The sequence below is a fragment of the Glandiceps talaboti genome, chromosome 22 (genome assembly GCF_964340395.1).
Source record: "Glandiceps talaboti chromosome 22, keGlaTala1.1, whole genome shotgun sequence".
Lineage (NCBI taxonomy): Eukaryota > Metazoa > Hemichordata > Enteropneusta > Spengelidae > Glandiceps > Glandiceps talaboti.
In genome coordinates, this window is record NC_135570.1 from 3,442,498 (window position 1) to 3,559,997 (window position 117,500).

Consider the following 117,500-nt stretch of genomic DNA (forward strand, 5'->3'; position numbering starts at 1 on the left):
AAATGTGAACAAAATGGGTCAGTACATGACATAGATAACGGACTCTGGAGAAATACAAACAGATGTAAACATAAAACCAACAGCACTGCTTAGAAGTACCTTTTTGGTTACTTTATAATATAATATAATATAACAGGCAATAGGGGAACAGTTTATGCTGATTTCATTGAATGTTTTGAATAGCAAGTGGTATATAGTCTGTAAGATACAGATATTCATACATACATACATACATACATACATACATACATACATACATACATACATACATACATACATACATACATACATACATACATACATACATACATACATACATACATACATACATACATCATGCATGCATGCATGCATGCATGCATGCATGCATGCATACATACATACATACATACATACATACATACATACATACATACATACATACATACATACATACATACATACATACATACATACATACATACATACATACATACACACATACACGACAGCATTTGGTTCGTGGATCGTTCACCCATGGGAGTATCCATAGTTCATCGAATTAGCTTGTTTACCACGCTGTTGAGATGCATCCTTAGCTGATCAAATCTCCTAGCTCTCGCATCTACATGGCTAGGAGCCCGGGGCTAGGAGTTACGACCAGTTAACGATCCGACCTACCTTCCCTTCTCCAGCAAAACGACATCTGTCCAGCCAAGTTTTGAAAGATGGTAGGCTACGGAACAACCTGAAATACCACCACCACATATGACAACACGAGCAGACTTTGGCAACTGTTGACCTTCATCTTCTCCCGTGACCGATGAACAATGTCTTTGAATCACCGAGTAAGACGTTGTTTGTTGTCTTGCGTTTCCTGCAACCCATGAATACTTCAGTCGCTCACATCTTCGAAATGTCTTATGTATTTTACACAAATTGTTAATGTTAGGTCTTATTAGGTGCAAGTTTAGCAAAGTTATCATGTTCTTCAGGAAAATAGTACATCTGACAGTTCATACCAGAATAAAGTTACGGGTTATCGGTGCATAGTGTGTAACATTCGTGAATGTCGGCGATCGCGAACAGACTCAACCGAATCACGTGATATGGTCACCTGAGTGGCTCGGGTCACTGAGGTCGTTTGAGGTCACCACTACACGCTATGCATCTACATGTAAAGAACACATGTTTTTGAATGTAAAATCATATAAATATGTATAGTAAAAACAGATCAAACATATATTATCGCTATAGCAATTGAAATTTTGAAAGAGTACTTGCAGAAGTGGAAGTAAATGGAGAGGAAAAGTAGTAGTGGATAATAATGTGTCTTTTTTATTGACGAATATTCATGTCATTAATTGATATGGAAATCGTACTATAGGATGTTGCAGGGATTACTAACCTCCGCATATTTCCTACATTTAAAAAAACAAATTCACAGTTGTAGCTTACACTTTTTCCGCCAATCAACAGTGATACAGTATCATTTCTCTCTCTATGTTGTTATCTGTATTTGTATTACAGTGTATCTTTTTGTTTATTAGAAAAAACGGATACTTAGAATGTATGGTGTCCCTTAAAACTAATCGGTAGCTTAAAAGACTTCATCACATCGTTCTGTATAGAAAGTCGACAAATTGAAATGAATTTTACAATGCATCGTCATTAAAAATACTACTCGCACCAGATGTGCCATTAAATTATTTGTACGTAACAACTGATGAGATAAAGAAGAGCTTCTGGGGAAGTGTTTCAATATCTGCCATTTAAGCGTCGGAGTATTTCAGTTCACGACATCTGCTAAAGTTTTTTTTATCAATTAATTAATATATATTTCCTAAAATTTTTAGTAATATTCATCGATAGATTTCTTGCGAAAATCCTTGTAATTCTTTAACGTTTGTTATAGAGAAAATACATGAAAACAAATTATAGACCACCATTTATTAGTTGAGGTTTGTCACCATTGTGGATCTCCATGTAGAAAACATTCATTAAGGAATAAATTATAATACAACAGATGTGCAGAGTGGAGACGGACTTTTAATACTTTGTAAGAGAAAGCGATGAATATATTATAGACAATTCGGCAGCTCACACAACCAATACTTAACTTGCTGTTACCATTGTAAACAATAGCTGGCAACAGTTGCAGACTCTCTATACAAGACGAGTTGAAGAATGACTGACACTACATATCGAAATGTTGTACTTGGACTATTGGTTTATTGGTTTGTTTTGAGTGTAGGAATCATAGGGATGTTAATGGTTATTAGTCCTGTTGAAGAAGGTACGTTATTAAATCAAAATCGTTCAAAATCACACATAAGAGCCATATTTCATATTAGATCTATTCTAGCACTTTGATTTGTCGCTCATGTAGTAATTTGACATATTAATTATTATCGACCAGGATACATCATTCACTGATAGGACATACAGTACGATATAAACAACAAGCCAACGACATAGAGTACTGAAGTACAAGCAGTGACAAGCAATTCGCATTTACAAGTGCGACTTGTTACAAACAACGTAAATAAAAATAGTAAGCCGTTTTCGTCCCGTGGCAGATCTCACGAAACCCCGCTTGAGCCATTTTGTCCATAGCATCCACCTGAGGGTGGTCAAACTGAAAGTGTCAAACGCATATTTTTTTTAAGCAAAACTGTTGTTCTCAATGTCATCCTACATGGACAGGGCGACAGCTTGACAGCGATCAGATGTTTGGCAACAGTTGTTGCTGGGCGGCATATTTGCATATCGCGTGATAAATGCAAGGAGACGTACAATCCCTTATTAAATAGCTTAAATAACACTTGGCACAGTATGTTTGAACAGCAGAGACTTAAATAACATTTCATGGTTTGATCTGAACAGTTTTATGTCCAACTTACATGTACATTTCTGTATTTTCATTCTATAAAACATGGCATTGGTATTCATTTCAATTTCCGTTTTCAATTTGAATCGGCGATGTTTATTTTTTTAGAATTAGTGCGAAATACATATAAGCTTACTTAGCTGGATAATGTACATGTATTCGGCCTCTGATTGGCCTTTCGAATATTGGGTGTTGGCTCTGATTGGCCTTTCGAATGTTGGGTGTTGGCTCTGATTGGCCTTAATTCGAATGTTGGGTGTTGGCTCTGATTGGCCTTGCGAATGTTGGGTGTTGGCTCTGGATTGGCCTTGCGACTGTTGGGTGTGGGGTTAGGCATGTGTTTCTAGTTTCATTGCACAAATAAAAGTTATGAAAACCAATCTATCAAAATATTGTTTAAACCCCAGTGCACAGTATTTCATGATTTCCTTAAAATTGTAAATCTAGATATGATGAATCGCACCTCATTTGAAGTTGATTCAAGTTGTCAGCTGAGAGTGAACTTTAGGACCTCTAGTGATAAGGGTTTGTGAAACTTTACATGTATGAAATGAAGGCGAGGTCAGGATTTATTGAGAAGTGGAAGGGTTATGTTATTTTCATTACCAGTAACATTAGCTATTGTTACTTTTCGTCTTCGCACACAGCTGACAGACCAAGTAACTACACTCGAATCACTGTCACATCTTATGTCCGACTCAACTTCTGTACCGGGATCACTACTTGAACTTTAGGGAATTCGCCCAGACTACACACAGTTTATGTTGAAGCCAAGTCTACACTAGAACCATATGCCTCGTTCATTGACTCCCCCCGAAGTGAAGTGCTTGCCTGCTAGTTCCAAGTGTATGGCCAATGGCCAAATAATTAATGCAAACCATATTAAACTTAAGTCTTCAAGAGGTGTTACCATGCCCTAAAGAATCCTAGCTATTTATGAAATGCAGACTGTCGTCTCATGTACTCGAGTACACTTGGAATCTTGTGGTCTGAATCCGATATCCTTGAGACAGTCTGTTGACCTTTCAGTCGAACTAGGACATGCGATGTTGTTAAAATATTGAATTTTATAAACTAGCGAACCAATTTGGGGTGAGTTCTGCATGTACACCCGACTTTGTATGTACAATCCCCTAGCCATCATACATACAGCTTGTCTGATTGATTTTATAATTACATGTATATGTATGTGAACTGACCTTTGGAACAAAGGGAAGACCTCGATAGAGAGAGGCTGCGAGGACACATAAACATGGCGTCTTGGATGTACACCATGTATATTTGAGACCATGTAATAGTGCGCTTTGAGCTGCACTTATCACTGATGTGACTGCATCGTAAGCGTATTACAGTAGTACTGTTCTTTACGTCATTACCGGAATAATGTTGGGTCTCCGTACAGCGAGGTCTGGCGTAGCGTCAACGTCGAAACTTTGGAGAAGGAGATTGAATTTGAATGGGGTCAGGAAGTTGCAAGACTCGACAAATGTTTATATTTGCGACAAACGTATCGGGGGAGCTAGATGTTTCTCTTCGGAGTCAACAACGACGGGAAAGAAAACTCATAACACACTACCAAGTACTGCCCGTGTTGTGGTTTGTGGTGGGGGCGTGTCTGGTTGTTCCGTTGCTTACCATCTCGCACAATTGGGATGGACTGATGTTGTTCTTTTAGACAAGGGAAGGTATGGTTGCTACACGTTATTCTTACAACAATACACGATGTATATGGTTTACATCACCATTTCCATAATTGATATATAGTCAGAAGTTTTTATGTTTTAAAACAATGGACGAATCTGCATTCTTTATGTCATTGCATATCACCATTACACAGTATCTATCTGTCCGTCATCATTCATACAGGTCATGGCAGAGTCTGACCTTGAGAATGTAGGCCTATCTATAGGAGAAACCGACAGGCCAATTTCGTCTCTCATTTTTTGTAGTCTTACATGTGGAACTACTTGGCATGCAGCTGGACTTGTGACACGGTTTTCACCCTTACCTATAGAGAAAGAAATTCTGAAAATTAGCAGCGAGCTCTACGCTTCGCTGGAAGACAAGACCGGTCATGCAACAGGTAAGAACAGTGACTATGTGTCATGACCGATATCACCTCATATACACAAGACCGAGCCAACGTTACCATTGTAGACGCATGTATGTAGGTCTAGCGATAAGCCGGTGAGTAACTACTCCGTGTCCTTGAATTAAGCCTGCATTGTATATGTACATGTTGTTGGCTAGATAAACCTTGAAATATACTTCTTTCTTTCTTCCTTTGTACATACTGTATTTTGAATAATGCATTAACAACTTTTCTAAGTTAACCACAGGGAGCTCAGGCTCAGTTAGTTTTTATTTACAAATACAAACAAACAAGTAAACAAACAAACAAAACAAAACACAAGTAAGTTTACAAACAAACAGGCAAACGAATAAATAAACAAGCAAACAAACAAACAAACAAAAACAAATAAACAAACAAACAAACAAAACAAATAAACAAGTAAACAATCAAAAACAAACATACAAAATAAACTTGACTAATGAGTAGATACATACATGACTAAACGACAACACACCAACGAACAAACCAACACTACCCCCACCCCCACCCCCCCCCGCAATGGTCACATCTTGGGTTATTTCCAGATGTGACCATTGCAGGGGGGGGGGTAGTGTTTGTTTGTTCGTTGTCGTTTAGTCATGTATGTATCTACTCATTTGTCGGTTAATTCTTTTGTTCATTTGTTTGTTTGTGTTTGTGTTTTGTTTGTTTGTTTGTTTGTTTGTTTGTTTACTTGTTTGTTTGTATTTGTAAACAAAACTAACTGAGCCTGAGCACCCTGTGAGTTACCGTGTGTGAACTAAATCAAAGGTTTGCATATGAAGTCTTGTTTACTTTGCAGCATTTAAATTTATCAGGCACTAAAACAACGCGATTCGATGCCAAAGTAAACCCGTTCATCGTTAATTCATTCAAAAAATTTAAGATTATATAAGATTATTTTGACGGTTTGTTATCAACACTGAGATTTTACGACAAGGCATCATCGTAAACAACACTCTTTTACGACACCGTCCAAGACGCACTGTCAAGGCATCGTCGTAAAACACAGCCTTTTTACGGCATCGTACGGACCCAGAGGTTATCTCGTTATTTCGCAGTGTCGCGGAAGAAATAGCAATTCTGGTTTGCGAGAATGGCGACAAGGGGTGATGTAATAAACTTATGATTAGCCCAGACCTTAAACTTAACCACGGGCAATTAATCAAGTAACTTGTCTGTGGCTTGACTTCTCACAAAATGGGTTGGAAGGATCCGGATTCTAGGTCGATGTAACCACTAAATTGTAAGAGTTGATTGACAGGGTTTGTAATGTGAACACTAAGTCTTGTTGCCTCTGCACAGTTACGGAGACGCCATGTTTGTCATATATCTGTGGATGTCTTTCGGAAGCATGACATTTTGTGACCTCACCACTTCAGTACATAACCCAATGCGTAACAGTTGACTTGCTGTCGGTTCAAGTGCAACTGTCGTCCGATTCCAACGTGAAACGTACCTGGGCCGCGTGGTCCAACCTACAAGGAACTAGACAAGAACCGAACTTTGCTTTTGTGTATATTTACTATGCATTAAACAAATATCCCTTCACCAAGACATGCGCAGTGGACGACCTTTGCACTTTAAAAAAATACATTCAGAATACACAAAACGTTATTTTATTTTCGACCAGGTATTCTCATCACCCCAATATATAGTGAGGGTCAAACAAGGTTTTATTTTTCATTTATTATTTTTGACAGGTTACAAGAAATGCGGTTCTTTAAATATCGCGGCAACGAAGGACAGGTTCAATCTATACAAGAAACTTGCGGCTCATAATAGGTAAATAGCTAAACAATAGGCCCTAATAAGGCTAAACATGTACATAAATTTTTGATAGCAGGAGTAATAATCACAGGCATTTGTTTCCCGAGTTTTGTCTCTGACTGTTTCTATCAGAATACAATAAAATGTCGATAATATCGTTAATATTGACGTATTTAGCCAACTATATATGAAAGAGGTAAGATTACACTTTTCTGTAGTGATCTCGCAGGTCCACTCACCGCGAAAGAAAACGCTTCTTTCGCGGTGAGTGTAGCTGCGCGATCACAGAAATAAGAAATATTCTGAGACATAACTCGAGAAACAAATGCCTGTGGTAAAAATGTATGGTTGCCAAGCCTAGAATCTACGATAAAATGTAGTGTTGAATCCAACAACGATTTGTTTCTACTCAACTGGCTTCCATTGTAAGCTTAGTATTGTACACGCTATCCTCTTTCATCACCATATAAAATATTGCCATTATGTCACTGTCCTAAAAAAAAATAAGAAGTGTGTAAAAATAGTTACATTTGAATGCTGTTTATGACAACTACTATACCCGCTATCGAGTGTAATCGTTGAGTTCTGTTGACAGGTTTATTTGAAAATTCTTTCGAAAAAAATACAATTTGTATCTCAATCATCAATAATGCATAGTAATATGTAAAGGTATGCCGTGACAGGGCGCCCTCAGACATCGGAGAGAGGAGGCCGGTACGGTGAGGGCGGAGCGACACGACGTATCTTAGTCAGTTGACAATACTGTGGTAATACTAACACTGTCTGGATAATAATCTTAGACTCGCAGGTATCCAGGCCGAGATTCTCTCTCCCAAAGAAATAGAGAAATATCATCCATTATGCTATACGGATGACTTATATGGTGGTATATTATTACCAGAGGATGGCTATGTCAACCCATCTGATTTGTGTCAGGCACTCAGTAGATCTGCTTCACAGAAAGGTAAACATTGAATTTGTTTCCGTTTATACTAGTCATTCATTTGACATTAATTTGGCAATATAGATGAGAAATTAGCATGTTTGGTTTTTATTTCATTAATAAAATAATGTTATTTTCTTTATATACCTGAACAAATAATTTGGAAAAAACATAGACTAAGTCCATGTCTGTAGCTCATTAATTGCAGATCATTACGAAAAAAATTAAATGTAAAATGTTTGTTAGATGGACGCACAGAAAGTGATTTGTACACCGTAACTAGTAACACCAACATAGCTCCCCATCCCTTTATGCCAATGGCGTTGTAGCACAACTGTAGAGTTTATGTGTTATTTAGAAAAAACATGTCTTGCAAATATTCTAAATGTTAGCTTCAAAAATTGTATATATGTCTATGTTGAATTCAGGCGTGAAGTTCTTCGAAAATGTTGGGGTGCAGCGGATAGATACAGCCAACGGTAAAATCGATGGCGTACAAACCAGCCAAGGTTATATACAATGTGAATACGTAGTCAACTGCGGCGGAATGGTTGGTAAAATTATACATTTACCATAAGCTATATTTTTCTACTTTCTGAACAAACACCAATAATGAATGGCAATAAGTTATTACCCCATTTTGGGGGAAAAATAGTCTGTAAATGAAAATTATCAACAAATCTCAAATTTATAAAAGTTTCGAATTGTAGTCGTAATTTGTGAATAGGACCTACCTACTAAATTATACAATATAATTAATAAATAGTACATTATACATTATATTATACACTATTATTACATTTATTTGTGATCATTACGTTTGCATGCTTCACTATTTAACAATTAACGTTGGTCGTTGGTAAATAAAATAAGCAAGGTTTTTAAAAAAAAATAAGAAAAATAAAACTTAAACATTATATTCGTCGATGAAAGCTCAGACGATTATAGAAACGTAGTTTTAGAAGAACATCAGAAGAAAGTAAGTGTTTAGCTCGGATCACTATGAAAAAACCGAATCCGATGATAAATGAGTGTTTATCTGCCTTCATCAATATGATGAGGCTCTATAACTTTGCACTGCGGTGCACTGCTTTAAAATAGTACTATCTTCATAGTTCTATTGTGAAATGTTGCTTTTTCATAAACCTTACTTTTCGGATATTGTTTTAAACCAATTATTGTTTACTTATCTTTCCCCGTCACAGTGGGCTCGAGATATCGGTCTCTCTAGCGAACCGCCGGTGAACGCACCACTGCACGCCTGTGAACACTATTACATTGTGTCTAAACCTTTGGATGATTTTAACACCTCGAACCTTCCAGGTGAGTGTTTCTAGCAAAAACCAAAACGTACTGTTAATTATCAATTTTATGACAAAGTATCTAAGTGTACAGGGCAAAAGTTGTCAGAGAATTCTGTAATGATACGAAGTTGCAATAGTTTCGTGAGAAAGCTGTACATCTCTTCTTATCCATTTGCAATCATACATATTCATTTTTCATAATTTCTTTTTCTCTCTCTCCAACAACCCTTGCCGCGCTCTAGTACTCCGGGATTATGACAATCACATATATGTCCGTGATTGGTCCGGTGGACTGTTAATGGGTAGCTTTGAACCAACAGGCAAACCAATATTTTACGGAGGTATTCCTGACAAATTTGAATTCGGGGTTCTACCAGAGGACTGGGACCATTTTCGTAAGTTGTCCTTGACTGCTACTATTAAAGTAATTTACAATAAATATTACAAGTAAATGTGTTTATTTCACTATCTATAATCTTCAAGCTTCCATTCACACACAATGTTACAGAATATGTACCACGAATTCTCCAGCGTGAAGCTGTAATGTTTGCAGTTTATAGTAAATAACCAAATACCGAACATTTACAAACATTTGTCCTTAGAACCCTTGATGGAGCTATACCTAAATCGGATACCGAAGGTCAAAGAAGCAGAAATTCGACAATTGTTCGTTGGTCCTGAAAGCTTTACACCAGATACAAGGTTTTTGTTTGGCGAGGCCCCAGAGGTTTGTGTTTAACTGTTTAGCAATTTTACACGTATGTTGAGTCTACTAATCACATACATGCCTGTATAAAGAAGCCACGCCTTCAACTATGTACTACTTCACTGTGAAAATCAAATGCAAATGTGTACAAATGTAAGCTATTTTTTCTCTCGCTCGCTTCTTGTAATAGAGAGATAGCTATTATTGTTTATTAACGGAAAGTTGAATAATAAATTTTACTACTTCTGTAGAAATAAGCCAATTGTCAAATTATGATATTTTTGGATCGTAGCAATTAGTCTCACATGTGTCAATATAGCAAACAGAACATTTCTTTATCAAGCTCATGTAATTTTCCACATTTATTGACATTAACATCAAATTCAAGTATTAGAACTTAATGCAAGTGCATCCAAAGAAGATATGGGATGTTTACATTAGTTATTGTTAGAGCGGACGAGCGGAAAACTTTATGGATGACGAAGGAGAAGGGGAGAGGAAGGAGGGGTGGGTAAGGGTTTAGTAACTTAAAAACAGAATGACCCTGAAAGTGCCTTTATCTTAGTTGATTGATGTGTTTGTATGCTGAAGAAGTAAAAAACTTGACACTGAGTTTTCCATTGATGTAATATTACCAACAATTAAAAAACATATCCTTTTTCTCAACAGATTCGAAATTATTACATAGCTGCCGGTTATAATTCTAGAGGTATTACTTTAAGTGGTGGTACTGGCTATGTTTTGGCCGATTGGATAGTCAATGGAAAACCAGCGATAGACATATCACCTGTTGATATCAAGAGATTCTCACCGTCACTTAACAATAAAGCTTTCTTGAGAGATAGGGTTACAGAAGTACTTGGTACGTATATGTGTATAGTGGTCTAAAATGTCTCAGACAGATTTCTTACTTTACTTCTATACACTAAGTATCCCTAGATAACTTTAGGTAAACCTAAAAGTGCTTGACACGTGATTGATATAACAAAGGCGAACATTGATTTAGTTCCCCCAAACGTCCGATGAACTGTCAGTAAAAGTGACAGTTCAAATTTACTCCCAGAAAGTTAACACGCATTCCCCGATCGGAGCGAGCACAATACTGGTCTGGGATCTTACACAGACACGAAACATGATGCAACATAATATCGCATCTTATCATAGAAAGAGGGAGATAACCTGTCATTGGTTATACCAGGGGGTATTTTCATAGAACCCAAATGTCATTACAGAGTAGAACACATTTTTTAAGACATCTTTACTCTTAATGTCAATTTATCCAACTGCTGAAATGTAGACGACTATATACACTCTATATCGAGAGGGGAGACTAGACATACTATAATTTAGGATTATTTGGGAGGGGGAGATGGGGAAAGTAAGAGTGGCGTCTGGCAAGTCAGTTTTTTTTATATCTACCGATCATGACATTCGACTCGGTATCTAGGACACAACAAGACGTATTCTTGTCAACAAGGTAATCACCCAAAGCAATCTACAAAGTCATGGACGGTTGCAATATTTCATAATTCATTAAAACGTGTTTATCAATCAATTTATCTAGGTCGTATGTACAGTGCTATACAGTCTGTTGGCTTTGAATACACCAAGGGCAGAAATATCCAGTGCTCTCCTTTGTACCCGAGTTTGAAAGCAGATGGCGCTGTCTTTGGAGAAAAGATGGGATGGGAACGACCACTTTACATAAAGGAAAGCCAGTCAGGTAAAGCGACATGTTTTGTAGTGGAATGTTTTTTTTTCTATTATTCTATTTTTCCATAATACATCATCTAATCATATTGCTTGGCTATGTATTAATTACCCACAGACGAATTTATTGATGATTATACTGGAAAGGATAGTATTGGCTTATTTGGTAAACCACCCTGGTTAGAAATACTGAGAAAGGAGCACAAAGCATGTAAAGAAGACGTTTGCCTCTTAGATATGACATCCTTGGCTAAATTCGAACTCCAAGTAAGATGGTTTTACTATGTCAATTATCAGATGATGAAAAGGGTCTATATGGGCCTGTAGCCAAGACAATGTCAATATATTAATCTGTTATACACATATAAAGTTTACACCAACATGCAGTTGTGACTATATAAACTTCATTTTCCGTGAATGATATTGATGTAACGTGAAGGTCGTTTTGACTTGTTGAACTCCGCTTTTTATGTGCATACCTGTCTGTCTGTCTGTCTGTCTGTCTGTCTGTCTGTCTGTCTGTCTGTCTTATCGCCTGGATACCATGTCTCAAAGTAACCCACTCTTTGTCTGTCTCAATCTATAGTCTCCAGGTAGTGAAGCAACAAACCTACTTCAGTATTTATGTTGTGGAGACATCAATATGCCTATAGGTAACATAGTTCATACAGCCATGCTGAATTCACGGGGAGGATTCGAAAATGACTGTAGTGTCTTCAGAATGGCTCATAACCAGTAAGCACATTTTTTTTCTACAAGTTCATAAACCGATTGATGTGTATATTGATTTTGTATTCAAGAAGAGCTCAGTGACAAATGTAATGTTCACGTACCTATGTAGTCTTTAGTATTCAGTATTTGTCCCTCACCATTTACATATTACAAATGAAATCAGCTGACGACAATGGGTGTTTTTTGTTCCAGTTATTTCATAGTCTGCCCATCGTTTCAACGGACTCTTTGTAAGTCGTGGATCCATCGACACATTGAAGATACAAATAGTGTCAGTATAAACGACGTGACAGACGAGTATACGGCACTAAGTGTAATAGGACCGAAAGCCAACCATCTACTGCAAGGTTTCACTGCCACGTCACTAAATAGTAATGACTTTAAACAAGACACTGGTAAGGTAAGCTTGTGTTGGTTATTAACATGGTATACATCGTCACAGTTTACACACACACACACACACACACACACACACACACACACACTCACATACACACTTACATACATACATACATACATACATACATACATACATACATACATACATACATACACACACACATATACATACATACATACATACATACATACATACATACATACATACATACATATCTTCTTAGAATAATTATGTTGTGCTATAATACTATTTTATTTTCCAGGTTATCAACATTGGTTATGCTAGTGGTGTTAGAGCTTTGGCAATGACACATTGTGGTGAGAAGGGTTGGCTGCTGTATATCCCGAATAAGGTAATTATGGATAGAACTTAGAAGGATCTAAGTTGAACGTGATTGTAATTCATTGCAGGATATTGCAGAGTCCATGCTTTAGTCCAGGAATCTCATTCGTGTATCTACATGTATGTACAAATAGAAGTGCACCTATACCAACGCTATCTCTTGTTTCTTAAAAAGAACAGAATATAATGTCTTAGACATTAACGAAGACATGGAATTCAATAATTGTCTAGGATCTTAGAAATATCGATTTGCTTTTGTTTATGCATTCACCCACTGAATAAGACATCACATACAGGTACTCTGTAAATATTTATCAAGAGGGTGCGAGTACTAAATCGTTATGTTATTTGATTGTCATCCTTTCTCTAGATGGCATATCCACTTTATGAAAGTATGCTACAAAGACAAGAAGAATATGGAATCCGTAATATCGGTTATTACAGCCATCACAACTTGAGAGTGGAAAATTCACTACCATTGATAAATCATGATTACGATTGTACTAATACACCCTTTGAGGCCGGTAAATCTCGTGTCGTTGATTTTGGCAAGGTAAGACATCGTCAATACAAATAAGATAATTAAGATATAGCTATATTACAACCGTATGCAAAATATATGTAAGACAAACCAGTAAGTGGAGCCAAGAGAGCATCGGACAAAATCTTACTGATATCACTACATTTTATCGTTTGGCTCGACAGCAAATGATTAGAAGTACAAGTTGCCATAAATGTACTTTCGGCCTGATGATTGAACTGAGGTATGTACCATCTTGCATAGATTAAATATGGCCGCTAATTTCAATATGGCCGCCATGCATATTTTAATCAAACTATTAGTAAAATTGACATAAAAGAGTACAATAAAGTGATATTAAGTTGTCTTGTTCCTCTCACAGGACACAGATTTCATTGGAAAAGCTGCTTTGGCAGCTCAAAAGGAAAATGGACTAACGATGAGACTTGCGATGTTTTTCCTGGATGACCATGACATTGATAATGAGTTGTGGCCATGGGGTGGTGAACCAATCTATCGTAATGGACAGTTCACTGGTTTGACAACAACGACAGCATACAGTTTTATGGCCAATAAAATGACAGCATTTGGTTGGATTACAAATGACGTCATTACGTCTGGTAGTTATGAAATTGAAATCATGGGTAAAAGATACCCAGCTACAGCAAAAATATGTAGCTCGTAAACACATCATGCGTAATAGATAGATATATAAATCCAAATTTTTAGTCAGTGTTTTGATTAATAAATTTGAGTATAATTAATCCGTCAGTTTCACTTGTATCTTTCTTGAATCCAAAAAAAAAATCCTCAAAATATAACTTCCGGGTTATGATGACAAGATGCACACAAGTAAATATTATTGACACGCTAAAAATAAACTGAATTATATGTAAATTATCACTACACAAAAAAGACAGTGCAAGGAATAGAAATGCTTGGGAGAAGCTGGTTATTGTAAAACTAAAAAGAATATAAGCTGTTACCCACATCTCGACAGGATTTTCAAACCCCAATACTATATATTGGGAAAGAGCAATGCTTCAAGGTAAGAACGGAATTCGCAGTATAGGTAGTGAACTGAATATATATATGGAAAGCAATACATCCATTTATACCTAAGGCTTATATTTTAATATGTGCTTGTATCATTTTTTATCTAACAAATTCAAACTCAAAATTCAAACGTCTACATGTATTATATTCCATTGTTCCACAAACACACACACACATGTATATATGATACTTCGTAGCACACAGACACTTCATTTCATATTTGTTGATGTACTGTCATAATGTAAGTCTGTTGTACCACGTTTGCTTACATCCATGTGTCCATGATCTCTACTGCATGATACTCGTTCTTGTCCAGATCAAAATGTACTCCCCCACTCGGTTTCTTCTCCTCATCATGGACACTGCCGTCGTCATCTTCTTTTTGGTCGTTCAAGTCTCCCACCAGCACCCCTGCACGTCCATTGTCTTCAACTGACGTCAACAGTGTTGGTGGCATAGGCATAGCAGTATCAGTAGTAACCGTACCATCATATCTGGTTGTTTCAGGTATTGTAGTTTCGGTCTCCAAGTCATTTTGACCATCTTTGTCACGATCAGTGCCATGAATGGGGCCCACGACAGCGTAACCATCAGTGTCAACAGTCAGATGGAAGTTACTCTCTTGATTACTGCTATCAGACAAAACCCCAGAATCTATGATGATTGAACCATCATCAGCCGCTTGAAGGACTACCACTTTCCTTTCTATTGACGGTTGTCCACTTGCATCGGTCGGAAGTTGTTTCTGATCACGCTCATCCAACTCATCCGAAATATCATTCGAGTCGTCACTTCCGCTTTGAACCCGTTCCACTTCGTTGGAAGTTTTGAGATCATCAGAGTCAATTTGTATATCAGTTGTAGATTCAGGTTTGTGATCCTGAGTCAAGTCCATCCCGAAAGGTTTGACTTCAATTATTGTCGGTGTTTGAGATGTCTTGGGCCTGCTTTTGTCAGCATCAGCATCACTATCATCATTATCATGATTGTCAGATTGTTGGTTACTGTTGATATACACTGGTGGTAGATTTTCAAGAGCCTTCTGGGTATTCTCGTATGACCAACCATCCATTGCATCAGATGGGTCCTGAAGTAAGTTCATGGAAACCTCCTAAAGCGAGAAATCAATACTGTCTATGACCTGAATCATTCATTATGCTGACATTAAAACATAGTACCTATAATCCTATAATTACTCTACACTACAATGCATTGTAGGAATAAAATATATATATATAATAATGTCGTAAACCATACAGTTCTGACCTAAATATTTCGATATTATTTATATACATAGAACCTCAGTGTAAAGTTATATATGTGTGTATACGTGTGTTTGTGTGTGTGTGTTTCATCAACAATATATATATATATATATATATATATATATATATATATATATATATATATATATATATATATATATATATATATATATATATATATATATATATATATATATATATATATGTATATAGTTTTGATAGTTCTGGAACTCTTTCTTGGTTGAACTATCAAAACTATTGCGCTCTGCCACTGCGGTATTGAGCACTGTCTATAGCAGCTTGATACTCACCGAGTTATATATATATGTATGTATGTATGTATGTATGTATGTATGTATGTATGTATGTATGTATGTATGTATGTATGTATGTATGTAGAAATGTCACCAACAAATATATGAATGCATGTATATGCAATATATGAATGATGTTTTCAACTATCACAAACTTAAATGTGTATTTTTATATACTCTGAGACAAAAAGTACAGGTCAAGAAGTTGTACCGTACCTGTTCTTCATACAACACTTTAATACGTGCTACACGTGCGGAATTGGCCGGCAAACCTTCAGATTCAGGTGGTGTGGACACCATTTCTTCATCATCACTTTCTGGTCCATCTTTATCATCACTTTTACGGGACGATAGACCATAACATTATAATATTAGAATATGTAGTGTATTGTAATAACTTTTATCAGTTGAAAAATGGTCTATTCTATATTTGTAAACGTCATTCAAGCATTACTATCTAAGGTATCTCGTTGATTCCTATGAACATTTCTACATTTGTAGTGACGACAGCTTGAGTAACGTCACCATATGTACGGCACATTATATGTAACCATGGCATCGGGTAAATCTTTTTATGTCATCGACTTGTACATTTTGCACTAAAACCCAGCAATATATATGGTGGTAGTCTTAGGACTATTAGTGAAATAATATCAGTTTTTACGAAATACAAAAACTGTGATGATCTATGATATATTGCTTAGATTTGAAAAAGAGCTGACTCCATACTTTTCTGGGCGGTTTAGCATGATTCTATTTCTGTTCATTTTGTGAAGAAATTTCAGTTGTTAGCCTGGATAGTACCAGCTGTTACTTTGCTCAACGTTAACGCCATATCAGACGACTTCTTGGAAGTGACTGTTTGTAGGGAAATAATAAATCAATTATCTAAATTGTACATTAATATCTACCAACCTTGTTTCACCTTGTTCCTCTATTCCTCCCACCAAAACAAGCCTGTTAAAGACCGAAAAGAAACGATGAAAAATATAACAATATTACTGTGATAGCAACGTTTATGATGTGTAATTACTATCAACAGTTCTCGTACACTTTCATGAAACAGATAAAAGTTTGATTCATTTAAAGCAGAATAACTGACACTCAAGATGTTATGTTACTCTGGAATGAATACAAATATATTCTAGTATTAAACTTAGAAGTGTAAAACTTCTATGAGAATGTGTGGTAACGTAAGGAAAACATTGTTTATCACTAGGTAATAGTTGTTTCCTAGTACAGACTGTGATAGTACTGGTAATGGAAATTTCTTATTCCAGACGATATTTTGTGATTGCAAATACATGTTCAATAAAATACTTACGCCGATTCATTTTCTTTCTCCAATTCGTAGGCAGCATTTTCATAACTAGTTGCAGTCTCATTTGCATGGACTTTTCTGTGGAACATCTTCTGTGTATGTAATCTGTATAGGTGCACAAATAGACAAACAATAAATAAACCTTTCCCCATTTTAAAAGAAAATAATTTTGCATTGTAACAGTTGTGGATATATTTGGGCCCTATTAATTTCTGTGTGTCCTCATGACTAAATGACAATATCGTGTGACTGTTGTTGTCCAATGGTGTGGTGCCATGTTGGCACTTCTTGTCTGGAATCTCTGCGCGAAAAGAGTTGACACATTGGTTAGTTCTGATATCGCTTCCTACATTCGTATGGGTATACTTGACCAAAATATTTAACTCGAACTGCTTTGTTGAGAAGTCGGAAGGTCTAGAGAGGTGTGGTGTCGACAGAACTGGGTTATTTGTTCTGCTGTCGATTTAAAGTTGAATTCTGTCATTGTACCAAAAGTTGCATTGGTGTTGTCTAAGGCGTAGTATTACCAGGTTGTGCCAAGTATATGACAGTATAGTTACTTATCGCGATGTGACTCCATGACAAAATACACGAATTGTCTCTAACATTATATGACAATTAGAAAAAAATTGCTTGGTCGAAATAATATAGTTTTGATTTAAATTCATACTCAGAATAACACCAAATGAGTCGAGTGCAGTGTTATATAGTTGTGAAACCAAGATCCAAGTCAACTTCAAATTACCACGATATTTACAATCTTGAGTTACAGGGTCTCGAGTTGTTTTGAAAATGGAGTCCTGAATTGAGATAGTTGATAATTGATTGATTGATTGATTGATTGATTGATTGATTGATTGATTGTTTGATTGCTTGATTGATTGATTGATTGATTGATTGATTGATTGATTGATTGATTGATTGATTGATTGATTGATTGATTGATTGATTGTTGTTGTTGTTGTTGTTGTTGTTGTTGTTGTTGTTGTTGTTGTTGTTTTGGGGATATTTAGAGGTTGAATTGTTCATTGTAAGGAAAACGAAACCGTACACACGTTACAGTGTACAGTACAATCCAGAATTTTTGAATATTGCATTTATCATAGCGTGATATTCCATAGACACAAACTCAATACTATTAACACTCACTTGTCAGTAACTAGTAAGTAGATGAACACTCACTTGTCAGTAACTAGTAAGTAGATGAACACTCACTTGTCAGTAACTAGTAAGTAGATGAACACTCACTTGTCAGTAACTAGTAAGTAGATGAACACTCACTTGTCAGTAACTAGTAAGTAGATGAACACTCACTTGTCAGTAACTAGTAAGTAGATGAACACTCACTTGTCAGTAACTAGTAAGTAGATGATAGCCACGATGCCCCCACACAGAATGAAGAGAGCAAAAACTACAAATGGTAGCATTAGGCTCATGTTGTCGTCATTTTGTATTTTGATACGTTTGTTGGCGATATTAACGACATCCACAATGTTCCACTTGTTGACAAACTGTGATATATCTTGGACTGTTCCATTGTCTTCTCTTGTGAATCTCAACGATGACTGTTGTAAGCTACCAATGTGTCTTAGAAGAATAGTAGAACAAATGTGTACGGTTAGAACAAGTCGTGGCTTTGCGTACAGTCAAGAATATACTTCTGTCAACAAATGTAATTCAATGTGCTGATCAATCTCTGAATTCATTTTTTTAACTGCGTAGCAAGCAGGATATTTATTCGTCCTGACTCCGAGCGAGCGTTTTCTCCACACTGCCTGTGAACTTAGTAATTCAAAGTTAGCACATGTATTGTTTTCGGATACCATGCTTTAGAAGGTGATTGGTTGAACACGTCACATGGTACCAATTTTATGTTGATTGTGTCAAGTTGCCTGGATATGACTCATTTTGCTGTATATGGATATGTGGCTTTGTATATATAACACTAACATCGAACGTCAGCAGGTGATAAGATAATTTGATATCTTACTTTAGGGTAGCAGATAACGATGCTTGGCCAAAAATGGTAAATTTTTGAATAATGAGTTTGCAGGCTGTGTGGAGAGAATGTATGCCAGGTCACCAATCCAGTCTCTATGGACGCTGTACAATTCATGATGTAGATACTGAAAGAAACTGTAGATATCACTTGGAAAAAACTGAGAAGCCTGAGTGGTCTCGACACAATGCAACTGTAGAGTAACAGGTCCTCTCACTTATTTTAGCGTTCATCCTCTTCACATAGTATCGTAAGGTCAATACTTTTCAGTTGTACAGTCAATAGTTACAAATCATGTACAAATGATATAAGTGTCGTAATCATCACACTTTCTATCATAATGTCAATATTGATGACAGTTCAAATAAATGTACGGTAGTAGCAATTGACATACCTTTTTACTTCCTCGTACGAGACTACTTTATAGTTAGTTCTGTTCAAGGCATAAATGTACGGTAGTAGCAATTGACATACCTTTTTACTTCCTCGTACGGGACTACTTTATAGTTAGTTCTGTTCAAGGCATAAATGTACGGTAGTAGCAATTGACATACCTTTTTACTTCCTCGTACGGGACTACTTTATAGTTAGTTCTGTTCAAGGCATAAATGTACGGTAGTAGCAATTGACATACCTTTTTACTTCCTCGTACGGGACTACTTTATAGTTAGTTCTGTTCAAGGCATAAAACCAAATGTCTGTTCTGGATAAGAGATAATATAAATCAATTTTAGAATTACCAGAATGAAAACACAAATATTACTTATAACATTATAAGAAACAAGTTCGTTACATTTAACCACTTTGTGTGATGGTATTCTGACTTATATTGAAGTGAACTGCAGACGTTCAATTTCACATCTGCATCTCAGGGTCCCACACATAATTCTACAACTCAGGACCTTCAAACAAAACCTTGTTGGTGATTATAGATTTACATAATTTATGAAAGCCCCCCCCCCCCCGAGAACTGGGATGGATGAGAGTTTAAATAGTGATCTTGACGTGTCAAATATGTTTGTCAACAAACAGAAATGCTAATCTCTTTATCTGACATGCGTGTCGGAAGACCATAGAGCTCATAGAGCTATGAAGTGACGAACTATATGTACATAGTGGTGGACTGAAAGATTCGTCGCTGTAGGCGCCCTTTTATCATGCCCTTCAAAGAAAGGAGATGTGATTTATAATAGCTGCAGAGAAATTTGTCAATTTTAAACCCAGGTGCTGCCATGGAAGGTGTCAAGTTATTTGCCCCCCTTCTCGGTATAAAGGGACTGTACATGTGGTCTTTATCAAAGTAAACTTGTAACTTACTGATCGACGAATGTCACGTCCTTCTCTATCCTTGGCATAATTGTCATGACATCAATGTGGAGATTGGAGAGATATTCGAATTCACTGCATAAATCAAAGAATATACACGTCAAATTAAAGTAATCACAATGTCAATTACGTATGAAAACTGAAGTCTTGAACAATAGATAAATTCAACAGCAATCTAGGCTAATTCACTTTTCACAACAACAGTGGCAATATCAACATATGCCATTAATTTATAGTATAATATGGTTTGCAGTCTGTGTGTCAGATCATAAATAAATGTACCAACAGCTCTTAATAACTTCAAATATTTTTTTAGAAGTTACTAAAATACACTGACTTACTTTCGTAGGAGAGCAATATGTTCTTCGATGTAAGCGGGGTCAAAGGTTGATATCATTATACAATAGTCATACACAGTTAATACATGAACCTGCCAAGTAAAAAAACAAATTGTATATTTTTTCTTGTATGATTGCACCAGAGGTATGTGTGTTGGGTCAACAAATGCAATATTTGAAAGCAAAGAACTTCCAATCTCAAGCCAGAATGCAAGTTATATAGTTGTATTGATGTCATGAAATCATGAAATCTGTTATGGGAGATCTAATTCTCAATGGTACCATGGGGTATTTCGCACCTACTGGCACCAAGATATATATCTGTTTGAGATTGCTTGAAACACAGTTATTAGCACAGCTGAACTATATTCATGTTATATACCTGATGAAGTGTATGGTCAGTCTTACTATCTGCCTATCTGCAGGTGACTGACAAACACACCCATTGGCTTGTGATATCATTCCACTCTCGTAATATAATCACGATGCTCCTAAGTACCAATACTTACCATAACTTGTGTGTTATTTATTGACTCCAACGACCCGTCTTTACCACTTCTATCTGATGCAGTTACACCAAACGTGAGATTTCTTCCGGCAAACGCTGTATACTTCTCCCTTGCTAGTACGTCCCCTGTTGAACATCTCACGGCAAATTTTGGATCATTTTCACTCTCTATGGTCCTGTAGCATAACTTAGCATTTTCATCTGTATCGTAGTCTGACCCCTGATGGATGAAACAAGATAAAGCATAGTTGAGTTACAACTATTGGACTATTAAGCCTATAAACTACAAAGTTCATGTCTCGTCCATACTTACAGCATTGTCAAAAGACACTGTAACTGGTAACGATTTATACAGAAGATTGATTGAAATATTGACAGCCGAATAGATAGATAGATAGATAGATAGATAGATAGATAGATAGATAGATAGATAGATAGATAGATAGATAGATAGATAGATAGATAGATAGATAGATAGATAGATAGATAGATAGATAAAACAAATGGGTAGGTCGATATTTATAGATATATTAGAGAGAGGCTAGAGAAAGAGAGAGCGAGAGAGAGAGACAGAGAGAGACAGACAGACAGACAGACAGACAGACAGATAGAGATAGAGAGAGAGAGATAGAGATAGAGACAGAGGTGGATAGAAATAGAAATATGAAGCATATCGGTCACGATACGCGACGATCACTTTCAAAAGTGCACATTACAGACAATAACGAAACTGCACTCATACCTCAACGGTCAAGATTGAACTTCCATATTTCTGGTCGTCATCTATACCCTTCACATACATAGCTTGTAGGAAGAATGGAGCGTTATCGTTTATATCCAATACCTTGATGTATAATAGGAACTCGTTTGCACCTACACTATCCAAATCTGCACAGTTAAAAAAAGGACAAAATAACCCGCCTTGCAGTGGAAAGGTTTAAATTAAGTGAACCAGTGTATGATTAGCTACACACTATTTTTCAACCGTGAAAATCTCATCAAAGAGAGCGTCAACGGATATTTTGGCGTATAGAAATATAATTGTTGAAGTTGCAAGGAACTGTACTCGGATTCAAGTATCTGGACCGATTAGTAAATATAATAGTCACTGTACACATACGCAACACAGAGTAAACACTAGTTCATATGATTTCTTCTTTGAGTCCAGATATAAGAGAAGATTGGTTACTTTTTAGACAGTTTGTTGGGTGTCTGTGGCCATATGATATATTTGTGATCGCGTTGAACACACTATTCGGCATGTTTAAATGGCTGCAAATTGTGAACCAATAAATATGTATTGTAAATGTTCCTACCACAGTTTGGCAGGATAAGACTAACGTTTCCAACTAAAGCAGTCACTTTCATTGTATAGAAATCAATGTCTTCTCTGTCGAGCTCTTCAGTGTTACATATGGTTAAGGTGTCCCCATTCTGTCTAGTTATGTTGAAGATATCTGAAAGGAATGTAATATGAATTGCCATGGTCTACATTTAGCTAATCATATAAGCTATCTATTAAAAATAATAACGTGTTTGCAATGGTATATAATACAAACAACTGTACTTGTAGATTGATTATAACAAGTAACAATCAGATTATAAATATTCTCTATCAATGTGCTGTGTGTGTGTGTGTGTGTGTGTGTGTGTGTGTGTGTTTGTTGGGGGGATTTGAATCTTTATAATATTTCGTGACTCAAGAGTGAATTTTCCTTGTGCAGTTCAGGGAGGTGTACAGTGAAAATATTACAATTCCTGTAGATAACATTCACGTCAACAGCTTGCTAGCTTGTTAACAAAGTACGTGTTTGGTTACCTTTGCCACCACCACCACCACCACCACCACCATCATCATCATCATCACAACTTAGTAGAGAATACTGTATGTCTTCCTGTGTTCCATTATACTGGACTGAAATATTCAGTGTCTTGCATACACTTTTAAATCCCTCTATCATCTGAATGCTGAAAATGATATAATATAATTAATATATACATTAATTGGTCTAAATGATATAATATAATTAATATATACATTAATTGGTCTAATCGGAGAACACACAATTCAGGTATCTTGTGAGTCGTAATAAGTATATATAGTATTTATATTTGGATTTCTAAAAAATAATATAATAAGTATTATGGAATTATCGCTGATAAGTCATTTCATTCCTGGATATCTCCAAATAGGGAACTTGCAATCCAGACTGAGCATGCTCAGACGCAAAGGACTATGGGATTATCTGTGGTTATTGTAATATCTTATCTTATCTTATCCCACACTGGCCAGGCTAAATATGAATTGATCATTCGTGGTTATAAACAATTTAACAACATTGTTTACAACACTAATTGATTAGTATTTATTATCACATTTCCCATGATGCAACATTCAACATGGCGGGTTTGCAAGTTCCCTATTGGCTTGACATGTAGTTAATATACACACGTGCATTGTATACGTTTTTTCAATGTACAACTTTCCATTTATTAATTAATTATTTTGATTTCTTACTGCTGTATGATTCAAAAATAAAATGACTTACCTACTATGCACTATTTTTGACTTTAATAATGTGACACTCTTGTGAAGATATGTCTAGTATTTATGGCACTTTATAATATAATGTTGTTATCACCTCACCTGTATTCCTTGTCACTATCTGGTAAATCAATTATTGGTTGGTTGTAGCTGGTATCGAGGACTGTTACTGAAACCAGTGTTCGATTGTCTAACCTTGGTGAACCATTATCAGAAGCCACGACATAAAACTACAAATATAATGATCGAGTAGATTGTAGTTAGCAACATGAAATAAAATGATGTGGGCAGGATAACGTTTGGTTCTCTAACAATAGTTTGACATACCTATTTTACTTTATATTCGTTTTATGTGTCATATGTGAGGTTTACGTCTGTAAAGGGTGAACAGAAGAATAGTAAGAATTGATAGGTTATCGATGCAATTGACAAATACCTGAAATATTTTCATGGGTTCCTCAATTACCATCGATAAAATGGTTGTCACTAATATTAAACCACTTTTTCTACCAATTGCGAAGAAAGCTACTGCATCAGTTTGGTTTTCAAATTCCTCAAGGTGGTATGACACCTCACTATTGTCACCCTGTGTTAAAGTTAAAAACAGAAGAACAGGTATGATTAGTAAACGTTTCAATTACATATGGACATAGCATGGCTTTCAAAGTCATATATGCATTGTTTGACGACCACATTCTGATGTGTATTGCATGACCTTTGACCAAGTTACACCTTGTTTTTCAACTCTTCTAACTACACAATATGGGAAATGTATATCAAATAATTTCAAAGGGTAAGAGCATTTGCAATAATTGCTAAACGCATTTATTGATTAAAGGTTGACAATGCAAAGACCAGACTTTAGACTTCTTTTGTTAAACTTACAGCTAACATCATAGTTGTGAGTATATGTTATCCTAATCGTGTCTATTTTATACAGTCTTGTGCAGAATAGCCTTGATATAGCTACAACAAATAGATTATGATTGTTTAACCATGTGGATAATGAATAACGCTTATACACTGCATTGGCTTACCTCATCACTATCCACAGCTTGTATAGTGAACACAACATCCCCTTTATCAGTACTCAGTGGGATTGTTGCCTTGTATTCGTTCTTCAGGAACCTTGGACTGTTATCGTTGATGTCATCGACCACGATCGTTATATTGGTAGTATCTTTGTCGTGAACGTTGTTCAGGGCGTAACTATTGGTAGCTGACACTGTCAGGTGATACCAATCTCTTTCCTCACGATCAACGCCAGTGGCTGAGATTAGTCCAGTGTTTGTATTAACTTGGAATATGTCATAACCTCCGTCTACGAATTAAAATACCATGGAAAGAACCGTTTCTGGTAAATGAATCTTTTTACAGCATGCAGGATTGTATATTTATTTAAAATCAAGACAAACTCCATCTCACTCACTCACTCACTCACTCACTCACTCACTCACTCACTCACTCACTCACTCACTCACTCACTCACTCACTCACCCTGCATGCCTGCCTGCCTGCCTGCCTGCCTGCCTGCCTGTCTGTCTGTCTGTCTGTCTGTCTCTCTGTCTGTCTGTCTGTCTGTCTGTCTGTCTGTCTGTCTGTCCCTATCTCCCCTCCTCTCTCAATCCAAGCCAAGTGCATTTATCAACCGTCCGATATTAGAATATGCTATTCTTTCTTACCTTGTATAGTATAATTAACTTTTGCGTTGTCGCCAAAATCTCTATCGCAAACAAGTACTTTTCCTACAAAGTCGACACGTCCATTTTCTAATACATGGATCGTCTGTGGGAATAAAACCCAATTAATTGGTTAAAGATATATGCCCAGTGCAGTACAAATGTAATATCTAATTAAAACAAAACTTCCTAGGAGTAACAAACATTGATATTATTAGTTTTGGTGAATTTAAAACCAGTGCACGCACAAGTATTTGACATTTTATTTTCCAATTACGCACCTTATTGTCAATATCGGTGACAAGACATGGATCAATAAACGACACGTCGTACTCAAGAACAGATGTTATGACAGGCGGATTGTTATTCACGTCCACTATATTGATAGTTAAAGATGCATATGCATATCTGTCCCTCGGAGAATTTACCTGGGCTACCTGCAGTGAAATGTCAAGAGTGTGTTATCTGTGATATTTTAAAGGGATACAGTCTGGAACTTATGAGACTTTATATTTATTTCATTTTGAAACATTCGTTCGTAATTCTAATTACTGAATGATGATGAACCATGTTCAGGAACTGAGCTCTTACCATCATTGAGATATGATATACCATGACAAAATATTTTAGTAACTAAAAAATTCGAAAATCTCCAGTTTAGATTACAAAACCTCATTGTGCAGAAATAATCCCTTCTAACACAGTGTCGACGCCGATTTCATGCAAAATATGTTTTAGTGCGTATTATCTATGAGAAGTTTGTAGAATGACCTCTACCAAAAAGGAAGTTTCATTTATAGTTTATACCCCTGTCATAAAGCTGTTAAAGTTATTCTATTAAAACAAAAAGCTACATATGAATTTGTTATGTTATCAATTGTACGTACAATAACAAACTTTTCACACACTTATTGTAGCTTTTTGCACCATGTTGAGTTACAAACGCAGACTTGGTTTATACTGGTTCACATTATTCTTTCAGTAAGAAGCCATGATAAAATTGTTTTATAAATTCAAAATTCAAAATAAATAGCCCCTCCTCATCCATATGGCCACTTCAAAAGGTTATAGGCGTGTACACAATCTTGAATCTTGTTGTCTAGATTGCTGTATGAATGGATATGTCTTAACACAATTATTAACAAGATCATTAAACTGTTTGAAACACGTACTCTTAGAGGTACTACCACTTTATCATCTGTGAGAGATTCCCTGTGAAAACCTTCAAATACTTCTATGATAGCATTGTCACCATTTGTCTTTATCTCTAGGTTGTCTGTTCGTGTCTGATTGTAGTTGTTACTTCCTGTTGTATCTGCATAACATACAATAGTTGTAATGAGTAAACCAATACAGTCACACGCCAATTACACAAACTCAAGATGAATGAATAAAAGTGATTGCTCACTTTTCATAACAAAATAAATAAGTGCAGATAATTGATCAAGATTCTGGTAATGGAAGATTATGGAAAAGTAAAGTGACTAGTACGCATGCGCGTCCTATATACTGTGCGATATTATTACTATGCAATGTTTTTTGGTGGTTTTACCCAAGGATGCATTGCGGCGCAATGACTACGCATGCGCGTTCTATATGCTATGCGCATTCTGCACGCAGAGGGCGCTAGCTACAATATCTTTGTTATGCAGCCGGTCATAAATGAATCTATCCTGCGCGAGCTTTTGGGCTTTGCCTAGTTATGATATTAGTAAAAGATAAACATAGATGGAATTACCAACAAAAGAATAATATATTTCATCTTGGAGAGCTAGATCTTGGTCCCATGCTGACACGGTTGGATGAACAGTCAGGATTTCATCCACAACATTTTCATTAATTGTTGAGTTATACTGGGTACTACTAAATATTGGGATAAGATCGTCACTGTCTAGGACATTTACTATCAGCTGAGTAGTTGCATTGTGTACTTCGTCCTGAGTAAAAATATGGAATGGATCATTAATGACATCGATCAATACATCACTCACACCCTTTGTATATACTTTCATTCATTCATTCATTCATTCATTCATTCATTCATTCATTCATTCATTCATTCATTCATTCATTCATTCATTCATTCATTCATGCAAGTACTTGAATGTGTCCATCCATCCACGTGCGCGCGCGCACACACACACACACATACATACATACATACATACACACATACACATACATACATACATACATACATACATACATACATACATACATACATACATACATACATACATACATTCATTCATTGTTTCTCACTACATACTGGGTTTGGATTCGTATCACTGCATACTACTACACACCGACTTGAATGAAATTTACTGTGTTGTCTGAAACAATTTTCAATTTTGGCCAGTTATGTTAGAAGGGATGTGGTTGTTGTGAGGCCGAAGTAAAATAATTTAGTTTTTGATATTGAACTATCGATCTCGCCCCTAACACAAAACAAAATCGTTATCTTATCCTTACATTTGCAACGACAGTTACGTTGTAGGACTTTCCGTTCTCTACATCATAGTCTAGTTCATCTGTTAGAATTACAATGGCAGTTCCTTTATTTGGGATGTCGAACTTGTCAAAGCCTTCCCCCTGAAAAGAAAATGGAAACGGGTGTCAGCCTGTGTGATTCTATCGTATTTATAGCTTTACTTAATGTTTAAAATTGGTATGATAAGGACGACGGCCACAATTATCATTATTGATTTACAGAAACAATTATAGCAGACACAACACACACACACACACACACACACACACACACACACACACACACACACACACTGACGTGCGCGTGTTTTATTCTTTACAGAAAAAATATTATACTGCTAAATCAATGAAAACATTTAGACTAACGTTGAAACATTCTTTTAGATAATGGTAATAATAATTCCTACTTATTCATCCAAGTTAATATTTTATGCAATGCCCGAGTGCCCTTAATTCTGAGGAGAAAATGAGAGATCCGGAGAAAACATGAGCATCACCTGTACATACATATCTGTTTGTTTTTTTGTTTTTTTCAGATCAAAATCAACCTATGTTAGGTGGGTTCGTACCCAGGCTTTAGTGGTAACAGGCACTCGAGCTAACGGTTCAGCTGACACTGATGTATCAATAATCCTATATACATTGTAATAGTTTATTGTATGGCCACATTTGGGGTAAGAAGTCTATGGATAGGTTACCGCATGTAGTTCTGGATTATTGCTATCAAAACATTTTTGTGTAATTTTTCAGTTGAATTGTGGTAAATTTGTTACTTACCTCTCGAACAGATAACTTTTTGTTTGTAGTTCTGCAATCACCGTCATACAAATCTTTATCAGACCAAACATATATCTCAGTTCCTACAGGGGTCGACTGAAAAGGAAAGTTTGGGTTATTTGTCTGAGAGTCTGTGAAAATAAATTAGCGATGGGATACTCATCTCTCCCTAACAGATACTACTACAGCCAGCGACAAGCAAATATTTACAAGCGGAACTTGTTACAAACAGGGAACGTACTAAACAAATGAACTGGATTATTAAAAGACAATTGGCACATCATGTTGGCACTACATAGACTTGTATTACATTTCAAGGTTTGATAAGAAGTGATTTATGGTCTTTTTATATAACAACTCACATTCATTTTGATTTACAATGAAAACACAACTGGTATACACAATGTGAATATTTATAGAAGATGAATTTTACCTCAAAAACAGATGTATTATATACATTCTTTGCAAACTGGTAGGGTATGTCGTTGATGTCATGTATGTCTATCACAAAGTCGATATGCTGAAAGCATTAATAGGAGTATTATTAGTAATCACAGAACATGAATATAAACATGACAAAGTCTGTCTAGAAAACAGATTCCCCCTCTACCTTCAAGGAATTATTTCTGTGTGAATATAATGGATGGAACTGACCGGTCCAGAAGGTCAAGTTCAAATATAATGATACTATTCCTAGCAGAAAATGTACTTCTAATCATATAAAGCGAGAAAATTGAATACGATTTCTTTATCTTTTTGTTTTCACACACTCTTCTAATGGGTGGATTTGTTTTACATCAAACATGTCCGTATTCAAATTACTAGGAATAGTGTTATATCTACAATCAAATGTTTCGCTCAAAACGAGTCCTGTGTTGTCATAGCAAAACTTCCTTTTCATATTAGTCCATTTTCAAATTTCCCTTTTCGTTACCAAACTATTGTTCGTTGGGAACTCGGTGTTTCTACTGCCCATTTGCAGTAATTTTCATTAAACGTAGGCCAAACATTTATGTGTCTCGCTGCAGCTGCTAAAGTGCTATATCTTGACGAGCGCAGGGGATGTTAGGGGATGACACTTTGTTATCAGGACAGTAGACAAGCAGTGATTATAATGACGTCACTGCACGCGCTCGCGCACTTGTGGTAAAAAGTCTCCACATACTCGGATAATATAGTTCCAAATGTCATTTGATTCGATATTAAACAAAGTCAGCAGTTGCAGGAAAATTAAATTTGCTAGCATATGTTTTCTGGATTATCTAGAGTTGATGTGTAACATACTTTCTCTCGTTTGGAGGGGTGCTTAAAGACATTACTGCGTTCAAATAAAATCATTTGTAAAGAATAAATAATTTATCTACATTAATATTCACTTTGTATAACTTACAGTGTCATAAGCTCCTTCATTTAAACAATTAACTCTCAGGCGGAAGTAATCGTTCCCACACTGAAAGAAAAAACCGATGTACTTTGTTCCATTTATCAAATAGAAAAGGACTGCATGTAATAATGTTGGGTATTTTAAATTAGTAATTGTCTGAATTATATATTCAGAAAATTATATGTATGAAGTATTGAGACAACATTACCCATAATCAAGTGAGTTTGTACCTGCTGAGCTCTCCGCCACCTTGAAGATAAAGTACCTTCGTGCCTGACTATAACCACCAACATACAGAACATTGTTTATACTAATTATGTTAATATACATGTAAATATCTCGCCCAAAACCTCAAAGAAAGGATTAACAAATTTGTTTTGAATAGATCCAGCTATTTTCTAGAAATTGATGATAACGACAAACGCACACACACCTTTGGATACAACGCAGGCAAATGGAACCGAAAAACAAGTATTACTTGGGAAGCCAAAAGATTCAGTTTTATACACACAAACAACAACAACAACAACAACAACAACTTGTCAGCTGTTACGCTTTGCACCGCAACCAGCACGTTTTTATGCACCGTCATGTTCTCACAATCAATATCTTCTGATGTTGAGAACAACTCTGTGCAACACGTGATTAATTGACATACTTACGTCTTGATCCAAATCAAACTGAACTTTCCACTTCAAATCAAAGCCATCAATATAGAAGTAACGATAACCTTCTGCGGGGTCAACAGTAACTAGATCTAGAGTGATATTATTTTCCGGGTAGCCCTCAACGGTGAAATTGACAATGGTCGAATCTGAAATGTGGATAACCAATAATAAACACAGTCTTACATACAAGTCTTAAAGTGAAAACTATTAATTCTCCACAAAAACGACAACAAGTAATATACAAATATGATCATGACAACCTTCAGCACTTGACGTAGAACGCGTTTCGGAAATAAACCCTTTAAAAATTGTTGTTTAAGTTATTGTACAAGCAAACGCAAACCTTTTCTCAGTTAAAACCTATAAAATAATCTGATGAGTCACTTTACACATTTCTTAAACTGAAATCAAAATGATATCAAAACTAAGCCATTATAGAATCCAACATGACCACCAAATACTGTCTTAGAACCTCGATTTTCGGAGAAGTTTGGCTTAAGTTGCATTCTTTGTACGCTATCAATTGTTTTTATTGTTTCCACCTCTTCCACTGAGTGGTTTAAATACACCATTTTTAAATTAGAATGTTATCCTCTCTCTATATACAAGTTAAACTCAGTTATGGCATGCCGTAATCAAGAATAATAAGATAGGGAGTCTTACTAATGGCTGCTTCTTCAGATACCCCGATGGGATTCTCAGGAATTGTTATTACACATACAGCTTCATAATGTACATGTATGATGGACAAAGGAATGTTGAATAGAAGAAAATACACAAACATGACATAAGAAATTGTTTTTGTGGAATACACACAAAGATGAATATCAAAAATATAATACGCAAATTTTTGTAACACCTGTACCGTTTATAATCGTGTATAGCTCAAATATTGAAAATGTGTCTAGAGTTGAAACTCAAACATTTAATGATTTATTTGACAGCTGAACATATTGAGTTTGTATACCTGACGTACACCATATTGTATACCTGACGTACAACATATTGTATACTTCACGTACACCATATTGTATACCTCACGTACACCATATTGTATACCTGACATACACCATATTGTATACCTGACGTACACCATATTGTATACCTCACGTACACCATATTGTATACCTCACGTACACCATATTGTAAACCTGACGTACACCATATTGTATACCTGACGTACACCATATTGTATACCTGACGTACACCATATTGTATACCTCACGTACACCATATTGTATACCTCCCGTACACCATATTGTATACCTCACGTACACCATATTGTAAACCTGACGTACACCATATTGTATACCTCACGTACACCATATTGTATACCTGACGTACACCATATTGTATACCTCACGTACACCATATTGTATACCTCACGTACACCATATTGTATACCTCACGTACACCATATTGTAAACCTGACGTACACCATATTGTATACCTCACGTACACCATATTGTATACCTGACGTACACCATATTGTATACCTGACGTACACCATATTGTATACCTGACGTACACCATATTGTATACCTCACGTACACCATATTGTGTACTTCACGTACACCATATTGTGTACTTCACGTACACCATAGGTAGAAACATTTTATAAACAACATATGATTACGAAATAATGATAACACACATTTCGATTAGATATCTTTGATCACTTCAGTTTATGTGTAATGTACGATATCAATATATTCATAAGTGTACCATCTCATTTTGCATTTGACACCTTATTTAACTCAATGATTATATATTATATATATACCCTTTTCACATTTTTTCCTCTATACCAAAGAAACGTAAGCAATTACTATCAGCTCATTGTGTTACTATCGGTCATGGTCATGGTGTATTTCTACTCATTAACTATATAATTCTTACCTTGCACAGACCTGACAGTGTGTGCTAACAATATAATACACCCATAGAGGACAACACCTATAAAATATATTGGAAAGTAAAACATCAAACTTATATAAATCAGAATTTGTTTTTATATTTCTGTACTTTCATAAAATTACAGTTTCGTGTATTTATCAGTACGAAGAATTCTGAAATGTCTATTCCAGCTGATTGTGTTGTTTTTACTGCCAATGTTACTTGATTTGATGGTTTGTTGTATTTACCACTATACAACCTTACACACACACACGCGCACACACACACACACACACACGCACACACACACCCACACACACACACACACACACACACACATATATATATATATATATATATATATATATATATATATATATATATATATATACATAAAAATGAAAGAAGACGTATGATAGCTCTCCAAGGTGATCGAGCACTCTACTTGGCGAAAGAAGAATGAAATTATATGTATATATATATATATATATATATATATATATATATATATATATATATATATATATATATATATATATATATATATATATATACGCGCACGCACACACACACACACACACACACACATATATATATATATATATATATATATATATAACTCACATAGGTCTATATAGGGACGACGGACTCGCCGCCTTCAAGAACATCACCGGAAGTAAATCAGAAAGTGTCAGAAAAGACATAACTAAAACCTTCAAAGCCATGGGGTTAAAAATAACCATACTCACCAATCTGAAAACCGTCAACTTTCTAGACATAACGCTCAACCTCAACAACGGTAAATATTACCCTTACAGGAAACCCAACGACAACCCCATGTACATACACACGCAGTCTAACCACCCACCCAGCATCATCAAGAACATATCGTCAGCCATCGGCCGTAGAATTTCCGACTTATCATCCGACGAACACATCTTCAACCAGGCAGCCCCACTGTACCAAAATGCACTAAAAACCAGCGGCCACAAAGAGAACATCACGTACACCAGCACCCCGACGCAGAAAAACAAGAAAAACAGAAATAGAAACACCATCTGGTTTAACCCACCATACAGCAAAAACGTAGCCACCAATGTAGGCAAACGATTCCTCAACCTAATCACAAAACACTTCCCAGCAGACTCTAAGTTACACAAAATATTCAACAGAAACAATGTCAAAGTCAGTTATAGCTGCATGCCAAACATGGCTACCATAATCAAAGCGCATAACGCCACCATATCCAACAGCGAAACTAAACCCACTCAAAAACCCTGTAATTGCAGACAGAAAGACACCTGCCCTCTGAACGGCGAATGCCAAACGGAAAACATCGTATACCAAGCCACCGTCCACGGAAAACAAACAAAAGTATATATCGGTCTAACAGAGAACAACTTCAAGCAGAGATACGCCAACCACAAACAGTCATTCAAACATGAAAAACACGAAAACAGCACAGAACTATCAAAACACATTTGGAAACTGAAAAGAAACAATGAGCCTTTTTCCGTATCCTGGTCCATCAGCAAGAAAGCCCAAGCATACACCAATAAAACAAAACGATGCAACCTGTGTTTAACCGAAAAACTAACTATTATTAAAGCAGACAAAAGCTCCACACTAAACAAAAGAACTGAGTTGATATCCAAATGCCGACACGAGAATAAGTTTTATTTGTCCAACTCCAATAGAGCATCCATCACCTAAACTAAACCCGTTAACTAACGGAACATCAAAGCCCTACATGTAACAACCCGCCAACACTTACTTGTCCGCACCCAATAACCCACACAATAACAACCAACACCTCCACACATACAACACTTACCCACCGACACAGACAATAGTGATGGTATTTCTATTGTCTACACTCTATATATACAGCACACCCAGAGAGTAGGCCTCAGAGTGTCTGATGATCGCAATATGCGTGAAACTCCGAGTTACACCCAAGAAAGAGTTCCAGTACTACCAAAACTATATATATATATATATATATATATGTATATCTGCTATATATATATATATATATATATATATATACGCGCACGCACACACACACACACACACACACACACACACACACATATATATATATATATATATATATATATATATATATATATATATATATATATATATATATATATATATATATATATATATATATAATATGGCGAAGGAAAGGAAACTAAGACAATTATTTATGTAACGAGCAAGTACACTCCTCTTAAAACATATTGTGTAGATTGAATGATTGACACCTGTAGACTTCTCGAGTGTTTCAGTAAATGGCCGTCACCTGAGGTTTCATTTAAATTTGCAACTATATGATAAAATATGCTTGGTGCTTTGATTAATTCTTCACAGAATCTTGTATTCCGAAATTGTTATTTTTTATAATGGTTCAGTCAAAAAGTTTTTCTCCGACACTCTTGACATTTCCCCATAACTACTTATCAAACTTACACTTGTGTCTCGTAAGTCTTCCTGGCGGCATGACGTCACTATTTCCTAAAACATACACCATATATTAAACAAACAACATAAGTCGATATGTGAATATGTGAACGGTGATATGAAAAAAAATCAGTTACGAGGGCTCGCTTGGCTGTTTGGGCTTAATTAGGTATTTTCGGCCATGTCTTCTTGACAGAATAATACCAGGACTTTGATCAATTCAGTGATCTGTTCGTCTGTGGGTCTCATACGGAGAAATTGATAACAGCAAGCCTGTTTGCAAGATAATTGATTCGTCTATATTCGAGTGTGTGCAAAGTTCCTTATCAACATCACGTGATTGATGATAGATCGTACCGACGTTCTATTAAACATAGCAGAAGTTCGATTTTAAAAATATGACGAAACTTCCATTTCAACGGCACTGACGAGTAATTAGGAAACTTAACGTTTGTGTTAACGACATAGGTTTCAGATGTTGACAAATATGAAGGTAAAAAGTGTTCCTTTTTTTCCTTTAAATTCAGCTGACATCGGTTTTATTTGTATGTTGGAAATAAATTCAGATATTTTATTTGTTTGAAAATGCCTGTCAATGCTGTCACCCCAATGACCCGCCAATAAACTGCACTGTTTGTATAGTTAACATATACAATATAACTGGTTCTAGAGATTGTTTAACACTTACACTGAGTGTCAGCCTTGCCACTTATTTATTTCATTTATCTTTATTGTCTATGATTATATTACACAGTGACTGTAGGTTAGTTAAGATTAAACAAATAGTGAGTTGACTCTGACTAAACATATTTCAAACAATGTTATATATTTTTGTTGTTGCCGGGTTCGACAAAGATCTTATTTTAAACGTTGCTACATCTTATCTTTGGCATGGTAACAATCGAAGTATAATTTTTAACAGGCAACTTCAAGAACTTGACAACAATATAAATCATAATGATATTGATCAACAAAAAACAAACACATAAACAAACAAATGCGCAAGCGACTGACGCTAGTCTAAATTGGGGGTAATTTAGTGCACAGTGGCTATTCATCAATAAATTATACTGTATGTTAAGACAACAAAATTAGAGACAGGCAGCCACGGAATCTAGTGGTCAACAATTTTGCCAATTTCACATTTAATTGTATTTTGAGATGACTGCTCATCAGTCGCAGCACAAACCTTGTACACTGACTTTTTGATAACTGAACATGTTCCTTTATAACATATTAAATTTTACTTCCCACTTGGAATATGTGCATCAGATAACCGTTCTTTTTTTTCAATTCAAAATGTGTACACATTTTACCATAGGATAAAAAAGGGCGTTAAAATACCAGTTTCCGTGTTAAGAAGTTTACCATAATTGTTAATGATTACATGAATAAGGTCAAAGGTCACTGTAGATATAATATTCTGTTTTTATTGCTTATGGATTGGTATAGGTGCAGTTTTCGTCTTTGGTATCCGCATGGAAAGTCCCATTTATGTAAAGTGGGTATTAGAGGAAATTATAGAGTAGGATTAAGCACCCGAATAAGAAATACAATGTAAGAAATGTGAGATACAGGTTCCCAAATTGATACATCATATTAGAGTTTAACACGGTTTCTCTTTAACAGTTTGTGTGGTCTCCGAAAGAAAAGTCACACTGAAACAAACCTAACTTCATCGTCGAACTTGAAAGTAACTCGATATTCAAATCGGTGACATGTGATAACCACCGTTATTTGGTAGCTTTAGTACAGTCCTAGTGTTTCACCTAGTCGACTAGACTGTCGACAGTCGTTCGTGCCTTTTTACTACGTTTTATCTAAAACTAAAGTCGTTGCCTCGCTTTGATTTAGATGAAATGTAGCAAAAAAAGACACGAACGACTGTCGACAGTCTACTAGTAAACGTCACCGCTCCGTCATCTACCTACCGACTTGTTAATACATGCATTTTTATGACACCTTTATGCAACCATAGGTACACAACTTCAGCCAGCATAACGCAACAATGCAGCCATAGGTTGTTCATGAAAATCAATTCCCTAGTATTGATTTGTTTTCATGTACATCCCGACTTAGTCAGAAAGTTTGTATTTATAACATTCAGCGCTAATGAAATACGATATTCAATGGGATGATATGGAAACCGATTCACCGACTGGTAGTGTTACGTGTGATGATGTCACCAAAGTAACTGTTCAACCGTACCGTACGCTGTTTTTCACTGTAAACACATACATCTGTCTCACAACCTACCCACTTCACAATTCTGTTACTATTCTGATATTTAGTAATATAGATAAGGTTGCAATAAAGTTTATTATTATTATTACTAAATATCAACTCTAAGGTTTTCAGGAATTGTCTGTTTCCCTAACCCAAATCATTTACATGTCTTTTCCGAATTCGTTATCGGTGCCGACCTTTTACATTGGTAAATACGCAGACATATTTTTCTATAGTAGTCGGTGGTAAAGAGAAAAAAAACCCAATGAATTTCTACGCTATGAAAAACAAAAAATCTTGCAAGTGATGAGTGTCCACTTACCCAAATTTGTTGTTCTAATGAACGCCTATTGCTTCAAATATGGTCCGTTTGAAAGTCTGAATCAGTAAGTGTCCAGAAACTGGTGTGTATTTAATCGCGCTTTTAAGATGTTGCCCCCCAACGAGAAAAATGAGAGAGATTGGATGTAGATAACGACAGGTCTAGCAACTGAAAAACTGGCAATTTTAACAACTTGAGGTAAACAAACAATAAAGTGATATATCAACTGAAGCCAACGTGGTACACAGGTCACTTCTCTATTCATACACCATGTTAATTTTTAAACAAAGTCTGCTATTTCATATATAAATCAAATTGAGGGTTGAAGTTTTATGCAAACATTGTGTTCAATCAAACAGTGTGTACATTGTGCACAGACATGTACTGACAGTGAAAATATGTCTGAATTACAAAAGTAGTAGACAGGTATAGGAGGATGTAAAACGTTTGGTAGCCAGATTCACACAATCACACATTTCTTTTGACATTGTTAGCCAACATTGATAAATATGGCATCGTGTGATGTGATTAGTGAGTCTGTACTTATCAGTTGTTAATAATCAGTATGAATATTATTTATCATAATATCAATATATGCTAGGTGTATGCTTGATTTATATTTAGCCAGGCTGACAGTACAGCTGTGAAACTAAACTAACATATGTCTGTCTGTCTGTCTGTCTGTCTGTCTGTCTGTCTGTCTGTCTGTCTGTCTGTCTGTATGTATGTATGTATGTATGTATGTATGTATGTATGTATGTATGCATGCATTCACTTTCAGCCCTTTTCACAAGTCTGAAGAATACAAAGATCTCAGGACTAGTAGTGGAAGCGTTCGTGTTTATATTGTCATACAACAGTCCAGATAATGTTGTGCTAGACTGAGTGTAAATGCGGCATTTGGAAGCAGGAAATCCAAAATTGGGAATTGTGCCGTATGTATTAGAAACCCCAACGGGCACTAGATGACTTTATAAGTTTTAGGGTGTAATGTTTGCTGTACATTTAAAAGGTACTTGCAGTATTCTACTTACTGAAATACACTTAATCGACCATCACTTGAAATTGGCTTAAATAACTCAAACGCGATATTAAGATCTAACTTATAAAAGATGTGATGACGTCATTTTTCTACTTTTTCTACGTTTCATGAGGAAATACCTACGATGCAGTCAACTTTTCTAACAATGACAGAAGATAAATATTGTAATTTTCTAGGTGCGTGTTGATATTAACCGTTTACAACCATAGTTTTATCGAGATATTATGTAAGTATTAACATTTGAGTAAACAGTTGGTAAATTCAGCTTGTGCCACTTCAACCAATGCCACATTACTGCCACATTGCCGTTTATTGTGTTCCTTCTACTAAGTTTCTTGTTAAAAAAGTGTTTAATTTTGATAAATTGATATCCCTATACATCACTGTTTCATCAGAGCTATTCATTAGGACTAAACGTAAACCCATAAATATACTGTGTTTTTACATGTGGCATATGTATATGATACATGACAAAAGGTCGCTAAGTACATACAATGGACAATATATTACATCACTACCAAGTCAGACAGGACATTATGAAATGGAGAATGAACGAGGGGCGTGATAGATGACAGATGCATCACAGCAGCAGCTGACACAAGTTTATTCTCCCGTTTATAATAATTATACGTACAGTCTAAAACGCTCATCTACAGGATAGAGTAAGGACAAATGTAGTGTCTATAGAATTCACCTTATTATTGAATGTCATAACATCGTTTTCATATAGCCTTCAGTGATTGGCTTAGAGCATATCACGTGGTATGGACTATTGACCCATAGCGACCCAAATTTGCATATGGGGCACTAGTCCCATTTTCCTGCGGGCAGTAATCACGTAACATGTAAGTCTTAGCAGGGATTCATTTTGACTATATGTAGAATATGTGACTGAGAATGTGATGTGATATAAAATACTTGTCAGCTGGCCTTATTTGGGCACTAGTAGGAGTAGACGTCATGTTACCCCTGGTGCTGCTATGTTGCAACTGTTTCCCTCGGCTGAAATAGTTTGCTACATAACAACCCTCGTGGTCCTAATAGTCAGTTAATATGTGTATAATAAACACTACTGCAACAATGCAATCACATATAGTTACAGAACTTCGAAATTATCAAGGCAAATATGTATTGTTTACTTCTAAAATTATTAACTAGAATCAGGTTCTACGATATTGTCATTAGTTTATAACACTCCTTGATTTTATTGCCCATCATATTTGACACAATTTTAAATGAGAAATACATACAATAAATAGTCTATGGCCTATCCATGGCTTCAAATCTCAACATCGCCCATCACCCCGTCTCAGCGAGAAATCATGAACCAAAAGATGTCCATGCAAATGAGTAAACCCCAAACTGTTAGAATGATGTAAACAATGTATAAGTAGCATCCTATGTACCATATTTGGACATTGCGTAACTGCCCCCAAAATACTAATTTATTATTTGTCAGAATTCTGGCATTGATTAACAAAGACTTGATGTTAATAACCGTGGATGGCTTCGTTTGAATTTGAAATTTCATCTCAGCTCCTCATTGAGCTTAGACTGTAAGATACGTCGTGACGTGTTAGGGGTTGGCCGATGTTTGAGGGCGCCCCGTCACGGCGTACATTACCAGACGACATTGAGCTAGACGTGAGAGAAGAGATTGGAAGCCACGGATAGCCTCGAGACTAGTAAATACATAACTCAATGCTTTGAAATATAACGGTGCACGCGTCATGTCATGGTATTGGTAAACTAAGTATAATAACCATTTATACCGCAGACAACCTGTCTGAACTTAAACGTAGAAAAAGTGCTCTCTTTTGACGCAAATTGAAAATAAACAGAAGGTACATTTAACAACTCTATGATTGCTAAAGTTTTCACTCATCTCCGATCACCTACGCCAACTGCCCTTGCTTGCCATCATCTGTATACAAACCATTCCGAGTGTTACTATAAATGTAGAACAAGTTAATTTGCTGTGATCAGCAGTTTGTGATAGAAAAGTCTACAGGCTGGAGGGGGCAATATAGACGTAAAAAATGTTCTTCAGTTCAGTTACAAAACGACATGCTATGTGTTGAATATTCTTAAATCTGGGTGGGAGACTACCATTTAGACAGACATGTTTCAATGCAAGTAAAGGGGAACGCAACCCTAGAAATATGAAGGTATTTTCATAAAGTTTGTGTTCTGGTGAGTCGTTTCATGATTTCATATCATATATATTTTGCGTGATTGCAAAGAAATATCAAATTGCAACTCTATTATTTCACTTCTGTTCTCACACTGACATTTCTATGCATATGACACTCAAGGTTGTCAATTCAACTTTGTTACATTTTGTTAGAGTGGAGTTATGTTCCAATCATAGCATTTACAAGCATGAAGCAAACGGACTCTATTGTGAAACGAAGACATCTTTCGTTGCAAGTTATCATTTTCCTGTGTTTGCCTTTACCAATAGGATAGTAGTTGAAAGAAACGTTACTGTCAAGTAAACAAACCACATGAACCTGTCAATCACGGCCGCTACATCTCGCCATTCACGCACCATTTCCTCACGCCGATCTCTCTCCTGAGATCTCCAGGACAAAAGTTTAACGTGGTTAGTAATATCCTCTAAGGTTTTCAGACACCGTCTGCAGAGTTTCGTCCCGCCATCGAAATGTATTTCTGTCATTTCTTGAACGTGCTTATTTCCAGACTCGCACAAAGTTCCCAACTTGAGTTGCTGAACTGCGGGATTGTTCAATGTAACACAGTCATTTGAAGTTACTGAATAAGCCATTCGTTTTCGTTGTCGACAGAACATGAGTGGCGTAAGAAGATCAAACGCAAGACTTCGTAACCACTGGGGAACTTTACTGTATCTTGACGGCACGTGATACAAATTAAGAATCCAAATTGTCGTAAAGCATGAAATAGTTACAAGCACTATCATACAAGAGAAATATTGGGCTGAAAGAAAAAATGAAAAACGAATTATCAACTTTGACCATGGATATTAACGAGATCAGATTTGCTCTTTCTATAACCATGTCAAAGTAGGGCAGAAATATGTATGTATGTATGTATGTATGTATGTATGTATGTATGTATGTATGTATGTATGTGTGTGTGTGTGTGTGTGTGTGTGTGTATGTATGTATGTATGTATGTATGTATGTATGTATGTATGTATGTATGTATGTATGTATGTATATCACTATCAGTGAAATTCGTACATTGTGAAAAAAGGGATAAATACCCAAATGTCAAGCCTACATACCGATATATTGATCAATCTAGTCATCCTTGTTTGAAATGTATGTTCGTGAATGAAACCATATCTTACCTATGAGTGGAACATGATCGGACGTTGGGGGCATGGTCTCACCGACAACTTGGTTGAAAACAAACAGAGTTAACAAACTTGTCATACTCAAAGTGACCTTTTCTCCAGAAGCTGGTGGCAGATAAAATGACATGGATGCAAGGATGGAGATAAGTATGTTAGGAAGAAGCAAATTAAGCACATAAAATGTAGATCGTCGCCCTATGATAATAGCAAATGTCAAATCTAGGTATATTTCTTCACAGCAAGGGTAAATAGTAACTCCTCGAACAACCGGCACGTCTATTAAGTCCCATTCCCCATTTGGTTTTTCATTCGTAATATCAGCTCCATCAGACTCCGACATTAAGTTGATTTCTGAACTATCATACGTCCACGATCCGAACTTTAGGGTACATCGCTGGATATCGAAGGGAAAATGGAGTACGTTTATACGACAGGCACTTTTATAGATTGCTGGGGCCAACCAAGCTAATTCTCCGTTGGACTGTATTATTGCGTTGGTATCTTTTATCCTCTCAAACTTGTCGTCAACGCTGCAAAATGAAAACATGTATTATTAAGACGTATTCCTGGTAAAATGAATCATTTGTGTTTCTAATGATTAACATAGCTAATTTCTGTCAACCGTGACCCCATTCTTTCTGTATTTTAATTTCATTATCCTCACAATTCCTATATTTTTGACATTTATTTTCACATGATATATAACAAGCATCAAGTTAATGACGCCTATCATTTTCTTCGGAGCATTTTCCTCTATTCCACTTCAGGTTTTTTTTTCGGTACTTGTGATATATGCTGTCAGTCTGTACTATCTGTCTGTCGAACTAACTCATAATTTTCTCAAAAACGGCCTCCTAAATTCAAAAGAATCTTGTAGACAGTCTATGCTGTATTGGCTAGATCTAACGAGCTTTTAGGCTACATCTGTGCCAGGAAATTAGCATGATTAACATAAACAGGTTCAGTCAGTTCATCTAGCTGTAGATATTCCTTCAGATATAAATTTGTCCACGTTCCCATACTCTGACCGTTGGTGGTGCGCTTACATTTAGCAAGGTAAAACAAGTACCTATTGGAGGCATTCAAATCAAGTCTGCCTACCACCTCTTGTTTGTTTAACTTTTTCACGTCAATGAGAAATTGTTCAAAAACCCTTAAAATTACTCCCTGTCCTTTTCTGAATACGAGATGGACATACAATAATTCTTTCAATACCGACTATGGTTATGGTGTCTCTCTATCACACTATGCCTGCATGTTGTACTTATAAAACATATATATGTACACTTCTATGGCTTTAAACATGTTAATGAATCTAAAATTATATCTTTAAAACAAACGAGAACATTCCACTAAAGAGCAACGACTTTATCAATTTATGGTTTCTCCATTGTCATTCTATCCATTTACAGTGTAAGGCTTTGATCTGATGTCTAAACTCTACCACAATGAACATATTTAACAAACCGTGAACAAATTCTATGTTTTCCCTTGTAGACCACATAGCATACAGTGCAGGCATTGTGTCCAATGCTCTTGCATTGCATAATCTATTTATTCGTCATGTTCTATTAAAAGAAATTAGGAATTATCTTCAATTAGTGATGTCAAAAAATAACCCAAAGAAATGACTGCAAATCATGAAATGTGCTTGAACAAACATAACATGTGAATTGGGTCTTACTTTGTGTTGTATGATATAAGTGTAACAGTCGACTGTGTCTAAATGGAATAGCATTGTATAGATGAATAGAAAATTTGTATAATGCGTTCGCATTGAATCATACATCAAGATAACATCTGTGTGTTTATCTTTATCTATCTGATATCAATGGTGTGTGCCAAACTAGCACTGACGTGGATATCGATAATAGCATAATTAATCTATCCGTTGTCCAACAAATGGCGACCGTTCATCTTAATTCCTACGCAGTTGAAGGTTGCATTTTTGACATGTAAATTTTATTCACTCTCAGACCAGTAATGAATTTAGTGGTCTGAGATTCACCACATGTTGTTGTGTAAGAAGATCTAATGCAGCTTTTAAGTATGACTAATTTTGATTGGTTGTCTTAATTTTGATCGATTGTCTTAATTCCTTATTTAAACACATAATATATAGCTTTAGAAAATCGAGAGTTCTTGTTAAATTTTGTAAACAACATGTTTGAAAACTTAGAAGGTTTAAACTTTTCTAAATCAAACCTTGATATTTCATATTCATCTTGTCTTACATTGATTATAGAAAAAAAACATTAATTGTGATATATCTATAGTTTTGATAGTCAACATACACAGATGACTTTGTTTCTGGTAAACACGTTTCAGCATATAAAATCTATCTGATTTAATACAGGAGAGAGCTGTCTCACACTAAAATGATAATTCAAACGTTCACAGCTTTGGTATAAATTTATTTCATATTTCCATTTTTATGATTATCTACAGCATTCATTGTTTATCTGTAACTAAGAGTTAATAATTTACTCTGTAAAAGAAATGTTTAATTATACATGTGTAATTGGCAATTGCTTATTGTTATCGATCGCCATACGGCCTACAATGCCATGGAAATGTGATACACGCTACATTTGTACATAGCATGTAACAAATTTCAATAAATATTGCAATCATTATAAGTCGGATACGATATTTCTACTATGATTCACATTTCAGAATTTAAAAAACAATGACCTATGCACACAGACACACACACACACACACACACTATATATATATATATATATATATTGATATGACAATGATACAGTTCTTTCTCAAAAAAGAAATATATTGTATAATTGTGACGTCATTAATGACTGCATTGACCTGACATTTTAGCATGCTGTAGTGAGTAGACGCTCTTGAGTCAATAACATATAAAACTAAATGGTATGAAACTAAAAGGCTGTTGGGCTATGGGAGTTATTCACCAAACATATGTTCTGCTATAGTGAACATATCTCTTCAAAATTACAGTTCACTTTTCTCTCTCATATCAATGAACGGTTCAGTATACGACACAGTTACTGCTACGGCTCGTCACCCTTTCTAAGGTTCGTATTAACCTCAATCTGAGCGTTCAAATATATACCAGTCTGACATTAATTGGTACGTGAAATATCAAAGTCTAGGAAACACAATGAGGTGTTGGCCTGATGCAAACAAATTAAAGATATTCAATTCATTCCACTATTGTTTAGGTTTGCTGTCATACTGGTATGACTTCGTAAACACCGTATGATGACATTACAAATTCAATAAATTTAGTGATATCTGGGTCGGATTAAGCAAGTATTGTACGTACGTTGGTCACAGCTTGCATAATTATCTGTAATGTTTTGAAAATTGATGGTAATAATAACACAAGAAGGCCAGAGGCCAGAACAAATTGCTACTAGAGAACTAAATATTGAATGCGGTTATTAGACTTTGGTTTAAAACAGTGCTTTACGATGACAAATGTACAACGCATGGAACTTTTCGTCACAATTCTGCAAACACTCCTGCTACCCTTGGGATGCAAATAATATATACAATACAGTCATAGTGCTAAAACAAGTGTGACAATCATTCATTATTTACAGTGCATGGAAATGAGATTACCTTGTGTACGTCAAAGGAGTCACTCGTATAAAGACCCAACAAATCTAACTGTTAATCATTGATATGACATAAATACAGACCAGACAGACAACTGCTGGCAGATGATATTACAGGGATCAAATATTAAATTAATCAATGCTATGGTCCATCCATCCATCCATCCATCCATCCATCCATCCATCCATCCATCAATCAATCAATCAATCAATCAATCAATCAATCAATCAATCAATCAATCAATCAATCAATCAATCAATCAATCAATCAATCAATCAATCAATCAATCAATCAATCAATCAATCAATCAATCAATTAATCAATCATTCAATCAATCAACCAATCGATCGATCGATCGATCTATCAATCAATCAATCAACCAACCAACCAACCAACCAACCAATCAATCAATCAACTAACCAATCAATCAATCAATCAATCAATTAATTCACTCTGATATCTAGCTGCGAAAACCACATTTAAAATAGATTGTTAAAAGACGTAACTAATATAATAGAGTAATAATGTAAATTAATCAATGCATCTATTGTATTAGCGGTCACTGACCTGGCCAATTATCCTAATTACAAAGTTTAAGATAACGTTTTCCGTTCACACTTCTTTTTAAATTATGATCTGATTAATATCTGGTTAGGGTTCAAGTTTAAGGCTTACATAGATTTTGTTTAATTATTTGCTATTTTTCCATTTTTTACCAGGTTGTCTGTCTGTCTGTCTGTCTGTCTGTCTGTCTGTCTGTCTGTCTGTCTGTCTGTCTGCCTGCCTGCCTGTCTGTCTGTCTGTCTGTCTGTCTGTCTTCAGTCTGTTAAGTTTCCGTCGTTTGATGTTTCCTTTGAGTTTCAGTAAAGCAATATTATAAGCGAATCTTTCGAGCTTCTTCAGATGTATCTCGTACAAATATAACTGATCTATACGTCATAGTTTACTTACTTGTCATACAAGGTAATGTCTGGTCGCCATAGCAACGAAGCCGGGACACGTATATTGCTAATGCCACCGTAGTGATCTGGATTCCAGCGAAGGTTTTCATCCACCCATTTCTAATATTGACAAAAATAATTACATATTTTGTAGTGGTCAATTTTTAATGGAACCAAAAATATGTAGAAAGCTTCGCAAGTGATAATCACAGGTTGTAGATGTATTTCACAAACTGAACGCTTTCCACAGAATAAACTTGTATCAACATGATATAACTTGAATAGTTCAACAATCACAAGGTACACATACATATTTCCCAAAAATATATAAAATGTAACTTATGATAATAAACAGAATTTTTCAGTTTTCAAGGATGAAATCGTATGGAAACATTTCCGCCACACTAAATAGAATTGGCACCAAAATCATAAAGTCAAAAGGGCTGCATTGACTTGCTCTTATAATATATTCAAATGTACGTGGTCTTTGCTCTGTTGTGATCTTTTCATTCCACTTAACTGGAAATGACCTGGTAATATGGTTTCTAATAAATACCATGCATCTATTTATGTTTAGCCATTCCTGTAATTACTGTGATTACCAAGTTTCAATGAACACTGCGTTGTGTACTTTTCATGATATCAGATACACTTTGATTGCTGAGTTCAAATCAACACTCGGTCTAATTGTGTGTTTATTTCGAGATCATAACACACAATCAGGATTGTCGTAAAGAAAGAACCAATGAAATACATTCAAATTGTGATATTATACATTGTCTGTTGATTATAACTCAAAATACTGACATTTGACCTTAGATTAGTACTTATTAGTACAAAATTAAAATATATCTGACGTCATAACTTTGGACGCCAACATATAAAGTACATCTAGGCAAAATAAAAAATTCCCGATAATCCGACTGACCTTATTTTAAGCCGCCTACCCTAAACAGTTTTAATAACAGAAAAATAGGACATTCTTTAACTTCCTGATCTTAATGCACGTCTATTTTCTTTCCCTAGCGATATCTGTACATATTTCATCAAACTATCACAGAAGGGGTATTCTGACCGACCGACATTTCGTTTGGTATTGGGTCGAAGCAAATATTTTTCACAAAAAATATTAAAAAGATAAAATAAAATGAATTAAAATAATATAAAATAAAGTGGGGCGTGTTAACGGAAATACACATTAATTATTATGTTTTTCGTCTTACCTGGCGCATCCAGCTGTTAATTGTTATAATTTGGTTCCTTTCATCCTACAAAAGTAAATAGTGTGATTGTTCGTTAGACATGAATATGCACAATAACACTAGCCATTTCACGAAATTAAATTTCACACACCGATTAAATATAAAAAGAAGAAGAATAACATTTATGTATTTAGGATAAAACGATAAATGTAAAGTTACACGTCGGAAAAGTTGGACTTGACCATAGGGTCCATGGCATGAATACTATAACAATTGATAACGTGGTAACTAATCGAGAACGTCACAACTCAATAATGTAGTAATTGTTTTACCCATAACGCAGTAAAAAGAACTGATAATAGTAACATTTGACCGATATTGTAAACTTTTGTAATCGATAATGTAAATTTACCTATAATGTATGAATACTAATTAGATATCGATTTTGTGATAATATATTCAATAGGGAACTTGCAATCCAAACTGAGCATGCTCAGATGCAAAGGACTATGGGATTATCTGTGGTTATCGTAATACCTAATCAGTAGCTACCGAAAAAATAAACCTCCCACAATGGTCAGGGTGATTATGAATTGATCATTTGTGGTTACAAACAATGTAACATTATTGTTTACAATACTGTTTGATTAGTATTTATTACCACATTTCCCATGATGCAACATTCAACATGGCGGGTTTGCAAGTTCCCTATTAGTTGTCATCAATCAGTTGTATCTGTAGAAGTCTTATTAATAGCAAATAAGGTTAGCGGAAACACCTTTTCGTCAAGACGTGATACGTCATCGGCTGGTTACTATGGTATTAGTTGTAACTAGACACTACATGATTGTACAGTTCGCCGGAAAAAGGTCTATAAAATTGACGACAGAAAGTGATGGTGTAATGTAACAGCTCACTTGTGTTGCTGTTCAAAATGTGATACAAATTGATAAAAAGGTACTTTTGTAGGCTATGATACTCTATCTCGTATTTAACAAAACGTTACGTACCACATCGATAAGTTGTATGATTGACATTCCAAACGTAACATTTGTAGCCACCGATGCGTCAATAACAGGGCGTAGCAAATTATTATAATTTCGGAATAGATCCTCAAATAGTGCTTTGTAATTTGGTTGTCCAATCTCTGTAAGTTAAAATAATAAATCAAGTACTATTACTTCAGGTGTTCAGGGCTGGGTTTGTAATTCTATATAAACGAACTACAGTGACTTCTAATTAACGGTAAACCACAAAATCTCTGAGATACTTTTCATGGCCTTTTGCGGTTTTCGTAACTATAATGTGTTCTGTTTGATACATTTCTATTACATCGTTATAACGAGATGAAAAAAACTTGTTTATCGGTAATTAGATGGTAATTGGAGTCAAAAGTTTGTTGATCGATTAATATATCTACCAATCAATCAATCAATCAATCAGTCAATCAATCAATCAATCAATCAATCAATCAATCAATCAATCAATCAATCAATCAATCAATCAATCAATCAATCAATCAATCAACCAACCAACCAACCAACCAACCAACCAACTAACCAACCAACCAACCAACCAACCAACTAACCAACCAACCAACCAACCAACCAACCAATCTGAACTATTTCAGCTATTATTATTATGCTACAATCCACACTCATGGCAACTTAACTGCCGGATACAAGAAGTGGTTATTCACAAGCTAGATAACATCTAGTCTATCTATTCTAGTTTAGAAAAATAAATATTTGACCGCTATATTTGGTGCAAATCAGTGTTGTTGTAAAGATACAGCCTGTTTTATATTAAGATTCACTTGCTCTGTTTGACACAACCACTCAGAAATCAATAAGGAACTGTACTTTCTGCACTTTAAGATAACGAGATCGCAATTTCTTGCAAAATTTTAATTTCTGCATGGCGGTAAGATAGTTCATTTGTGGCAAAAAACTGTATTCGTTCACTCTTGCTGTCTTAAAGTGTAGTATGTATAGTTTGTATTGGTGTATGAAACAGAGCCAGTGAATACTTATATGAAACGGACTGTAACACACAGCATGCTGCCATGCATACTTACTATCAGTAGAATTTGGCGATGCTGTTGTAATCCATGGTTTATCTGTTGTGCTATTAGTAGTCACATTCTGTGCACTCGAAAATACTGCAGAATGAGGGAGACAAAGATAAAGCACAAATCAATCATTAAAATACATCTCACTCTCAACGTATTGTTTTGCTGTGCCTTTTTGAGAAATTAAGACCTTCGAAGGTGAAAGAGATTGCAATATGAATAAAGCGTATTTTTTTTCTTTCTGTATAGCGTAACTCTGTCTGTTGCACGACGTGTTTTGTAGGTTAAAGGAAATTTCTCTTATTGCTTGCTATCGAATAATATAAATAAAGACAAAGACAATTCTATTTCCCGTTTTCCAGTAATTTAAGACTTATTTTGCCACTATTGTTAATCTGTTGATCCATGAAAACGTCACTGAGGTAGGAGACTGTACTTAGAGGTAAATTTCTACCATTACCTGCCATGGAGTAGTATGTCATAGTATGGCTTGATCGTGCCTTTATAATAGGAAAGACAGGTGATATGGGCTCTCAAAGCAAAACAGGCGAAGGTGTGTTTGTGCGTGTGTGTGTGCGCGCGCACGTGCGTAATTGTGGGTGGGATAGCTTTAGCCTTTTTGATCAACCACGCAATTCTTGCAATTTTGCGTCAGTTGCTTCATATAGGTTCAATGAACGCGGTATCAATTTCTCTTCGGTAAACTTTTCAGTCAATAGATAGAGTTCCAGGTTGATTGGGATATCTGTCATCGTTTTTGTGGTTTCGACTGGCAGCTGTATTGCTGTTGTTGACTTAAAGACTACACTAAATAAATGTCTTAAGCAAACTTTCTAATGGGATTAAAATTAGAAAAAGACAAAAAAAAAGTTCATCGACTTATTCACAAAACGTTATTCAAAATACTAAATCGACGCTTATTTGATTTATGACAAGCAATAAATGTCAGCCCAAATCATTATTAACAACAATTATTACACTGGAAGCTGTCACAATATACATTTGGCATTGACTTTCGTTCACTCGGTGTCAAGAATAGAGAGTGGCAACGTGTATGTGTGCATTTATGATAACGGAGTGTGATAATTGGTAATCCCTTTTAAGACAAATATCACACTATCAGTGTGTCAACGGTATCTTTATTCTAATTTTAATCCCATTAGAAAGTTTGCTTAAGACATTGATTTAGTGTAATCTTTAAGTCAACAACAGCAATACAGCTGCCAGCCGAAACCACAAAAACGATGACAGATATCCCAATCAACCTGGAACTCTATCTATTGACTGAAATGTTCACCTTAGAGAAATTGATACCGCGTTCATTGAACCTATATGCCAAAGTAATTGACGCTCGAAAAGTTCATTAATTTATCCTACTTGACCTCTTCAATGTTTCTCAGTCACGTGATCACTCAGTTTTCATATTTGTCTCTCACCACTGCAGTTTTAATTGAAGTTATTTAACTGCATTAAATTCTGCATATTTCATCTCCTAAATTCTCCTTCACCATTCACTAGTTACTGCAGAATCAACGTCAGATAACACGTTCCCTATGTCTTCAACGATAGTGTTAAAAACAACCTACTTAGGTGGAAGATAGGCGAATAGAAAAATATTTTTAGAAAGCCTGTCAAGAGTGTTTTTTGTCAAAATAAATTTACTGAAATATTTCATCACCCATTATAGGATTTTTAACTTTTGCTTGGAGTAATACAAAGCACCGGACCGATCGTTTCGAAGAGGACCTTCGGGTCGTTTGTTGACCTAAGTATAAACGTTTTCAATCATACCTATGACAAATTAAAATGTGCATTGTAGATTATAATGAGACTATTTTTAATGAAAAAGTAAGTATTAATAAGGTGGCATTCGTAAATATATTTCCCAAGGGATTGAACTTATTTACGTATGTAATACAAAGTATTGCAATTATTATTTAATGATGATTTGCGAGATTTCATTTTATTAATTTGTTGGAACTATTACCTCATTAGCATATTACTCTGTGTAAATAAATACATCTTGAAAGTGATATGCATGACGGCCCCCACTTCCTCTAATTACTCATTTTAGTAACAAGTATATCTAATTTAAAACGTGATCATTCAAGGTGTTATAGTCAACTCAATGTGTAACTTAAAACTGTTAAATATGTATTATTTTGTAAGTACTAATGCTTAAATTTTAAACAAAATAGTCTTATACTATAAAGTCTAATCGAAGACATTATTAGCAACACATTCGTTTTTCGTAGCAACTGTTATATGCAAAAGTAATTTTGACTCTTAAAGTAAATGCATTTACTAATCTTGCAAAAAAACAAATATTGCCTTAAGAAGAACAGAAACCTTTAGTGGACTGCTGATAAGTATTTCACAAAGAAAGACCACTTAATCCCTTAATTATTTACTATTAGTTATCACCAAGATGGATATTGATGTACATTTGGCTCGTCACTTGGTACGTTTCTCACATCTATCAATAGCATGGCTGTTTCCCACATCTATCAATATCATGGCTGTTTCCCACATCTATCAATATCATGGCTGTTTCTGTTCCGTTGTGGGATAGCAACGCAATTTCTTTAACGACGTTAAAGTGATGTTTTAGAATTTCTTAAGCGATTTAATATATATTAAGTATAGCCATTCAATTCCCGATATTAGATTGATTGTGTAGAATGTTTATTCGGGCCAATGTCTATTTTCGGCGCAAATTCAAATCTTCTCCATAAAATGGCTAATGCTGATAAACTGCCTTAAAGTTCTCTGTCATAGGTGGACGTTTAAAAATCATCTTTGGCCAAAATAAAGGTCATTATTTTTGCAATTGGAAAAATAGTGGCCAATATTGTTTCCAGTGGCCAAAATATTGTACATTATTTTGATCAATTTCCCCAAAATAATGGCCAAAGTTGGATTTTAAACGTTGATCATTTCAACAGAATAAAGATGAATATGAAGATTAAGTCATATTAGGAATATACATTCTGTGTTTAATGCTTGCTTTGTTATGAAAAAAACAGACGTTTTCCGAAAGCCATCGGAATTTCCGAAATTAATCTGGAAGGTGTTTCAATGCTCAAGACATGATCATGAACTGCTTAGATGTACGAGTATTACAGAAGGGAATTCATTGGTCGGTTGATTCAAGTTTTACGTCTTATGTACCAATTTATTTGTTCGGCGTCTAAATGTATAGGAAGGGCCATGAGTTAAACCTTTTTTGTGCCGTTGACTTTCAGCTGATGTAATCTTAAACGCCGACGATACGAAATAATAGCGGAAAAATGATATAAAATCCTTGAGCAATTTAGCACAGGCTGACATCACTTATTTCAGGTTGTCAATTTTAGTTAGTTTAATATTCCAATGAAGGATCAATGTATTAATCATAGTATTAACAATAATGAAAAATCGTCAGTTAATGCAATTGTCTCGTAGCAGAGCACATAGTGTCATGTTTGTTTATATCACATCTAAAAACTCAAGTTAAAGTGAGTCACCGACAATGACACATTTTAAACGACCTGGTATTGACTACCATGACTAATGCGTAGGAGTTTTCCCTGGACGGTTTTGGATTAAGTACACATTTCTCATAAAGTCATAAAGATATTACGAATTATGATTTTCGATTTTCAGCCCTGTCGACATATCCAAGGCCATTATTTTGCATCACAGTGATGACGTCATAGGTTGAGTGTCTGGACATAATTAATCAAGCTAATGTCTGATGGAGAAACTGATAGTTATTGTTATTAAAAGAAGTGACTTGACACATTCACACACACACACACACACACACACACACACACACACACATACACATACATAAATACATAAATACATACATACATACATACATACATACATACATACATACATACATACATACATACATACATTCATACATGCATACATACATATACATACATACACTGTAACATTAACACGCATTGCTATTTACGACTACCTAAACAGATATTGAAATTATGCCGGCGTAATTTTCTAACTCTTACATCTCCGAGTAATATTTTTCAAATGCAAATCCTGTCATAAGCTAAGGCATAGAATGGTTTCTGAAGAAAAAGATATTTATTACCGGGGACAATTTCAGCTACTAGGTATAATGTAGCGCCAAAGTATTGCTGTTAGAAGGAATCTTGTTTTCCTTCCTTGAGATATAACACATCAAATGGTTTATGTAATATCAGATATGTCATCGCTACTTTAGAGGTCTATTCTTAGACTTCTGAGACTACATAACCTATCAAATAACAGCTATTAAGTTTAAGTTTGATGGATTACCGTCTTCATTTATTTCGAATTAAGCTTTTTAGGTTAGAAATTTCTTCCCTGAGGCTGGTAGCTACTAAGTCATTGTTATATAAACAGTTTTAATGACGTACAATTTTTAGAGCTAAGTATTGTAAAACCACCGTCTGAGAGTCAGTGATATATTATTCTTGGCGTCTAAAGCAATCTACTGATTCAATCAACAAATTCTATACCGTTTTTAACAAAATGAAGGCCTACGTGCGCACACGCGTCAAACTCCCCCCCCCCCACACACACACTTAGAGTACCAATTTAGTTTATAAAACACACCACATATGTACGTATTCAGTCTTTGTCGCTGCCTGTTATAGGGTAAAATTTTGTTCAAAAATTATGTGGCTCATGATAATTGTAATATTGAAAGTTAAAAAAATATTTCGGGAGAATAAAATATTATATTTTTTAGCATTCAACTAGAAACTCCCGAAATGTCCATTTATCAAACCAAGCCAGCTTTCCACTTTTATTTTTCACCACTTTCATGCATTATATGAATTTAATATCCGTGTACTTTCAAGCGGTAATCCTACAAATAAAATGTGTATATAAATATGGAATTGTTATTTTAACGTCAGGGTAGTTCTGATCGTTTGCTACTTTAGGCTAGTAAGACGCCAACTAACTCACTGAACAACAGTACAAAAATAGTGGACTGTACTACAGACCTCTTACAGTGACAGTGATAGTACAATAACGTGCGAGACAGTAAAAGTTATATTCCCTAGTGAACAGAAAGACTACAACTTACCTTGCGATATTGATGGAATAATGATAACAATGAACGTTACCAGAAAACTCATTGTAACATAGAGATTAAATCCGCATGGAAAAGTAGCCATCTTTCGTGACAAGACTGTCAAACCTCTTTATTTCATCCCTGAAACCGTTAGGAAAGGTCACACCACCTCGGTTATGCGAGATAACAACGCTTGACACCCATCAAACGCCTTTAGAATGCTTTTCAAGTACACATACACACGCTTGACGATGCTTTAACAATAATATGTTTGAATACATTAATGTTAGCTCACGTGACCCGTGAACAAGATTTCAAATTACTGACAGCTGCCGCTAGACCATGTCAACATGCAAAGATCCATTGAATGATAGAAAACAATATTGGTACCTTTGTACTGCGAGTGTAAAACTATATATTCGTAGCTTTTGTTGTTCGTGTGATTAATATGTTTCAATAACAGTGGATGTAACATCTAGAGCATGTAAAGAGATTTATGGTGTTCATCCAGGGATAATTTCTCTGCTAGGGGCAGCTAGAGTGTTATATCAGTGAATACAGTGGTTACATAAAGAAACATCTTCTCTAAACAGGACAACCTGAAATCCAAATTAGTCTGTTCTATTGTGGATAACATCAAATGACGACTTTTACATTTCATTCTACAAGTCAATGACGTCACAAATCATGTCGTCAAAGGCTCATGGCTGACAAGGTGACGTCATCTGACAGATTATGACTTAATATGATTGTCCTAAACATCTTAAATCAACAGAAGAAAATAATGATATAGGCAATAAATGCATGCTACATTAGGGCTGCTTGTGTGATTATTTTTACTTTCCATGTTGTAGTTTATTTAACTGAATCAGCAACAATGTGAAATGCTAGATTGTTTTTTCAATTCTTTTATTGTATCATATAAACATTACAAAACCAAAGGAAGAAAAAAGTGAGATAAAGCAATAACAGAATTGTAGAAAAAAGAGTCTATAGCAAATAAAGATTGCATTTAGATTCAATCAAGGTAAAAGAAGAGATAACATAAAGTTGATTACAAGTTACATTACAAAAAGTCCTCAAGACTCTCAATTATCTTTTTTGTCTTTGGTTCGTATGCATAACACTCTAGAAGCTTCTTGTAGTACTTAAATTTTTCAGCAAGGACGGTGATCATTGGTTCAACTTTGTTCACTTTGCAACTAAAAATATATCTCTTAGTCAGTAAACACATAATATTCAAACCGTAAACATTAGGGTTTGTGGTAATAACACCTAACAATATTTCTTTTTCTGAGAAAGTCGTATTACAAAGATTAAAAACAAAGTTCCAGATCTGTTTAACAATTTAGCAATCATAAAATAGATGCATCGAAGTTTCCGTTTCTTAGTTACAGAAGGAATATCTTTCGTGATCAAGGAGTTTTCGAAGGAAAAGAAATCTATTTACACAAATTATACGATTGAGCATTTTGTACTGAAGGGATACATCATCTGTAACTTTCTTAATCAATGCAAAGTAATCCACAAATTAATCTTTTAAGGTATTAAAATAACTGGCACCACTTCTCCACACATATTTGAGGCTTTGTCTTATTTTTTACATTATTATCTAAAAACTGTGTGTACATTGTTTTACACAATATTATCTTGTTTGTAATAACGCTATTATGATGAAACATGTTGCGAGATTCATAAGTTAAGGTAATTTGCGCATGTGTAATTATGTTAATTTAACAGCAACCCTGGACCAAGTAAGACATTATGGTGGTTCTATGACCTAAATGTAGGGTTACCGGTTGGTGTTACCATTATTTTATTCAAAATTGATTTATACGCCATTCTCGTGATGTTTTCCCAATCTGCATATAGATGTTTAGGTTCGGCAATGAAACAGCAGGTAGAATCGGGCTATAACGGGAACAATGTCGTTTCGCTTGGCTTTATACATACAATAGTAAGCTTACGTACGTGGAGTTTAGTTGCACCTCACCTCTTTGACAGTTTTGTCACATGTCTACCGTAAACGGTTTCGCAAAGATTATTTATAAAACTATCAAAAAGGTTATTCATCCAGATTTTGTGATTTCCTGGATTGACTACAATAATTCTATTTGTTTCCACTTGCTTGCAACTTATTGAACCTTTCTCTGTGTTGAGACGTGCGCACATGTACATGAAAACAGAGGCCTTCATGTACGAGCTTTCTATCAATTAAATAAATATGAATGTTATTTAAGTGAATTGTCACATGCAACATTTAGTTGAACATCTTATCACGAGAGAATCGAATCAAATATGATTCAGTTGATTCTCTCCATTATGGAGATTTACTGTACCCCTTTTAAAGGTATTGTAGGGATATAGTCAAATTTAATATGGGAGAATGATAATTAAACACTGAAATCAGTCATCAAATATTTAAAAACCACGTCCCTTGAGAAAAACAAAGATTTCTCTGAACTTACCTTCCGAGGGCGCAATTTTCAAAATGGTGACAGGTAATCATCAAAATTTGATAGTTTGTAACACGTCTCATCCAATGACAAAGTTCATGCAGAGTGGCCATGGCAATATTTATGTATTAATTTATAGATAAGGATAGCTTTCATTCAATTCATCACTGAGTATCACATAATGACAACCGTTTTAACAGGTGATTGAACTTGCTATTTGTGTTTCAATCAATTTGCCATTCTCAGATAAAAACTTGTTCTGAATGAAATTGTAGCATTATGATATTGGCTACATACGTACGCACCCACGTACACACACACACACATACATACATACATACATACATACATACATACATACATACATACATACATACATACATACATACCATTTCATTTTAATCTTGTATTCATATTTTCCCATGGGGTGATTAATAAAGAATGAAGCAGTCCATGTTTGATACTTATAATATTTTATTTTCTAATCACAATTCACATTTTCCACGTGAAACAATTAAACACCTGATCTATTTTGGGTTTTTGTTTTCTTACACTTTTTAGCACAGCTGAACATCTTAGGTTCAGTAGTGCTATAGGCAAGGAAAAAGTCTGTCTGTCTGTCTGTCTGTCTGTCTGTCTGTCTGTAAACAACTTAAAAGTCAAAAACCACTGCCATGATATTACCTTGAGTGTCTAGCTGGAAATTGTTCAAATCAAAATGATGTTACCACCAATGTGTGCGATTTGTGTTAAAAATGTAATTTTAGGTCAAACTACTCTTAACAACTATTAACTACTGGGCAGATCAGTCTGAAATTTGGTGAGAACATTCTTCAGGGTGTTTTGATTAAGAACTGTTCATGATATGATCCAATTCAATCAGTGATATGCAAATTTGACATAGAAATATGTCTGTCTGGTCAAAAATCTATAATTCTGTCACAAGGTTGTGATTTTGAATAATAGATTTTTAGTTTACTGTACTAGTGACCTTTTGATGAATGATGATGACAGGTATAGGTCAGGGACCTTTTTGTGATGACAGTGTGATTTACATGTCTACAGCTAAACATCTGTTGGACTTTGTGCGTACCCAATCATCGTTAAGGAGACCCCCATAAATGCTCTCTAAGCCAGTGATCACTTGCTTCCCCTAACTTTTAACATCAAGGCGTGAAGGTGGATACTGCTAGCTTGCAATTGGTGCCGCTGACTTGTTGGCTACTGTGTGCTCCCGCATGGATGGTTATTACATCCCACAACAAGAACCTACACCAACGGGACACTACGTTAATTTGCTAATGGACTACGGACATTGACTGTACAATGTACTTAGTACCGCGTAAAACGGGTGAGTTCATGACTTGCGGATAATTGTATACAAGACAATACGGACTGGCTGACAGCCATTTGAGCTTCACATTTCGCGTGTACAACCGTTTGCTGCCACATGGACTAGAATTCGCTAAATAATTAGTTAGTACCTGTCATCACCATAATTGCGCATTTATAGTTATAAAATTAGGTTTAAAATCTCAATTTTCGCCAAAAACTTATATCTCCAAACCTACATCTGGAATGGGGCTGTAAATTGGTGGGGAAGTTTCTGGAGGTGTTATTTTGGAGTTATCGTTCAAATCGTCTTGACCAAACTGGCCCTAGCAACAGCCAACTGATGATGCACATTACAAAGATAACAATAGGGATGGGTAGATTAGTCAATATAGATTCCAAAAATGTATGTAAATATGCCTAGCAACAAGACCACGCCCATAGCAACAGCCAATTGATGGTGAAGGTAACAACGGGGCTGGATAGGCAACCAGATAAACATAAACAAAAATCTGTACAGCTGTGCTATAATGCCATTGGGTCTAGTTTTGATATTTTGCTGATAAAAATTCAACATTTCAAAAACTTGGTTAACAATAACTGTTTTCCGGTATTTTCAATTGTAAAGTGTAAGCTTCTGAAATAGGTTACGAACACTTGAAGAATTATAATGTAGAATTTATCACATCTGCTAAGAAAATAAAAGCCCAAAATAGATTATAAGGTGTTATTGGTAAAAGTGCATAAGAATATTACTATAAAATATTATAATGGGGTAGAGAAGAAAAACGCAAATATGTATTATTATTGATTAAACATGTCAGTCATAAATACATTTAGAACAATCATTTTATGAAATGTTTGATAATATGATATTAAAATACAAATCAGAAGACGAATACAAAAAAGAAAGAAAAACATATTCAAAGAGTTGAGTACAATGTTTGGGAGTGCTCAAAATTGGTTAGTTAGGATAGAAGTGCACCCCCGTGTCGGTCTAGGTGTCATTCTTGTTAACCGTGTCATACTGATTAGTTACTAATTTGATGCCTATAAGTGTGATTGACTCAATCATAGTCAAATTGATTATACATTTCATATCCCGTCAAAGCTTTTAATATGGGCAAGAAGAAGTGTAACAGTTATGGATGCAGAACTCTCATCTAGTAATGTTATTAGGGGGAAACAGTTCTGACTGCCAAGGTTCACAACACCAACTGGACAGCAATGAATGTTCAGTCAAAGTAATTGATAGGACAAGTCACACTTTTGAGGTTCCTCAACCTTTATGATGTAAAAATTATCACATTTACTAAGAAAATAAAAAACCCAAACAGATCAGAAGATGTTTAGTGGTGCAAGTTCCAAAGAATGTAATTATAACAATACTATCATAAGGTAGAGAAGAAAAACTTTTATTGATATCATTGATTAAATATTTCACTCATAAATGCATTAGAACAATAATGTGATGAAATATTAAAGTGGCGATGTGGATGAGGACTTGGTATTTATTTTGGATTTTTATTTTATAAAATAATTTTATCATGGCTTCCTACTTGAAAAATCAATGTGAAACAACATATGCCAAATCCTTGTTTGTAACTCAATAAATTGCAAAAGACTAATAAATGTGTAAAATGTTTATCATTGCACGTACAATACTTGTTTACACATTTTTTTAGCTTTTCCTAACGTATAGATTTACAAAAACAGACTTTGTCAATGTTGTTTCACATTGATTTTTCAAGTAGTAAGCCATGATAAAATTGTTTTATAAATTAAAAATCAAAAATAAATACCCAATTCTCATCCTCATATCATATGGCCACTTTAAATTATACATCAGACGACTCTATGTAAAGAAAGAAGAAAATAGTGAGCTTGTTGACAGCACCATTATACAATGGAACCACATAGCTAACTTTTTTGTGCATGAGCCAATCAACCAGTGATGTATAATTGATATACCAGGAAGCAACTTATTGAAGCACACGTCTCATAACACAGATGAATCCTAACATAGTACAATTATTCAAATACACAACAAATTGTGTTGTGCATGACACTTGTTTCAAAGATATATGATACTCATTTGATGAGTCCTTGGAGAATAGATTAGAACGAAGTGTATTCACACGTTACTATCATTTTTACGACCTAAATGAGATATTAATAATGAAGTAACGATATTATGGATTAGGCAACTTATCAACAGTCATTTTAAAGATGTTGTCATCTACTTTCATTATTCAGTAATTTGAAAGGTGTATTGTTTTACTTTGAAATATGACATGTGTTTCGGAGAAACATTGATTATAATTTTGGAGCATATGGGGGAGGAATGGGACATATGAGTAATAATGTTTGTGCCATTGAATTTATTATTTATTAAGTAATTACAGCGACATACATAATTTAAAAGTATTAATTTGTGTCTGCTGTTACAAGCCATTGTTGAAAGACGTACAAACAACGTATGCATGCATGCATACATACATACATACATACATACATACATACATACATACATACATACATACATACATACATACATACATACATACGCATACATTGGTTTATTTTTGAGTAAATAGAATAATCGTTGTATAATACGCAAAACTCATGCACTGTTAAACATGCTACACAGTTGTGTTTGCTCTCGTGACATTTCGATAGTTTTTCAGTAGCATAAATAAATAATCAGCACGAAAACTCCTACGATTACTGCTGATGACATAGCAAGGAAATGCTGTTGACATAGCAACAAAGGTAGAGGTGACATGGAGTAATTCTGTAAATGTGTATGCATGTAAATAGTTAAATATGTTACAGTGTACTGGACACGGTTATCTATCTGTTTTCTTCCTAGCTGCCCCAGTCTCAACTCTAGATATTACATACAATTCCCCTAACGTGTAGACATCTCAATTTTAAGAACCAATTTCCTCGAAAAGATCTGTAGTTTACCCTAGAGTACATGTATAACATTTTCCCATCGATAAACAATATTCAGATTAGGTATAACGATCGCAAATATATTCATTTTTCATTAAGTACACCCTATGCGATGACTTTGTCCTATAATGACATGTAGTCTGCATCTGAAGATAATTAATCTAAATTATATAGTGTTATTCCTGTGTAGGAAGCCTTCGTGGGAAGAGACTGTGTTAATTTCTGTTGAATATTGAAAGATATCTGGAAATAATGAAAAGCCATTTCCTTTCACCACACAGAGTTATACAATGATCTATAACGTTTTTCCCATGACGTAAAATATGGAATTGATGCTTTATTGTAGAAGTAGGCATTTCAGCTATAATCCATTCAAAACGATACAGACATTTGATCATTTTCTGTATCTAATGTGTCTTCATCAAGAACGTTACAAATTAGAACTGAAAACCAAAGATGATGACAGAGGCTGATACTACGGATATCGTATAGTGTGCCTCAAGGGTATGGAACACTGGTCACACATCACGTGATCTTATGTTAGGTGCCACCAATTCAATTTATCGCTTTGCTGTCCGTCCGCGTGTCGGTGGTTTTTAGGTAGATTTAAAAAAACAACCACATTTTATTTTTTCTCAAAATTTCCGGGCAAGACCGTATTTCATACAATTGTAAATGGAAAGACCATTCAAATAAGTTTAGAATAAATACACATATACACAATTATCATATGTTTTGTATCAAGTTGATTAAAATTCTAGTATTCTAAAATTTATGTACCCCTTTAGTTTTCCAGACCGTGGTTGTTTACCTTCATTGTTACAGCTATTACGACCACGTGACATAAAGTGTACCGAAAATATTTATTGAGAAAGGGAATTTGAGTGATTTTTGTAGAAAGTTGATTTAATAATGTCAGTGTGTTTGTATTGTGTATTATGTTCGCCGCACGACGCACCTGATGATAGTAGTACGAGATATTCACTGTACTTTTATCAATCACTTTGTTTCAATGAAGAGCATATTTCGACAATGACTCATATAAGATTTAGTTGTAAGACAAAAAAAATCAATATATAATTCTGTAAACTTTATTAAAATTGTCATATAAAGTGTGTTTTATTTTGTTTTCAAGTGTCTATGACAATGGCATAAATAATCCCAAACCAGTACGTACAAGGCTATTAAAACACCGCATGTGTACACACTTACGCACGTTCTGGTTGACACTTAAAGTTCATACTTTAGATAGGTTAAATCTAACAACTCTTGCTGCCACAATACATTTCTATCATTCAATAACATCAGAATTTTGAAAACCTGTGTGTATTGCTAACTACGTTACTTTTTGTTTCTTGAAACAGTGGTTCTTTCCAGGTCAATGAGGTAATTTAAAAACACAAAAACAGATTCCAGGAGGTAATGAACATGCAAGTCAGGATTTCTAGATAAAAGATCAATCCACAACAGCATTCCTTGTGGAATATACACAATCATTTTAATTGGGGAAAGGCATTTCTTGATCATTTGTATGAATAAAAGAAACCCAAACCCAAATCGAAGCTGTTCAATGCTGTTGGCAAATTTGTGCTTCGTGGAATACTATAGGAAACAAACATGTTAAGATTGAAAATTGTTACGCTACGCAATTAATGCATTTGTGATCGATATGAAACTTACCAAAGTAGCACAGATGAAAGATCAGTCACTTTCTGTAGAATCCGCAAACATCCAAATAACACTTTTTACTAATGAAATATGTGTATTTCGCTTTGTGGGATGAACAAATATGTTGACCATATGGAGGTTTTATTCTATTTGTTGGCAACATTAAGACTACAGTTAACCTTCACAGAGAGGTTAGATGAAAATCACACATAACAAATGATACTATATTTTTTGATGATGTTATTTAAAGTCAGAGAGTGTGATACAACGAACTGGAATGAAAAATATCGTCAAATATAACTAATCATATTGACAAAATATGCATTTTATGACATTTTAGAGTTAGGGTTAAAGACTGTCATAATTGAAAATGGATGAAAGGCTTCCAGGATTTCCCGATCAATATTTAGCAAATTAGAACTGTATATGCTAAATACCGTGCATCGGGAGTTGTGAGATACTATTATTTACTGACATGTTTACTAAACTGATTTCAAATTAGTATTATTTACACAAGCAGCGATGGGAATCAATTACTTTATATACAATTACATCCGTACAAGCAACACACCATATAGATTTATATCATGTGTATTGCTATAGGTTTTCCAAATTATGTACAGTATTTGCAGCAATCGCATATGGGAGAAAGACCTTTTATAAATTTTTAAAACATTTGCCACTACGTTAAAAACTGTATACATCATTAATAAAGTTTCACAAGCAATGCAATTATGTACACAAGATACTCCATTCTCTGAAGGACGTGGATCATTTAATTTCCAGGTAGTGTTTCGGTACTTTGGTTACCAATGCAATAGATACCACCCTACTGTCTAACTAGATGAATGGTGTATGAGTAACCGGAAAGTAAGATGGCAACTGTCACATGGCTCGGAACAAAATTCATATACAGGTTGATAGCAGTAATAGATAATACGTACATGTGTGCTTATTATATTGTGTGTAAAGTTATCGATTTAAGAAAAGAATTATGTATATAGACACTTGATAATGCTTGAGTTTCTACACATTTTGTGACCTGTTATACTATATTCTGTTTTTCATTAAATTGTGTAATTATCATTTTAACCTGTGGCCTAAAGACGACTAAAGAACTACATATTATACAGGGGTGTACTAAAGGCAGAAATTATTCTTAATGGGACTTTCCCACTTAACTGAGATGCGTCTCAATGTAAACAGTCAGTATAAGCTACGGTTAGATTGCTAGAAGTTTTGGCCTTTAAAACCGTCTTGATACAGTTCAATGCATTTTACGAGGCAATGGTTATTGAAATTCGTGCTTCATTTGCTTTTAATAGCTTCTGTGAGATTATAACACTTAGCGATCAGTGTCAGACAAAGATCATCAAAGATATTACATATGCGGGGGTTTTCATTGCAAAATACGCAGCTGTACATCGATCACAAATAAATGTTTACTGTTCTTGTAATACAACACAAAACTCCCACTAAAATACGATATCAAACAAACAAATATTGAATACTTTGGGTAACTAGAATGTCATTATTTTGTTACAGCACAGAGAACCACTTGATGTGACGTTGTCTGAAAGGCAATATAATTAACGTGTGTCTGGTTTGCTAAATAACTAGCTTAGTAAGCCAAGCCTTTACAGTACACACTAAATATGTGTTTTTTCATGTGATGGATTAGATGAAACTACGGTCATAAACGAAGATCAAGCTATTAATTCGAATAAAATATGTTGTTATTTTATTGAGGTGTCTGTATCTGTCACATTCTTTAGCCTGTAATTACTCACAAACTCGTTCATACGTCGCCTTCAATTTCCTGCTTTAGGTTGGTACACTCCCCTGGCCTATTCTGTAGTGGTGCGTTCGCTGCAGGCGTTGACTGGGTAGTGAATGCAGTCATACGTGAGAATCTCCTTGCCACCGTGGTTGACCATGAAGATTTTTTAGAGCGCCTATTGGTAAGTCTTCCTCGACCAGAACATATTGCCCTCAAGTCATTCTGGAAATTATATTAAAATACTTCTAAGTCCCCAGTATCTCAGAATATAATAAAAAGTTTAGCATGTTTAGCAATATACTTGCTTGCTAAGTTATTATGACAATATTGCGATAAGTATTATACAGTAAATGGTAGATTGTGTTATGTACTTTGAACTAACACTTTTTTAGCACAACTTAATTGACATGGTTCAGTAGTGCTATAGGTATGGTGCGGTGTCTGTTCACCTGTCTGTCTGACTGACTGACTGACTGTCTGTCTGTCTGTCTGTCTGTCTGTATGAACGACTTAAAGTCAAAAACCACTTGACCAATGTTTTGATATTTGGTGGGGATGCTGCTTATTTGGTATAGTTTGGAGATTGTTCAAAGCAAGATGGTCAGAACAGTGGTATGCAAATTAGGTCAAAATGTGACTTCTGGTTTATGAAATAATAGTGGATGCGGAAACTGACACCAACTTAAAAAGGCTGTGTAAAACAAGTATTCCAATCTTTAATGGCTGTACATCTGATGAGAAGAAACTAATAACATCTTGTGACACAGAGACTATATGGAAAACAACGGGAAACATAACTACCTGAACTAGACACTGACATATCAAAACAAAATATATAGAAAAAATGAAATAAAAAATGTACCTCCACCACTTATTCTAAAATTGATTGTAATCGGAACCACACAATTGTTTTGTTAGGCCTTAGGGAAACTGGAAAAGTGAAAGGGTATCTTACCCGAAACTTAGCATTCATGAAGGTGTATATAATTGGGTTCATAAAGCTATGAGCCATGGATAGCCAGATGGAGAAGTGTTTGACAGGATAAACTTTGTCTTGGTTGAATGGGTTTTGCATGGGTCCATAGAACGTGTTGACGAGAGCAAAGATCTGGACAGGTAGCCAGCAGATGAAGAACGCCAATATAGCAACCATCAACATGAGAATTACCTGCAAAATAAACCATAACTTTGTCAATAGGGAACTTGTAAACATCTCTTCTAGTTTAATAATGAAATCAAAAGACTATATGGAATTTGAATCTTGAATTCTTAAGACCAAAAATAACTTATTATGCAAATGACTTATTAAACCGGCACTGACTGTAACCAAGTTCTTCCTTTTTTGATCAGACAACAAACAATATATTTACTAAAGATGGTTACGATACCAATACTAAGACTTTGTACATGCTAATTAGAGGTCTATTTTATCTCTAAATAGTATATAGTAATAAGTTGAAACTGACTCTTTGGATGCTGTTTATTTTGGTATGGACTCAAAATTAATTTGATTGTATACATTACTCCATGCTATGGGTACTGCTACACAGAAATGTTTACCCACATAAATACTGTGCATTTGTGCAGTGTGTATGATGTTACGATTTAGTTAAGAAAACAAAATGGTTTCAAAAAACGTTTTATTTACAGCTTATCATAACCTACACTTTTCGAGTCTTGCCATAACCATTAGCAAACTATGTAGCATGATTCATATAGAATTGATGGTGTAGTTATTGAAATAGAAGGTTATGTTTGAGTGGTGTGTGTGTGTGTGTGTGTGTGTATGTGTGTGTGTGTATGTGTGTGTGTGTGTGTGTGTGTGTGTGTGTATGTGTGTGTGTATGTGTGTGTGTGTGTATTTGTCTATCTTTATCACCATTTTCTCAAAAATGCCTTTCTCAGTGCAAATGAATTTCGGTAACAACGATAAAAGAAAGAACTAATTAGATTTTGGACTTGATCCATGCAACAACCGATAAAATATAGCCATATTTTCAAATTTGTTGCTGAGTTATCGATGTGTAATATGGTAGTAGTATTCAATCCTTCATTCTTAGTCTTTTGCCATTACATCAATATGCTAATGTTAGTTATTTCTAATTCTACTTTCATGTGTGTGAATAATGAGATGATTTTCAGTGACATCTTACGTATTTTATGTGTATGTTTTATTGTAACTGCTTCAATATATTTAACTGTGTAACTTGTACAGACATACTTACCTTCTTTTGGTTGCGCATACTGATTTGGTCCCTGTCCACATCACCGTTACCCGGTAGGTTGCGGAGAATTAATTTGGACGCAATTCGGCCATACGCGGCGGTCAGTATGAGGAAAGGAACGATAAACAGGATAGTGAAGGTGACAACTTGTGTGATGAGGCTGTTGTGGTGAGACATAGTATTGATGCATAACGTGATTTCTGTTAGAACAGGCATCATTTTGTAGAAATGGTACGTGCGATAATATACTAGTTGAACGCTACACAATATTAATGAAACAACCCAGATTACGCCTACAAGCAAGCCTTTATTTGATGTTGTAGTTCGATGCTGCAACGGGTTCATTACTGCCCGACATCTGTCGATGCTAACAGCCACCAATGTATAGATGCTGACCGTAATAGAAACCTTTAGGAAAGATCAAATATAGAAATAAACAAATTACACATTTAGTGAGTGATCATGTGAAAACTTGTGGTGTTTATGTGGCGGACGTAGAGGGGTGGGGGTGGGGTTAAGGATTAATACTACTACTACTAATAATAATAATGTTCGTTCTTTTATACAGTGCTTTCCCACCCAGCCTGGGTGCTCAAAGCACTTTACAATTATTACCCCTGGTTAGGATCTAGAGATGGGCGGGAAAAGATGTTTGTTAATGGCAAAGGAACTGTGTATTTCTGGTTTTGATTTCAGAAAATGTCACTAAAAAACATTGTCCTCTAAGCATGGGTAGAAGCTGGAAGACAATTGTTTTGGGGTAATTTGATGGCGCTAAATCTAAGAGAATTGTCCAAGTGAAAGTGTAAAACTTTACCCCTCAAAATTCAGGATAAACCTTTTAGTAAACTTCCATAATGCCTTTTCCAACTGCTGACTAATTCAGATACTTTTGGAGCAAAGTATCATGGGACAATTCAATGCAGTGGCCATATTCAATCTTTTGATAATATTAAAACTTAACATCAAGAAGTATTGTAGTAAAATTATAAACTGCATATGAGAAGATGTATGGAGTATAACTGGAACATAGACTTTATTTATCAAAGTCCTGATTTCGGCCTCGTGGCCTCACTCCAAAGTCAGGGCCAGGAGAGATGGTCACCACTCCATGGTCAAAATCTATGTCGCTCAATCATGCGACGCTATGGTCGTTACAATAATTCACAAAACGTCATGCTTAGGAAATGAACTTTCTATGATAACAATATGTCATGCATAATTATGAGCGTCATGGAAATGAAACAAAGGACATCAAATTTTAACTAGAATGACATCTCTAAACATACGATATTAGTGTACCTATTGTCTTGACATCCATGTGAGCTATTGCTATAAAAGATATTCATTTCTCTAACTAGGTGTTTGGTGACATGTATCAACAGTGTCATGTATGAACCCAAACACAGTTATTACAAATTTATGAAAATATCTTTGTTTTTCACTTTATATGCAGTTTTCCTCGGTGTTCTGTAGACTTATCGTGTTACATAATAAAGAATTGTTGAAGGGTATCTCTCAGGTGTGTTCATAAATAAAAAAATTCCCTTCAAACAAATGTATTAGTGATTGAATTCCGCACAGTTACTCAGTCTAGGGCTAATTTCAGAAATGTGTTGCTAAGATGGCCTGGTATGCTTTGCTGGCGCCAAGATTACACAAATCACACAACCCCTCCCCCCAAAAAAAAACAAAACAAAAAAAAACAAAAAAAAAACAAAAAAACCTCAGGACATAAAACAATACATTCTCCAGTTGCACGAAACCTTGTTTTTCCCACTTTGACTGATTCATGTACTTTTTGGATTTAAAGTTTAATAGAAAAAATAATTCAATATGGCTGCGGCAGCCAACGTTAGATTCTTGCATTTGTTATATACTCGTACTGTTTAAAATGACCACTAATTAAAATGTTCGGAACATTTTAGAATGATAACTCTTAAGAAATATAATAGAAAATTAAAATGTAGATATGAAAAAAAGAAGCGATTTAGCCATTCGAAATGTGGTGCTATTTTGCTTGGCTGAACAAGGAAAAATATTGGGGAATAACATGTAATTACCTTCTAACTACTTAGCGAAATAATTTGAAATATCGTTCTCATTAAGTTTATCTTATGATGCAGCTTAAAGAGATAATGACACTACTTTCGATAATTAAGAAGTATAATTGAGATTCGTCATATTCCCCATGGATCATTATATTAACAGAATAATATGCACTGCATAGAGTTGGCGAACATCAAATGATGGCGAAGTCAATGAATTGGTAATGAAAATCAACGTATGATGAAGTGGATTTGTACTGATTCGGGATAGTTGCGGTCTCTGTTGTCAGGCTGATATACCGATCATGCACAGACACCTTAAAATTCAACTGACACTCCTCATGTACACAGTCACAATAATGCATGGTATCATCACTTAGTATCCATTGAATTTATCTACCTATACCAACAGGGCCGTAGCCTGACCAAATTGCCAAGGGGGGCAGAACCTTGTCTTGGTGCAATCATGCACATTTGTCTTGGTGAAATCATATATGGTACAATGATGCATTTGAAGGAGACAACTCCAAAGGTGAAAAAAAATTGAAAATAAGACAGTGTAGGAGGCCATTTAGAGGCATAAAATATCAAACCATAGATATAATAAAATACCAGAATTTAAACAATTATGCTATGTATTACATATTATCTGGAAGTGTATTTTGTTGTGGCAAAGCTGAAGGATATTATGCGGATGTACACATGGGGTAAATGACTTCTGAAGTTTGAAACTGTTATGGCCTCGTTTATGTCGGAACCTAGGTGAACTCAGTGAATTCTCCTTGTCATTATCATTATAATTTGCTGCAAAATGTTACAATTTTTAACTGGACACATTTTAATTCAAAGTTAAACCAGCGTACAATAGCGATATAAGACACATATTACCATGAGTCAGTGTACAGTCACTTAATAGTGAACTATTTATTGAAATCGCGCATGCTAGGAATCGTCACGTAAATAACGATTTTAATAGCATCGCTATGTATTCAAAAAGTAGCTTTTTTCCAAAATCTCAGGGGTGGGGGCAGCTGCCCCCCTTGCCCCCCCCCCCCGCAGGCTACGGTACTGACCAATTTGTAAAGATATACCTAATCTGTTTGGAAACATCCAAGTTGGTTCTTGTATCATGTATTCCTTTTCTTATTCTGATACCTGAGAGATTGATATTTTTCGTTACATCTACATTTATATTTCCGATTACACAATATCTACTGCAATGCATATTTCATTAGCGTAGCATAAACTAACAATTTGAAACGTAAATGTAGAATCGAGCAATACATTTCAATATAATTGTATTATCCCAACGTGGGCAATTTTTGTGCGACAGTCGCAAAATAAAAACCATACATGAAAACAAAATATTGAAAACGAGGACACAATATAGATTAAAATGCGTACAACAAATACAGCTTTAAAAATATGAAGGGACAGTTACAAATTAAAACAAAGGCAGACACATTAAAACAATGGAAAAATTAGTTTTTATTCATTCCTGACATGGTTCAGTAAAGACATTGCTGTCGGAATGAATGAATATTTAGCTCTGTTAGTTTTTGTCTTTGGGACTCTATAGCTGACTGGATGGTAAATATGTCTTGTGGTTTTCAGATTCCATGAAACTTTTAGTGTCGTATTACATGACTAGATGCAGGAATTGTATATTGTGTTACAATCATTTTTTTGGAAATTAAAATAACGGTTGTTAAACATAGTACCTACCAATCCTATATATTTCACGATTGGACACATCACATGATTCACATCACCGAATGGCATCTCATTCACAATCATCTGGGGAACTTGAAAGGGCATACAAAAAACTGCTAAACATATATCAGCAGCGGCCAAACTCGTCAAATACACTTTTAAATCTGCAGACAAATGGCAAGACCTCCTGGATACAATAATGACACTGCAATTCCCAAACATGGCTAGTGCAAATGTTATTGTGTAGGTTATAACCAGGGCAACGTTACCAATATCGTCATGCCAGTGCCACATATGAATTTCGTTGCCAATTTCTGAAGGAGTCCCATTATACATAACGTTATCCATCTTAGAATGCGTTGTCGTGGTTCTTACTGATCATCGGACGACAAACGAACAGACTATATATATACCGCTTCGCATTATCATAAATTCAAATATCGCCAGTGATAGGGCGCACTCTATATTCATCGGGTGTCATCTTTTGAGTGGGAGATTTTCAATCCCTGTACCTCTTACGGTCAGTTTCGCATTGACATTTATTATGACTGTAGGAAAAAAGGCAACTTGTGCGGTATTACTGTGCAAATTTAGGAGCTCAGTATGAACAGTGTGTGAAGTACGACGTAAATGTGTGCCTGTCTGTCTGTCTGTCTGTCTGTCTGTCTTTTCTGTGTGTCTCTTTGGTTGTCTCTCTATTACCTCTATCTGCCTCTGCCCATCTTTGTTTCTTTCTGTGTCTACCTTTCTATATGTAATAATGATCTTTCTCTGTTCTGTCTCTGCTTCTGTCTCTGTCTGTCTGTCTGTCTGTCTGTCTGTCTGTCTGTCTGTCAATCTGTCTATCTATCTGTCTGTCTGTTGGCTGTCTGTCTGTCTGTTGGCTGTCTGTCTCCCTCTCTCTCTATCTCTCTCTCGCTCTCTCCCTCTCTCTCTCTCTCCCTCTCTCTCTCTCTCTCTCTCTCTCTCTCTCTCTCTCTCTCTCTCTCTCTCTCTCTCTCTCTCTCTCTCTCTCTCTCTCTCATTGAGTGACTTCATCTCACGCCTGTTAACCAAGTAAGTCTGTAACACCACGATTGAAACGTTCTGTAAAATGACAAGATGCTATCAGCTAATTGCCTCTTGTAAAAAAAAACAGGAATAGACAAGTTAATTCCTCCGCTATTGGGTAGGAATGCACAAGGAAAGAGTCTAATCTCCTTTAGTGATGATTGAACGATTATTTTCATATGCGTCGTGCTGTTGGTCGACTGTACTTTACTACACTGTACCGTACCGTACAATATAACAAATTATAGACTATGTAATACACACAAGAGTACATGGATTGAGTACACGTATTTGTCTCCAAAGCAAATCCAGCCCTTAGAAACCCAATTGAAAGCTTGTGTTTATCAAAGGTAGTCATCTAAACAAGGCGATCAAGTTTTTTAGAAGGACAGATTTGGTCAGACGGGCGTCAGAGTTAACTCAATCTTTAAATCTTGTAGAAGGATATTTGTGAATCGATGTCTTAAATTAGTCATACTAACACATTATATTGTGATAGGAAAATCATTGGCAATGTATTTTCTGATCGACACAACGTCAATAATTCGTGTATTATGGTATTATGGATTTGCTTGAATCAATATTCTAATTGACTATGATATTGAGAGCACAGCCAGTTAAGTCATGTTTGCATGATTCAGGACCTTATTCGACGAGTCTTGTGCTTCAAGAAATGCTGGGATTCAAACAGATATTTAGATTAACAGCCTGTACCACTTTCCTTCCATTTTGTGAAACACTTTCAATAAAATAAACAAAATTAGCTTGCGTAGATAGAATCGAGATTAAGAGAGTTATTATGACATTCATACATCCGTATCGGAAGTAGTGTAATGGTTTTAACAAGTTCCAACTCACTGACTCAACCGAAACGTGGCAGGATATTCGCATGAAGGATCAATTATTGTTATTCATTTTCAAAGTAACTATAGTAATACTAATGCAAATATCGACAGCATGTTGTCGTTGATTGATTTGCATAGTTCAGCAGTACTAATTAGGACACGTATATGATTAACTTCAAAGCATTAAATACCATGATGGAATGATGAATTGCAAATATGCCTGATTGCCCTATGAAATAGGGGTTGATTAATATTAACAAATTAGAATTAAATGTCAACGGTATAATTGAATGTATCTATGATAATGAAGTCAATGACATGGTTGGGTTGTAATCATAGCATTATCCATCAACGTGTTTATACATATTTCAGCTGTCATATCAGAATTGGGGGGGGGGGGGAACTCAACAATTGTTACCCACTTATCATTCTGTAGCCAAAACCACCCTTTATATGTCGCTATTTCGAGCATACAATCTATTATAGCACATGCACATGACATTCACATCTTCATATTCTATCCTAACAGGTTCCTGATTATAAAGCTGAGTTCACAGGGGCACAATTTTGGTTTAAATCTTGCCTAAGCATTTTATCCTTTCTGAAAGGTACATCATTATTACAACAGTTAGGCTCGAATAGCATATTCCACACCTGCTTCTTACCATTTAATTTGACCATCACGACTCCACAGTTCAAACATTGGTTCTAGGACAAACGCCCCCGGACAAATGCCCCCTGGACAAACGCCCCCGTAGGACAAATGCCCCCGGACAAACGCCCCCGATAGGACTGTTGTTGCCTACGAATAGAGATCAAAAATATCTAGATTTTGGGAGGTACACTTTAAATATGGTGTTATCACCTTTATTGTATAACGGATGAATAGACAAGATGTTCAAAAAATGTTGAATTCGGTTTTATCACTTTTATTGTATTATTACCAAAAACGTGCTTATAAAGCTTATAAGGCGTGCTAATAAATATATGTCCACCTATTAAACTGTACATACATTGGCATATCTTGACAGTTTACAGTCCGCCAGATGAAGCAAGAGTGCGCATGACAGAATCGAAAACAAGACAACAAGGTGGAACAGGGCTGAAGGATGTGAAAAAGGGTTGGCGCGAGAGGGTTTTTAATTTTACCTTAAAGTCGGCTCTATTGTTTGTTTTTTCAGTGAGTTAGACGGAGAATTTCAATGTTTTATTGCGGTGTATGTGAGGTCATGCTGTTTTATGAAGAGGTTTACTTTAGGAATATAGAAGTTGTCATTCGTGGCAAGTCGTTGGCATACAAAACTGTTAATTTGTGTTCACTGTGAGATAAAATGTAACATTATGCCTGTGTGGCAGTGTCTGCATTTTGTTTGTGTAATTGGTACCAGAAACCGTTGTGTGAGACATGCACCCTAATTGAAACACTATGTTCTCTCTAGTCTGGTAGTATCTGCTTAGGGAAAATGCATGTTATCGTTTTTGTTATCCTGCTTTCAGATCAACCATACCGAACATATACATTTTGTAGTTGTCATTATAATAGAGGTCAAATAGAGGTCACACAGAGGTCAAAGAAACAATATCAAACAATGACTCACTTGAGCAATTACCACAATGATACTTTTATTCTTTTGTTGATGAGAACATAATGAACTTAAACAAGTGCTAAGGTCCACAATTACTTAATCATCCTATCATACAAGTTTAATATCTTTCCCCTCTTGTAAATATTATGAGCCTCAGAAGCGCAAATCTTAAACTGTTACTGCTGTTGATTGTGTTTTACTTCCATCAATTCCCAGGTAAAATTAAAAAAAATAATTCAGGACTGACACGAGAGAAAAAGACATCTATATGTACCTTTAAACTTTAAATGGATTTGAAAATAACAGCTTTAATGTTTCCCTTAAAAAGACGGTTGTTATTACATACATGAGTGATTTCACAAACAATGGAAACAAGCTTCGATAAAGATAGATCTTCAATACTTTTTCCCTTACATTATATATTCCTTCTTGAATCAAATCTTTCATATACGTTGAGGTGCATTTCGTGTACTTTCTTACCTAGATACAAACTTACAAGACTATTTAATTGTATGTAATTCAAAGTATAACATAATCATATTGCCAAAAGCCACCACCAAAAATGTAAAAACAATCCACTTGTGAATATAATATTCATGTTGTGACATTTAACGGCGTTTCCTTGACTTCACGTTGTCCAAAAGGGATCGCTTAATTGCTAGCTCTTATTGCATCTGAAAGAAAGTTAAAACAGCACCCAGTGAAACTCTGGTCATCATTTCTATTGCGTCGAAGGCAATACGAGAAATGTTCACAAAGGTATAAATATTATTCAGAGCTGAAAGCAGTTTTAGACAAGCATTAGGCAACTATATATATATATATATATATATTAATTCGCAATGGGAACTCTCTTCCAGTACATCGTAAAGGGATAATATACACTTAAACTTGAACATGTAATGTATCAATATACCATATTATTGAGAAAAAAAACCACTCGGGGAGCTAAGCCATTCAAATATTCAAGTCTTTTAGTACGCATCTGCTAATGTATCGATGTCATAAACCTTAAAATGCCGGGAGTGGTAGCATAAGACTATGCACGTGCAGTTTACCAAAGAGATTGAGACACATTGAGTTAATGGCCACCACAATAAATGCTGTCCACAAATTGAAAAGTCGGGCATCTGTAATATATGTTGAAAATATAGGTTGACATGAAAACTTACCTATCAGTATTTCTGGGAGTGGTAGTGAATGGGCCATGGGATATTATGGCTTCACTGGATCTACTCCTTATACCAGAAAGTTCCCTTCTTTTGCGGTCAGTACAAACCTATGGATAGCGAATGATACAATATGCTTTTTACTTATTTACGCAGCATCTTTGTTTTTCAAACCTTGTTGCATTTGCAAAACAGCCTATATATGATATACATTGATATTGGGATGGTGGTATCTGTATATGTATACCTGGAGAGTGAATCTCGGGTATGTTGATTCCACAGATATCCTGCTGACCAGTTTAATACTGAAGAGAATTGCAAGAAACTTACATTCTCAAGGGGAGAAACATAATTGACGGGGGAGGGGGGGGGGGGTCATTTCAGTCAGAACCCTTTAACTTGTTTGCAGCAGCAGCCCCCATTTCATACAATCTGCATACTTGTTGTCGGAGTGTTTATACACGTACCGGATGACATTGTGATTCAAGTACACCGGCGTCCTTCGTGCATATTACAATAGAGCAATGGATGTACAGAGCAATATCTTCTTGTTCAGCAAGGCTATCCCAAATAACTAGCCCATAAACATCAAGACCATACCGCTTCTCCAATCCATTAGTAGTAAAGCAGAGTTCGTCCACGTACGGTTCTACGAGGCAACTGAAGAGGTGAATTGGACATGTTCTGTATTATCTTCATTTATGTATGTATGTCATCTATCACATTTCTCTTAAAAACTAAACAAGTACTTTATACTGACTACTATACTCTAGTTCTAGATAAGGATTGATCACTAATTAATGCAAGTTATGATTGACCTGTATAAATATATAAATGTAGACCATATATTGCGTAACTTTATGCAAATACTACAGACGGGAAAGAAAGGGAACTTGAAAACTCGCCATGTTGAATGTTGCATCATGGGAAATGTGATAATAAATACTAATCAACTAGCATCGTAAACAATATTGTTACACTGTTCATGACCACCAATAATCAATTCGTATTTACCCTGACCAGTGTTGGAGGTTTATTTTATCGGTAGCTCCAGTTAAGTTATTATGATAACCACAGATAATCCCATTGTCCTTTGCGCCTGAGCATGCTTAGTCTCGATTGCAAGTTTCCTATTAATTGACGATAATGTTTTCAAAGACATAGAAACTTGTCCTGTTACTCATAAATGATGAATTATTATGACCTAGAATTAGAGCTGGCCCTGCAAATTATAGAACTTTGCAGTTGAGCTGAGTTATTACTTGATTGATACACTGAATCTTCAGACATACCCATTATTGATGAAATTAAAAACTACACCCTTAGCTGGATCTGGACTATCAGATATAGTACAGTCGTCGACACCAACTTCCAGGTTATCCTTCTTGCCTTCAACCTTAATACCAAAATATACTAAGCTGCCATCACAGACTTCAACGGGAAAGTCTGTATTAGGGTCTAAGGTATTATTGAAGCTCTCATCTGTGTAGAGTGTTGCTTCCGCAGTAAAGGTACCATAGCCATAGAAATGACTAAAAATGTAACAAATACAGCACATTGAAAATTTAGAATTATGTTCACGTGACAACTCAGAAGACCTCAGAGTCATTACGATGCCTAGTTAGAAAGAAGTTTATAGAATATTCCCGAACCACTTATTTGCACATTTTAAACCCTTAGATAGTTTATAGTTATTCATTTAAAGACACAATTTTTGATTGCATTTTTTAGAATTTAATGTCCCGTTTCATGTCGTTTCTTTCCATTGCACAAGAATATATTTAGAATGGCATGTTTTTAATTGTAAAATAATAATAGGCTATGCAGTCTCACTAGCAAAATTTTGTTTGTGATGGGCAAACGTCGTGCTATGTTGGACTACAGTGTGCACTTTGTTTTGAAAATCTCTAGGAGTAATGTTTGCATCTTCCTTGTTTCATCTGACAGTGATGTTGATTTGTATTCATAGTGAGTTGTATTATTTTATATGCTTGCATGCTTACAATCAGTATGTAAGCTTATAGCTCGTTTTCATTATCCAATCATTATTTGACCCACCTACCCAAAATGATGGGCTAAATTGAACAGATTCATTTTTTCCGGGCCTTATACAAATTAACTTTTTCCATAAATGAGTTGTTCCTGATCCTCAGACCACTAACAAGGTTTTTAGTGGTCTGAGGTTGTTCTGAAATTCTAATAGATTCTATATCCGAAGTGAATACTTGAAACATCCTCTTTGTGCACATTAAGATGTTTAAACAATTACTAACAGCAGAAGTTGTAAAGTAGGTCACATTTTCCAGAATATTATCATGTAATTTTGAATATACCATTGCTCAACCAACACATGTTACATTGTCTGGCTGAAGAAAACAAAAACATTGACATTTGATGTTCAACTGTATTACGTTTGGTTGACATGGTAACAAATATGCTAATTTGTCCAAAAGATATACTATCAGAAGACAGTATGCAATTCAATGTCGGAGTGAAGACATCGAACAATGATGTGAACTAATGTCATTTGAAACTTGAAGCAAATCTATCTCAAGTTTCCTTTTAAAATAGTATACTATGTGCAATTTCCATAAAACTGAATTTAAAGAATCCTTCTCACTTACTGACTCGGACGTTCTTTGGTGATTTTATAGACAAAGGCATATTCCATTGGATAAATACAGGTAATTTCCAAAAGTGCTTTACCTTGTTTACCATAGATTATGTTACTGTAGGTGATGGTATCCGCTGTCGCCTATTTCAAAGGTGGGATACAAATGTCTCAATAATATTATACATATCAAGATATTGTAAATTTTAATTCCTGACATACAAGAAGTATTTTGCTTTGTGATCTTATTTCAGAAAGATGAACGTCGTTTTTACACACAACCAACCAACCAATCAATCAATCAATCACCCCTCAATCTCAATTTAATTTTAAACATTAATAATATAGTATATGAATATATTACAGAGACTTTTGATTACAACGTCACCCAATGAATCACTGATCAAATAAATTAATCAAATGACAATCCTGACAATCCAATCAAATGATCAAAAACAAACTTGATTGATCCAACAGCCTTTTTAGTTTCATACCATTTAGTTTTATGAATTATTGACTGAAGAGCGTCTACTCACTAAAGCGTGCTAAAATGTCAGACCATTTCTGATTCTGACAGGTCAATGCAATCATTGATGACGTCACAATTGTAAAATATATTTCGTTTCTGAGAAAGAACTGTATCATTGTCATATCAGTGTGTGTGTGGGGGGGGGGTCATATTTTTGAATCTGTATCATAGTAGAAATATCGTTCCTAACTTATAGTGATTGCAATATTTATTGAAATTTCTTAGATGCTATGTACAAATGTAGCGTGTGTCACATTTCCATGGCTTTGTAGGCGGTATGGCGATCGATAACAACAAGCAATTGTCAATTAAATAAATATAATTAACCATTTCCTTGATTGATTGATTGATTGATTGATTGATTGATTAATATGATTGATTGATTGACTGACTGATTGATTGATTGATTGATTGATTGATTGATTGATAGGTAGGTCGATTATTTGATTCACATACATGTTATTCAATTATGTAAAATAATAAATTGCATGTGCCGTCTTACATCTAAATACAGTGAAAGGTTTCTGTAATAACTTAAAAACAGACCCGATTTAACAGTGCTACTGATGCACATAACCGGCATATGTTTTTCACACATCTCAAAGCTTACCTATATAGAGTTAGCGGAATCCTACCACCACCACCACCACCACCCCCTCCCCCTTCCCTCTTACTATAATCAATTCAGAGATTGACGTATGTCGTCTGATTAATTTATTTGACACTATTAGGATGAATACAGTCGAGATTTCATCTCTGAAGTCTTACCACCGACGTAGTACCACATTCATAAAGCAGCGTCTGAAATATATACTCGCAGTTTGACTTATATCCTTTACAAGTTGGATCACGCAAATGGAAATCCCCTTCATCTGCACTGTCAAGTTGTAACTCATTCAAAAACCATTCCTCTTGAAAAGTTAATGACATTTGGTTGCCACCACATTGGATCACCTGACCGTCTGAAGTTTGGTCAGCACGTTCTGATAAATACATTTAAAGTGTTCAGAATTGTGATATACCCTATAATGTTACAAATATATGTGCTTTTCAAATAAACAATAACCACATTAATACTGAATGCCTCCCGTGAGGGCAAAATCATATATTTTTCTTTCTACACACATTGTTGGAATACAGAATTCTGAGCAATAGCTATCATACATGATGTGCCCTTAATTGGAAAATGAGTTATATGAAACGACAATAGAACATGTTTCATTCCAACAAAGTGTGTAGGAACAACAATCTATGGTTTTTGCCCTTATGGGAGGCATTAAGTTTGCATCTGGTTTTGACATGCTGTAGCTATGCAACCGCTGTTGTCACTGTTGTAATATATATTTATGAAGCAATCACATCTTTGTCTTTTAAACAAAATTAGTCAAGAAATTGATCTTACAATTCAGGAAAAAAAACACCAGTGCGTTTGCTTGAATGAACTGAGGAAAGACTTTATGTAACAGTTACAACAAAATTAAGCAAAGTCAACAATGGACTTGATACAAAAAGTAACAGGGGTGCCTCTGATGTTGATTTAGGCGATGCTTTTATCAGTTTGTTTATATCAGCTGTGAAATGTAATACTAACAGTCAGTCAGCATTTGGTCAGAAAACAGTTATAGGATCACAGCATTTGGTTAGTAAACAGCGTTATGGGTCCTGACTCATGTGGTGTTTAAGCTTTGATATTAGTTACAGAGTTACTAACACTAATTACATTGTATGTCTTTGCATGAATCTTGTCTCATTCCTACGTACCCTGAGCATGTATAAATGCACTCGTGTTTTACGCCGGTTGTATTTAATCGCAGTATTACTCTCTTGTCTGTGTGATATGGCCATTAGTTATTGTTGGCTTTGTAGATATTGGATTAGGATCCAATATCCCATATATGCAATACTGGCAACAACTAATGACATTCAAATTGCAAAGGATGGTAATTATAACTGTTGTCAATTAGTGCCTATTTAGGGCCTAGCTAATGAAACAATATTCATGACCAATAACTTCGAATATTAAATGTAAATGCTCATAGAATGTTTGAATAAAATGCATTCACAGCAAATTGAGTTATTGCTTTGTATATAATTATGGTATAAATCATAGCATATATGAATTATGATTGTGAAAACAGAAGTATAACATACCGACTAGTTCCCTTCCTTGAATTATTTCAAGTGTCTTACCATGCAATAAAGAAGAAATAACAAATCGTGCATGGGTTATTGGCGAATAAACTATTTAATTTGGAAGAAACAAACTCCTGAATATAACTGCAATCTTGCACTACTTATCATTAATAAATTTGTTATAGGTATGTATTGTTACCGAAATTCATTAAATACCTAATAATTATATGCTTAAACATTTACCTCGTTTTGATGTGAACAAATTGCAGTACTATGACACACACACACACACATACACACACACACACACACACACACACACAAACTTAGATATTTTATTATTGAGAATAGTAAAATCAAACATGATCAGCAAAATTCTAGACATTAATATATCTTACGATAATGTAGGATATAACAATGTAGTACATTCACCTACTTTTTTATAATCTTCCCGGGTTTTCATGTAAGCCACGGCATCATTGTTAGTTGGTATCTTTGCAGCAGAACACTGCGAAGAAACAGTTGCGACGCTGTGCTGAGCCAATTATTTACTTAATATAACGATATACATGTACATGAAACACGCTTAAAGTAAATTGATATGACACAACAAGCTCTTGCAAAGATTATAGTGAAATTGCGATTTAAATGAAAATGACGAAGGTGTGGAGTAAAGTACTTTCAATTTGACTAGACATACTGTACTAATCAAATAGACTTATCAAAAATACAAGAATATCAATTCGTGACGGATGATAGGTTTTCTTGTGATCCTCTATTGCTATTTGATTTTAAATTAATTCAAATGGGCGACAATTCATTATTAGGTAACTCAGTACTTATACTAATAATGGGACATTTTTTAGTCTTTACAGTTAGTCTAACATTATTAAGTGAGAATAATCCGGTCTATACAGACGGGGTGATGTTTGCTGTGAAATCATCGTTACCCACACCCTTGGCCTTGTTTTTCCATGTTAAACTGTCATCTTAATATCTTATTAATCATCTTTTGTTTTCGTTTTGTCAATTATATGGGATACTGTACGGTCATGGTGTACAAACCAGTGGCCAGGTATATATGAAATGACATTTAGTGAATGCAGACTGTTTGACGACGAGCATATATAAAAAATGTTGATAAAAGCTTGTGGATTGTGAAAATGTATGACACCGTGGTTCTATAAAGCGTTATGACAATGTTGATATAGCAGCAGAATATACGATAGTATATGAAAGCGTGTTAAAATTTTGCGGATGGTGATTGGTGTACATGGTGCAGAGAGCACACTTTAGTCTTTGAAAGGGAAAATACAGTTTCCGTAACCGCATCGTATACGTAATGTTACTACATCATGGCTAAATTTTCAGAAATTATTCCTTGAGCGTAGAACTCCAAAATTCAACATGGGTAGACATTGGTGTAGCAATATATAGGAATATTCGATTTTTTGTAATTTTCTATTTGCAACTGAAAACGATAGTCCGATTCCTACAAATATAACTGGCAATATGTGCTGGTAATCGTCATCATAATTGACAACTAAGGGTCGACCATAGTTGGGTTATCCATATTTAAACATTGATGGGAAAGTAACTGGCAGTGTGATCAGCAAGTCACTCAATACATTGTGCAATCGGGACCATGCGGATAACCATGAAATCGATATCAGCAGTGCTTTCATGATTGTACGACCAGGATACTGAAATATTATCAAGCTTGACAGATCAGGCATAATGTAATTTAAACCTAAAAATAACATAGCAAGTATTTCGTATAGCTGCCAATAATGAAGATACATTACACGTATCCGATCCTCCCTTGCGATGGGTGTCGTAAAATTGTATAAGATTACACCAGTCATCAATGCTGTCAGCTGACCACAATACATTGATCACATTTCGTAGTCTTAATTTGTGTTTGTAGACTTCATTAGTTTACATATCGTTCATGTAACTTGATCAGTTATAATTAAAACTTACTCGGTCAGCATTTGCAGACGGTAATTCAAATACATTTTGCCTCTTGCAGCGTGGATTTATATATATTGAAATACGAAATATGGATCAATGAATTCATCAACAAATGAATTAAATGAATAACATTCTTTTATGAATCTATCTGACTTTAAATTGTAACAATAGTGAAACGATTAGCCTGCTAAATCTTAAAGCAGAATTGGATTCGAGAGATTTGGCGTAATATAAAACAACTAGACATAACTGTCGTCTAACTTGTGCGTTCCATTTGTCGTGAGACGTATTCGAAGGCAGGAAAAAAGAGTAAAAACTTTGCTTTCAAAATTGTAGAAGAATTGAATTCATATTTTATGTCAGCATTCTGACGACAAATAAGTACTTTGAAAGTGTTAATCGTAGTATTTCTTTTAATATGCCCAATGACGTGTTCATGGGACAAATTGTAGTTCCGTGAAACTCAAGAAAAAATATAATCTTTCAGATTTCAGACTAAATTTCAAAATAACGATAGATCTAGAGATCTCGAAAACTTTCTTGGAGAGCGTAAACTTGTGGATTAGTTTCTAGATAGGAAGTACACGTATCCATCACAATTTGGACACGATTATTAAGAACTGAATTAAGATAGATTACTGTACGCTAGATAGCAAATGCTATTGATTTTTACATGTTGACCAAAATCAAACTGATCATTATCAAGTTAATGAATACGTGGGCGTTATTTTCATGAGAGTGGAAATTCATTTCCTGAGACAGTACTTTCCCATGGGTGATGTGAATATTGAAGCTGATAGTACATTTATTCTTTCAGCCAACACCCATTGAAAGCAATTCTTATAGCAATCCAGATACATTTTATAATACTATGAATTTTTATGGGTTTTTTATTTATTTATTCCTGTAAAGTAGAACGACATCATGACGTTGTAAATTCAAATGTTGATAGTTGTCCTAACGTTTCTGCAGTATACTGCAGGACAAACACTTTATTGGCCTTATTGGGGTTCTTTGTGGTGTGAAATATGAGCAACTCATCAAAGCTATGATATATGTTAATATTATAATCAGTTCTATTCGTGGCAAAATTTCAACAGCAACTGTTGTAGGCATAAAAAGCAAAGTGCACCTACCCCAAAGGAATCTATTGCAGCATGCATGACAGCCAGGACTGCAAACACTTTGAACATGACTCTTGTGGATTCAGATTCTGAAATACATTGAAAATGAAGCTTAAACACCATGGAATTCTCCCAACCATTGATAAGCTATATGATATTCCTGCCTCACGTAAACTTCATTAAAAACTATATGTAACATAGGAATATATCTCTAAAATAGTCTTTGGAATCAAATATGTATGACAATAAAAGTTCTTTAATTCTTTCCAAACTTTGAAATATGAAAGATTGCTCCTGGTCCTTTTGAAATAATAAAATAAATTTGGGTTTCACTTTCTTGTTTTTTTAAGGAAATCATCTAAATTTTATTTTCCCATAGCGATAACACAGGTAACATATTGCTTCTAAAATAACAAAATTTAAATATCATTTTGACCCCTATTTCAAAAATGTGTACAGTGATTCCAGGTTGTTTGTATCGATTTTAACTGAATAGGTTATAGTTTTCTTGCACAGAGTAACAGTAAAAGTTTAAACAGTTTATTTCCAAGACGTATTGTGCGTTAATAAAGGCTAGGAACTATAAAAAGAACCTCAAGGCAGTTTGTGTATTGGTAAATACTGCTTATTGTTTACCGTAAACGAGTAAAAACGATTTGAATCTGATTTCATAAATAGTTTTTAAAGATACCCAAGCACATAGTTAATTCAAATTTCAGTATTCAATATAAAAAATATAAATGTACTAATTTTCGCCAGTCGGTATTTTGAATTCAATGTAGTGTAATAAATAATAAAATAGGATTTCTTTTGAATTATTCACCAAATCCAGGGGGTAAAGTGATGCAACGGTGAAATTCGATCATATTACAAAGTTTAATTCAAACTTCGGGGGAAAAGTCGTAAGGTAAAAAAAATTGCTCCTACCAGTTGTGTGGGAAGTACCTTTAATAGTACAAACCTCGGAGTCCACTCAGTAGCTGTTGCCAACGACAAAATGATTCTAAATGGCAGGCAAACCATGCTAAATTTCAAATATTTCCATGTTTTATTTGCATAAAGAAACCTTTCTGTGATAGATAATGGATTGAACTATTTTGGTAGATAGCATATGTATTGAGGAGACAGATATCAAATACCAATGTTGACATCCAGAAAGGTCGTGCCATAGCCCATGTAATAAATCATAAATACATACATACATACATACATACATACATAAATAAATAAATACATACATACATACATACATACATACATACATACATACATACATACAGCAGACGAAAGTAAGCTGTGTAGGAACTAAAATCAGAATGCTTTTATATACATTGTAATACATTTTTGTCATATGTATGTAGCTGTCCCTTGCAGAGTGGATTTATATACATTGTAATTAGTAGATTAGCGTAACGTTTCATTGCTAATTTGCTTGGGATTTATTATGATGCTCGTTTTAATTGCGATGCAACATATAAACATGCAATTTGAAAACATATTTATCGAGTCATTCGTTTACTGTATATTCTCTGGTTTATTGAGTACACGTGAACACGCATGACAAAAGCAACAATAGATAGTTTACCCATACCCCGCCACACAATATGGTTGACTTTCTACGTACAAGTTGAACCTTCCTCTCTCGGCGGGATCTTATCATATGACGTCGATCAAGTGTAATTAGGTGTTATCAGATGTAGCTATTCAGAATTGAATTGAAAATCAATGACTAAAACTATAGTTAGTGACAACATGGACAAACCAGCGTAAATAAACATTGTCCATCGTGTGTTTGCTCAGTATATGAAAATTTAAACCATTGTCATCAATTTGTAATTACTGTGTTTGGGTTCAGACCTGACACTGTTTATACATGTCACCAAACGCCTAGAGAAATGAATATCTTTTATAGCAATAGCTCACATGGGTGTCAAGACAATAGGTACACTAATATCGTATGTCTGGAGATGTCATTTAAAGTTTAGTGTCCTTTGTTTCAACTCCATGACGCTCATAATTATGCATGACCTATTGTTATCTTCGGAAGCTCATCTCCTATGCGTGTCTTATTGTAATTTAATTATTGTAACGACCATAGCGTCGCATGTTTGAGCGACTTGGCTTTTTACCGCAGAGCTGGAAGCACCTGTTTCTCTTCGCTCTGGGCTTTAATAAAGTATATTTTCCAATCATACCCCATACACACACTGTGTTCAAACAGTCATTTGCATTATAATATCCTCTGGCCTTTTGAATGTAACGTCATCTCATCAATATCACATTAATGACCTTAATTACTAGATGACTCAGTCTCATCTATCCAACCAAAGCAATTAGTCATTATTTGCTTTCTGTTCTCAAGGTTATATGAGTAAAAGTGTAAAAATTCTCCTGGTTGTGAAGAGATATTCACTAGCAGGGGACAAGCCCACACTAATTGTGAGCTATTTCCTGACTCCCCATTTACCAACTGTTATATTTATTTGGGAAGTAAAGTGAATACTTAACTATATTCAAAGTCTGATCATCACTGTACACATTCTCAACGTTAATGTCACACGCATACACACACACACACTCATACCCACGTACACACACGCACGACATATATATATATATATATATATATATATATATATATATATATATAATATTTATATATGTGTATATATACGACACCACCAATGAATATCAAAAGCGGAATATCACTTACATTTCATGTACACGGTCATCCCTGGGGAGGCTGGGGTCACCCCTGTTTGTATCAATTTTAACAGAAAATAAGTTGGAGTTTTCTTCAACTTAATAACAGTGTGTTTCATATTCTGAGTATCACGTGCCGACTATGGTGTGGATATACGAGACGTATTAAAACTGAAAATGCTGTCTTGTTGAATAGTCGGCAAAGCAGATGTGAATGCTAATATTCATGTAAAGGTTTTAACCCCACGTTGTATTTGAGTGATATCAATATAAGCTCATTACTCATTCACTTCGCGCATCTAAATTCATGCTTTATGTCCTTAACATAGAATCACATTCTCATTGCCTTTGCTGAAAATGTATGCCAATGTTCCCTCAGGCAAGTTAAAGGGGCACAAAGGGGCGTTATTTCTTCTTCATTTTAAGAGGTACTTTTAGTATATCATACACGCTAAAGTATACTTGACTATTACTTGCAATTGACTTGGTTAAGACATGGCTTGTAAACGATAACGTTATTAATTATGGGTATAATACAATCTCATATACTATGCAATCAACTGTTCTAACACCACAAGAAGGCAAGCATTGACATTAGGGTTTGGTCAGTATGTACACGGGGTGAGGGCGGGGAATAGCGGGGTTACTTTTTACAAATCAGTTCACAAGGAAGGGCCATATTTTAGAAAATAAAAATTAGGGGAGGATCACATTTTCGTTTTCCTTCATTGTATTGTCTATAAATAACATTGCATTATTTTGTTTGTTGTCATCCCATCGCTGCCACCAGTTGAAAGTCCTATTGTTGCCATTAGAATTAGGGTTATGGTTAGGTGAAGAGACACTTTTTACCCAATAACTCCCCCCAGAATTACTGAAGGCTCCCTTAACATTATGCTAGTAATCAAGGTTTCATAGTGAAATAAATTTCATTCATTCATTCATTCATTCATTCATTCATAGTAGTATTTTCACTCGCGTAAGGCTTATAACCTCAGCTTGTACATGTTTATGCTGTTGTATGGAGGTTCTGGACGAAGACAAGCTGGCAGGCTGGTTTCACCACTCTGTCAGGAAATTGATATATTTACTAACCAACGAGGGCACCGTACTCGTGGATTTGACTTCAGTATGTAGGATGATATATAGCTGGTCAGGTATTATATAAACATTTATATAAACATTTCTACCTATAGGGCTATCATCATCATTGACAGGATCGGGGAAAAGAAATGCTAGTTGCGTGAAAGAACGAAAAAAGATGAAACATTAAGAAGAGAATATGTTTGCACATGTATATGTGTGTAAACACTTTTAATGAGGTCCATAACTTCCAGTATGGTATTCATGGTATTTTCATTTTCTGTCGTTTTTTTGTTTATCATTTTGTCCATTAATAATTGCGTCTGTCTGTCTGTCTGTCTGTCTGTCTGTCTGTTTCCTTATTTCTGTATGTCTCTGTCTGTCTCTCTGTATTTATGTATGTATGTATGTATGTACGTACGTACGTACGTACGTACGTACGTATGTATGTATGTATGTATGTATGTATGTATGTATGTATGTATGTATATTTGTAGCACTGTTCCTCATGTGTTATTTTGAGTGACATAACTTAAGTCATCTACCATATTTCTTTGCAAGTTTGTTCACCTCAATAATAGAATCAGTCAAATTAAAATGGCCCTCTCCCAGAAAACTGTTTTTTTTTAAATGGCGGCACCTTATACACCAAGTCTTTAAGTGGTTGACAGGTGTTATCATCGAGGCACATTTTAACCCGCGGGTGTAATGCCTTCGGGCCGTTGTGAATGGTGGTCGGGTCACATATTTCCTCAGGAAACGTACGTTTTGAATACAACCTTCCTCAACATCTCTCTATGGAGTACGGCCAGAGTGAAGTCTCTGGACCACAAGGTCCAATGTTCGTATCTCGGTCGATGCAGAAAGACGAAGTAACTTACATATGATAGAAAAGAAACTACACACATTAGGTAAGGTAAGATTTAGTATTGAAAGGTAGATGGATGCTAGTCAGCAACTGAGCAAAGTTGTCAGCACATTCCGGGAATTGGGCAGTTTCACCAATGTGATGTAATTGCATCTAGTATAAATAATTGAACCACAAAATATAAACCAGATTTAAACTGAATGCCTTCCGTAAGGATTTGTGCAAGAAATTTAGCTCTGTATCTGTGATTCGTCAAGTCCCTATGAAAGTTAGTTGTCAAAAATGTTTTTCAAATGCTCGCCACACCTATTCTCAGCACAGGAAAGCTTGCCATCCTCGCCTTCACTCGGCTTTCGTGATCCCCTACATACCCGGGATATGGCATGTGCGTCTTGAACTTCCTTCTGTCCCACCACAAGTTTACACATTCTCAAGATTTTGTTGAGTGGCGCCCTCACTGTACATTACTTATATAGAGGTCAATGTATAGGTCACCATTATTGATACATTTCTGATTATTGATACAGGGCCAAATTTCTTCGTAGGCTAGGCCAGGCTTAGTCTATTTTCCATATTTTGACCACACACATTTGGATATATATTATAGATTATTATACTTGATAAATATGTGGGAGTGTATTTATATCCTGAGATACAGAGCTAGATAAATGATTATGTACAAGCCTTGCAACAAGCAGCGGTAGTTTGTTATTGGGAGAAATCAGAAAAGAACACGGTAAAAAGGAGACGTTCGAGGTCAATATAATACTTCCTAAACTTCTAATCGAAAATCTAAAAAGACACGATTTCTCTTTATTAATCTGCGCATCAGTGTGTGAAATTTGCTAATGATAAGTCCATATTTGACGAAATTGAAACGATGATAAATATTTCACCTGTTTGTGAACTCCGCGCTCATTGTAAACCTATTTTAAGGCCAAGACAAAAAATTGTTTTCTGGTGAGTTTGAATCACTTAAATACCCTGCCTCGATCTTCTTTTTTCTCGTGTTTGTGTAGCTAATGCAGAGTGCAGATCCAAGGGAAACACAAAATAAGGTTAGCACGAAACCCCTGAAAACAGAGTCTTTCTCAGTCGTGTAGAGCACGAGTATAAAGTTGGGGTCAGATTCAGATTCGGATCTGAGGCCATCTGACTGCCTCGGTCTTCTTTTTTCTCGTGTTTGTGTAGCTAATGCAGAGTGCAGATCCAAGGGAAACACAAAATAAGGTTGGCATGAAACCCCTGAAAACAAAGTCTTTCTCAGTAGTGTGGAACACGAGTATAAAGTTGGTGTCAGATTCAGATTCGGATCTGAGGCCATCTGATGCTCTATATAACGTTCATAAGATAAAACTACCTAAATCTGAATCTGTATCTGAATCTGACGCCAACTTTATACTCGTTCGATCGATTAATTACTCAAATTGGTCATTAATATTCATCGGATTATTACTAAAACCTAATCAGTTCTTGCCATTACCCTACGGAACATGTCTATGAAATTTCATTTGAATTAATGCAGCCGTTTTTTCGGAAATGGTGACACACACACACACAGACTTTATCAGTATATTATAACCTTCCTTACGGAAGATAAAAATGTAATTTGTGCAAGACGGACAGCAAATGGAAAGAATGACTAATAAAATGGAAATGTAAAACCAAGCCCAGTGAGGTCATGGTGAAATAAAGGTACAACATGAGTACAGTAGAGTACATATAAAAATAACTACGTGAAACCAGGTGAAAAATGTGGATACCAATAAAGTTTATGTCAAAACTAGGTTGGCCGTTTCGGAGCTGAAAAAAATCATCGGTTGAGCATCGGTATGCGTCTGTATCTGGGCGTTTGACTTCATGAAATTGACTTAAAGTTGCGTCTTGGATGGCAGGATGAGGGTAATAGATAATAGGTAATAGATGGAGATCGGTTGGTTTGCTATATACTGTAGTTTCTTTCTTATTGTTTTGAATCACCATTTTCGTGTCTAGGAAGGAGACTTCTTCGTTACTCTATTCCAAATTGTATTGTAAATTTTAGAGTTAGGTTGATAGTGTTACAGTAAGTATTCATGAAAGGTTGTTGTTGGTGGATACCATGGAGCCATATAAACCTCATGTAGTCAACAAATCGCTTCCATTTACAGGGCTGAACTGGGAAGTCGGCAAGAATGTGTTTGCCAACTTCCCCGTAGCTATATGGCTTTGTCTTAGTGATAGATAGATAGATAGATAGATAGATAGATAGATAGATAGATAGATAGATAGATAGATAGATAGATATCAATAATGAATCACTTGTGCAATGATTACTACGATACTTTTATTACTGTATAAGAATAGCATGAAATAAACAAGTTCCAAAATTCCGTATTAACTCTAGTTTTACTATTTTGTTCCTTAAAATGAACCTAGTCTGCACCTCAGAAATAGAAATCTTAACACTTTTACTGTTATACTGTCTTCGAAACATTAAGCAATATTCTGATTAATACACCAAATTCATGTTATTTCCTACCAGCACTATACTTGAATTAACAGTATTAACTCAGCCAAGCTGAGAACTGACAGGTTCCATGAAAACAAGGTGTTGAACAAGCACATTTATGTAGGGATTTCAAAAGGCAAACTTTTGGGTGTTTCGAGCTACTTTGAGATTTTAGTTCCTGTATACATTCTTCCTTGAATCAAATCTTATCTATACCTATTTCTTCTCAACATTACAAGCTTACAATAGTAATTTAGTAAAGATTAAAAGTCAAAATATGAGAGTTGATCATCTTGCCAACGACCACCACCAAACGAAATGTAAAAACAATAAATTTGTGAAGGTAATCTTCACATGATGTTGTTCAACTATGCCTTGACTCTTTGTTGTCCAAGTCATGGGATTTGATTCTTTAACTTTTATTGCATCTGTGAAAAAAGGAAGAAAACTCATGAATTATTTCGTTGATGAAGGGAGTGGGAAAGGATTAAGAGAAAATTCAGAGCCGAAAGCAATTTTGGCAAGCAGAACTTATTTGACTTCGCCACTGAAACTCTAATTGCAACCATGCCTGAAACCATAAATTTGTTACATTTTAGACTATTACAATGGGCTTCGTCCGTCCGTGCGTGCGTGCGTGCGTGTGTTTGTAATACGTTATATCTCTACCATCACTCTGTTCCGTGACATATGCAAATTTGACGAAAATGGTGGCCATATTTATTGTCCAAATCAGTTACTGTATATCACAGACACTTTCTAGTATTTGTTTGTTGCCAGTTTCTTTTAAATCATGTTTGTGGTGATATCAAGGAAAGTATATATACCAAACATTACTTGACCTTCAATTTCATTTAAATTTTGACCTTGACATTCAATTTCAATTTCATATAAACCATATCTAAAGAAAATACCCAACAAGTAATATATATACACATGCATTACCTTTTGTGCCCATAAAATAATTCACTAAACGACTGCCATATTTGTAATGAACAGTCATTATTTACTGTATAACTCAAAACTGTATAACACAGAGACTCCAATCAAGTGCTTACAACATATTGTCAACTCTTACAACATATTGTCAACTGTAAGCTCTCATTTACGACCTTCACCATTGACCCTGACTTTGACCTCTAGGATTATGTTAACATAATTAAGCCATTTCTTGCATATCACTGCCACATTGTTGCCACCAATTATTTTTAAATCATGCCACCATTGTCACACAGTTATAAAAGCATTTGAGGAGATGTGCGTTCTACGATGACTTGTCAAATTTAGAAATACCAAATATTGATATGTTAGCACCCCTGAAAATTTGATATGTTAGCAAGAATAAAATCACATGTGATTTAACAAGTCAGGTAAAATGCTGTAAATTGCCGAAATGTCGCTTGTGAAAGTAGAGATTGTGAGGAAAGCCTACCTCTCTCCGGGAGAAGTGAATGGCCCATGGGATATAATGGTTTCGGTTTCTTCGCTCATTATATCTGAAACATCCCTTCGATATTCCGAACTACCGTTACAGTCCTACGGATAGCGAATAACACAATATGAATGTTTCACATACGAAAACATTTTTTTTTCAACCCGTACCTAAAATTCTAAAAGAAAGTTTACACATACCCAAGTATGTGTATTATATGCATCATATGTCTAGCCGAAAATAAATGCAGAATGTTGTGAATTTATAAAAAGAATAACGTAATGCGATAATGTCCAATTCCCATCTCCTTGTTTTCGCCATTAATTGCGTATTTACAAATGTGTCATTCAGAATTACAGCTACTTGAATGTAACTAACATACGTATTGTTGTTAACACCTACAATGCCTTACACCAAAGCACATTACTACTCCAGGAAGAGGAATAAAAAAACATGTATCAGGTAATGTGATCTGATACTTTCACCACTTTCTGTGTGTCAATTATCAAACATTGATGTACATAGCGTTATCTATAACATGTACGATTCTAATACAATCACAACGTCAATTATATTTCGATTTTTATATTAATCACTGATAGAATGTAAACATACCGTGCTACACAGTGATCCAGCTTGCCCTTTCTGGCATAAATCAACAACACAATGGACATACAGTTCAACATCTTCTTCAGGTAAAATACCCCAGTTAACAAGCTCATAGATACCCATACTATAGCGTTTCTCAGAGTCACTGTCAGCAGCGATTTCGGACACGTGATCACTTACTGGGCAACTGAAAGATGCATTTGACATTTTATGTATCCGTGTTTCATCGTTTGCTATCTAGTCACTCACCGTACATTGTTTTGTTTACTTTAAATAGAAAGTAAAAAAGAATACAACTAATTCCACAAATACAGTATATGGTGCGACTTACTGAAGTTGGCCATTTTTATTGAAAATAATTCCCATCGTCTTCTTTCTCATTGCTTAAACAATTATGCGAGAATTTGACCTTACTTGCATGATAAAACTGAAAGGTTTCGTCATTCATAATAAACTGTTCATTAAGCCAACTCTATAATATGTAGTGAATTAGGTTAATAGATCAGCTTCATTCTATAAAACGTGACTGCGAACTTACTTTGACGAGACCAGAAGGACTTGAAAAGTGTTGCTAACTCCTGGGCCTGAACTGTCTGATAAGACGCAACTTTTTATACCCTCTGCCACCATGTTATCTTCGTTGTCAACACTGATACCAAAATATACCAAGCTGCCATCACAGACTTCAACGGGAAATTCTGTATTAGGGTCTAAGATAGTAGTGAAGCTCTCATCTCTGTACAGTGTTGCTTCTACACTGAAGGTACCAAAGCCAAGGAAGTGAGCGAGGAGATGACTGAAAATATAACAAAATATCACATATCGCTGTTACAAAAGTTGAATCCATGTAGCGACACACCAATATCATAGTGTCATTTCGTTACCTAATTCATGTTTGTATAATAATCCCAAATCTTCTTTATATATGCAATAAAGTCTTTATATTTAAACTACCCTTCTACATGGTAGGAATAAAATGAGTCAGAAAGGTAGATCTCTCAAGACCAGAATGAAAGGACTTCTTTGCAAATAATATACTTAAAACTCTGTTGCTGTCTAGATGTAAGAATTCAAATTAAAACATAAATACTTTAATCACACCATTTATGCGCAAGCGATATCAAACATAAAATTTTGACAATAGCATGACTGTAAAATAATTTCAATTTTATACAATAATGCTGTGAAATTTTAAATGCATTTAAAAATGTATGTAGAGTCATGATGGTCGATTGGTTAGAGTGACTGGCTTTGAATCTGCAGGTTGCATGCAGATTCGAGCCCCGTCGCTGCCGTTTGTTTCTGAATGGCTGAAGTCCTTGAGCAATATCAGTCAGCCCGCTGTATAATTGGGGACCTGGTAGAATAGAGGTTGCAATGTGAATGCTTTAAACCTATGGGCTTATAGGGGCGGCAATGGATCGTATGCTCCCCAAGGAGTTGAGGAAGTAAAGGGCCGCTGTGTAACTATAGATCTGTGCTAGGGGTATTAATTGTAAAGTGCTTTGAGCACAGAGTGAAAATGCTATATAAAAACCAACATTATCATTATTAAATAATGTACCAATACTGAAACCTATCCCGATTATTCGTTGTCTGACTGAAGACTACTATTGAAATCAGGTCAAAGATTGTCATTTCTTGTTTACCTATATCGCCTTTGAATGTAATGACGTCATTCGTTTGTTTGTTACAATGCAAACATCCAGCAATGATATGAAGCTAGAAGTATTTATTTACAACTTCTTTTTCACAGTAGCAGATGTAGTGCGTGTAGTGTAGAATCAATTACCACAAACCTGTAACTTACCAAGGATTTGCGATAATTTTAACGCTAACATCATCATACACCAGTGGATAAACGCATGTTATTTCAAATAATTCTGAACCACTTTCTCTGTACACTATGTTATTGTAGCTGATATTCACGGCAGTTTCCTCCTATACAAGACATCAGATACAAGACATAGTATTATTGATAAATACCAATAATATCATAGATACGAAGTCATATTTGACCATTGTCTTTCCACCCAGGGTAAAGCTTGAACAGAGGATGTGTAAATGTGGTAAGTATGAGACGAAGTTCCACCTTTGACTTAAGTTACCCCTGGTGATCTCTCCCCTATAGGCTGCAGACAGTCAAAAGTGTTACTACGTCTCTTACTACCTCTGAACAGCGATGATGGTTAGGTGGGTTACAGGTTGAGCAAAGGTGGTTAATTTAGACTTGTCGTGTAGTGATGGGCAAATTGTACTTTGAAACTCTTCGAAATGTTTGGATAACTCTACTTATAAGATCACATTGTCAATATTTAGCTAGGAATCTATACTTTTGCATTCCAGAAGAAAGCACCGCTTTTCAGAGAGCGGTGTTGTGGATCGTTTAATAATTAGGTTGTTAATTAGTTAATTAGTTGATTACTTATTTTACTTATAATACTCTTAGAATGACAAAGGGTTTAATTTTTCATTTCTTACCACAATGGTAGTTCCACAATCGTAGAGCTTTGTTGTAATCACAAAATTGTCATCATCTACTGATCCCGTGCACTTTTCACTCAATTGTAATCCAGCTACATTATCGCTATCAAGTCCGTACTCGTCCAAAAGAGTGTCCATCGGAAGAGCAAATGTCATTCTACTGCCATCACATGTGACAGCGTCGCTATCTGATGAAAAAATACAGTTAGACTATCAATATATTGATATTACCCTCCTTCACCAAGAACAACATCCGGTATCAAACATCCTAATTTATGACAACACATCCGCTAACTCTTCGAAATCTCGACACAAACCATAGACCCCGAAGGGTCTAGGCACAAACATACTCCTATGTCAAATTGTATGGTTGAAATTGTTGCTAAGTGACACATAAATTGCAAAATTTTAGGACTATGTAAATTTAATCAAATATCATTTTAATACACAAACTATAATAATAAAACAACTGATGGCTGTCAAGTTATTTGAAAAGGTATCTTTGTCATAAAGTAATTTATTTAAAGTAGGTATGATAAAGGATTTAAAGGTGTTATTTATTAAAATGGTTTCTAGTCGTTGGTAGATGGAAAATGGATCAAGACATGTAAAATATGTAAATCATAATATGTATGCAAACGGCGTATCTAAATGAATACAATTCTATTTTGCAGGTTGTTATTTAGTAAATTTCTAAAATTAAAACGATTCAATTCTGTAATGCTTTTGGACCAATTTAAAGACAAACATATGTTTGCTAAGAGAATCGAGCCTAAAGACTGAATTACTGTGTATCAGTGTATCAGATGAGTCTGTTATCTGATTAACATTGTTCAGAGCAAGGACTTCCTTTCTGTGTACTGGATCCCAAAACTATAAAAGAGTTATCTATCGCATATAAGTTTGGGATGATGATACTATGTCTGAATAATGAACTATTAAAGGTTGGATGGCCAAATCATTGGTTTACACGTTTTGTCCAAAATATGACATGTCAAAAAAAATGACACCATAAAACATACCATCTTCCCTCTTTCGAACCATTTCATGTTTCTGACAATGTAATGAAAAAAATAACAATCTATGGTTAAAAGTGATTAAGTGATTATGTTAATATAATGGTGAATAACAAATTAGAATAAACAAAGACAAGCTAACATACATACATACATAGTCATACATACATACATACATACATACATACATACATACATACATACATACATACATACATACATACATACATACATACATACATACATGATTGTAATAGTGTAGAAGTTAGACATATATAGGTTTAAGCAACCTAGGTAAATATAATCACTTACTTCTTGATTGCCATTCCAGGTTTCCACGTAAGCAACCGTATTTTCAGAGAAACGCTGTGCGAAGGAACAATTGTGAATCGATGTGGGGTTAATTATTCAATAATGTAAAACTACACACAATTCTTTGCAAGTATTATAAGGGAGTGTTCATTGTACTTGGGATGGGGAGGGGGCAGAGGATTTCCAGTTGTGTCATGAATTTTTCAAAAGGAAATATATGGGACCCACATACATTTTTATTTTTTTACAGGGGAGATACATTACAAAACAAACGACCGATACTCTTATTATAAACCTGAATGCAATACAAAACGACCACCAACCCTTCCGTTTATTAAAAGAGCTTTAGTTTGAGGTTAGCAGAGGTTTAATGTTGCTGTGTTGGATATTGTGCAACGAAAATTGAAATATTACATGTACAATCAATAATTGTGATATAAATTGGTTGTTTCTCACCCTCTGACATAAATTTAGAAGATTGATTACAGCTTCTAAAAAAAAGGTGTCTGGGGACGCTAATATTAAGTTTTGAAATAAAAGTTTATCATATCATATACCCAGGCATTGACCGCGGCCAATCCATGAGCACATGTGCATTAGCCAACTAACTTTCTATGTTGTCCGGGTAAGCTAACAAGTTACTAATAGAAGTCAATGTGAAATAGAAAATGAACAATGTATTATCGGGATGAAAATGTGTATATTGTGATATTGATTATTCTGATAGCCAACTTAACTGTATACCGATTGACTGTTTCGATTGGCCAAATCAAACACTGTTATAACTTACTACTGCTCTGATCAAACGTCGATCCTTTCCCGTGTTATTACAACATATTTTGTTTCTACTTTAGACACTTTATTGTGAAAGAAACAAATGGCAGCTATTTGTAAAAGAAATATACGTTTAAAATGGTTGTTTTGGGGTCAAAAAATGCCTTCCACTTCTGAGAAATATGAATTTTAGAGCGTCACGTATAATTGCGAATATGTGCCGTGTTATTATTGATTGCATCATTTATATGTACGTGTAGGGTCATAATGTATGTAAGAGAAATGTGTGCAGTCTTAAATTTGCTTGTTCGTTTTCCAAAACCCACTATACCTCACATATGTCAATTGTTCTTGATTCCATAAGGATTGGATTACATTTATCCGAGGCTACTAGGACTTGGTCATTTTGAGTAAAGAACTGTCAATGAATTCTGAAATGCACATTAGATAGATCGTCATTTCTACAACAATCTAGTCTTCTTATTGAACACCATGCGATAAATGTAATGTACTATCAACTGTCAGTGTCTTTTTTTTTTAAATCTAGGAGTTTGCTTTCTACTTCTTAAATTTTGTGACACCGGCTTTATTTGACTAAAGGTGTATGACAATGTACTTTTTATCATTGTTTAACAAGTCAACCACCATATAGAGTTTCCACTACATTAGAAACAAGCACAGGAGCAAAGTGTTTTCTGCATCCCATGGTAATACCACAATACATGTTGGCATGGTGAATTTCGTCTAACCCATTATAAGTGAACATCTGCTTATCATTGAACGCATACGAAGTAGTATATTCTGGGATGTGTTCTGTTTGTGAAATCCATGGTGGGATGTTTATGTACCATTATAATGGTATCATTTATTTCAATATTCACATGTACGTGTAAGGGGAAGAGTGTGTGTGTTTTAGGGGTAATGTGTGTGATCTGTATTTATTATTCTATTTTCTAATTATTTCAAGAGGACGAAAATTCACCATAATCGACATACATAAGAGGTGTTATGCTGGTCAGAAACTGTAGTTACACAACGATTTCAGTAAAGATATTTTACTAATACTTGGATGGCTTTAGTGTCCAGTATTAGACTAAATGCATAAATGTAAATAAGACAATGAACATGGGAACATTCTAATTTACATGAATGAGATTATCCATGTCATATATACCATTAAGTCAATCATGAACATACTCTTGTGCTTAATTTTCCATCATAATAAATCCGTGCGTTTAAAGTTTACATTTCAATTTTGTCTTATGAAGTTGTTTTGTCTCATGTAAATGTATAAGAGGAGTACTGTTTTATAAAATATTCTGTGGTTAAAGGTTTTGTGTAATGAAAGGTGGAATATGATAGTGGAATATGAAACATTTCCTGGATGACAATGTTTTCTCTAAAGCAATAGTTTACGAAAATGTGGTAAATTGAATGATGGCTGTTGTTGTTGTTGTTGTTGTTGTTGTTGTTATTGGTGGTGGTGGTGGTGGTGGTGGTGGTGGTGGTGGTGGTGGTGGTGGTGGTGGTGGTATTGTTACTGTACGTATTGTATGCCAGTGTATTGGATGGAATATTTTGTGAATGGTGGTTTTTGTACTGCGAAAATGTATCAGTTGATGGAAGTTTAATACAAACTCTCTCTTAACAGTATATTCGTAAAAACAAAATGTAATATGAATTGGAAATGATGATTTAACAAATCATTAGTTTCATTGAATAGCATCAGAATCAGAAAAAGCGCGAGAAACTGAAACTGTACTTAGCAGATACATTGTACGACCGCGAGGAATGTCTCCTCGAGTCGGTAATTTGAATTCACACAAACAATAACTTTACATAGAATTAAGATTTGTATATTATGTCGCATATAGTTCTAAGTATACCATGTTAAAATAAATCTCAAGAAATCAAAACAACTGTGACTTACGTATACATATATGTTATCTAATATTTTTAAGATGACACGAAACTATTGATATTATAAATATAAATATTAATATATAGTATGATCAATGATACCAAACTTAGACAGCTGGTGTATTGAGCACAGTGTAAGGTTGAAAGGAAAAGTAAATTGACACTATTATGCATATATTTTCATAAATTATTTATCTACAGACTCGAACATTGCTCAGACATCTTTGCAGTAACATTATTATTTGAATTCGCATAATTCTTTATTGTTAACTTATATTGTTAATCAGAATCGAACAAATGTTAATTATTGCAGTATTTGCTTGTTATGACTGTAATTGGTATAAATCGATCATACTTATCTATTATGTATTATATTGACCGTCAAGACGTTGAACTGAACCACTATCACTATTGGTCGTTACTGAAAACAATAAGCAATGTAGGCTCCTAAAGCGACAAGCGCAGAGTATTGCCAATACATTTATTATCTAACTAACCATGTACGGTAGAACTAATTTGTAAAATCATCTTTCTAATGAAATCAAATTATTTTATTACAGACAATGAATAATAAAAAACAAATACGTTAATCAACAACTAAATTAATTAATTAATTAATTAATCAATCAATGACGAATCAAAAAGTGTGAAACTTCCTTTAGAATCCAAACCTTCAGGTCCTAATAATTCTTTGTGAAAATAATAAATATAGAAGTGTTTTTAATATAAGGGATATTTGCCGAGAAGACACGACCATCGTCTGACATTTGTTTGTCAATTATCTCATTTTGGTATACTCATTAGGGAGAAGTTAAATATTTCTTCTAATTCAACACTGTCGATCCAATCAATTTACGTTTCAGTAATTTATGTCAGCATGATAGCAAACACAAAAAAGAGACACACAACAGTTCAATGCTGACTACGGCAAACAAACCAAGCAAGATTATCTTGTCATCCAAGTGTCAGATAATGTTTTCATGAGACTAAGCTTTTCCCCTTATGCTTGTTTTCAGCGTTCTGTTTGCTGAAGGAAACCTGACTTTCACATTAAAGCTGAACGAGAGGGACCATATGGGTATCTGTTTAGAAGGTAAAATATTTCTTGATAATAGCTGCACATATATTTTGGGTTTTGCACATTTGAGCCACAGCCAATAATATGCCATTTTAAATCAAGACATGTCATAAAAAACCATGGCAACGGGCATTTCATAAAAAACATGGCAACGGGCATTTTATGAACTGTTTGAAAGAAAGTGGAGTAGACATATACAAAGTAAACTGACGTGTTTTTGTGAAATAAAATGTGTGATAGATCCTATATGGAAGGACAACGTTTCCCAAATTTTCTGATAAAAGTTCTAAGCTTTCCACGTAATGCCCTCTTTTCTAGTAAATTGATACAGATGAAGATACAGATGAAATGTATAATTCAATAGTTTAACACTTGAAGATTTTATAAAGGTGTAAAAAGATAGTTAAAACTTAAAGATTGTAAAAAGTGTAAATAAATAGATCAGAAGTGTTATCACTCATGAAGTGCTGATTGAGAGTGAACCCAATTATTTTCGAATAACTAGATAAGTGCTAGCGTAAGGAAAACGGTAATATGGTGTCGACTTCAATAATTGTTCACGCCAATTCCAGGAAATAATATTGCAGAAGATCAATCTCGCAAGACAGAGTGATATCAGTTCTCGTTAAAAAAAAAGTAGCATCATACCGTTACAATTCTTAGTGGTGTTACCGCGGTCCATGGGTTTCATAATGTGATAATGTGAATATTTGTCAACATTCAATATTGAAAATTGAACATTCCAATAGGTTGAAATATGATGAAGTTTTTTTTTTTAACAAACCGTGTTCATTGCTATACCGCAGTATACTTAAAAACAATGCGTTATCAGATGAACGGGGTTTCAAAGCACACCTAAAGCATGACAACACAGACATAAGTGCTATTCTTATAGAAAATTTCACATAAAAGTCATTATAGGCAATAAAATTACACCTACCCCAATAGAACATGTAGCTGCAAACACGACAGCGAGGAGCACCAACTCTTTGAACATGTCTCTTTTTACTCAAATTCTGAAGAAGAAAAAATGAAATAAAGCATGTCATTGACAGTACAAAATACTCTCAATTCTTACGATTATTGATAAGAAATATAAAATTTCTCTCATATTGAAGCTTAAACTATTAAATGACATATATTTGATACCAGAAGAGGAATTTTTTAATTCAAACTATGAACACGTGGAGAAACAATTTTCAAAGCAATCTGTTCGATGCTAATGGTATACGTTATGCACTAAATAAGGATGAAATAGTTTGAATCTCCACGGGCCGCTGAGTTTTTACAAACAGTCATTCGAAATACTAAATACAAAATAGTATATTTTCAAGATTTGTTTGTAGAATGACTGCTAAATTTGACGTATCGGAAAGCTCCTTACCAGAATCCAAATTCACACTTCATTCGATTGTCCGTTTTCAAGTGTGATTTGACCACATGTACTCTTTTCCCCTAGTGAATATATTGTTAATTAAAGTATTGCAACGATATTCACAACCTTGTTTCCCCGTCGCTTTGAAAGCTCGGGGAAAAAGGCCTATGGTACAAAAGTTACAATGTTCTTACCTGTTATGCGAGAAATACTAACAGCAGCGCAGTACACTTTTCCGTGTCAACTCACTAAATGTACGCAATTTTGGAATGGTTCAGGATGGTCTGAGAATCTCCTTAAATTTGAAATTTTCTTTTGTTTATGTGCATAAAAAATTTGAGCGACAGATGATGAACTTTTCTATTTCGATAGTTTTAATATGTTTTCCTGGCATTCTCAAATAGACAGTGGTGACAACAAAGAACCAACACAAAATAAAGGTCATATGATTTTTGACAAATTCAGCAATAAATTACAACTAAATTCTTTCATGTCAGTAGCTGGATTCGACAATAAAATATGAAATGAAGTGAAAATTACTGAGATAACCCTTTACTGCAATAGTATGGTGAAATAGTATCTCAGTTCTTTGTCTGATTTTGCACAAATTTATGCACGCAAAAACAAATGTACAGAGCCATGTTGTGGTAGGCAATGGATTCCTTGTGTTGTCTTATTGTTTGCAACGAGTTAAATATACGTTACATTATTGTGAAGTATCAAAATGAATTTCTATGAAAATTCTCATTTCCTTCTAAACCTCTGTCAATGAAAGTAACATTTTGTCGTTTTGCAAAAGTGTCCGCCAAGGAAAGTTAATTTTAACCTGATGGGTGGTTGGATGGATATACGGACAGACAGACAGACAGACAGACAGACAGACAGACAGACAGACAGACAGACAGACAGACAGACAGACACACACACAGACAGACAGACAGACAGACAGACAGCTACATGCATCCATCCATCCATCCATGCATGCATGCGTGCATACATACATACATACATACATACATACATACATACATACATACATACACACACACACACACACACACACATACATACATACATACATACATACATACATACATACATACATACATACAAAAATATGACAGTCTAAACTTTCTTTTTTATCAATACTGAATCATACGGCGTGACATTATGACAACGTGTTATTAGTGATTCATCAGAAGAAATATAGAATGAATACAGCAATATAGTTACTGGTATCATACAGAGTCCAGCAGAAATGAGCATTTCTAATTATAGTTTGACTCAGTGTATCGAATCATAAACCATGGCCAGACTGTCATTTGTATTATAGTATACATTTATATTTTGATCAACTAAAGGTAACTTGAATAATACTACTATATAAAATGAAGTCAAATACGAATTTCTATTCAACTAGTAATTTCATATCAGCAAACAGAGTAAAAATATAATACTGTTTAACTAACGAATATCCATACTTTATTTGATAGTCAATCCAACGCCTACAAAGAAATCTACCTAGAACAGATCTGGTACTTAACAGAAATAATTCGAGGCCCTTGCACAAGAATGCATTATTGAATGGCTTGAGATAGACAGATGATTTATCATATTCTATATGTCAAATGTCAGCTCAAATAATGAGTTATGGATTTATATTGACTTATGAGTGCATATTGTAATGGAAATGAAATTATGAGCACGGCTTGCGTTCATCTGAGCAAGCATTATAGAAAATGTTTATTTCTACTGGTCTGACTAGATGCCAGTAACTTTACCTTCATTCATTCTACATTTGGTTATGTTATATTCAATTCTTAATATTCTTATCTAATTTATTCAACCGTAAAATTTTGTCATAATTTCGAATCATACAATGGAATACTGATAAAAGGGGAAAGGTTAGATACTAGGCTATGTGTCAACCATAATCTGCCTGGTATGTATGTATGTATGTATGTATGTATGTATGTATGTATGTATGTATGTATGTATGTATGTATGTATGTGTGTATGTATGTATGTATGCATGAATGTATGTATGTATGTATGAATGTATGTATGTGTGTATGTGTGTATGTATGTATGTATGTATGTATGTATGTATGTATGTATGCATGAATGTATGTATGTATGTATGTATGCATGTATGCATGTATGTATGTATGTATGTATGTATGTAAGTATATTTGTAGCACTGTTCCTCGTGTTATTTTGAGTGACACAACTTAAGTCATCTACAATATTTCTTTGCAAGTTTGTCTACATCTTACTGCTATCACCTCAATAATAGAATCAGTCAAATTAAAATGGCCCTCTCCCAGAAAACTATTTTTTTTTTAAATGGCGACACGTTTTACACCAAGTCTTTAAGTGGTTGACAGGTGTTATCGTTGAGGCACATTTTAACCCGAGGGTGTAATGCCTTCGGGCCGTTGTGAATGCTGGTCGGGTCACATATTTCCTCAGGAAACGTACATTTTGAATATAACCTTGCTCAACATCTCCTCTATGGAGTACGGCCAGAGTGAAGTCTCTGGACCATAAGGTCCAATGTTCGTATCTCGGCCGATGCAGTAAGACAAAGTAACTTACATATGATAGAAAAGAAACTACACACATTAGGTAAGGTAAGATTTAGTATTGAAAGGTAGATGGATGCTAGTCAGCAACTGAGCAAAGTTGTCAGCACATTCCGGGAATTGGGCAGTTTCACCAATGTGATGTAATTGCATCTAGTATAAATAATTGAACCACAAAATATAAAAAATGTAATTAGTGCAAGACGGACAGCACATGGAAAGAATGACTAATAAAATGGGAATGTAAAACCAAGCCCAGCGAGGTCATGGTGAAATAAAGGTACAACATGAGTACAGTAGAGTACATAAAAATAACTGCGTGAAACCAGTTGAAAACTGTGGATACCAATAAAGCTAAGGCTGCATTCACAAATAATGGGCAGAGGGGGTCGGAGGAATCATGACAAAATTAGATTTATTTTTCAATTCCCCCCCCCCCCTTTATAACCCAAAAAAATTCAGATCACCTCTCCACATGGTCAGAAATTTTCAAGCCCCCCCCCCACACACACACACACATTTATTTTTATAACATATATATAGCCACACACATACACATGTGCACACATACATACATACATACATACATACATACATACATACATACATACATACATACATGTACATACATACATACATACATACATACATACATACATACATACATTGTCTCTAATGTAATTGTATGAACATGTTTACATTTGGAATCTCCAGATTTTACTCATTTGCACAGACTTTGACATTACTTGAGTGTATATTGAAGCTGAACACAGGGTAATTAATGTTATTTGTTTTTTTATACAGGAACTTGTGTATATACATGTTTTGCACCCTTTTTTGTTAAGAGGCTGTCAAATTTTGACATGATTTTTAGTTCTCCAGTTTCACTAATGTTTTTTGGTTGAACTGTGCTGAATTATTTTTTAAAGCCATACTCCTACCCTGTTAACAAATTTGCATTAATACTTTCCAATATTATTTTTGCATAGTGTTTTTAGAATTAATGGATCTAGAGACAATTTGACTACTGTACAGTCTTTTTCAAACAGCATATACAAATTTGCATTCAAAATAAAAAAAAATACACGTAACCTTTTAAAATAGGGCAACTCTGTCCTTTAAGCCAAACACTGACAGTCTCGTATGTATTCCAAGCAAATAAATACACACCATGGTAGCTATGATGCAGATCCATGAAAATAACAGGTAGAGACTAGACAAAATCATGTTGCTGAGGGGTTGTATTAAATATTGCCTTGTTTTTTTTATATAGTTTAAAATTTCATATATTGCATTGGTTTATTTTTTGGATATAAGAAAGTTTCACTCAATAGTACTACACAATGAGCTCTGCATCTCTAGACATTTTAGATGAGCCTAATTTGCAAAGACTATTAGTCCGTGTGGTTATTAGCCCTATGAAGGGTCTCAACAACAATCTTATTTGTAACTATGTATTTTGTATTAGTATCAAACCTGTTGATCCACCACCAACCAAATATCAGTGACAACCTGTTTAGGTTAATATGGTCAGGTATTATATAAACATTTCTACCTATAGGGCTATCATAGTCATTGATAGGATCGGGAAAGGAAATGCTAGTTGCGTGAAAGTGCGAAAAAAATAGCACATTAAGAAGAGAATATGTTTGTACATGTATATGTATGTAAACACTTTTAATGACAGAGCTTGATGTCCTTTGCTCAAAACTTTCAATAATCAATCAGGTACAAATAGATAACAAATAATTAAGGGATGGTGCAAATTTAACTTTTAAACGATTACACTATTTAATTTTTACAAAATTTATTTATATTTATACATTTTTTATTTACCAGTTTACATTCATTTTACAAATAAAAATTGTACGAAATGTCACAAGTACTTTCTGGCTGAAATCATAAAGGATTTTATATACATTGTTTTGGAAGAGTTTTATTTATCATTGTTATTTATTTATTTATCTATTTATTTATGTAGTTCAAGATAGTTCAAAACGTTTATTTAAAAGATTAAAATTCACTTCAGGACAGTTCAACATGCCATCAGCCGATGTCGAGTATGATAAATAGTGCAATGCTTTGAAATTGTCCATAGACTGTCATACTCATTTTGCAGTGATTTTGGGCTATCTATATTGTGCAGTATCTTCCTGTGGTCACTTTACAGTTGGTTTAATAGTTGTGATCAACAATGGGCGAGAAAAGCAACTCAACACACACTTAAGTTATTAAAAAGACATTGGGTATCTTTTCATCATTATTATATGTGCAAAATATTTTTAGGTCCCCCCAAAACAAACCACCAAAATTTTTCAAGTCCCCCCCCCCTCCACCATCCTCCAAATCTTCAAGTCCACACCCCTTCAGTTCCTCCGATCCCCCCCCCTGCCCATTATTTGTGAATGTAGCCTAACGTCAAAACTAGGTTGGCTTTTTCGGAGTTGAAAAAATCATCGGTTGAGCATCGGTATGCGTCTGTATCTGGGCGTTTGACTTCATGAAATTGACTTAAAGTTGCGTCTTGGATGGCAGGACGAGGGTAATAGATAGTAGGTAATAGATGGAGATCGGTTGGTTTGCTATATACTGTAGTTTCTTTCTTATTGTTTTGAATCACCATTTTCGTGTCTAGGAAGGAGACTTCTTCGTTACTCTATTCCAAATTGTATTGTAAATTTTAGAGTTAGGTTGATAGTGTTACAGTAAGTATTCATGAAAGGTTGTTGTTGGTGGATACCATGGAGCCATATAAACCGCATGTAGTCAACAAATCGCTTCCATTTACAGGGCTGAACTGGGAAGTCGGCAAGAATGTGTTTGCCAACTTCCCCGTAGCTATATGGCTTTGTCTTAGTGATAGATAGATAGATAGATAGATAGATAGATAGATAGATAGATAGATAGATATCAATAATGAATCACTTGTGCAATGATTACTACGATACTTTTATTACTGTATAATAAGAATAGCATGAAATAAACAAGTTCCAAAATTCCGTATTAACTCTAGTTTTACTATTTTGTTCCTTAAAATGAACCTAGTCTGCACCTCAGAAATAGAAATCTTAACACTTTTACTGTTATACTGTCTTCGAAACATTAAGCAATATTCTGATTAATACACCAAATTCATGTTATTTCCTACCAGCACTATACTTGAATTAACAGTATTAACTCAGCCAAGCTGAGAACTGACAGGTTCCATGAAAACAAGGTGTTGAACAAGCACATTTATGTAGGGATTTCAAAAGGCAAACTTTTGGGTGTTTCGAGCTACTTTGAGATTTTAGTTCGTGTATACATTCTTCCTTGAATCAAATCTTATCTATACCTATTTCTTCTCAACATTACAAGCTTACAATAGTAATTTAGTAAAGATTAAAAGTCAAAATATGAGAGTTGATCATCTTGCCAACGACCACCACCAAACGAAATGTAAAAACAATAAATTTGTGAAGGTAATCTTCACATGATGTTGTTCAACTATGCCTTGACTCTTTGTTGTCCAAGCCATGGGATTTGATTCTTTAACTTTTATTGCATCTGTGAAAAAAGGAAGAAAACTCATGAATTATTTCGTTGATGAAGGGAGTGGGAAAGGATTAAGAGAAAATTCAGAGCCGAAAGCAATTTTGGCAAGCAGAACTTATTTGACTTCGCCACTGAAACTCTAATTACAACCATGCCTGAAACCATAAATTTGTTACATTTTAGACTATTACAATGGGCTTCGTCCGTCCGTGCGTGCGTGCGTGCGTGCGTGTGTTTGTAATACGTCATATCTCTACCATCACTCTGTTCCGTGACATATGCAAATTTGACGAAAATGGTGGCCATATTTATTGTCCAAATCAGTTACTGTATATCACAGACACTTTCTAGTATTTGTTTGTTGCCAGTTTCTTTTAAATCATGTTTGTGGTGATATCAAGGAAAGTATATATACCAAACATTACTTGACCTTCAATTTCATTTAAATTTTGACCTTGACATTCAATTTCAATTTCATATAAACCATATCTAAAGAAAATACCCAACAAGTAATATATATACACATGCATTACCTTTTGTGCCCATAAAATAATTCACTAAACGACTGCCATATTTGTAATGAACAGTCATTATTTACTGTATAACTCAAAACTGTATAACACAGAGACTCCAATCAAGTGCTTACAACATATTGTCAACTCTTACAACATATTGTCAACTGTAAGCTCTCATTTACGACCTTCACCATTGACCCTGACTTTGACCTCTAGGATTATGTTAACATAATTAAGCCATTTCTTGCATATCACTGCCACATTGTTGCCACCAATTATTTTTAAATCATGCCACCATTGTCACACAGTTATAAAAGCATTTGAGGAGATGTGCGTTCTACGATGACTTGTCAAATTTAGAAATACCAAATATTGATATGTTAGCACCCCTGAAAATTTGATATGTTAGCAAGAATAAAATCACATGTGATTTAACAAGTCAGGTAATATGCTGTAAATTGCCGAAATGTCGCTTGTGAAAGTAGAGATTGTGAGGAAAGCCTACCTCTCTCCGGGAGAAGTGAATGGCCCATGGGATATAATGGTTTCGGTTTCTTCGCTCATTATATCTGAAACATCCCTTCGATATTCCGAACTGCCGTTACAGTCCTACGGATAGCGAATAACACAATATGAATGTTTCACATACGAAAACATTTTTTTTTCAACCCGTACCTAAAATTCTAAAAGAAAGTTTACACATACCCAAGTATGTGTATTATATGCATCATATGTCTAGCCGAAAATAAATGCAGAATGTTGTGAATTTATAAAAAGAATAACGTAATGCGATAATGTCCAATTCCCATCTCCTTGTTTTCGCCATTAATTGCGTATTTACAAATGTGTCATTCAGAATTACAGCTACTTGAATGTAACTAACATACGTATTGTTGTTAACACCTACAATGCCTTACACCAAAGCACATTACTACTCCAGGAAGAGGAATAAAAAAACATGTATCAGGTAATGTGATCTGATACTTTCACTACTTTCTGTGTGTCAATTATCAAACATTGATGTACATAGCGTTATCTATAACATGTTCGATTCTAATACAATCACAACGTCAATTATATTTCGATTTTTATATTAATCACTGATAGAATGTAAACATACCGTGCTACACAGTGATCCAGCTTGCCCTTTCTGGCATAAATCAACAACACAATGGACATACAGTTCAACATCTTCTTCAGGTAAAATACCCCAGTTAACAAGCTCATAGATACCCATACTATAGCGTTTCTCAGAGTCACTGTCAGCAGCGATTTCGGACACGTGATCACTTACTGGGCAACTGAAAGATGCATTTGACATTTTATGTATCCGTGTTTCATCGTTTGCTATCTAGTCACTCACCGTACATTGTTTTGTTTACTTAAATAGAAAGTAAAAAAGAATACAACTAATTCCACAATTACAGTATATGGTGCGACTTACTGAAGTTGGCCATTTTTATTGAAAATAATTCCCATCGTCTTCTTTCTCATTGCTTAAATAATGTTGCGAGAATTTGACCTTACTTGCATGATAAAACTGAAAGGTTTCGTCATTCATAATAAACTGACATTAAGTCAACTCTATAATATGTAGTGAATTAGGTTAATAGATCAGCTTCATTCTATAAAACGTGACTGCGAACTTACTTTGACGAGACCAGAAGGACTTGAAAAGTGTTGCTAACTCCTGGGCCTGAACTGTCTGATAAGACGCAACTTTTTATACCCTCTGCCACCATGTTATCTTCGTTGTCAACACTGATACCAAAATATACCAAGCTGCCATCACAGACTTCAACGGGAAAGTCTGTATTAGGGTCTAAGATAGTAGTGAAGCTCTCATCTCTGTACAGTGTTGCTTCTACACTGAAGGTACCAAAGCCAAGGAAGTGAGCGAGGAGATGACTGAAAATATAACAAAATATCACATATCGCTGTTACAAAAGTTGAATCCATGTAGCGACACACCAATATCATAGTGTCATTTCGTTACCTAATTCATGTTTGTATAATAATCCCAAATCTTCTTTATATATGCAATAAAGTCTTTATATTTAAACTACCCATCTACATGGTAGGAATAAAATGAGTCAGAAAGGTAGATCTCTCAAGACCGCAATGAAAGGATTTCTTTGCAAATAATATACTTAAAACTCTGTTGTTGTCTAGATGTAAGAATTCAAATTAAAACATAAATACTTTAATCACACCATTTATGCGCAAGCGATATCAAACATAAAATTTTGACAATAGCATGACTGTAAAATAATTTCAATTTTATACAATAATGCTGTGAAATTTTAAATGCATTTAAAAATGTATGTAGAGTCATGATGGTCGATTGGTTAGAGTGACTGGCTTTGAATCTGCAGGTTGCATGCAGATTCAAGCCCCGTCGCTGCCGTTTGTTTCTGAATGGCTGAAGTCCTTGAGCAATATCAGTCAGCCCGCTGTATAATTGGGGACCTGGTAGAATAGAGGTTGCAATGTGAATGCTTTAAACCTATGGGCTTATAGGGGCGGCAATGGATCGTATGCTCCCCAAGGAGTTGAGGAAGTAAAGGGCCGCTGTGTAACTATAGATCTGTGCTAGGGGTATTAATTGTAAAGTGCTTTGAGCACAGAGTGAAAATGCTATATAAAAACCAACATTATCATTATTAAATAATGTACCAATACTGAAACCTATCCCGATTATTCGTTGTCTGACTGAAGACTACTATTGAAATCAGGTCAAAGATTGTCATTTCTTGTTTACCTATATCGCCTTTGAATGTAATGACGTCATTCGTTTGTTTGTTACAATGCAAACATCCAGCAATGATATGAAGCTAGAAGTATTTATTTACAACTTCTTTTTCACAGTAGCAGATGTAGTGCGTGTAGTGTAGAATCAATTACCACAAACCTGTAACTTACCAAGGATTTGCGATAATTTTAACTTTAACATCATACACCAGTGGATAAACGCATGTTATTTCAAATAATTCTGAACCACTTTCTCTGTACACTATGTTATTGTAGCTGATATTCACGGCAGTTTCCTCCTATACAAGACATCAGATACAAGACATATTATTATTGATAAATACCAATAATATCATAGATACGAAGTCATATTTGACCATTGTCTTTCCACCCAGGGTAAAGCTTGAACAGAGGATGTGTAAATGTGGTAAGTATGAGACGAAGTTCCACCTTTGACTTAAGTTACCCCTGGTGATCTCTCCCCTATAGGCTGCAGACAGTCAAAAGTGTTACTACGTCTCGTACTACCTCTGAACAGCGATGATGGTTAGGTGGGTTACAGGTTGAGCAAAGGTGGTTAATTTAGACTTGTCGTGTAGTGATGGGCAAATTGTACTTTGAAACTCTTCGAAATGTTTGGATAACTCTACTTATAAGATCACATTGTCAATATTTAGCTAGGAATCTATACTTTTGCATTCCAGAAGAAAGCACCGCTTTTCAGAGAGCGGAAAGCACCGCTTTTCAGAGAGCGGTGTTGTGGATCGTTTAATAATTAGGTTGTTAATTAGTTAATTAGTTGATTACTTATTTTACTGATAATACTCTTAGAATGACAAAGGGTTTAATTTTTCATTTCTTACCACAATGGTAGTTCCACAATCGTAGAGATTTGTTGTAATCACAAAATTGTCATCATCTACTGATCCCGTGCACTTTTCACTCAATTGTAATCCAGCTACATTATCGCTATCAAGTCCGTACTCGTCCAAAAGAGTGTCCATCGGAAGAGCAAATGTCATGCTACTGCCATCACATGTGACAGCGTCGCTATCTGATGAAAAAATACAGTTAGACTATCAATATATTGATATTACCCTCCTTCACCAAGAACAACATCCGGTATCAAACATCCTAATTTATGACAACACATCCGCTAACTCTTCGAAATCTCGACACAAACCATAGACCCCGAAGGGTCTAGGCACAAACATACTCCTATGTCAAATTGTATGGTTGAAATTGTTGCTAAGTGACACATAAATTGCAAAATTTTAGGACTATGTAAATTTAATCAAATATCATTTTAATACACAAACTATAATAATAAAACAACTGATGGCTGTCAAGTTATTTGAAAAGGTATCTTTGTCATAAAGTAATTTATTTAAAGTAGGTATGATAAAGGATTTAAAGGTGTTATTTATTAAAATGGTTTCTAGTCGTTGGTAGATGGAAAATGGATCAAGACATGTAAAATATGTAAATCATAATATGTATGTAAACGGCGTATCTAAATGAATACAATTCTATTTTGCAGGTTGTTATTTAGTAAATTTCTAAAATTAAAACGATTCAATTCTGTAATGCTTTTGGACCAATTTAAAGACAAACATATGTTTGCTAAGAGAATCGAGCCTAAAGACTGAATTACTGTGTATCAGTGTATCAGATGAGTCTGTTATCTGATTAACATTGTTCAGAGCAAGGACTTCCTTTCTGTGTACTGGATCCCAAAACTATAAAAGAGTTATCTATCGCATATAAGTTTGGGATGATGATACTATGTCTGAATAATGAACTATTAAAGGTTGGATGGCCAAATCATTGGTTTACACGTTTTGTCCAAAATATGACATGTCAAAAAAAATGACACCATAAAACATACCATCTTCCCTCTTTCGAACCATTTCATGTTTCTGACAATGTAATGAAAAAAATAACAATCTATGGTTAAAAGTGATTAAGTGATTATGTTAATATAATGGTGAATAACAAATTAGAATAAACAAAGACAAGCTAACATACATACATACATACATACATACATACATACATACATACATACATACATACATACATACATACATACATACATGATTGTAATAGTGTAGAAGTTAGACATATATAGGTTTAAGCAACCTAGGTAAATATAATCACTTACTTCTTGATTGCCATTCCAGGTTTCCACGTAAGCAACCGTATTTTCAGAGAAACGCTGTGCGAAGGAACAATTGTGAATCGATGTGGGGTTAATTATTCAATTATGTAAAACTACACACAATTCTTTGCAAGTATTATAAGGGAGTGTTCATTATACTTGGGATGGGGAGGGGCAGAGGATTTCCAGTTGTGTCATGAATTTTTCAAAAGGAAATATATGGGACCCACATACATTTTTATTTTTTTACAGGGGAGATACATTACAAAACAAACGACCGATACTCTTATTATAAACCTGAATGCAATACAAAACTACCACCAACCCTTCCGTTTATTAAAAGAGCTTTAGTTTGAGGTTAGCAGAGGTTTAATGTTGCTGTGTTGGATATTGTGCAACGAAAATTGAAATATTACATGTACAATCAATAATTGTGATACAAATTGGTTGTTTCTCACCCTCTGACATAAATTTAGAAGATTGATTACAGCTTCTAAAAAAAAGGTGTCTGGGGACGCTAATATTAAGTTTTGAAATAAAAGTTTATCATATCATATACCCAGGCATTGACCGCGGCCAATCCATGGGCACATGTGCATAAGCCAACTAACTTTCTATGTTGTCCGTGTAAGCTAACAAGTTACTAATAGAAGTCAATGTGAAATAGAAAATGAACAATGTATTATCGGGATGAAAATGTGTATATTGTGATATTGATTATTCTGATAGCCAACTTAACTGTATACCGATTGACTGTTTCGATTGGCCAAATCAAACACTGTTATAACTTACTACTGCTCTGATCAAACGTCGATCCTTTCCCGTGTTATTACAACATATTTTGTTTCTACTTTAGACACTTTATTGTGAAAGAAACAAATGGCAGCTATTTGTAAAAGAAATATACGTTTAAAATGGTTGTTTTGGGGTCAAAAAATGCCTTCCACTTCTGAGAAATATGAATTTTAGAGCGTCACGTATAATTGCGAATATGTGCCGTGTTATTATTGATTGCATCATTTATATGTACGTGTAGGGTCATAGTGTATGTAAGAGAAATGTGTGCAGTCTTAAATTTGCTTGTTCGTTTTCCAAAACCCACTATACCTCACATATGTCAATTGTTCTTGATTCTATAAGGATTGAATTACATTTATCCGAGGCTACTAGGACTTGGTCATTTTGAGTAAAGAACTGTCAATATGAATTCTAAAATGCACATTAGATAGGTCGTCATTTCTACAACAATCTAGTCTTCTTATTGAAGACCATGCGATAAATGTAATGTGCTATCAACTGTCAGTGTCTTTTTTTAAAATCTATGAGTTTGCTTTCTACTTTTTAAATTTTGTGACAACGGTTTTATTTGACTAAAGGTGTATGACAATGTACTTTTTATCATTGTTTAACAAGTCAACCACCATATAGAGTTTCCACTACATTAGGAACAATCACAGGAGCAAAGTGTTTTCTGCATCCCATGGTAATACCACAATACATGTTGGCATGGTGAATTTCGTCTAACCCATTATAAGTGAACATTTGCTTATCATTGAACGCATACGAAGTAGTATATTCTGGGATGTGTTCTGTTTGTGAAATCCATGGTGGGATGTTTATGTACCATTATAATGGTATCATTTATTTCAATATTCACATGTACGTGTAAGGGGAAGAGTGTGTGTGTTTTAGGGGTGATGTGTGTGATCTGTATTTATTTTTGTATTTTCTAATGATTTCAAGAGGACGAAAATTCACCATAATCGACATACATAAGAGGTGTTGTGCTGGTCAGAAACTGTAGTTACACAACGATTTCAGTAAAGATATTTTACTAATACTTGGATGGCTTTAGTGTCCAGTATTAGACTAAATGCATAAATGTAAATAAGACAATGAACATGGGAACATTCTAATTTACATGAATGAGATTATCCATGTCATATATAACATTAAGTCAATCATGAACATACTCTTGTGTTTAATTTTCCATCATAATAAATCCATGCGTTTAAAGTTTACATTTCAATTTTGTCTTATGAAGTTTTTTTGTCTCATGTAAATGTATAAGAGGACTGTTTTATAAAATATTCTGTGGTAAAAGGTTTTGTGTAATGAAAGGTGGAATATGATAGTGGAATATGAAACATTTCCTGAATGACAGTGTTTTCTCTAAAGCAATAGTTTACGAAAATGTGGTAAATGGAATGATGGCGGTTGTTGTTGTTGTCGTTGTTGTTGTTGTTGTTGGTGGTGGTGGCGGTGGTGGTGGTGGTTTTATTATTGTTACTGTACGTATTGTATGCCAGTGTATTGGATGTAATATTTTGTGAATGGTGGTTTTTGTACTGCGAAAATGTATCAGTTGATGGAAGTTTAATACAAACTCTCTCTTAACAGTATATTCGTAAAAACAAAATGTAATATGAATTGGAAATGATGATTTAACAAATCATTAGTTTCATTGAATAGCATCAGAATCAGAAAAAGCGCGAGAAACTGAAACTGTACTTCGCATATACATTGTACGACCGCGAGGAATGTCTCCTCGAGTCGGTAATTTGAATTCACACAAACAATAATTTTACATAGAATTAAGATTTGTATATTATGTCGCATATAGTTCTAAGTATACCATGTTAAAATAAATCTCAAGAAATCAAAACAACTATGACTTACGTATACATATATGTTATCTAATATTTTTTAAGATGACACGAAAATATTGATATTATAAATTTAAATATTAATATATATATTATGATCAATAATACCAAACTTAGACAGCTGGTGTATTGAGCACAGTGTAAGGTTGAAAGGAAAAATAAATTGACACTATTATGCATATATTTTCATAAATTATTTATCTACAAACTCGAACATTGCTCAGACATCTTTGCAGTAACATTATTATTTGAATTCGCATAATTCTTTATTGTTAACTTATATTGTTAATCAGAATCGAAAAAATGTTAATTATTGAAGTATTTACTTGTTATCACTGTAATTGGTATAAAGAGATCGATCAGACTTATATATTGTGTATTATATTAACCGTCAAGAAGTTGAACTGAATGACTATCACTATAGTTACTGAAAACAATAAGCAATGTAGGCTCCTAAAGCGACAAGAGCAGAGTATTGCCAATACATTTATTATCTAACTAACCATGTACGGTAGAACTAATTTGTAAAATCATCTTTCTAATGAAATCAAATTATTTTATTACAGACAATGAATAATAAAAAACAAATACGTTAATCAACAACTAAATTAATTAATTAATTAATTAATCAATCAATGACGAATCAAAAAGTGCGAAACTTCCTTTAGAATCAAAAA

At 34.9% G+C, this 117,500-nt stretch overlaps 7 protein-coding genes and 1 long non-coding RNA gene across 8 annotated transcripts in view; 1 reads left to right on the forward strand and 7 right to left on the reverse strand.

The window, feature by feature from the left end:
- The window catches only part of LOC144452415 (pyruvate dehydrogenase phosphatase regulatory subunit, mitochondrial-like), a 14,968-nt gene extending 13,573 nt beyond the window's left edge, over positions 1 to 1,395 (reverse strand). The window contains exons 1-2 of the mRNA XM_078143507.1: positions 1,388 to 1,395; positions 661 to 888 (exon numbers count right to left, since the gene is read on the reverse strand). Coding sequence (XP_077999633.1) covers positions 661 to 888; positions 1,388 to 1,395 — 236 coding nt within the window. The remainder of the gene's footprint in view (positions 1 to 660; positions 889 to 1,387) is intronic.
- A 2,837-nt stretch (positions 1,396 to 4,232) lies between these two features.
- Positions 4,233 to 14,099, forward strand: LOC144452280 (pyruvate dehydrogenase phosphatase regulatory subunit, mitochondrial-like). The gene is made up of 16 exons (XM_078143347.1): positions 4,233 to 4,554; positions 4,819 to 4,952; positions 6,686 to 6,767; positions 7,553 to 7,716; positions 8,124 to 8,245; positions 8,901 to 9,018; positions 9,242 to 9,394; positions 9,602 to 9,726; positions 10,375 to 10,577; positions 11,283 to 11,428; positions 11,534 to 11,682; positions 12,002 to 12,150; positions 12,340 to 12,547; positions 12,810 to 12,899; positions 13,260 to 13,422; positions 13,772 to 14,099. The coding sequence occupies exons 1-16, from the start codon at positions 4,253 to 4,255 to the stop codon at positions 14,092 to 14,094; spliced, it is 2,631 nt and encodes an 876-aa protein (XP_077999473.1). The 5' UTR covers positions 4,233 to 4,252; the 3' UTR covers positions 14,095 to 14,099.
- Positions 14,100 to 40,245: 26,146 nt separating this feature from the next.
- On the reverse strand, positions 40,246 to 48,178 carry LOC144452274 (neuronal acetylcholine receptor subunit alpha-9-like). Its single transcript, XM_078143340.1, has 4 exons — positions 48,139 to 48,178; positions 46,926 to 47,035; positions 42,366 to 42,901; positions 40,246 to 41,989 (listed from the first exon to the last, which is right to left on the reverse strand). Exons 1-4 carry the CDS (start codon positions 48,145 to 48,147, stop codon positions 41,466 to 41,468), a joined length of 1,179 nt encoding a protein of 392 aa, XP_077999466.1. The 5' UTR covers positions 48,148 to 48,178; the 3' UTR covers positions 40,246 to 41,465.
- Positions 48,179 to 49,097: 919 nt separating this feature from the next.
- Positions 49,098 to 55,493, reverse strand: LOC144452416 (uncharacterized). Its single transcript, XM_078143508.1, has 3 exons — positions 55,278 to 55,493; positions 50,195 to 50,278; positions 49,098 to 49,264 (listed from the first exon to the last, which is right to left on the reverse strand). The coding sequence occupies exons 1-3, from the start codon at positions 55,366 to 55,368 to the stop codon at positions 49,098 to 49,100; spliced, it is 342 nt and encodes a 113-aa protein (XP_077999634.1). The 5' UTR covers positions 55,369 to 55,493.
- Positions 55,494 to 65,477: 9,984 nt separating this feature from the next.
- Positions 65,478 to 67,903, reverse strand: LOC144452417 (orexin receptor type 2-like). Its single transcript, XM_078143509.1, has 3 exons — positions 67,685 to 67,903; positions 66,415 to 66,627; positions 65,478 to 65,681 (listed from the first exon to the last, which is right to left on the reverse strand). Exons 1-3 carry the CDS (start codon positions 67,901 to 67,903, stop codon positions 65,478 to 65,480), a joined length of 636 nt encoding a protein of 211 aa, XP_077999635.1.
- Positions 67,904 to 75,585: 7,682 nt separating this feature from the next.
- Positions 75,586 to 76,591, reverse strand: LOC144452137 (uncharacterized). Its single transcript, XR_013482335.1, has 3 exons — positions 76,563 to 76,591; positions 76,099 to 76,205; positions 75,586 to 75,600 (listed from the first exon to the last, which is right to left on the reverse strand). It is a non-coding gene; the product is annotated as an uncharacterized LOC144452137 (long non-coding RNA).
- Positions 76,592 to 91,494: 14,903 nt separating this feature from the next.
- Positions 91,495 to 102,870, reverse strand: LOC144452286 (ZP domain-containing protein-like). Its single transcript, XM_078143352.1, has 10 exons — positions 102,806 to 102,870; positions 102,177 to 102,252; positions 97,465 to 97,518; positions 97,159 to 97,189; positions 96,134 to 96,324; positions 95,463 to 95,593; positions 94,191 to 94,448; positions 93,659 to 93,839; positions 93,044 to 93,147; positions 91,495 to 92,039 (listed from the first exon to the last, which is right to left on the reverse strand). Exons 2-10 carry the CDS (start codon positions 102,231 to 102,233, stop codon positions 92,024 to 92,026), a joined length of 1,023 nt encoding a protein of 340 aa, XP_077999478.1. The 5' UTR covers positions 102,234 to 102,252; positions 102,806 to 102,870; the 3' UTR covers positions 91,495 to 92,023.
- Positions 102,871 to 108,539: 5,669 nt separating this feature from the next.
- The window catches only part of LOC144452418 (ZP domain-containing protein-like), a 9,669-nt gene continuing 708 nt past the window's right edge, over positions 108,540 to 117,500 (reverse strand). The window contains exons 2-9 of the mRNA XM_078143510.1: positions 114,161 to 114,214; positions 113,885 to 113,915; positions 112,860 to 113,050; positions 112,168 to 112,295; positions 110,896 to 111,153; positions 110,366 to 110,546; positions 109,751 to 109,854; positions 108,540 to 108,742 (exon numbers count right to left, since the gene is read on the reverse strand). Coding sequence (XP_077999636.1) covers positions 108,727 to 108,742; positions 109,751 to 109,854; positions 110,366 to 110,546; positions 110,896 to 111,153; positions 112,168 to 112,295; positions 112,860 to 113,050; positions 113,885 to 113,915; positions 114,161 to 114,214 — 963 coding nt within the window. The 3' untranslated portion in view covers positions 108,540 to 108,726. The remainder of the gene's footprint in view (positions 108,743 to 109,750; positions 109,855 to 110,365; positions 110,547 to 110,895; positions 111,154 to 112,167; positions 112,296 to 112,859; positions 113,051 to 113,884; positions 113,916 to 114,160; positions 114,215 to 117,500) is intronic.

Coding starts and splice junctions, on each gene's coding strand:
- LOC144452417 (XM_078143509.1), bottom strand. CDS start 67,903: ATGATGCCTGTTCTAACAGAAATCACGTTATGCATCAATACTATGTCT. Junction 66,628..67,684: donor GTATGCGCAACCAAAAGAAG/GTAAGTATGTCT, acceptor TTTATTTTGCAG/GTAATTCTCATGTTGATGGT. Junction 65,682..66,414: donor TCATGAATGCTAAGTTTCGG/GTAAGATACCCT, acceptor TATAATTTCCAG/AATGACTTGAGGGCAATATG.
- LOC144452274 (XM_078143340.1), bottom strand. Junction 42,902..46,925: donor GACATTACCTTGTATGACAA/GTAAGTAAACTA, acceptor TTCATTTTGCAG/CGTTGACGACAAGTTTGAGA. Junction 41,990..42,365: donor CGATCATGTTCCACTCATAG/GTAAGATATGGT, acceptor TTTTTCTTTCAG/CCCAATATTTCTCTTGTATG.
- LOC144452280 (XM_078143347.1), top strand. CDS start 4,253: ATGTTGGGTCTCCGTACAGCGAGGTCTGGCGTAGCGTCAACGTCGAAA. Junction 9,395..9,601: donor AGAGGACTGGGACCATTTTC/GTAAGTTGTCCT, acceptor ATTTGTCCTTAG/AACCCTTGATGGAGCTATAC. Junction 9,727..10,374: donor TGTTTGGCGAGGCCCCAGAG/GTTTGTGTTTAA, acceptor TTTTCTCAACAG/ATTCGAAATTATTACATAGC.
- LOC144452416 (XM_078143508.1), bottom strand. CDS start 55,368: ATGGCTACTTTTCCATGCGGATTTAATCTCTATGTTACAATGAGTTTT. Junction 50,279..55,277: donor TATTCCATCAATATCGCAAG/GTAAGTTGTAGT, acceptor CTCATTCTGCAG/TATTTTCGAGTGCACAGAAT. Junction 49,265..50,194: donor ATCGCCAAATTCTACTGATA/GTAAGTATGCAT, acceptor TTTAACTTACAG/AGATTGGACAACCAAATTAC.
- LOC144452286 (XM_078143352.1), bottom strand. CDS start 102,233: ATGTTCAAAGAGTTGGTGCTCCTCGCTGTCGTGTTTGCAGCTACATGT. Junction 97,190..97,464: donor CCTGGAATGGCAATCAAGAA/GTAAGTGATTAT, acceptor TTACATTGTCAG/AAACATGAAATGGTTCGAAA. Junction 93,840..94,190: donor GTCCTTCTGGTCTCGTCAAA/GTAAGTTCGCAG, acceptor TGCATCTTTCAG/TTGCCCAGTAAGTGATCACG.